The sequence below is a fragment of the Siphateles boraxobius genome, unplaced genomic scaffold, assembly GCF_051911475.1.
Source record: "Siphateles boraxobius isolate OS27281-9 unplaced genomic scaffold, OSU_SipBor_1 2, whole genome shotgun sequence".
Taxonomy (NCBI): domain Eukaryota; kingdom Metazoa; phylum Chordata; class Actinopteri; order Cypriniformes; family Leuciscidae; genus Siphateles; species Siphateles boraxobius.
Genome location: NW_027508810.1, coordinates 12,959,042 through 13,103,220, shown reverse-complemented (window position 1 = coordinate 13,103,220; position 144,179 = coordinate 12,959,042). Strand labels below are relative to the sequence as shown.

Below are 144,179 nucleotides of genomic sequence, written 5' to 3'. Positions count from 1 at the left end.
CAAAAGTGCATCCTACATTTCATGAGCAATATAAGGCTATATAATTTTCTATGTCAGGATATGTGTTTACTGTGGTGAATCATGAAAGGGTGCACTAATCAGGCTGGTGACAGAACACTTGTATTCACCGGCCATATGATGAGTGCGTGAGTCACTGTTAATCTCCCTGCATGTGCCTGCAGGTAAATGCCAGCCCATATGTGCCAAATAATCACACAATGTTTAGATCTAAAGGTACTAAGCTATTCAAACACAGCATTGTTCATACAGTCCTAAATTGGAGAAAATCACTGCTTATCAGATAACATACTCGGCCAGGGATTTGTCAGTGTGTTTAGAGGTCATATTGTGCTTATAAACATGAGCTATATACATTATATACAACCAAATATTTAAATTCTCTTGACATGAGGTGTGGAATGAGTTTAAATGCACATAGCTCATGTTGAAGCACATGATCTCGGAACACACTGACAAATCCCTGGTATGTCATTTGATAAGCAGTAAAATAATTCTAATTACGTAATTAAATAAATATTATAATAATAATCATAAATAAGTTATATCATATATTATAGTAGTCAAAAGTTTGGAATAATTAATGTTTTTAATGTTTTTGAAAGAAGTCTCTTATGCTCACTGAGGCATTTTTTTGATATTGTGAAATATTATCACAAATTAAAATGACTGTTTTCGACTTTTTAATGCTGAATTTACAGCAGTCATTACTTCAGTCTTTAGTGTCACATGATCTTCAAAAATCATATTGCGTATACAGAAGTATTGTAACTAGAATTATTTTCATATGTTATATCTCTTTACTCTCATTTGTAATTTATTCTTTCAACAACATTCCCTATTCAAAAAATGATTATCTAAAGTTTTCTCCATAGCAAAAGTGTCCCCTTACAGGGATTGTTCACCCAAAAATTAAACAATTTGTCATCATTTACTCACCTTCAAGTTGTTACAAAATGAGTTTCTATCTTCTGTTGAACAAGAAAGAAGATATTTTGAAGAATGTTGACAGCAGCCATTGACTGAAATAAATACTTTGGAAGTCAATGTCTGGTTACCAACATTCTTCAAAATATCTTCTTTTGTGTTCAACAGAAGAAAGGAACTCAAACAGGTTTGAAACAACTTGAGGGTGAGTAACTGAAAACAGAATTTGCATTTTTGGGGAACTATCCCAATAGTAACAAGTAGAGCAATTATCAACACATACCCTTTTGATTGTGCAGTTAGAGATCAGAAGCTTTGAGATATGGCATGTTTATCTAACAGAAGATAAGTCTCTGTTGCTATGATGATTGAAAGTGCTGTTGGTTATTGGAATATTTGGCAGGGAATGCTGTGCTTACACATTGTGAGATCAGGGTACATCTGTGTTTTTACAAACAAGCTGAATGTCTGGCACAAAAGTGTATCTTGAATTGTGTGTGTGAGCATGCACATTCTTTATTCCTGTATTGATTTTTCTCATCTTATATTGAGAAATATATGTGCATCAGCTAAATCATTTGAAAAACTCCTCTGGCTTTCTGCAGTTTTGTGATTCATGCCAATGAATATTCATATAGGCTACTATAGAAAATGTGCATACATAGCCTGTAAATGTGTGTAGATTAGCCTTTTTCATATGATCATAAGTTATGTAGCTCACTAAAAGTCAAGAGAGACAGTGAGTTTTTTATTCAATTTAACCATTGAATACATTAATGTTTCACCAATCATTATTACATATTCGGGTCTTTAGCGACCCAGATCTTTAACTAACACGGATGGATCTCTACCTGTCGTGATGATATAAATCTTTCCTGATATTAGAGTAACAATTACAGAAGAATAAAATAAAGCATATTTTGTTACCTTTTGGAGCTTGTAAGGGTTCAGTTTGAGCAGATGTTTTATACCATCATCACTGCCCTCATCAGAACTCATTTCCCAGTACATTCAGCATCTCAAACACATTCTCAAAACTATCATTTTCATCTTCAAAATCAACATTTTAATCACTTACAGATTCTTCACCAGATCAACCATCATTTGACAGTGATATTTGATTGCTGGTGGAATAACGGTGAGTTACGCTAATTCAGTCATCAAAAATTCAATTATCGTTGTGCAGAAAAATACTTACACTGTTACACACTTCAGGTCGATAGTGACCCTATACAATTTTTACAAAACTGAATGGGAGAACAGACGTTTTTTAATAATTTAATTTTTTTCTTGTTATATTGTTTATAATGAATTGATTGATGAATACTAAGAAAGTTGATGTCTAGCTTTAAAAATGATTGAGGAGGAGGGTAGTGAATGATGTCACGGGTCACTAAAGGCCCGAGGTATGCGTTTAAGGGTTAAACGTTTAGCATCTGATTATAGAAATTAATAGACATTATTTGCCAAAAACAAAGAAATTATATTTTCAATTGCTCTAATTTTTTTTTCAGACAACATATTTCAGTATGTTAAACAAAGGGGGAAACCCAAGATTCGCATCTGTAGATTTTCTAATACCCTCAAACGTGACAAATAGCCAGCATCGCTCTCTCAATCTCAGGCAAACAATTTGCACATCTCCCAGGATGATAATGTTACCCCATATCTTGCACAGATGCACCCTGAGGTACAGGAATGAATGAAGGTTTGCATTCTGCAGGCAAACTCATGCATGACAATACTTCAATAACATAATACACAAGAACTATGTCACTCACCAGTGTTTCTTTTAAATTTCATAGCCGTTAGGATATGCAGGCGCCTTTAATGGGTCGTTTCAGTGTTACGATACACCAAGGACACTTGCTTAAATTTTTTTTTTTTTTTTGCCATTTCAGATGAGAATACAATCCAAGGATCTCTGCATGAGTAAAATCTGTGTTCACAATCCGTGCTGCAGCGTTCTAGAGACTTTGTGTGCTGTTGTGAAATATAGCTGACATTTCTAAATGCCAAGTCAGTATCATCATACATACAGTAAATCCAATGTACGCATAAGAGAAAAGCCACTCCTGTGTAAGGCCTCATTTCTGCACTGGATTTTTTAATTTTTACGTTTCTCCTGCTTGATCTAGACTTCTAGACTTAGATGACTTTATTTACAACTCAAGTTTGTAGCACAAACTACATAACTGACCAAAAACCTGGTGACTACACAAGCAGTACTCTTACTAAGGAGCTTTGCTAAAGTTACTACAAATAAAATATGATTTTATAATTTTTTAAACCAGCATTTTTATGAATGACTTTATTTGGGAGCATTACACTACACAACTTCAGAAGTTTAGAGTCAAGTTGGTATAGTGAAAGAAGTCTTTTATGATCACTAAGGCTGCATTTATTTGATGCAAAATGCAGTATATTATTACAATTTAAATAACTGTTGCATCATTACTCCAGTCTTCAGTGTCACATGAACCTTTCAGAAATCATTCTAAGATGCTGATTTGCTGCTCAAGAAACATTTCTTATTAATATTAATGTTAAAAACAGCTGTGGTGCAAGACTTTTGTGAAAACCGTGATACATTTTTTTCAGGATTATTTATACAAATATTCCTTACACACGTCTACATTTGGTCTCATTAACATAAAGTAGCAGCAGTAGTAGTAGTAATCTTTAACATGTTAAGTGAAAAGTTATTTTGGTGACTTTTTACATTCTAAAAGTTCATTACTTTAAACTAGTATTACAGTTCAACAAAAATGCGTATCTGCAGTGGGGCAATTGACTTTCAATCAGTCAGTTATTTCTGTTGATGTTTTGGGTTAGATTCAAACGCTCCAGGGGTGTTAAGATTGTGACAACTCCGAACGTTGTGAAAGCACAGACTTTGCCAGGTTTAAGCTGTGCCTGAAGCATCATTGAGCAACTGCAGTGAATGCATGTGCCTGCACAAGCAGACTTGCTGAGACAAAGCCCGAGAGGGAAAGTGATACTGTAATAGAGGTACATGCTCAACAGTTGTATAAAAGAATGGGTTGAAAGGTTTCGTAAAGTACACTCTGTCCAAACGTGGAAATCTTTGCTGTAGTCTGTTTAAACATTCCTTATATCCAGACCACATTTGTACGGGTGTCCATTTGTCAGATCCTATGGTACAGTTTTGTCATTTGCTGCTTAACAATGCATATCCATAGCAGCTGTTATTCAGTATGGAAACTCAATGGGATAGTAAAGCCTGGTTATCTTGTCCTTCATTTGTTCCTCTGTATCCCACAATCCTACTTAAAGTGCACGTATTTTATTATTACCTTTATTGTAGTGTGTAATATTGTTTTTTGTGAATGTAAAAGGTCTACAAAAAAGATTAAAGTTCAGATACATGGAGTTATTGTCTCCCAAAAAAAGAACCGTTTCTGACCTGCCTGAAACGAGTCGTTAGTGATTCCCGTCTTATTTCCTGCACAAACCTAAATTGAAACAAGTTTGCATAATGCCAGCCTATGTTCTTTATTGGCTGCTCGAAAACAACGTCTACTTTGACCCTCAAACACTGTAGTTGTAGCTGAGCCTTGGAATAGTTTGGTTTGAGTTTTGTGGACATGTCAAAGACGCTGTTCTCTTACGAGAGTATCTCTCGTACTGCGTAATATCTTACACTATGGGGAAAACCTCTTTTCCATGAGATATTGAAGCCAAAAATTATCCTTTAATTTTGATTAATGTAAAACGCTGTGCGGCAGCGTGCAGACATAGGCAAGACGGCTCGCGCGCCTATTGGCTGCCCTGCGGCAACAGCAGCAAGCCTATCGAGAGAGGCCCTGCGTGACGTGACATCCAATGGGGGTGCTTCGCGCCCATTTCGTTGCGTCCCGCCAGAATAGGCGTGGCCTTGGCCTATAAATACGCTCGACAGGCTGATACAAACTGATTTTCAACTCTTCAGCGAAGCACTACTGCATCGCTGGATCCGGAGTGAGAAGCCGAGCCGTCTGATTGTAAGCCTTCTGCGGGACGAGCCTTCGAGCCTGAAGTCGCTGGCCTGCACCTCGCCGCCTTCAGCCGCCATACCTGCTACGCTTTCCGGCGTTCATATCCTTTTCACTGCTGAGTGTGTGTTCGCCGCTGCGACTCACACTCTATCTCTGTTTCTATCTGTTCTAAAAGAGCAATCGTCTTTTTAAAGATGCAAAGATCCTGCGGCTCGTGCCGAGCCACACTCAGCGACGGGGACCGTCATGTCATCTGCGTTTCCTGCCTGGGTGAGGATCATGCGGCTCTCGCTCTCGTCGACGGCGGATGCCCTCATTGCGAGCTAATGCCTATGGTGACTCTGAGGACTCGCCTGGCATCCTTCTCAGAGCCTGCACTTCAACCCGCTGCGATGCCGCGCCGTAAAAAGCGCCGCGCTCAGCGCGTTCCCGAGCCCTCTCCTGCCCCCCAAAGCTCGCCGGTTCGCCCGCTAGCTTCGCCGGCATCGCTCGAGTCACTCACCGATGGACAACGGCCGCCGTCTGCCACCGCTTCCGCCATTGAGATCGACGAAACAGCCGAGGCTTGTTCTATCCTGGCGTCGGACAGCGAAGATTGGGCGAGCTCTGTGGACCTCCCCTCTGCTGTTCGCGAGCCTTCCGGGAAAAGAGCGGGCATTGAGTCTGAGTTGATGCGTCTGCTCTCTCAAGCCGTCGACAACCTCGGCCTCGACTGGGAGGCGCCCGCGCAACCCCCGCGCAACCGACTGGATGGATGTTTCCTCAAGAAGGACCACGCCCCATCACAGTCCAGACCCGCGCCTTTTCTTCCTGAGCTTCACGAAGAAGTCGCGAGGTCTTGGAACGCCCCCTTCTCGGCCAGAATGCGTACATCTGTCTCTGCTGCATTCTCCACTGTGGACGGTGCGAAAGACAGAGGGTACCTTTCTCTTCCTCCTGTGGAAGCAGCGGTAGCATCACATCTCTGTCTGCCCTCTGCTGGACGGCGAGCACAGACGGTGTTGCCATCTAAAGCCTGCCGAGTGACGTCAGCCATGCACGGTCGCGCTTACACCGCCGCCGGGCAAGCTGTGTCGGCGCTACACACAATGGCCATCCTGCAGATCTTCCAGGCCGACCTTCTCCGAAAAATGGACGAGGAAGGCGTGGGATCGATCAGCGTTGCGGATTTAAGGAGCGCTACAGACCTGGCTCTTCGCGCCGCTAAATCTGCTGCACAGGCCGTTGGGCGGAACATGGCCTCTCTCACCGTGGCTGAGAGACACCTATGGCTAACGCTGTCTGAAATGACGGATTCGGAGCGCTCTGTGTTTCTCGACGCGCCCATTTCGCCAGTGGGCCTCTTCGGATCTGCCGTCAAAGATTTCGCGGACAGATTCCAGGAGGTTCAGAAGACATCGCAGGCTATGAAGCACTTCCTCCCGAAGCGCTCTAGCTCCGCAGCAGGTCGCTCGAAACAGCCGTCTGCCCGTAGCTCACAGCCACAGCCTGCACCACCCGCCGCCGCTTCTCAGCGCCGCCAGGCCCGAGAACAGAGACCGCGCTCTCGCTCTGCTGGACGCCGCCCCCCTCAGCGCGGGCCCCGGCCGAGGATTGAGATCAAGCCCGAGGTCTCAAAGCCTTCCTAGCCATCCTAGGAAAGTGACGGTGTTCAAATCTCGCTGCGGCCGGATTTTCACCGAAACATTTCGCTCGTCCAGTTCCATGCGATGTGACTGTTCCAGTGTATTTAGAAGTCAACAAGTCGGTTCATTTGCCCGCTTGCCTGCACACAACAGCCGTTTTTACGGCTACCCAGATAAATCCAATAAAGAGTGTATTTTCTGGTGTCCCGGCCATAGCCGATGGTGTTATGAGTGTTGTAAGAATGCCCACGTCACAGTGCCCATTCCCACACACAGACACAGCCCGCCACAGTTCAGGGCTAGCACAAATAAAATCGACTCATGTCGATTGTGCAAATGTAGTGAATGTGCCCAGAATGCACCAATCACAACAGACTGGGCCATCTGACCAATCAGAACAGAGTAGATCAATCACAACAAACTGGGCAATGTGACCAATCAGAGCAATGTAGGCTCTCGGAAAGGAGGGGTTTAGAGAGACTGAATGCTTTATCAAAACTTTTCAGATACTGTGAGAAAAGTAATGTATATTATGAGAAAATGTAAGTGTGTTTTGACCTTGCATGCATATAAACCTATAGTAGGAGACCAAAACAATATTAGGAACCTTTAAAATTGTAGGGGCACATTGTAAAATAAAAGTTCCAAAGGGGGATTTTCCCAGCAATGAACCATTTTGGGTTCCTCAAATAACATTTAAGTGCATTTCTTAAAAAAATATTGTCCACTTTTTCCACTATAAATAACCTTTTGTGGAATGGAAAGTTTTCATGAATGTTAAAGAACATCTTGCTGGGGATCCAGGTTTCTCCTCCTTAGATCAGTATCCGTATAATCTTATTTAATGCCATGCCAGCATTTGTGACTATCTTCACGGCAAAAACTGAATTGCTTTAAGGGAGATTAAAAGTCTGTTTGAGATTTCAGGGTGGATTTCATGCAATTTATTGTTCGGACACATATCCCACTCTTCTTGCCATGCACTTATTTAATATATAATGATTGGCAGTAGGTCTAAGGTCTGAGGGCGGAATTTGACATTCTTCTACATCCAGATGAATAGTCTCCTTTGCAGCAGTGTCAGCTTGCTCATTCCCTGAAAGCTCAACATGGCCTGGAACCCAGCAGAAGACAATACCAAATAATTGATTCTGTGGTCTACTTTAAAGGATGATCACAATGGGCTATGGGCTGAGCCTGGTTAGTAAATGAGAGGGAGACCTCCTGGAAAAACCAGGTTTCTACTGGAAGAGGTGTTAGTGAGGCCAGTAGGGGGTGCTTCTCACCCTGTGGTCTGTGTGGGTCCTATCGCGCCAGCATAGTGACGGGGACCCTACTGTCAAAAAGCACTGTCCTTCGGATGAGACTTTAAACCGAGTTCCTGACTCTCTGTGGTCATTAAAAATCCCAGGATGTCCTTCGGAAAAAGAGTAGAGGTGTAACTCTGGCATCCTGGCCAAATTTGCCCATCACTTTCCATCATGGCATCCTAATCATCCCCATTTACTGATTGGCTTCATCACTCTGTCTCCTCTCCACCAATAAGTTGGTGTGTGGTGGGTGTTCTTGTGCAATATGGCTGTTGTTGCATCATCTAGGGGGATGCTACACATTGGTGGTGGTTGAGGAGATTCCCCCTTCCATGTAAAGCGCTTTAAGTACCCAGAAAAGTGCTATATAAATGTATCAAATTATTATTATTATTATTATTATTATTATTATTATGTCTTTATACATTTGGGTGAGTCACTCCTTTCTTGTGATGAGTCAAATCCATGATATAGTCTAGAGATTCCCCCTTCCATGTAAAGCGCTTTAAGTACCCAGAAAAATGCCATAAAAATGTAACAAATTATTATTATTATTATTATTATTATTATTATTATTATTATAATGTCTATATACATTTGGGTGAGTCACTCCTTTCTTGTGATGAGTCAAATCCATGTTGATGACAGGTTTCTTTATTGTTCCGGAAGGTAAAAAAAAACTGAACTGTATTTGATTTAAAGTGTTCAAGTTTATATTTAGGTTGTGGTTTAATACGATTACCAAAATGTCTGATGCTTTTAGGTTTGCTCTCATAAAAGCGAATGTATTGGGGTTAAAAGACTGTAAAATAGGCTGGGTTATTTTTGTTTGCTTTTAGTTTGATGGCACATTGAAGTGATAGCTTCAACCATCTATTTTTGAAGTGATGGTTCATTGGCTTCAATGTACAAACTTTGCACGGGTGAAGGTCTGAATGCTTCCAAGGCAAGCTGTAATCCCTGATGATGGTGTCAAGCATCTGTTTATATGATTTCCTGGCAGAATCATTAATTATGCTCTTAAGTCCAAACGGGCCCGGATCAATACCCTACGAAGTCGCAGAAGGACAGTGTTGGCTGCTCCCCATTTAGTTTTGGCCAACACTTTAAATTATATTCATAGCTTTAATAACTTCAACTGAGGAATGAAAATAATTTTTCTCCTCTCTAGATATCGCTGAATATTTACCGGCATATCTTTGGCCTGTGTGTACGTATGTGTATGTGTGAGGAGAGTGGGAGTGTATTTCATGGCCAAAGTCTCTCAACTAAAGATATCTGTAGAACTCTGCACGCTCCATTATCTGTTTGCTACACAAAGTAGTCTTTCATTTAGCTTCTGTTGGCGTGAACATCCAGACAACATCTTCCTCAAAAAGATCTTTGTTCCAAATGAGAACAACACAACCATTTAATCTTATCTCAATGCTCTTCACCACTCTGACTATCTGCAGCTGAACTCCGTTGTCACAACAGGCAGAGCTCAAATCCTTAACAAAGCCTTTGTCTTAGCACTTATTTTTTTTAGCAGAATATGGCACTTTCCTCAGGCTTAAAAGGATCAGGACGTATGTTAATCTTATACAGTAAGGATGGCTGAGAGGATAGTGGACATTCAATGTCATAAAAATGAAAAAGACGCTATATGGAGACCCTCAGTCATTCAGTTCTATGCTGATGGACACTGAATGAGATATAGGCTTTTGGGCAGATAAGTGACCTAATAAATTATAAAATGACAAAAAACCTCCACAACAGGATGTCTTACCATGCAAATCCGTGAAATCAACCAAATCCGTGTGCTGGCGAAACCGGTTTTCTGTTCAGTCAACAAATCTAGGAAAGGTAGTTTAAGAGCTTAACTGTATATCATATTATAAATATAACATTTGTACTATTTAATACACAAATCTCTGAGATACTTAATTCTGATTTGTCTTTTCAGCATTTTATGCTCAAATTAAATAATGATAAGTTGTATATTTGATTGATGGCTACCAATTTACTATAGCTGTGCTAGTTTTATGTTTGTGGCACTCTTGTGTCTCTTTCTTCTCAGTTATTAAATTTAAACTTGTGCTAAATATTTGATATATATTTTATTAATTAGAGGAATCAAGCCATCCGATTTATAGATCCTTCTGCTTCACATCAGGGTCATGATCATCCTGACTAGTTTTGCAACGATTTTATATTATATACTTGGATCAAATTCAAAGACAAATTATTTCCTTTTTCTGTTATTTCCATTTCCTGTCTGCCTTTCTGCTGATCGATTGCACCTGTCTGCCTTGCTGCTGGTTTGCATCTGTATGCTCCTTATAGCTTTCTGTTTTAAATCTATATTTACTATCATTCCTTTTTGTTTATATTGCTAAATATAACTTACTCATCAACACATATTAGATATAGTCTAATATTGCCTATCACATTAATCTGACATAGCTATCTTTTATCTATATCATTATGGCTAGCACAACATGCTAGTATCTCGCTAGCCTGTTAACCTGCCATCCGTGATTGGCGTCTTTTTTTTTTGCGCATGCTATCGCTTTTTACAAGTCTATCAAACAACTGCGGTGAGTAGGATCAGTCAACAAACACGGTGAGCAATGTCTTCTCCTGTTATTGTCACTTGCACTTTGTGTCACATGTATAGCATAGCCTTCTCTGTCAGCACAGAGGGCTTTTCATGTGACAAATGCAGGGAGATAGTCAGGCTGACGAAATAGATTTCAGAATCAGAGACATGCAAGGGCATTAGATACTGCTTTGGATGCGACTAGCTAGAGTAAACTCTGTACATTGTTCGGTTCCGGATGTAGAGCCCGTGCAACTGGGTGACCGTGAGACGCTGTAGTCGCGGGACAAAATAGCGCTCTTCCGCTCTGACTACCATAACTAATAGATTCTCCCCAGTCAGTGAAACACCCACTGAGAATCCTGTTGAAAGTGCCCTAGTTATTGGTGATTCTATTACACGGAAGATGAAAATAGAGACATCAGTAGGGTTGCCAACTGTCCCATATTAGCCGGGACGTCCCGTATATTGGGCCTAATTTATTTATCCCGTACGTGACCTCCCTTGTCCGGTTTATTGACTGCTATGCTGATCTAACCACTGACTGATACAACAGCAACACAACAATAGAGAATGATCACGACACCGGTCGTTATCCAATTACAGCCCACCCTTATGGGCATCAGATCATACGAATAACAAACTCTAAATTGAGAATTAATCATTCTTTTGGGACAAATCATTGTTTGATTTGCGAACAGAATCCTCTGCTGTCTGGTCACTCCCGGTTCGATCCGGACTCGAGCTAATGGCAAATCCCTTTCACTGTCAGGTCTTTGATTTCGGCAAATAATTCTAAATGACGCCCAGCTCGTGGACCTGTTTTGTAGCGGGCTGGATTGGCACATCGCTCAAGTGATGCCGGAGGATCATACTGGCTGGACCCTGAAAGGGTTTGTTGATCTGGCCCTTTCCTTGGGCGGTTCGGCACTTGCAGAGCCTGAGTTTCCCCGCGTCACGCCAGTCAGCGGGTCTGACACCGGATCGGTCTATGGGCGTTCAGGGCTGATGTCCAGCTTGGCAGATTCCCCGCTAAGGTCCGTACGGTCTGCAAGGATCACCGTCCTGCCTGAATCTCGTCCCGTCAAACCAGTTCCAGAGCCCGTCCAGCCAGAGCCCTTCCAGCCAGAGACCGTCCAGCCAGAGACCGTCCAGCCAGAGACCGTCCAGCCAGAGACCGTCCAGCCAGAGACCGTCCAGCCAGAGACCGTCCAGCCAGAGACCGTCCAGCCAGAGACCGTCCAGCCAGAGCTTCACGTCAGCCACGTCCAGCCAGAGCTTCACGTCAGCCACGTCCAGCCAGAGCTTCACGTCAGCCACGTCCAGCCAGAGCTTCACGTCAGCCACGTCCAGCCAGAGCTTCACGTCAGCCACGTCCAGCCAGAGCTTCACGTCAGCCACGTCAAGCCAGAGCCGAGGCCCTCTTCGCCGCTGGTCCCGTCCAGTCCAGAGACTGTTCAAGTCACGTCTGCCGATCCAGAGACTGTTCAAGTCACGTCTGCCGATCCAGAGACTGTTCAAGTCACGTCTGCCGATCCAGAGACTGTTCAAGTCACGTCTGCCGATCCAGAGACTGTTCAAGTCACGTCTGCCGATCCAGAGACTGTTCAAGTCACGTCTGCCGATCCAGAGACTGTTCAAGTCACGTCTGCCGATCCAGAGACTGTTCAAGTCACGTCTGCCGATCCAGAGACTGTTCAAGTCACGTCTGCCGATCCAGAGACTGTTCAAGTCACGTCTGCCGATCCAGAGACTGTTCAAGTCACGTCTGCCGATCCAGAGACTGTTCAAGTCACGTCTGCCGATCCAGAGACTGTTCAAGTCACGTCTGCCGATCCAGAGACTGTTCAAGTCACGTCTGCCGATCCAGAGACTGTTCAAGTCACCACTGCCGATCCAGAGACTGTTCAAGTCACGTCTGCCGATCCAGAGACTGTTCAAGTCACGTCTGCCGATCCAGAGACGGTTCAAGTCACTTCTGCCGATCCAGAGACTGTTCATGTCACTTCCTCCAAGCCAGTGTCTACGGACAAAATGGCCGCCTCCGAGCCAGTGTCTACGGACAAGATGGCCGAACCAGAGACTGTTCACATCACTTCTGCTGATCCAGAGACTGTTCACGTGACTCCCTCCGAGCCAGTTTCTACGGACAAGATGGCCGCCTCCGAGCCAGTGTCTACGGACAAGATGGCCGAACCAGAGACTGTTCACATCACTTCTGCTGATCCAGAGACTGTTCACATCACTACCTCCGAGCCAGTGTCTACGGACAAGATGGCCGCTTCTGAACCAGTGTCTACGGACAAGATGGCCGTCTCCGAGCCAGAGTCTGTTCCTGTTCCCGAGCCAGTGTGTGTGTTGTCTGTTCCTGAACCCGAGCCAGTGTGTGTGTTGTCTGTTTCTGAGCCCGAGCCAGTGTGTGTGTTGTCTGTTCCTGAGCCCGAGCCAGTGTGTGTGTTGTCTGTTCCTGAGCCCGAGCCAGTGTGTGTGTTGTCTATTCCCGAGCCAGTGTGTGTGTTGTCTGTTCCCGTGCCAGTGTGTGTGTTGCCTGTTCCCGAGCCAGTGTGTGTGTTGCCTGTTCCCGAGCCAGTGTGTGTGTTGCCTGTTCCCGAGCCAGTGTGTGTGTTGCCTGTTCCCGAGCCAGTGAGTGTGTTGTCTGTTCCCGAACCAGTGAGTGTGTTGTCTGTTCCCGAGCCAGTGTGTGTGTTGTCTGTTCCCGAACCAGTGAGTGTGTTGTCTGTTCCCGAGCCAGTGTGTGTGTTGTCTGTTCCTGAACCAGTGAGTGTGTTGTCTGTTCCCGAGCCAGTGTGTGTGTTGTCTGTTCCCGAGCCAGTGAGTGTGTTGTCTGTTCCCGAACCAGTGAGTGTGTTGTTTGTTCCCGAGCCAGTGTGTGTGTTGTCTGTTCCCGAGCCAGTGTGTGTGTTGTCTGTTCCCGAGCCAGTGAGTGTGTTGTCTGTTCCCGAGCCAGTGAGTGTGTTGTCTGTTCCCGAGCCAGTGAGTGTGTTGTCTGTTCCCGAGCCAGTGAGTGTGTTGTCTGTTCCCGAGCCAGAGCCAGTGAGTGTGTTGTCTGTTCCCGAGCCAGAGTCAGTGTGTGTGTTGTCTGCTGTTCCTGAGCCGGTGTCTGCTGTTCCTGAGCCGGTGTCTGCGCCGCCCTGGCCACCCGATGGACTGTCTTCTCCGCCGTGGCCGCCCGAGGGGTCTTCACCGCCGTGGCCGCCCGAGGGGTCTTCACCGCCGTGGCCGCCCGAGGGGTCTTCACCGCCCTGGCCACCGCCTGCGCATCCTGCTCTGCCCTGGTCGCTCAAGAGCCAGGTCCACCCAGGCTCTGTGGCTCAGGCTCGCCATTCCTGTGTCCTGGTTCCTGGTCCCAGTGCGAGCCTGGCCCTCCGTCCCTCCCCCAAGACCGCCTCCACTCACCACCCTCCTGAACTTGTGCTTTTTTTGTTTTGATGGGCGTCGGGAGCCGCCCATAGAGGGGGGGCTATGTCACGGTTTGGGTTTTGTTTCTTGTTCCTGGTTCTTGTCTGTCATGTGATCCCCTGTTCTAGTCATGTGATCTTGCCTTGTGTTTCCCTGTCTGTTGTGTCATTGGTTGATTGTTTAAATGTTCACAGGTGTCCCTTGTCTCGTTGTTAGTCCAGTATGTATTTAAGCCCTGTGTCTTGTTCAGTCTTTGTGAGTTCTTAATGTTGTGTTGTTGTACCTTGATGTTGGTGGTTCTGTTCCTGAGTCTTGTGCCCTAGCCAGAGTCTTTATGTAGTTTGAGTTTATTAAATAAAGTGTGCTGCAATTGGATCCTGCTTCCTCCTTGCTTCCACCTTATCATAACAATTACCTTTAATTTCTTTCAAATGTAGTATATAATGTTACAAAAGCTTTCTATTTCAGATAAATGCTATTATTTTGAACTATGGTTTGTGGGTAATGTGACTTTTTTATGACCTTAAAATTCATTTTAGAATTAAATTGTACATTAATAGGTTAAGCAAAACAAATGTGTTTATGTCTGAGAATCTTTTAAACACGTACAAACCTGAAATGACATATACTGTGTGATACAGTACAAATATTTTGAGTGTCTCTTATTTTCCTGTAAAGAACCACGATTGTTTGATTATTTTTCTTTTCTGAAGTTGGCAACCCTAGACACCAGCCACAATAGTCACATGTTTGCCGGGAGCCAGAGCTCCTGACATCAAAGGAAATTTAAAAGTGCTGGCTAATGCTAATCCTAAATTCTCTATTATTCACGTGGACACTAACGATGTTCGACTTCGCCAGTCGGAGATCACTAAAATTAACGTTAAAGAGGTGTGTGAATGTCAGGCACTGTAATTTGCTCTGGACCCCTTCCTGTTTGGCGGAGTGATGAGATACTAAGTAGACTGTCCTCACTCAATGGCTGGCTGTCTAAGTGGTGTCCGATAAATAATATATAATTCATAGACAATTGGAAAAGTTTTTGGGGCAGACCTGACCAGTTGAAAAGAGATGGTATTCATCCCTCCTGGGATGGTGTTGCTCTTCTCTCTAGTAATGTAACGATCACCAGCTGGAGTGCCCTTGAGAGCCACCAGAGGTGGCACTCCACATCAGACTATTGTCATTCCCTCATAAACTACATTTCCCATAACTCACTTCCTGGTCCCATCATCCCTGATTGCATCCACCTGTTTCTCATACCTTGTCAGTCTCAACCTTTTTAAATCATGTACACTCATTATTTCCCTGAACAGTCTTGTTTAGTGTCACACTGCAATTCCAAGCATTCTCCTGGTTTTCTTTATCTTGGTTTTCGATCTTCTGTCCGGTTTTCTTGGTTTCCTCTGGTTTTGCCTCTGCTCCTTTGACCCTTTTATTGATGGACTGATTACCCGGTTTAGGACCTTTGCCTGTTTACGACTACGACTGTGAATTACCCTTTCAATAAAACTGCATTTGGATCCTCAACTTTCGTGTCTCGGAGCAGTAAGTGACAAGTAATATGGCACATAGTGTTAGAGCTCAAACATGAATTGGGGCTCAGGTCAGGAAGCAGACAGACTGGCTAAACCGACCGTCTGCTAGCTGTCTCACGTCACTGAGGTCACATAAATTCCATTACATGAAGCCTCTTTCACCTAGATATCATCATATAGAGACTGTCTGTTCCCCGAATTAGGAAATATAAAAAACTCCCAAACCCATTTAAGGGTAAAAATTTAATTGATGTTCGACAAATAATAAACAGATATAATACGAATGAACAAAGGATAAAGCTTGGGTTGCTGAATATTCGATCCTTCACTTCAAAAGCACTTATTGTTAATGATATGATCACAGATTATAACCTAGATGTGCTGTGTTTGACAGAAACCTGGCTAAAAACCAGATGATTACATTACTTTAAATGAGTCCACCCCTCAAGATTACTGTTATAAACATGAGCCTCGTCTGGAAGGCAAAGGGGGAGGTGTTGCTGTTATTTATAGTAATATTTTCAGAATTTTTGAGAAGTCTTGTTTTCAAATATAATTATTTTGAAGTGTTGGTGCTTAAAGTAAAAATATGTAGTGTAAATGATAAATCACATTTGGGATTTGTGCTGGCTACTGTATACAGGACACCAGGGCACCATACAGACTTTATCAAAGAATCTGCTAATTTTCTATCAGAGTTAGTACTGGCTGCAGATAAAGTCCTAATTGTTGGTGATTTTAATATACATGTAGATAACGAAAAAGATGCATAGGGATTGGCATTTAAAGAGCAGGATGAGGCCGAGGGCCGCGGAGAATGGCGCGAAGCCGGTGGCGTGATTAATAATGAGCGACACCTGCACAATGCACTGGTCTCGTATCTCTCACGGGGAGCGGAAGCATAAAAGGAGGAGCGACGACAGTGAAGATACGAGACAGGTGCGTGGCGCAGGTGTCGCTCATTAGTAATCACGCCACCGGCCTCATGCCATTCTCTCATGTCCCACAGCCTCGTCGTGCTCGCCACAAAGACATTCTGTACTCTTTTAGAGTTAGACAACACGTGTCAGGACCTACTCATTGTTGTAATCATAATCTAGATCTAATATTATCACATGGAATCAATGTTGATGCCGTTGAAATTCTGCAGCTGAGTGATGACATCTCAGATCATTATCTAGTCTTGTGTATACTTCATTTAGCCAAGGCTTCAAAGCCGATTCTGTGTTACAAATATTTTAGACCTTTCACTTCTGCTACTAAAGATTAATTTATTTATAACATTCCTGATCAGTTTCTTCTCCTCAGTATCCCAGAGAGCTTAGAAAATAGTCTAACGCCATGGTACAACGAGCAGACTCAGGCCCTTAAGAGAGCAGCCAGAAAAATGGAGCGCAACTGGAAGAAAACAAAACTAGAGTTTTTTTTCGCATTTCATGGAAAGAGAGCATGATTGCGTACAGAGAGGCCTTAAAAACAGCTAGATCTGCTTATTTTTCAACCCTGTTAGAAGAAAATAAACAAAACCCTGGGTATTTATTTGAAACAGTGGCTAAATTGACGAAAAATAAAGCTTCAAGTCCAGACGTTTCCAAGCAGCACAGCAGTAATGACTTTATGCACTTCTTTACTTACAAGATTGATAATATCAGGGAGAAATTTATAACTATGCAACCATCTACTACAGTATCGCATCAGACAGTGCGTTGTAGTCTCCCTGACGAAAAATTCGATTCATTCTTTTCTATAGGAGAGAAAGAATATTCGGTAACACTTTAGAATACGATTCCTTCGTTAATGAATAACTACACCAGAACCAATGAGTAACACAATATTAACAATCTAGTAACTATTATTAACTAACAAGAAACTCTGATTAACGAACTAGTAAGTAATAGTGCACAGATGAAAGTGGTAGTTCACTATTAACTAATCAATAACTACTATTTTTTTATGCTTCCCAGAGAACTACTGAAAAAGTTTATTAACAATCTAGTAACTACTATTAACTAAAAAGAAACTCTGATTGACAAATTAGGAAGTAATAGTGCACATATGAAAGGGGTACTTCAATAACTACTATATTATTTTATGCTTCCCAGAGAACTACTGAAAATTTTCATAATTCATACAAAACTAATCAATAACCAATGCAGGATAAATGACTTGCACTACATTAACATTTGAACTGCTACCGTAAACGAATACACAAGGTTGTTTAAATTATCAATATGTAAGCTGTTAATAATTGGCCTATGCTGTCTATTTATCAACTGAATAATTTTAAAGAAATGGATTTTTAAATGCAGTTGTCGGGACTCGGGACCTTACTTGTCCTGTGGCCAATTTTCTGGCATTCCTTTGGACTGGCATTGAACGAGTCACGGTGACGACTGGAACATATTGAGTCATCAGCCATCCAAGTACCATATAGATTGAATTTATTATTTAACTTACCTCACAAAAAAATTTATTTTAATTTTTAAAAATTATTATATTCTAGCATATGTATATATATATATATATATATATATATATATATATATGTGTGTGTGTGTGTGTGTGTGTGTGTGTGTGTGTGTGTCTTTTGAGTGAGAAGATTCTACACTTTATTGGCTTTTCATTAGTAACTACTGTAAGAATCATGGGAACAAACTAGTAATGACTCAAGTGTTACTACATAGTTCTATGGGAATTACTAATTATTTGTATCCGTATTCTAAAGTGAAGATCATGGTAACTAACTAGTAATGACTCAAGTGTTACTATACTTCTAAAGAAATTTTCTAAAAGTTTTCTAAAGTTCACCAAAAATCTCAAACGCTTGAAATTACTTTTGTGTTTGGTTGCACAAATCATGGCTAGATCATGAAGTAACACTTGAGTCATTACTAGTTAGTTGCCATGATCTTCACTTTAGAATACGGATCCAAATAATTAGTAATTCCCATAAAAGTATAAAGTATGACTTTCATCTGTCCACTATTACTTCCTAATATGTTAATCAGAGTTTCTTTTTAGTTAATAGTAGTTACTAGATTGTTAATAAACTTTTTCAGTAGTTCTCTGGGAAGCATTAAAAAAATAGTAGTTATTGATTAGTTAATAGTGAACTACCACTTTCGTCTGTGCGCTATTACTTACTAGTTCGTTAATCAGAGTTTCTTGTTAGTTAATAATAGTTAGTAGATTGTTAATATTGTGTTACTCATTGGTTCTTGTGTAGTTATTCATTAACGAAGGAACCGCATTCAAAAGAGTTACCGAATATTCTAAACTCGTTAAATCATCTAAATTGATAGACCCTATACAGACTAAGCTATTGAAAAAGATGCTTCCAGAGGTCATAGATCCTCTTCTTAATATCATTAATTCATCTTTCCCATCAGGATATGTACCTAAAACTTTTAAGCTGGCTCCGATTAAACCGCTTGTTAAAAAAAACTCAACTTGATCCTACAGAATTAGTCAATTACAGGCCGATCTCGAATCTACCTTTTCTGTCAAAGATACTGGAAAAGGCAGTATCCTCACAACTATGTACCTTTTTAGAAAGAAATGGTACTGTATCTTTGAAGATTTCCAGTCAGGATTTAGACCATACCATAGTACTGAGACAGCTCTCATTAGAGTTACAAATGATTTGGTATTATCATCCGATCGTGGTTGTTTCTCTCTATTATTGTTACTCGATCTTAGCTCTGGATTTGATACTATTGTCCACAACATTGTATTAAATAGACTAGAAAATTATGTTGGCATTAGTGGAATTGCATTAGGATGGTTTAAATCATACTTATCTGACCGTTATCAGTTTGTAGTTGTAAATGAAGAGATGTCTTATCGATCACAAGTTCAGTATGGAGTACCACAAGGCTCAATACTAGGACCATTGCTGTTCACTCTGTACATGCTACCCTTGGGAGATATCATTATGAAGCATGGCATTAGTTTTCACTGTTATGCTGATGATATTCAGCTCTATATTTCTTTAAGCCCTGACGAAACTTACCAATTCACAAATTAACGGAATGCATAGTTAATATAAAAAAAACTGGATGATTAGTATTTCCTATTTAACTCTAAAAAAACAGATATTCTAAACATTGGACAAAAAACTTCCTCACGTAATAACCTAGAATACTGTCTAAAACTTGAAGGTTGCACTGTCAAACCTTTGTCATCGGTTAGGAACCTGGGTGTGCTCTTTAATACCAATCTTTAATTTGAAAGTCACATTTCTAGTATCTGTAAAACCATATTCTTTCATCTTAAAAATATATCTAAATTATGTCATATGCTCTCAATGACAAATGCGGAACAATTAGTTAATGCGTTCATGACATCAAGGCTAGATTATTGTAATGCCTCGTATGGATGGTTGCCCTGCACGCTTAATAAATAAACTACAGCTGGTCCAAAACGCAGCAGCTAGGGTCTTTACTAGAACCAGGAAGTATGACCATATTAGTTCTGTCAACACTGCATTGGCTCCCTATTAAACATTGCATACATTTTTAAATATTGCTGATTACTTACAAAGCACTAAATGGTTTAGCTCCCAGTACTTGAGCGAGCTCTTAACGCATTATAGTCCTTCACGTCAATTGCAATCTCAAAATTCCGGCCAGTTGATATTAGCCTACCTAGAATTTTAAAATTAACTGCTCGCGGTAGATCCTTTCCCTATCTAGCACCAAAACTCTGGATTAGACACTCTGTCAGTTCAAATCTAGACTAAAAACACATCTCTTTGACCTAGCATACACATAACACATTATAAACTTCTATAATTCAATGTTAGGCTGCATAGATTAGGTCAGCCGGAACCAGGAATACTCCCCATAAATCCTGATGTACTCTTTACATCATAAGAAGAATGGCATCTACACTAATATTTGTCTCTCTGTTTATCCCGAGGTTTACCGCAGTCCGCTGGATCCAGGCCGTATCTAGATCTGATGAAGGACCTGCGCCTGAACACGACGACAACGCAGTCCTGAAGTGTCAAGTCTCTCTCATTTGATGGCCTCCTTCCCTTCCCTTTACCTCTGTACAGATTAAACATTGTCAAAATGTTTCCGGTTCACATGGCTACTCGGAAGCGATAAATAATTCTGCGAATGAGCGGGCCAGAGCGTGTTAAGGGTTTTCTGTTAGAACGGTGTCGCGTTAGCGGCCCCTAAGTTAATAACTAGTGATCTTGGCAACGGAAGTGAATCGATCAAAACTAACTTTAGCTGGACAATAACTTTATTCTAGAGCTGCTGCAAAGCCAAAACAATCTCTGTTACTTTAATTTCCAATTATCACTGTAAAGCTGCTTTGAAACAGTCCATATTGTTAAAAGCAATATAAATGAAGGTGACTTGACTTGATTTGACATGATAACAGGACTTAATGCTTCAGGCAACACTTTCAAAAAGTGGATATGTGCAGGTTTAAAAAGTCATATTAAAATAATGTTAAATATAATATCAAATATAATATATAATTTGAATAAAAACAGATAATTTACTACACAACTCATACAGCTCTTGAGCTGATTTTGTGTGATCCTCCACACTTCCTGCATTTAATATGTAACTTCCTGTAACACAGCAAAGTTACAGCATGTTTACATTATTGCAGTCTCTGCAGTTTTCTGTTCAGAAATGTGTCCAGAAAAGGTCATAATATTAGTGACCTTTTGGAAACCTATTCAAGTTATAGCAAATGGTCATTGCCATATGATGTTTAGAGAGGGATTGATATTGAGAGAGAGAGAGAGAGAGAGAGAGAGAGAGAGAGAGAGAGAGAGAGAGAGAGAGAGAGAGAGATGTTGTATGTCAGACTCAGCAGGTCTGCTGAGAGTTTGATTGTATTTCCTGGGCGTGCTGCGTTGTGCATAGTCCTGTCCCCTTTCTCCCCAACCACGCACCATCTGCCTTTCCTGCTCTTCATCCTCCTCCCTCTCTCCTCCAGTATGCATAAATCATTTCAACCCGCCCTCAACAGCCCCCTCCCCACCACCCCACCCTCGTGGCCTGGTTCGAGCAGGGCCAGTCAATGATGATGTGACACGAGGTAAAGGTTCTCGAGCACTTTTTGTTCCCTTTTGGCATGCTGCTTTCTTACGGCAGAACAGGGTGGATAAAAACATGCCGCTCTAATGCCTCAAGTAAGAAAAGTTGCTGGGTTTCCAACTTTATGTGGTGAAGTGAGTAATACCCAGATTTGTTTTTGTGAGATTATGAAAACAACCGTGAAGTATTGCATTGCTGCTTAGATCTCAGTAAAGCAGTAATGAGTAGGATGATGCATGTATTTGAACAGCTTACATATATGACTGATAAAGTGAAATAGGATTAAATGCACATTTTCTCCAATTGTTACACTAATGGGAGATTTGCACTGTAGAATTCACACTCAAAACTAGTCATTGCAGCCCACTCATAGCTTAGCAGGCATGCAGAGCCCTTTTTTTACAGCCTTGGACTAGCATTTGTCAAATTTTTTTTTTCTGCTTCTGCTCTGGCCAAAATGTATTGGGTTGCAAAATCATTTCTATTGCACACTACTGTTAAAAAAGTTTGGGGTGTTGTTTATAAGATGACATGATGCTCACCAAGACTGCATTTATGTAATTTAAAATGTAATTTTTACAGTAAAACAGTAATATTGTGAAATATTATTGCAATTAAAAAGTGTTCTATTTTAATATATTTAAAAATGTCAGATGATTCTTCAGAATCATTCTAAAATGCTGATTTGGCATTTTACGGACGATAGTAAAAAAATATTACTATCATCAAAGTTGAAAGTTTTTTGTGGAAACTTGAAATAGAAATCTTTCATAACATTATTAATGTCTTTACTGTCACTTTTGATCAATTTAATGCATAATTGTTGAATAAAATAATATTTATTTGTATTTTACTGACCCCAAACGGGATCCCAAATGGGATGTAAAAAGTCACAACTGGGAGATATGAATGCACAATTGTGGGGGAGTAAATTATGACAAAATACTCACATTTTAGGTCAACTCTTTAAAATTGTTCATGCAAATTTTATGGTTCCATGAAGAATGTGACGTCCATGGATCATTTCCATTGCACAACATTGTCTTTATAGTAGAAAGACAACAACTATAAGAACTATGACATCACTTTAAAAAACCCTTTTGGAACCTTTATTTTCAAGAGTGTTGGTGGGAGTTTTATCCACCAATATGACCCATTGAACTTTGCATCTGAAATGTTTGGCTTTTACAGGTCCATTTGATCTTCAACAATCAAAACAACAATCCAGACTAAAAGCCTCAATTTTGAAGTGACTTCAATCCACTTTTTCATGTACCTGCAAGCAAAAGTCACACATATTTAACAATAAAGAGTTCCATCTATTTCCTCCACTGTCTGACAAAAAGGCCTGTTGAAAGAAAATTGCTCTCATCCCAGGATAGAAGATGGAATGGAAGCATACTTTTGAACAGAAGGTTCTACACATGATTTACTTGTCTTGGCAAACTCTAATGCGTGTAACAACACATCTATGTCACAGCCAGGCAGAGTTGACACTAAAAGAAAACTGCAAACAGCTGAGTGATAAAAACATAAACTTTTTGTAGAAAGATAATCTTAAAGCATTTATGATTACATTTTAGTTGCACATTATTATCATACACAAATGTTTTGTAGTCAGTTGTAGACTAACTGAACCGACGGGAATTCTTTGTGCGCTTGGACAAAGCAGCCTGAAGCTGAACATGAAATAGCATTCAACTGTGCTTGGACTCGATTCAGATTAATATCTCTCTATTCAAATACCTGATTTGTTAAATAATACAGGAGGATCATAGTCTTCCCTGTCATGTGAACACAATAACCCAGTGATTCGCTCGAATGGGACCTTCATTATCTTACAGAAGCAGGCAGCATGGGAATTTTCAGATTAACATTGCAGAGTCAGACTGACATATGAGTGAGCTCAAACTCATAGCTGTCCTGATCCCTCTCCTGCTGCAGCTGTGATCTCAGTGAGAATTGAGCAGCTGTTCTCATTCTAATGAAACAGTTAACACATCCATGACAGGTCCAAACGCAATAAACATTAGGCGCAACTGCGCTGTTCATTGGCCAGCATTTCAATCAGAGATCATCAAAAGTTAACTAAACTCAACAAGTAAATGCCAGATGATTAGCAGCCTGAGATAATGTAACCACTTTTGAATCAAGTTAAAGAGACAATACAATTCACAGAAAAATTCACATTCAACTTGAGAGGTAATGATTCGCAATTTAAAATAATTTACTCATCTTTATCTCATTCCAAACCTGTGTGATTTTCTTTCTTCACATGAACAAAAAAGGAGATGTTTAGCACAATGTCCATGCTGCTCTTTTTCATACAAGAGTTATGTTAGCTCTTAAAAAGTTAATGGTGACCAGGTTCTGTCAAGCTGAAAAAAAAAATCAAAAATCTAAATATTTTGTTGTTTGTAAGCCGAAAGGAAAACCGTCTGGGTTTGGAATGACGTTTGGGTAAACAATAACTGATTTTCATTTTTGAGTGAGCTGTCCCTTTTATCAGGAGGATTTGATATTTTAAATACAAATGTGTTTCATTGTACCTCTGTGGTTTTTCTCCATGTTTTCTCCTTTTGTGGCAGCTTTCATCGGGTGTTTTCAGGTTGCAAACTATTGATGGATCATCTGTCAATGCACTGTAAAACCGTTAATCTTCTCCATCCATTCTCCTTATTGTGCTTGTAACCACACCATGCTTCTTCTAAAGCCAACATATTGAAATTCACATAACAATCAATACAGTCACGCATTTTTGAGATTATCAGTATTATCTGCATTGGCTCTTGATGTCGAACATTCTGCCTTCAGCCTAACATGAAATATAGTTATAGGCAAATGGCCAGTTGCAAATGTGATGCTTATCAAACGTTGATGACAAGCTTTGTTCTGTATATATTTACTATAAATAAAACAGTACGTGCCAAATTCTGTAAAAAAAATTTGGATTGTTTTGACACTATGGGAATATAATTATAGGCCTGGAGGAAAGAGATCATTGTTGTGCAGCCTGTGCTTCATCAAAGTCAGACCTTCCCCGTTAAAACTCCCTATACAGTAGGGCTGCACAATAATGGTTAAACTGAAAAAAATCCAGAGAAAGATAAATATGCTCTTATTGTATATCTACTTTCATTGCATAAGGCCATTTTACATTTTGCCTGTTCTTTACCCAACATCCTATACTTCACGTAATAGGTGACTTGTAGGTGGTGCATGGACTTCATGTAACCAACTATGATAACTTCATCAAATGGAAAATCAATATAGAAAAAATGCATTGATTACAATTGTATTAATATGAGTGAATTGAGCAAATTGAGTTCATTAGGATATTGCTTTGTCTTCACATTAGTTTCTTTAAGAGAAGCAATTCTGCTGCAAATGAGACAAACAGATTGCTCCACTAATTCGAACAGACAGACAGCACAGAAAGATAATCTTTTTCCTTTGGCCAAACACTGCAAACTATGGAAGCTTGTTTCAACCATATATATATATATAATGTTACATTTATGCTTTGTATTGTAGCACAGAGGTTGCGTAAGTGCATTTAATAAGCAACCACAATTGCAAACTATCTAGAATAATTGGATTTATTAATGTTTGTCACAGAGAAAGTTCGCTCGCAGATTTAGTAGCAGCAAACAGCACACGCTGTTCTTCCGAAATTGGGAAATTGGAACAAAATATCTGTAATAAAAATGGTTTCTGCAATCGGGAAAGCCCTTTTTTCATACATCATAAATGCCTTGCTCCTCAGAGCGTGCAGACGAAATGCACTAACTGTTTTGTTATCTTACGTTCGGATGCGGATGCCTGGTGTTTGGGAATCGGGAATGAGATAGTTCTGGGGATGATTCCCTCGATTATACCCAAACATTTTGATCACAAACTTGGTCTCAGGCCTTTCAGAATAATCAAATCAACATTTGAGATGCAATGCAATGAAATTGTTCTGCTGGTTAGTCCAGTTATCCAATCACATCCTCTATCGAGCATTAAGGGATTTAATCAGTAAATGTGTTTCTATAGTAGTTTATCGTTACAGGATAAAGAAATGATCTGCCTCCACTAAGCGAATATGTTTTTTATGCCTGTCTTTCAAACTTTGATGCACATCTTAGCATTTCAGTGCAACATTTATCACAATATCCCAACAATGGATGGAAACAGCTATATAGACTACATTAATTTGTCCATTTTAAGAGCCTTTTTGATCACTGTTGCTGTATAGAAAAGAGCTGCATAAAGATTCTTCACAGACTAACCACTAATTGATCCCAACCAGTTGGATATCTGCACTTTCCCAGCAGTCATCAGCCTGTGTCAACATCACTGCAGAGTCTCCTGACAGCCGTGTGGTCAGTGAGGGCAGAATACTGTTTACAAGGTGCAAGCAGTTGTGTATTTCAGTCATTCATCTGCTCCTTACTTTGACAGACAAATGACTAGCTCTGTCTGAAAGCCAGTAAATGTGAACAGTGGTTTATAGTACTTCCTCTCCACATTAGTCATGTTTGATATTACTCAGAACCCTGCAAAAGTTAGTATCTAACTGGACATATTCCTGGACATTTATTTGCTAGGTCGTGTATATACACAATGAAGTCAAAAGTTTGCATGAATGTTTTGAACTTTAATTCAATTACTTTATTATTTTAACATCTTAAAATGACAAGCAACTTTGAAGTAAAAGAGTTATGTGCTATGAGAATGCTAACATAAACACATGTTAAAGTGTTAAGTTTTTTCCCTTCAGTCTTGAATTGTTCTATTTTCATCTATACAAATCTATACAGTAAGGAACATAAATGTTTAAAAGGCACATAGTCCTAAGAATAATTAACTAATATTAATATACAGACTAAAATATTGTGCATAGCCTAAAAATGAATATCTCAATAAAATAAATACCAAAAACAGACCAGAATATTGCTTCAGCATGCCCAGTATTTTGTAAAGTTGTAGTGATAAGAGAGGGGTATGGGAGATCAATGAAAGGGTAAAAATTAACCGTTCATTTTGAGTACAGAACCACACTCATGACAACAAGTTACTAAATGTGACAACAAAACAACAACAACAACAATGCAAATAAAACTGGCAAACTATCAAACAATGCAACATGCCCCATTGGATGCTAGGAAGAGAGCAAATGAGACTTAAGAACAAAATCTGACATTTCTTTTGGCCAGTTTGAAAATAAATCTCTCACCTGCTGTTATATATACATATATATTTGTATATATAATCAGTGTCTATCATTATAGAAAACATAAAAGGTTTTAACTTCAAGATAGCAAGTAAAATAATCAAATAAATCTATGTTTGTTTTTAAATTAAATAAAAGATGCATAAATAGATTTGGTTCAAAGTACTTTAAATTTTTTAATAATTGTAATAATTTAAAATAACAAAACATTACCGCAGCTCTACTGCATAAATATACAAACAATATATCATGGAGAAATTCACTAAGAATTCTTTTGTGTCCGCCGATAGCCATTCATTTGCACTTCACCTTGGGGGCTGTTCAGCATAACTCCCGAATCAGGATTTTATTTATCTATTTTTTGTTTTTTAAATACTGCTCATTTACACACCAAGTCTGGAAAGACTGACAACGACTTAATTTAAGTATTCACAGCTTGAATGAGTACAACAACTTAATTAAAGTTTACAGAGAGAAGGGAGGCTACAGTGAGCACAAGAACACTTTTCACAAGAGCATTGTTTCACCGTCTCACAACCCTCTGACGGTTCATGCAAATCCAAGGCAAATGATGACAAAGAATCGAAGAAGCTTACAATGAGGAAGGTCAATGAATTATCTAAGAGAAAGAAAGCTGTCACAACGTGTGCCTGTCAAATGAGACTGCTTATATTGCTGACAGATAGGGAACACTTCACTAAGGCTGTGCCAAGAAATGCTTCATATCTTTTAGTTTGTGAATCCTAGGATTAAGTGGTTTGGTTTCCTTCCTTGCATTTCTGTAAGTGATGATAGATCCATTATCAAGATATGGTTTGAAATCATATCAGTGTGCAAGATCTTGAAGGACAGGATGTTACAAAATACTGATATAAACATGGTCGTAATCCACTCATAAAACTGTCCACATAAACAGCATTGTGAAATAGAGACGCATGTGGCATCTTTCATTAATGCCCTTAGGGTTGCACATTTTTCACTTCATCCTCAAAGTGCACTTCGTCAAAGTCCACCTGCTGCCAGTGGCCCGGTGCCCACCGTCTGTTGAGTCTTATTTGTGGGCCATGCCTGCTCCATGTGCTCATCCTCTCTCACTCCATGGCAGGTCTTGGCACCAAGTGTGGGGTCTGTTTACATCATCACTGGTGGGTTTCTGGACGTACCTCAATGTACAGTTCTGAAGCCATTTTGTGTCTTTATCATAAGGTGACTGTGGAGAACTTTTAATTGGGAAACTGCTAAAGAAATGCTGATCACCTTGTGTCTCAACATGATATGCATTACACTATAGTGTGAACGTGATCTCTGTTTACATAACAGTCAAACAAAGACTATGTGCTTCAGGCTGTTAGCAGTAGCGCTAGCACTGATAATAGATAATTACCTTCTGGTATCTGTTGAAACGCTTTTATGTTTTCCTTTCGTGAGTTAATCAGAAGCTAATTTTCTTAAGTCTGTTTCGATATTTTGTTCATAATCTTCAAAAGCATTGAGGTGACTTCATCTACCACAAAGCAATGAGTTACATGCTATAAGAGCAATATGAAACCTGTGAGGTGTGTATTTACTTTTGAACAGGACTTTTTTAACTTTGTGTAAAATGTAGAGCTCTACCTCATCCAAAGCCTAAAACAAACAGAAAGATAGACAGAGAGAGAAAGGGTATAAACGCCCCCAATCTGTGTGCCCGGCTGAAGGTTGATGGGTGTTGGGCTGAGTTTAGGGAGAGGGGGAGGGTTTTTAGAGGGAGGGACAATGTCATCAGGATTGGGGAGGAGAAGATCAACCTGATTCCTCAGGGAGTAAGGTGTCTCAACTACTCTCATGAACATGGTAAATTAGCTGAAACCGTCAACACTAGCTTTTCTGGCAGAGTCTTAGTGTTTAGTCATTATGGATGAAAAGCGATTCGTTTTATTTCCGCATTGGAATACAAAGGTGTGACTTTGGGAAAAGTTTTATGTATAGCGGCAGTCGAGGACCTCAGGTGAGTTTCTGAGATGTCAGACATGCGGTGTCAGTTTGCTAAACTTCTTTGCCTCATTTCTGTCAGTTGATTTTAACACACAATTTACATATGTGAATATTCAAAAGTGTGTTAATGGTGCTTTGTGGGATTTTATACATTTTGTTATTTGTGCTGTGGTAAGCATTTCTTTGGGCTACAGTCAAGCTGTTAGAAGTGTTACAGTGCAGCAGATGTAACTCCTTGTTACTCTATTTTTTTTTAGACTTCACAGCTCTCTGTATGTTTTTAATGACAATAGTGAGACAATTGTGACATTTTAGTTGTATTTAGTTTAGTTGATAATTTTTTAGATGACATAAAATAATATTCTGATAACTATAATATTAATAATATAAATTATTATTATTAATTCAAATCTTTGACTTATCAATTACAACATAACCTCTCTTCTGAACACTTTATTGCTGGGGCCTATATGTAATCTCATTCAAAATTAAATTCTGTTTCTTTCTAAATACCTAGTAATTTACCATATCATCCATCAAGGGCATTTAACATGGTGTGGTCATTACAGATTATATATTTAACATTGAGTTTATTACATATTGAACATTTTGTGGTATCACACATGATAAGAAGGTGGTGATGCATGAAGGTGGACATCTTGACGATCACAAGAAGGTGGTCACCTTAAAGGTTTAGTTCACCCTAAAATGAAAATTCTGTCATCATTTACTCACCCTCATGTTGTTCCAAACCATTGAGACTTTCGTTCATCTTCAGACACAAATGAAGATCTTTTTGATGAAATCTGAGAGCGTTCTGTCACTCCATAGACAGCTATGCAACTACCAATTCAGACTAAACTTCAAAAAGTTCATAAAGAGATTATAAAACTAATCCATAATGATTTGAGCGGTTTAGTAAAAATTTTCTGAAGAGACTTGATCGCTTTATATGAGGAACTAATTGAATTTAGGCTTTTATTCACATATAAACATTGATCAGCGAACATAAACACAAGCTCAACTACACTTGCTTTAACGCACAAAAATGAACCTCATTGGTTCTTGCAGAAGCTCAAACGCGCTGCGTAACACGAGAATTAACCTCATTGGTTCTTGCAGAAGTTCAAACGCGCTGCGTAACACGAGAATGAACCTCATTGATTCTTGCAGAAGTTAAAACGTCCTGCGTAACACGAGAATGAACCTTGTTGGTTCTCACAGAAGCTCAAACGCGCTGCGTAACACTAGAATGAACCTCATTGGTTCTTGCAGAAGTTCAAACGTGCTGCGTAACACAAGAATGAACCTCACTGGTTCTCGCAGAAGTTCAAACGTGCTGCGTAACACAAGAATGAACCTCACTGGTTCTCGCAGAAGTTCAAACGTGCTGCGTAACACAAGAATGAACCTCATTGGTTCTCGCAGAAGCTCAAACGCGCTAAGTAACAGGAGAATGAACCTCATTGGTTCTCGCAGGAGCTCAAACGCGCTCCGTAACACCAGAATGAACCTCATTGGTTCTTGCAGAAGTTCAAACGTGCTGCGTAACACGAGAATGAACCTCATTGGTTCTCGCAGAAGCTCAAACGCGCTGCGTAACAGGAGAATGAACCTCATTGGTTCTCGAAGGAGCTCAAACGCGCTCCGTAACACCAGAATGAACCTCATTGGTTCTTGCAGAAGTTCAAACGCGCTGCGTAACACGAGAATGAACCTCATTGGTTCTTGCAGAAGCTCAAACGTGCTGCGTAACACGAGAATGAACCTCATTGGTTCTCGCAGAAGCTCAAACGCGCTGCGTAACACGAGAATGAACCTCATTGGTTCTCGCAGAAGCTCAAACGCGCTGCGTAACACGAGAATGAACCTCATTGGTTCTCGCAGAAGCTCAAACGCGCTGCGTAACACAAGAATGAACCTCATTGGTTCTCGCAGAAGTTCAAACGTGCTGCGTAACACGAGAATGAACCTCATTGGTTCTCGCAGAAGCTCAAACGTGCTGCGTAACAGGAGAATGAACCTCATTGGTTCTCGCAGGAGCTCAAACGCGCTCCATAACACCAGAATGAACCTCATTGGTTCTCGCAGAAGTTCAAACGTGCTGCGTAACAAGAGAATGAACCTCATTGGTTCTCGCAGAAGCTCAAACGTGCTGCGTAACAGGAGAATGAACCTCATTGGTTCTCGCAGGAGCTCAAACGCGCTCCGTAACACCAGAATGAACCTCATTGGTTCTTGCAGAAGTTCAAACGCGCTGCGTAACACGAGAATGAACCTCATTGGTTCTTGCAGAAGCTCAAACGTGCTGCGTAACACGAGAATGAACCTCATTGGTTCTCACAGAAGCTCAAACGCGCTGCGTAACACGAGAATGAACCTCATTGGTTCTCGCAGAAGCTCAAACGCGCTGCGTAACACGAGAATGAACCTCATTGGTTCTTGCAGAAGTTCAAACATGCTGCGTAACACGAGAATGAACCTCATTGGTTCTCGCAGAAGCTCAAACGCGCTGCGTAACACGAGAATGAACCTCATTGGTTCTCGCAAAAGTTCAAACGTGCTGCGCAACACAAGAATGAATCTCATTGGTTCTTGCAGAAGTTCAAACGTGCCGCGTACAACGAGAATGAACCTCACTGGTTCTCGCACATCAAGCGAACATGCTTGAGCTTCCGTTTACCACAACTGATGAGTGTATAAATTGATCTTGATTAACTTCTTGAAGCGTCAAAGTGGTAGTTGTGTGGACTTTCAATGGAGGGACAGAAATCTCTCTGATTTAAAAAAATATATATATTTACATTTGTGCATGTTCCCAAGATCTTACGGGTTTGGAAAGACATGAGGGTGAATAAATGATGACAGGATTTAAATTTTTGGGTGAACCAACACTTTAAGTGTCCAGGGCCAAGTAAACTGGGATTAAGCCATTTGTCTAAACTATCTATTCTCTGAAGCCCCCAACCTAGTAATTTAGATAATTGCCTCCCTCTGGCACTAGGTGTGGACATGAGGGAATTTATGTGAGGTTCAAATGCCCATTTGGGAAACACACAAAAACGTTGTCAAACTTTTAGAATTTAATATTTAATCTCCTATACAGTAGAAAGTATACAGGTATGCACTGAATGCTTCACTTTAAACAACTGCATTTGCCATAATCGTATTAGCAGGCAGTTCTTGTTCAAAAATATTTTTTGAAGACCTTATATTCAACGTCATCCGTAATGCTTCAGCGCAGTTGAATAAACTGCTCTGTTTAAAATTACGCATCCATGGGCATGTTGATGCTTGGCTATGGCCACAACTTTTGCAAACAATAAACCTGGAGCAAGAGCCAATGTAATCCTATTAACCCATGCACCACAAAGCATTAAACATGTGCAGGTGAAAGTAAATCCTGTATAAAAATTGCAGTATTCACAATAGATAAGGAGAGCAGTTTGTTGGCTTACTAGTGGTTTACAGTAATACGTTTTAAACTATGCTATGCTCCAGTTTGCTTTGATGTGACTTTCTTGAGTAGTCGTATTGCTTGCTACACTTAAATTTGACTCATTACTACACAAAAACATTACAAGAGTGATCTCATGCTAAACTGTTCAGAGTATCCTTAAATGTCATTACAACTAACAAAACTGGCAAAGTGAGGACTGATAGTGAAATATGATCCGAGTGTGTGCTGCCTGTCTTAGCGTGTGCTGGCAGGTAGCTGTGTGAGAGTGTAGGCTGGAGGGCAGAACACGGCACATCCTACTGCTAACAGACTCAGCCTGAGGGATTTCACAACTTGCATCTGTTTGATTTCAGGAGATTTCAAAAGAGTTAAAAAGTATTGTTCCTGAAACGTACCCACGCAGAAACACTAGGTTTCTTTATCAGTTTTAGGTTCAACCAGCATGGCACAGATTATTATTTGTTAGTGCCTATATCTCACAGTGAATTCTAAGAAATATTGCTCCATATCCCCCCACCCCCATATAGAGAGAATTATGGCAGTTAAAACTGTTATCATACGTTTACATAATTGTCCAGCAGACTGGCAGAGAGTTACTCTAAATATGCGTTAATTAGCTCTGCTTGCCTTTTTTTTTGTTGCAAACTTCTTTACAGTTTCCTTTTTTTATTAGTGGCCAAACACAAGTGCAGTTGTTTTTTAATCAGGGGCATAAAAAAGTTTTTGGGAATTAGTGAAACAATATTTGGCCCCTCTGAAAGTATACTCTCAGTCAGTGTGATTATTTAACTAAATTAAAATATTTTTGTTATTTGAAATAAAAGTAAATTTTAATTTAATTTTAAGAAGCTGAAAATAAAATAAACTGAAGCTGAAATGACTCCAAAACTAAACTAAAATAAACATGGCAACAAATTAACTTTGCTTTTAGTTTTTAATAAAGAATATATTGTAAAGGTGAATAATTTATTTTTGAAACTGGGCTGGGTGGTATGATTAATATTTAGTTGAACGAAAGGGCAAGGAGGGGGAGATCAATGTCAGATGCCCCTCAAATTTTTGATTTTAGTGCCTGCTTTCAATAGCGTTCCAGTGCACTTCATAGGTTACATGTCCCATTTCCGTATGCTTATTATAGTCGACGTAGTTAAAAAAGACTGGCCTTCCATGTGAAAATGTATCACCTGGTTTTAAGTGTTCTTCTCACAGTTAAACAATGTAATGTAGCTTGTCAAGACATGTCAAAATAGGAGAAAAAAATACCTAACTATGGTTTTTTACTAGGTGAAACAGACAATGAGATGAGTGGGTGTGTGTATGCGTGCCTGTTTTGTGCTTTCAGGTTTTAGCATGTGTTTATATAATGGTCATTGCAATTTTACTTTGCCATATCAGCTCATTGTAAGAACATATATTGGCACAGCATGGTCTACTTGTCAGAAAAAATTGTAATATGCTTTGCCTTCTCTTCAGGTCTGCGGGTCCATGTTGAGGCGGTGAGAATGGCTTTCACAGACACAGCCATAATTCTCACTGTCATGGCAGTCCTAGGAATGTTAACCAGATGTCAGGGGAGCCTGGTTAAAGACAACTCTCTTCTAAGGTTCACCAATCATTTGTATAATGCGAGCATTTATGAGAACTCTGGCCCCAGGACCTATGTTGAGAGCCCAGTCCGAGTGGGCATCATACTATCTGATACCTTCTGGGACATCAAGTACAAAGTTGTCTCTGGGGATGATGATGGCCTTTTCAAAGCTGAGGAGGAAACAGTTGGAGATTTCTGCTTTCTGAGAATCAAAACCAGAAGCAGTAACTCAGCTGTGCTGAACAGAGAGGTACGAGACATTTATACTCTCACCGTTGAGGCTACAGAAAGTACCTATGAGAACCGAGCTAGAACAAAGGTATTGATCCAGGTGCTTGACACAAATGATCTGAAACCACTCTTTTACCCTGCCTCTTATCATGTGCTAATCAAAGAGGACACACCGATCAAGTCAAGTCTGGTGAGAGTGACTGCAACAGATGCTGATATTGGCAGCAATGCAGACTTTTATTACTCATTCACCACTAGATCACACCCATTTGCCGTTGATCCTTTCACGGGGACCGTTACACTTGTCAAGAGACTTGACGCCAGTCAGAGAGACCGGTATGAACTTACAGTGCTGGCAGAGGACAGGATAAAGAAAATTTCTGGTGTGCAGAAGTTTGGAAATGTAGCAACGGTTGTTGTGACCATACAAAAGGTGACAGAAAACTTTACCCTCATTGCACCCACTAGTGCAGTTAGTCCGCAAACGGATGACGACAAAGTAAGTGTGAACATCAAGATGGAACCCAAAGAGAAAGAGAAAGTGGCGTCTTTAAGTATAGTTGAAGGGGATCCACTAAAGTGCTTTCAGATTATTCCATCAACTTTGCATGATGGTGGCTTTCAGCTTGTCTCAACAAAATGGATTGATTGGTCACAAAACCCATTTGGACTAAACATCTCCCTGCAGGCCAAAGACAGAAGTAACCGAAGTGTTGTATTGCAAACACCAATACAAACTGTGCATTTCCCTCCTCCTACTCATGTTAAACCCTTGATATTTGAACAAGAAATCTACTATGTCACCCTCAGTGAATTTTCTCCACCGAAAAGTCATGTAGTTAGAGTATCTGTAGGTTTGACCTTTAAAAATACAACCTTCAGCATCAAAGAAAACCCAGACAGCTATAAATTCAAAATCAGTGCCAAAACTGGTGTAATTGTAACTTCTCAGTCACTTGATTTTGAAAAGCACTCTCATTATGAGTTTGATGTTACAGCAAATGATGGAGAAGCGGTTACCCGTGTCGTTGTGGATATAATTGATGAAAACGATAATGCCCCTAGGTTCACATTGCCTTCATACCAGGGTTCTCTGCCTGAAAATGTCCCAATCGGAACAAGCATCTTAGCTGTCTCTGCTATAGATGTGGACAAAGATAACAATGGTTTTGTGACCTACGCTATAGCAAACACAGGTCCAATTCCTTTCAGTATAGACCCACTGACTGGTGTGATTTCGACCTCTCAGGAGTTCGATTATGAGCTCATGAAGAGATGGTACCACTTGAGAATATGGGCCTCTGATAGCGGCAGCCCTTTTAACAGAGTGAGCGAATGCTCTGCAACAATCACCATGACCAACATCAACGACAATGCACCAGTGTTTGAGCGGGTGGCATGCAATGCCTCCATCCCCCGAAACTTTGCTGTGGGGCAGAGTATTACAGAGATGTCAGCACTCGATTTGGATGAGCTGCAGCAGATCAAATACAGGATAGAATCTGGGAATGACGACGGACTGTTTGCAATTGACCCTGTTTCTGGCACCATTAAACTAACTAGGGCAATTCCCTCAAATTACGAAGACACAGATAATCATTTATATATACTTAAAATAACAGCAACAGATGGCAAATATAGTGCCGATCCCAATACCGTGACCATACATATCACAGGCAAGGGTGAAGGTGCCACCACATATTGTGAGGAGACCGGAATTACTAGGCAGTTGACAGAGAAGCTTATTGAGTCATTTAAGCCATCTCTCACGGTCAAAGAAGACGAGTCTATCTCAGATGTTCATATAATTAATCAGCACTCTCCAAAGTTCAGCATGGGCACACCAAGCTCGTTTGACATCAGGGAAGACTTTGCTCTCAATAGATCTGTGTTGCAGTTTAATGCCACTGATAATGACTCTGGCTTTAACGGAAAGCTTGTCTATGCAATTTCCAGTGGAAATGAGGATGGATGTTTTACTATCGACATGAACACAGGAGACCTTAAGGTTATCAGTGCTTTGGACAGAGAGCAAAAAGAGTTTTACATTCTGAACATAACTGTGTATGACCTGGGATCTCCACAAATCTCTACGTGGAAGTTTCTTGCTGTTAATATTCTTGATGCAAATGATAATCCTCCATTATTTTCTCAGCCAAGATATGTTGTGAACATCCCAGAAAACACAGGGGTTGACAAAAGCATCTTCAAAATCAATGCAGTCGATTTTGACTTGGATGACAATGGAGCATTTACATTTTCATTGTTAACCTTTACCGATTTGTTCAAAATTGATGAAGTTACAGGAGTGGTGAAGGTAACTGGGCCTTTAGACAGAGAGACCTTTAGTAGATATGATCTGACAATTGAAGCCAGAGATCAAGCCAAACTGGACACACAACTGTTCTCATTCGTAGATCTGGTGGTTGTACTGGAGGACATCAATGACAATCCTCCAAAGTTTGTACCCACAATCTATAGGATCAAAGTTCCCGAGGACGTTCCTCCAGGCACAGTGCTGTTATGGGTTGAAAGCTTTGATTTTGATCTAGAGAGCGGCGGTCTCATTAGCTACAACCTAAAAAACAGTGAAGCAGGGACGTTTTTCCTGGATACATCCACAGGCTGCTTGACTCTGGAGAGTGAACTGGACTTTGAAAGGCAGCAGTCTTATAATCTAACTGTTCGAGCTGTAGACCATGGAAAGCCACGGTCTTTATCGTCTTCATGTTTCATTGAGGTTGAAGTGTTAGATGTCAACGAAAACCTGAACCGGCCTCTCTTCACTCTATTTGTGCATAACACAGCCGTTATGGAGGATGCTAAAATAGGAACTTCTGTCTTGACGCTAACGGCTGTAGATAAAGACCTAGGACGAGATGGAGTAGTCAGATACTACATCCATGATGGTTCAGGGCTTGGCGTCTTCACGATTGATGAAGAAACAGGTATGTTTGTGATTACAATATTTCAAGCTTGTCTCACATGATTTACATAGATATGAAAATACCTCATGGATATGACTGAAATTCTTTTTTAAAGGACCTGTCTTCAGCATTTTGGGTCAACACTGCATGTTCAAACATTTACAGATCAGTCATTAGGCATACCTAACATATGTAAAGACAATGTGATACATAGCATTGTTCTAATAATTTCAAAAGCCACTGCCTTAACATCTATTACATTACATGCACATATTTTTCTTTGAATACATAATTATTGGTTTGAGTTTAGCAATACTTGTGCACACTGGGTTATGAAGTGATTTCAGAATTTAAAATTAGAAAACAAATTTAAAAAATGTCGTTACTTGTTATGTATGTTCCTTTGTATGTTAAATGTTGCAGTGCAGTATATTGCTGTTGTTATCGCTTGGTGATTCTGGATCATTTCATTTTGCAGGTGTTATTCGGACGGCAGGCCTTATGGATCGTGAGGCTGTGCCACACTATTGGTTGACAGTTTATGCAAAAGATCTGGGCACTGTACCACTGGTATCCTGGACTGAGGTCTACATTGAAGTTTGGGATATTAATGACAATCCCCCTGAGCTGTCCCAGCCTGTCTACTTTGGCTCAATGCAAGAGAATTTGCCAAAGGACAAATCTGTGCTGAAAGTATCTGCCACAGACATGGACAAGTCCTCTGAGGGGAAGCTTGTTTTCCAGATCCTTGATTCTCAACGCATATATTTCACCATAGACACAAAAACAGGTAAACTTTATGCTTCAAATGGCCTGTCAGAAAGTACTTGTTCATCAGTTTTGACGTTGGTGATTCATGTCATGCGATAATGCAACCTTTGATGGATCGATTAAACATGTCTAGGCACACGTTTTGCATAAGGGTGGTATGACTTGTGAAGGGCAAAATTAATAGGACCTCTAATTATTGTGAATACTGTGATCAGTGTGTCATTTTGTGTCAAGGGTGAGGATAGTTGTTTAGCAGGCCCACAGAGTCACACAATCACAAAACACAACACATCTGACCCTTTTGCAGCAGCTTAACCTACCCTTTGAACAGTAACTATGAAAATTATATCCGCATTAACCAGCGTTGCAAGCTTGCACTTGTCTTGACTAAGTCTAGTCTTTTTGTGGTTTCATCTGCCGCACCCTGAGCTAATAGACAAGGATTACAAAGAAGACAGGGGGTTGAGTTGTATTTTATGAATAATCTATCATACTGAAATGCTTACTTGTAGATGTTTTATACCAGTCTTTTTTTTTTTTTTAGATGAGCTCTCATTTCCATTGTTAAAGGGCTAATGGGTTTGGCTGGAAGTTTGAGGCGAAAACTTCTTTTAGTATGAACCATTAATCTTAAAATAGACAGAGCTCCTTGAATATTGTATGCCTGTACTGTATAGTGCAGGAAGATCAAGGAGAATGCCAAATGAATATAAAAGTGTGATAATCTATGCTACATCTCAAGACAGCAACAAATACCACTTCAGTGCGGTTTTGCCTCTTTCTCCCAGGGCTAAAGGGACTAGAGTTCTCTAGAGTTTTTGTCAGGACAGGACAGCTTGACATGACTAATCACTGGAATGAATACTGACTAAGCTAACCGCCTCAACAGCTTAGCACCACAAAACCATATAATTTATTAGATATGAACAATTTCTAGTGTAAGTAAGTAGGTAAGACAAATAATTCTTGGGTGGGTTGGAAACAGAGTTTACATTATCAAATGCCAAATGCTCTAGGGGAGATTAAGACACGAGAATAGAGAAAAAAAGGACTGTTTTGTAATATTTTGAATGCTAACAGCACTAAAGACATTTTGAAATCCATGCATTTGCCCATTGTCCCAATGCACGATAGGGCAGACTTTCCACAGGTGGGCATTGATGCCAAAACCACACTTTCAGCATCACCTGCCTAAATACAGGCTGTCATAAAAGCCCAGCAGGGTTTGTTTTGAGTGCTGCATAGGTTGATAGATGCTGTGGGTCCCTGCCAGGTCCCTTCCACTGAAATGACACTCTCAAGTGTTTATTGCAGTAGTGGTAAACCACTGTCACTAGTGCATTTTGTCCACCCTTAGCCTGAAGTTAGCTGTTGAGGCATGAAGCACACTTAACCAAGCCCCCATAACACTCAGTTGTAAAAAGTGTTGTGTCTGAGAACCTCTTGAACTAATTCACAACACTGATTTTTGCACTTCTCAACTGCGTTGGTTCTTAAGCCGTGGCTCATTTTCTGTCAGTTTCTTGGCAACTGGAAAGTCTGGTCTTTTATAATATATCAGCGATGGCTAAATCCTCATTGACGCGGATGTGAAAAATTAATGTTGTTCCCACGGCTTGTATACCACAGGTTGACCTAATATAAACTGTGGAACAAAACAAATAAAGCTTGAAAAACAAACCTGTGAGAAGAAGGGAGAGTAAAATGGGCAGCCTGGGGTGAACGAACAGGTGTGCCATCCATCTGAGGCCGGTGGCATTGATCAGCCTGTCTGTTCTTCCTCTGTATGTTTGTTTAGGTGTGATCAGCACTCTTGCTGCTCTGGACCGGGAACAAAAAGCAGAGCATATCATTGAGGTTGGTTCACTTGCTCCTTTCTGTTTACTAGTTCACGAACCTCAGGCCTGAGCCTTTCTCTGGCTGATTGCTGAGAACATGTTGCTGTTTGTATTTCCAGTGTGTGCATCAGTCTTATTTTTTTTAACTCACCCTATGTCATTTCAAACTGTTTTTTTTTTTTCTGTGTAATTTTGGAAAACCTTCAGGTATGTCTTTGGCATATAACAAATCACAGTGTCCAGAGTTAAAAACAAAAAACAAAAAACAAAAAAAAACCACTATAAATGTGATTGACTTATTTCAAGTCTTCTGAAGCCATGCAAAAGCTCCGAGTAATTGTAAAATTATTCACTCATAAGGATCTCCCCTAACTGCTGTTAACTTGAGATAAAATTTGACCAAATCACTGAGTCGTTGTTGAATCAGTGAACCAGATTCATCCAATTTTAAAAAGAATCAGTTCTTGCCGAAAAACTGGTTGATCTGGTTCACAAATCAAACATGAATGATTTGAATCATGATTCATTTGATATGGCACTGTTGTAATATGGAGATCTGTATATTTACTCTGGAGATCTTCCCTCAGAAAACATTGTTAGACCGATAAAAAATTCACAACACTAAGGGAAAGTAAAACGGATATGAATGCTGGTGCTGTGGATGCAATGAATGCTGCCACTATATTCTCTTTATTCCAAAATAAAGAATATTGCAGTTATAATATTTGGTTTCACTTTATTTTGATGGTCCCTTTAACACATTCTGTTGACTATAAGTAACGTTGCACCTACATGTCTGCTCTCATTAGGGTGTTAGTAGACTATTAGTAGAGTATTAGTAGACTAGTAGGGTTAGGGTTAGAATAAGTTGACATGTACTTGCAAAGTTACTTATAGTCAGTAGAAATTCTGTTGGAGGGCCGTCACAATAATTAGTTAGCAGATTTTAAGCAGACAGTCTATAGTCTAATGAGAGTTAGTTGACATGTAGTTGCAAAGTTACTTATAGTCAACAGAATGTTCAAAAGGGACAGCCAAAATAAAGTGTTATCTAATATTTTTATTTAGACTTTTGTATTGTGCTTTATTAAATATCTTTGTTTTTAGTATTTACTTAATGTTGAAGTAAAATTGAATCAAGTTAACCTATAAGAGACAGTTTTGTGTTTGATTAATTCCTTTGTCATACACTGTTACCTAAATGTAACCCTCCCCTCTAATAGAATTTTAAAAAAAACGTTTTTGATTTTAGTAAGGAGCAATAAAAAAAAAAACTTTTAATTTCATAATGCGCAAGAAAGAGTTAAATGCTCAGTGAAACTGTTGTTTATTTAAAAGAAATTATCTAAAAAAAAGTCAAATGACACAGACTGATAGGTCCTGATAGGGCACAGCTGATTGGTTCCTGCTGTATCAGTAGCCAATGAGCTCGCTGCTTAACCCTCAAATACAGTACTTGAAGCTTATACTTATAGCATTTGCAGCGTACTTTAAGAAACCCTCCATCTTCCCCAGCTCTACCTGTATAGATATGCTATTTGTGCAGCAGTATGTCTTACTTGTTCACAGCAGCGTGTTGTGTATGTATTGACAAGTCTCATTACTTGCTCTCAGCAGCAGCAATAGCTGATCTATTCCACCAAGACCAATCATATCTACATTATCATATCCATAACCATGCCATGAGAGTTGACAGAGATGTGGTTTTGATTTGTGAACATGATGTTTTCCACGCCTGCCGTTGTTTAGGTCATGGTATCAGATGAAGGGGATCCTCCATTAAGCTCCACTGCCACAGTAGTCATCGAAGTCTTGGATGAGAATGATAATAGCCCTCAGTTCAGTGAAAAGCTTTTCCAGATAAAACTACCTGAACAGCAGAGCACGGAGGAGCCTCAGGACATCTACAGGATGGTGGCCCGTGATGACGATGTGGGGCCCAATGGCATGATCACCTACAGCCTGGAAGACCGCAGTGACGATCGTTTTGATATCCATCCTGAGACCGGGGTGGTGACAGCTAGAGGAGAGTTTGTTAAGGGCAACTACAGTATTTTGACGGTATGGATACAATCTAGGGCTGTGAACTTTTAGGTTGACAGTGAATCAGTGTGAATCACAATATTTTGTTTTAATTCAGAAGTGACTTTTACAAATTCAGAGCAATTTGTGGTAACACTTTATTTTAAGGTGACAAATATGTTACTAGATGTAATTACTCTAGTAACAACAGTAAACTATGCATAATTACAAGTAACTAACCCTAAATTAAACCCTAACCCTAATCGTAACTCTAAAGTAAGTACATGTAGTTAATGAATTTTACTTAGTACTTATTTGAGTACAATTTAATTAGGTATAACCCTAGTGAAACATTCTACAAACATAAACAAAATAGTTGCCCAACAAATATTACATGATATTTTCCAGTAAATCTAGTTATAAATTACAACAAAATAAAATTCACTTTTTCACCTTTTGTTTTCTCCTTCACTATCATAGATACAAGCAACAGACCAAGGCAACCCTCCAAGAATGTCTAAGGCCCGTTTGCATGTTCAATGGCTGCCCCAACCTGAGTCCAGCTCTGAGATACTGGCTTTTGATGAGCCGCCCTTCAACTATGTGGTGATGGAGACAGATCCTGTCTCTGACATGGTGGGAATCATCCGAACAGAGATCTCGAAGAGCCTGCACTTCTTTGACATAACCGGTAAGCAAGGCTCTATCATTTACCACACCATTGCTCTGTACAGTAAATGAACATAAGGAAGATCCACGGTCAATACGATAAGCATAAATCTAACTACTTTTAGTTTATGTTTAAAACAAAGTGTGGAAAAATTTGGTTTAACAATAGAGTAGGCCAATAAATTCATGTTTTATAAAATAGCTATGCAAAGAGAAAGAAAAACAGCTGTCATGGGCACATGGTACAGTACAGCATGTAGGGGTCGGGTGTCACTGTGATGCTATAGCTTCCCTCTCTGTGATAAGATCTGTGCCAGGAGGTAGATCTTAGCAGTGACACATTTCTTCAGATGACAAGCCAGAGCGCCAGAGGAGCTGCCATCAGTCTCTCTGTGCCCGTGCAAGCAGCACATATTTGCCTGCAGTTAAGGGCTGAACCTGACCTTCACTCTACTCCCTACATTCTTACCTTCAGCCCTCCAGACTCGCTCCGAGAGAAATGAGCTCCAGTGGAAAAATAAATCAGAAGCATTTGTAGTAGGGAGGGAAAATAAATCAAGGAAGAAAGTTCACCTGTGGATTCAGAACATGTTTTATCTCAGCATGGTTCTACTAAACATGATATAATGACAGCGAGGCCTGCATTAATTTAAATGCATTATCTTACTCTTAAATATGAACACATTATACTTTAACCAGAAAACTGTGGTCAATTAGAAGAAAAAAATTCAAACTGTACATTTCAGATCCCTTATATTTTGCTCTGAATTTGTCATGCATAACGATGTGATGATTATTAATGTCAGGTCATTCATGGTTTATTGTCATTCACTTTGTGCTTTGAATGATGAGTTTTAGTGTAATTCTGTACCTTTGGGGATTTTTAAATTAATCCAGACAGTTAGAAGTGATGTGATTAAATACATTCTTAAAAGTCTAGTCTGTGTACCCTACGCCTATTTAATTTGCTTGAAAACCAGAAAAAGCAAACAAATATTGTAACAATGCATTATTACTTTAGATTTCTGAATTACAGTGTATAGTTGATTGTTTACTGAAACATTAAATATTCTATAATTTAAATAAAATGTATATGAATTACATAAACAGCAGGGCAAAAATAAAAAAATATTCACATTTGATTAGAATATAAGAATATAAATCTGTGCAGTGAATCAGTGCAGCGTTAAAAGTTAAATAATTACATAAAACCATCTCTAATCTGCTTTATCCCCAACCCTAACTTTTATCATTTAGTTTGAAGGCATTGTTTCACTGTAGTAGCTTTTTCAGCCCTTGAGAAGCCAATTATGTGTTGATTAAAAAGAAAAAGCAACAAAACATCTTGCTTTTCTTCAGAATTTATCTCAAAGTCTCCATCAAGGGCAAAATTAGAGAAGGTTGGCCTTCAGCAAAGGGGACGATAAATCCATTTAATGACTGCTTTGTAAAGTTTGGAAATCAACATAGTGAAGAGCCACTTAAAATTAATGTTGTATTAAAATGGGACCAGATAGCCCTTAATAGGTGGAATGCTTAATAAACACCATCTGTTAAAGCAGGCACGAATTTACCCCCACTGAGTAAGACGTCTGGTCATTTTTTATACGTGTGCAAAATGAACAATAGTGCTGATGTCATGAACAGTGTCTCAGGAGTTGTCTCCTGGTGTGGCCTTGTTTTCTGTCATTATTGTACCTGGATGGGCATAACAACAAAGACTCATGTGGGTGTTAGAGAGCAACTGTGTGATTGGTATCCATACTCTCAAATGTGACCCTGGATCACAAAACCAGTCTTAAGTAGCACGGGTATATTTGTGGGAATAGCCAACAATATGGGTCAAAATTATCAATTTTTCTTTTATGCCAAAAATCATTAGGATATTAAGTAAAGATCATGTTCCATGAAGATATTTTGTAAATTTCCTACCGTAAATGTATAAAACATTTATTTTTTGTGAGTGAATGCAGCACAATAGCGAACATAAATGGACAACTTTAAAGGCGATTTTCTCAATGTTGCGATTTTTCTGCACCCTCAGATTCCATATTTTCAAATAGTTGTATCTTGGCCAAATATTGTCCTATCCTAACAAACCATACATCAATGGAAAGCTTATGTATTCAGCTTTCATGTGATGTATAAATCTCACTGGTTTTAAAAGACTGGTTTTGTCATCCAGGGTCACAAATGTGAAATCTACAGTATGCTTGTACTTTTCATCAAGGCTTTTGTTGTTGTTGATAGTCATGTAATGATTCTGCTAATGCTAATTGTAGAGGATTGTATTTGGATAACACTTCATCTGAATCCTACTGTCATAACACTTCATGTTACTCACTCAGCCCTGAAGTAATACATACAGGTTCACCCACAAAGGTTCACTCAGAGGTGTCGACGGTAAACCATCAGATGTGTGAAACAGTATGTTATTCTGGCCCAGTATTTTTTCTAACACAGCAGATTTTATATTGGACACTGAGTGTTGACCCAAAACCGAAACAAAATAGAAAAGTAGTATTGTAAAGTAAACAACATTTCTCTTAAAAACATTAAACATCAAACATTAAAATGCATTAATCTTAATATTATTATAATATTGAATTGATATTGATCTTAGCAGTCAGTATAGCTCAAACCATATTTGTAAACCTAAATAAAGGCAACCAGAAGCAACATGTTTACAGAAATTCATAATTAAATGCACCAAATACCATATAGATTGATTGGATGCAAGCCCTTTGAAGAATAAAATACATGGGAAGGGGTTTTTAAATCTTCTTTTTAAAATTCATAAGGCTTTTATTTTGCTATCCTAAATATTCACATTTGTGTGGTTGGTTGATAACAAACCTCTGACCCATGTTGAGAACCACTGATCTAACCACTAGCTAATATTTTGTCTTAGGTGGTGATGAAGAGCAGGACTTCTACATTGAGAAGAACACAGGGAGCATTGTGAAAGCTAGACGTCTGGATGCTGGCAGAAAATCTCATTACAACTTAACAGTCAGAGTCACAGATGGATTTCAGGCCATAACCACTCAAGTATGAGCACACATGCCAAATCAATCACATATTGAGCGCAGACTCAATAAATTCATAGCATGCACCTCTGCATACAGAATGCGAGATGAAAGATTTACCATTGTTATTAGGTCTGCATTTTAATGTGTCTAACTTTAAGCCAATGGACAGCTGAGAGTTTGGTGGTTTGTCTTACTTCTCTTAGGCCTACATTCAAGTAGTGGATATAAATGAGCATCGGCCCATGTTCTTGAAGAGCCTCTATGAAGTAAGAGTGCCAGAGGACACATCTCCTTGGAAGGAGATCCTTCACATTAGTGCTCATGATGCAGATGCCAACAGTGGACTCTTTTACACCATCCACAGCAGCCTCAACCCAGAAAGCCTCAAGTACTTTCACCTGGACCAAAGGAGTGGTGTGCTTGTCATTAAAGAGGAGCTAGACTATGAGACCATCTCCACTCATACTCTGATTGTGATGGTAAAGTGACACTTGACTTGATTCAACTAGACTCTCATCTCAAGGTCTTATGTAAATAGTACTAATGGCCAGAGCAATCTGTTACAATTACAGACAAGCCAGACAAAAATTATAGTTTGATTAAATAGGTATGCAATCATTTTGTTATTTGTCCAGTTAATTAATCTTGAATAATTATCTTGAGTCCCTGGCATAACGAGATAGAATGGGTCAGAGCACAGGGGAAAACCATAAATCCACATTCCCAAAAAATTCCTGACCTCAATAAAGTGCCTAAAAGGGTCATCAGTGGTCAAAAGTTACCTCCTTAACTCTTGCACCCCACACACATTGACCCATGTACTTTATCTTTCCAGGTACGAGATGACAAGATCCCAATAAAAAAGAACTTTGCAAAGGTTGTTGTGCATGTAGAAGACTGTAATGACCACATACCATCATTTCTGAATACTCATTATGAGGGCACCATAAGTAATCTGGCACTCACTGGCATTGAAGTGCTAAGAGTCAAAGCCCTGGATAAGGATACAGGGAGCAATGCAGAGATTGTTTATTCCTTTCACTCTGGTAAGAACATAGCCTGGAACACTATATTACCTTTGCTTTTTAACTTTTCACTTTTTAAACTTTTCTTTAGCATTCATGCAAGCACATATATGAATTAACGAAATCTTGCCTTAATACTCAATTTTAAGGTTGCAGTTATAAATTCTCTTGGGTGGCAATTAAAAAATGATAATCACATTTAATCTCTTTTTAACATTTAACAACATTTTCTTGAAGTAAATAATCTCCTTTTTTTGGTCCAGGTGGGAATGTGGATGGTGCCTTCAAAATCGACAAGGAGACGGGAAGCATTTGTGTATTTGATGCATTAGACAGAGTTCCACAGGAGCAGTATCACCTCACAGTAAAAGCCACAGATCAGGGCTTTCCCCAGCGCAGTGCCCTCTGCCCCGTTACCATCACTGTAAAGCTGTCTGAATTCACACCACCCAGGTTCTCCTCCGAAGAATACGTCACTGAGATAAGTGAGGCCATGCCTCCTGGCTCCCCTGTGCTATCTGTCTCCGCCAGCTGCCCGTCCTCAGTGCTGTACAGGATCAATCAAGGCGACCCCAATGGGACATTCCACATCAACATCAACTCTGGACTGCTATCTGTCCAAAATGCACTCGATTTTGAGCAGCACCCCTCCTACCGTCTGCAAATAAGAGCTACAAATTCAGCGGGAGTCTCATCTGATACTGTAATTTACATTTATGTGATAGATGAAAATGACAATGCCCCTGTTTTCCATCAGGACACATATTATGGGCAGATTAGTGAGTCTGCGCCCATAAACAGCATGGTGACTGGTGAGAACAACACACCGTTAGTGATCAAGGCGTCAGATGCGGACAAAGACACAAATGCACTTCTGGTCTTCCAAATCCTTGAGCCTGCAGCACAGAAAGTGTTTAAAATAGATCCGAGTATGGGTACCATCTTCTTAAAGACTACAGTTGACTTTGAGACAACACCTGAATTTTTCTTCAGCGTTCAGGTGTGGGATTCCGGCGAGCCATCGCTAAGTTCTTCAAAGCCATGCAGAGTAAATATTCATGTCTTGGACTTTAATGATTGTCCTCCAAAATTTGCTTTACCTGTCTATAAAACTGCCATCACCTCACCAGTTTTTGAAGACATGAAAGTGATCCAAGTGACTGCTCATGATGCAGATTCAGCAGTCAGCTACATGATTTCGGAGAGTAGTAATAAAAATGCATTTAAAATAGACCAGTCCACTGGAATAATCTCAGTGAATGATTCATCGGAACTACAGTCCCATAATGAGTTAAAGATCACTGCCTCTGATGGGTTATATAAAGACACTACCCTAGTGAAATGCAATATCACCAATTCAACAAAGACTAGTCTGAAGTTCGAGAAGAGGATGCATGTAGCCAGTGTACCGGAGAACTCACCGTCTGTGAAAATTTTAGCCATTCTGAGAGCAACAGGTAGCTACCTGAACGAGCCCTTGCAGTACACCGTCTTGAACCCAGATGGGAAATTTGCAGTGGTTCCATCATCTGGAGTCCTGCAGACCACCGGAGTTCCGTTTGACAGGGAGGAACGGGATGAGCACGATGTTTTCGTGGAGGTCCGAGACATGAGGCATCCACCACGTGTGGATGTAACTCGTGTTAAGGTCTATATAGATGATATAAATGACAATGCTCCGAAAATATCAAATTTGCCTAATTCGCTGATAATATCAGAGGAAACTGAACCAGGGGATGTTCTCTTCCAAGTGCTAGCAACCGACGATGACTTCGGTGAGAATGGATCTATAATATTTTTACTGGAGGATGATTTCAATCTCTTCAGAATCGATTCTTATCTTGGGGATGTGTCATTATTGAAACCTTTAGACTTTGAGTCTATGAATAATTATGTGCTCACTGTACTGGTATCAGATGATGGTGAGCAGAGTCTTTCAGCCGCTGGGACACTCTATGTCCAAGTGCAAAATCGTTCTCATCCAATATTTCAAAGCCTGTACTACCCTTTGAAATTACCTGAGAATATTACTCCTTTTACAACGATCCTGCATGTGCAAGCAAGAAACCCAGAAGGATACGGTCTTATCTACAATCTAGAGGAAGACAATGCCTCTAGGTTTTTCAACATCGATTTCAAAACAGGGGTCTTAAGTGTCACTGATTTCCTAGACTTTGAGACTCAAACAAAGCATATTTTGACTGTTCGTGCCACAGATTTGGTGACTGGTACCTTTAGCGAAGCCAAAGTAGAGATTGATGTGGAAGATATAAATGACAATGCCCCTGTCTTTCAGAATCTGCCTTATATTACAGATGTGTCTGAGGGCCTTCCAATAGGCACATCTATTTTACAGGTCTCAGCTGTTGACAGAGATTCAGACAGGTATTCAGAGGTAACTTACCAATTGACCGAGAAAACTGATTTTTTTTATATTGACCCACTAAATGGGATTTTGGTGACATTGCAAGTATTGGACTATGAAACCACGCAGCAGTTCACGCTTAAAGTTAAAGCCACAGATAAAGGTTCACCACCGCTCAGCGGTGAGGCTCACATCATTGTGAACGTCATAGATGTCAATGACAACCCTCCAGATTTTAGTGAGCCATCTTATCGGGCCTCTCTTGATGAAATGGCCACTTGTGGCCACATCGTTATCAAAGTTCAGGCTTCAGACCCTGATAGTAAGGATGACCTCCAATATAAGATCCTGTCTGGCAACGAGGGGAGATATTTCTCTATTAATGAATCATCTGGACTTATCTCATTCTCTAATTTGTGCAAGAGAAACCTGGATCCATTTTATAACCTCACCATTGCAGTTTCCGATGGTGTGTTTCAGAAGACTGCCCCTGTTAACATTGACATGACAAACGGCAACAAGCACAGCCCCTATTTTAACCAGAACATTTACGAGGCAGATCTGGCAGAGAACGCAGAAGTGGGAACTCGTGTTATCCGTCTGGCTGCTATTGACCCTGATGATGGGCCATACGGCAGTGTAGACTACACCATAATTAACAAGCTTGCCGATGAGAAGTTCTCCATCAATGAAGATGGACAAATTGTGACTTCTCAGTCATTGGACAGAGAAAATCCATCACAAAGAGTGATTGCGATTAAAGTCATGGCTAAGGATGGTGGAGGAAGAGTGGGATTTTGCACTGTAAAGATCATTCTAACAGATGAGAATGATAACGTCCCTCAATTTAAAGTCTCAGAGTATCAGGTTTCCATTCAGTCAACAGTAAACAAAGGCTCACCAGTGATACAGATAATGGCTTATGATGCAGATGAAGGTAAAAATGCTGATGTCACTTACACAGTAGAAGAAGCGGGGGAGGTTACTGAAGATATTATTGAGGTCAACCCTTTTACCGGAGTGGTCAGCGTCAAAGAGAGTCTGATTGGTTTGGAGAATAAGATTTTCACCTTCAAAGTTAAGGCTCGAGATGGAGACATTCCATTTTACAACTCCTCTGTGCCAGTACAGGTCAAGGTGGTCCCACCGCAGGTCAATCTGCCCCGGTTTACCGAGCCATTGTACTCTTTCTCAGCATCTGAGGACCTCCCTATCGGATATGAGATAGGCACAGTCAAGGCGGATGCTGATATGCCACTGATATACAGCTTGGTGGATGGTAACACTATAGACAGCAACAAAGGACATGCTTTTGCTGTCGACAAAGATAGCGGTACAGTTGTAGTGCAGAAGCACATTGACCATGAAAAAACCAAGATATACAAGATTGATGTGATCGCTCAAGGAAATCACAATGGTACCGATGTAGCATCTCTTGTGTCTGTTCACATAGAGGTTCAAGATGTTAATGACAATCAGCCTATGTTTGAGGCTGACCCCTATAAGGCCTTCCTGACTGAGAATTTGCCCCCTGGCACCACGGTCATTCAAGTGACAGCAAATGATGCAGACACAAACGTCAACGGAGAAGTCTCATATACAATCGAGTCGGAGTCAGATGATATTGGCGACATGTTTACAATTGATTCACAAACTGGCTGGATTACTGCCTTAAAGGAGGCCGATTCCGAGACCAAACAGCTTCATAGATTCTATGTGGTGGCCACTGATCATGGCGACACTGTCAAACTGACCTCTTCAGTTCTAGTTGAGGTTACTATCACTGATGAAAATGATTACCCACCTCAGTTTACAGAGGAACTGTACCAAGGGTCCATCCTAGAGAACAGCAGGCCTGGAGAAACCATTGTGACTCTGACAACTGCTGATAAAGATGTTTCTGCAGATAATAGACAGATTGTATGTTATATAACAGGTACGTAAAGGTTTAGTTAAATTATTATTGTGTATTAATATAATGTTAATATAACACAATTAATATAATGAAACTGAGTTCTAAGGGTTATTCTGTGCTCTCTGCCTTTACAATTCAGCTTTGACATTTTACTTCAACTTTAGCAAAATTATGTATGTTAGTTTTAAACACATACTGTTGCTGTTTTCATCTCTGAAGAAGGAGACCCATTGGGCCAGTTCTCAGTCACAGCAGCAGGGGAGGAGTGGACAGTGATTTCCAAAATGCCGCTTGACAGAGAAGACAAAGACAAATACACCCTTAAGATAACAGCCACAGATGGAAGGTTTCAAACATCTGCCAATGTTGAGGTCCATGTTCTTGACCTCAATGACAACAGTCCTTTGTGTGAGCAAGTAAGTCAGGCGTTCTCCAGAAGATATCAATATGTTTCTGCATGTTTATGTGTGTTTCTTCAAATATGGGCAGTTTTTTCCCTGTGGATATATAAAAAATAAAAGATAGACAAAAAGACAGATAGATATATAGACGAAGACATGGCTTTAATGTGATATTCATTTAGATTTTTTTAACAATTTTTATTATAATAAATGTATTCCGACATGGGATATATAAAGTGCACGTAGAAGGTCCTAAATACTAGAACCTAAATTGAATAAATTCTGAAATTTGATGTTGGTTGATGGGAACCTATTTTATTGGAAAATCTCCCACTTGTTCCTTTTCCCAGTTACTTTATACAGAGGCAGTCGTGGAGAATTCCCTATCAGGCTTGTTCATCCTGAAGATCTCTGCTTCTGATCCCGATATTGGAACAAATGGCCAGGTGTCATTCACTCTTCATGGACCTAATGCAGACAAGTTCCATCTTGACTCCAAAACTGGTAATTTTAATCTCCTCCAGATTTCTAGTAGCATTTCACTGCAGTTTGAGATTGAAGAAAAGTTTGAGATTGTGTTTGATTACTGTTCGAGGAAATCAAATCAACAAAGAAGATAAGAGGCAACTTTCCCAGGACATTTGGAATTTTTGGAATTCCTTGTAAACAATGAGAGCATTTGATTAATGATACGTTTATGTGACTTAATCTCGTCTTCCAAAGCAACCTATCTAAATGTAACATCTTTTAAGACGGTTATTTTGGGTTAACAAGATACAAGATGCATGAAATGCTTCGGGCAACGTTAGAAACAAAGGACTGTGTCCAGCTCTGTAGTGTAAAGTTCTTGAAACAACATCTTTCTTTGTTTTTGCAGCCATGGTAAAGAAATGAAACCACTAACTTCAAGTAAATAATCTGTTGCACACATCTATCAAATAAATAACTAGTCAAGGCTTGTCTTAAATACCCTACATGTTACAACACAGTGTTTAACCGTTCCCTGTTATTTGTAATTTTTTAATAAAGCCTAGTTTCAAGCCTATGTTTTTACTTTTTTCTTTTTTAAGGTGAGCTATTCACCCTTGCTGTTTTGGACCGGGAGCGGGAATCAGAGTATGATCTTGTTGTCAAAGCGACTGATGGGGGTGGCAGCTCTTGTCAGGCAGACGTCACACTCATGGTAAAAGACATGAACGACAACCCGCCACAATTCTCCACGAGCCATTATGACATCACTGTGTTTGACAACACCACGATTAGGACACCTATTGCTGTCCTCTATGCCAAAGACCCAGACACAGGTATGGCACTGTTTATCTTGTCACGAATGGCTGCTTTAAAGCAAAACACACAGACCATTTTCGACTTATCCACTCAGAAAATATTAAAAGCCCCTCAGCTTTTTTCTTTGACCCTTCACATGCAGGTTGAAAAGCTAAAGGTATGCAGTGTTTGATGTAGGATTGAAAGCTCTGACAGAGAAACATGATTAGGGAGGAACAGACCACACCTGGAGATGTGTGTGAACTTGTAGAGTACCTTGAGGGATTCATGTGAATTGGAACTACTTTGCTCTTATATAATATGTCTTTAACAAGTGATTTAATGACATTATCCTTTCTAAGCATAAGAAATGCACACATGTGCAAAGTTAATCTTGAACACAATCTTGCAATGTGAACATAAATCAAGGTTTCAACCGGTTCAGGTCTTTTGTATGTGCTTTGTTGAACATAGAGCTGTTTTACGTGCTTGTAAAAGTGCGAACAAACATGAGTATAACCAATGTCCAACACATATGCAGATTTGTTTATTAAAAGTTTTATTTTATTTTCTTCTCACGAAACACTTTTATATATACATTTAAATCTAATAAAATGGCAACAATAAAAAAAGATTTAGCTAGGTTAGCTGATTACCTTAATTCCATAGATATTGCTCTTTACTGTTACTTCTTACTGCTGTTTACACTTTTCTTCGAAGTGGATGCAATGTGACACGTTGTTCATGTGACGTTCGGCTTAAAGCTTAGTTATTATTGAATTTAAATAGATGTAATATTACTTTTGAGACCATAAATTCTTGTTTTAAGTCATCTGTATATCTGATGTTCCTGCACTATAATACTGAGAATATTATGTTATATAACTCTTCCAGGTATAAACTCAGAGGTGAGGTACTCTCTTCAAGGCGCTGACAGCGGCTTCTTCTCCCTAGATGAAATCTCTGGCATTTTGAGACTGGAGAGATCTCTAGCCGACGAGACCAAGTTCACCTATGAGATGAAAGTAAAAGCCACCGACCGAGGCCTCCCTCGCCACCTTTTCTCCTTTGCCACAATTACAGTACACGTGGTCATCCTGAGTGATTACCAGCCATTGTTCCTTCGCTCGGAGTACTTTGTACAGATCCCAGAATCGTTCCGGATCGGATCGGAGGTGATCACCATGTCCGCCCTCCCCAAAGATGGCACTGATAACGAGTTTGTACGATATACTATCCTCTCCGGCAATGTAGACGGCCGATTCCAGATAAACTCCATGACAGGTAAGGGCTTTTAAAATTATATTTCTTTATTAGTAAATGTTTAATATGTTTTGTAATGATGAATCATGGAATATATGGCAACGCTTTAAACATGTCAGTATTTTTCATCAGTTTTTTATCAGTACTTTAATTTTAGAGGTAGTTTTTTTTTTTTTTTTTTTTTTGGTAGTTTGACATGATCATTATTATAGACCTATTACATTATCATGATGTAATCAAAGTGGAAACAACAGGAAAAATTACAAGAAAAAATTAGTTTGGATTGTAAAATATCAACCCCTTAAAAGCGGAATGATATTTATGTATTAATGTTAATAATATTTGTAAATATCTAAATAAATGTAAAAATATTGTTAAAATAAATACACTCATGTGTATTTAAGGTGTAAGGAAACTAAGTAAAGTAAAAAATGACTTTTTACATGCCGTTATTACTTTTTGTAAGGAAACTAAGTAAAGTAAAAAATGACTTTTTACATGCCGTTATTACTTTTTTAAGTGATTAAATTTAATCTTTTCTTATAAACGGTAAGAAAATTCTAATAGAGTTTTCATGAAAGTTCTTATATCCCTAAAACTTTAACTTTTCATTATCCATTACATTAAATTTACAAAAAATTCTATTAAAACTTTAGTTTATATAAAGCACATATTAATGTCTTATTCTGCATGACCATATTCTACATCCCTTAATCCTACCCAATACCTAAACTTAACAACCAAACTAACTAATAAGCAGTAATTAGGAGTTTATTGAGGGAAAATTCGTAGTTAATAGTTAGTTAGTGAGAACTAGACCCTAATCTAAAGTGTGACCAAATTCTGATCTGAAAAGAATTACAGTAACTGTAGCCTATACAACTTTAAGACAGTGTCACAAAAAATTACAATGAGTTTGAGGCTGAATATGTTTGTGATCCATGTGCATTCATAGAAAGTAGATATATTAGCATGCTGTCATTGATCCTCTGTGACTTCATTGCTGTTGTGCAAAGATGGAATATTCTTCAGCATGAGTAAATGTTAAATTGAAGAACCTGTGCTGACATGTTTTTAATCCACACAGGCACTTGTTAGCTTGTTTATTCCCATCTGTTCAGTCCTAGTCTCCCCTCTCTTTCTTGCTCTTGTCCTGTTATCTTCAAATCCTCTGAGCATTCATGCTGCAGGACTTTTATCAAAGATTGAGCCAAACTCTTTATTAGTTGTCAAACCATATGAAACTTTCAGTTCTGCCTGATAGCAAGCATTCTGCATAAATCCGTTGGCTAGGTAATTCCCTTCCAGACGCTGTAAGTCCACTGTGTAGTTTCGCATAGTTTCTAGTAAATAATAGTCAAGCTCAGATCTGCTGGGTATGCATTATATTTTGGACTTTTCAGTTCAGTGATTCATATTAAGATGTGTCATCTAGAAAAACCTTTATAAGAAAGTGAATGAAATAGATTGGATGATTCATAGTTCAAAAGCAGTTCTTCAGTGTTGTATCAGCAATATTTCCTTTCAAGTACAGTGAACTCTTTTGGTGAAGTTTGCATGATTTGACCGTATCCACTGCATTTCAATAGAAATCTCCCCTTTTTTGAAGAATACCTAAGGTTTTTTAATTATAGTTGTCAATTTTTTCATCTTCGATTGTTCTCGTGTACCCGTCTTACCAAAACGTGGTATAATCAAACTTTCTCTATAATAATCAAAAACAATTTGTACATGACACATGTACAACTCATCAATCATACATTAAACCACTTGCACTGTATTATACTTTGCCTTTTTCTCATTTCACGCAAGGTCAAACTGAATAATTGTAGGATTAAAAATAAATAAATAAAATTTACTGTTGGCAGTTACACCTAATTAAACATAATAAGAACCAGTAACACTGATGGAATCATGAGTAAGATGATTTTCATGATGTATATATATATAGTATCATTGATCACCATATTAGACAAATACCTGGCCTACTTTGGTGAAAAATCATAATTTGATTAACAACACAACACCTGTTTGGGAGGTATAGACAGTTATCTACCAGTTATGTTTGTCTCGTTGCAAATAGCCTTAGGAATGATTCCCTAAGTATTTAAAAAATCTGTTTGCCTCAGCAATTTTAAAATGACTCAGCAATAAAAAAGAATGAAATATAAAAACAAGAATATCACTGTTTACCTTAACCTGATGGGTGAACATGCATGTTTGCACATTTTTAAAAAGTTTAATAGATTGCAAGTGACTCATTTAGCAGGTTACTGTAGGCAAATTAACTACAACCTTACCTTAGTCAAGAGGGATCGATTTATGAAAATAGGTGAAGTTATTCATTTGTCATTGAGAGATGAAGGGAAGTCCTTTATTGTCAATAAATCATTGTGTGACATCAGCATCAGAGGATCAGAAAAGCTCTAGTATAGTTTCAACACTGTTTTAAGACATTATGAAATGATTAAGCACAAGCTTTTGTCATTCCAGGAACTCATGAATCATATAAACCTTCATGAAATTCCAGTTTTTGCATCTCCCAGTAGATGTCACAGTTTTACATCTTATTACCCACAGTTCAGTCTCAAGTCGCCTCTCTCACGACAAGATTGGTGGGCTGTGATCTCTGCACTGACAGAATGTTCAAAAGTTATTTTACTCTTTCGAACCAAAAAAAAAAAACAGATGTAAGCTGATGACTGACATTGATGGTTATTGCAGGCCATATTGACTGTTATTTTTATGAAGGCTGAGCCATTTGTTCCCATAACAGCCTGCATCAATGTCCAATTAAATACAAATACACATTTAGCCTATAGTCAGCGATTCATTGCTAAATGCAGAGAACATTGTTGCATCTTCATCACACTTGACATTGAAAAGTGTTCCTTTTGCTTAGACGAGGATTACTATGGCTGTCCACTCTCGCACAAAAGCTCTATGTTCAACACAAGCACAAACACACCTATATTGACAAAACATGTGCCAAGGACAAACACTGCGCTGTTTATAATATGGTGGTGGATCTCTAAGAAAGCCATTAAGTGACTCAACATAGCTCTTGATCTTTTAAATCAATGAAAATAAACATTACACAGAGTAATTTTGCACTGAAAACTCGATTCTTGAGCTTTAAGCAAGGATGCCAATGCTTTTTTGTTGTTCTGTTCCATCTTGATTTACTCTGATAATGTGAGCACACAGGTCAGCAAGAGGTCCAGTAGTCAACTTTCTCTGCTACTGGAGAATGAGACACACAATAGCAGCGTCTACCCATAATGCACAGAGCAAATCCCACTGGATTTTCAATCACTTTAGATGAATCAGCCTCTTGTAGGAATCAAGCACTTTGCAAAAACAGAAATGCAACATTGCATAAAAGATATCATGCATTCAGTCCAACTCCACTGGGAAGTACATGAGAGGTATTAGTCAAGATTGAATGCAAGTGGCCAGCTTACGCAGCGATAAAAGAAGGTTTTAGATATTGAAATGAACTCCCATTCTTTCCGAACGTTTCTGTCAGCACTATTATATACTGAACATACAGGATGTTAGGCACACGGTACAGCGGAAATAGACACTGAACGATAAATCACACATTAGAAACAAGTTTATATGAGAATTGTAAATAAGCTCTTCATCAAACCCAAAGATCAGTTCTGCTTCTATCACTAGGGAACTGTAATAAAAAAATAAAATAAAAAAAAACTCATACAAACTCATCAAGATATTTTTTAGTTGGCCAATATTGTTCACACATTTATGAAACATAAAGCCTACAGAATTTGGGCATTTTTAAGCCAAAACTGTCAAAGTAAATGGTGCTAGATCTTTTTTTTTTTCAGAACCAACTTTAATATTCTCTCCAATTTTTGCACTTTTAACCAAGACAGAATATCTGTGCGAACTGATAAAGAGATAATGTATGCTGGATGTTTTCTGAGAAGAACTGAGAATGCCAGCCAGGACTGACTGGATGTGATTTTGTTGCTCTGTGCCATAGGTTTCCTGTCGCTGAATGCTACGTTGGATTTTGAGCTGTGCCGCGAGTATTACCTGTCAGTGGAAGGGGCAAGGGGCAAATCACTGCTCAGTGACATTGCCACGGTTATTATCAATATCACAGACGTCAACGACAACCCGCCTGTCTTTAACCTCAGTAGCTACAGAACTGTGATTGCAGAGGACATTTCACCTGGGGACATGGTTCTGCAGGTATCACACTTAACTATCACTGAACATCCTGTGATGAAGCTTTTCAAAATAAGGCTAAAGCTGACTGCGTGATTCCTTGCAAATGATAATTTTCTTAAAATAAAATATATCTAAATATATGAAGATACACTTGCTTGAGAAGTAAAACTGCATATATATATATATTAGTGCAGTCAAATCGATTAATCGCAATTAATCGGATTTTAAAATAAAAGTTTGATAATATATATATTTATGAAAAATAAATAAATAAATGATCTACTGTTATTTTAGTATTATGTATATACTATTATAGTATGTATTCATATTTATTTTAATAATTAATTTAATAATTTAATCATGTGCTTTTGTCCTTGTTATTGTTTTTTTAAATAGTTCTATTTAGCTTGATTTTTTATTTATTTAAAAGTTTTAGTTTTAGTAATTTTAGTACTTAAAATTAAATAATTAATTGAATTTATTTGCGAAAGACATTTTAAGGGTAACACTTTAAAATAAGTTTGTTAAAATAAGTTAACTAAAGTAAAACTACTTTAGTTAACGTGAACTAGAATTAACAAGACTTCTACAGCATTTATTAATCTTAGTCAATTTTAGCATTTACTAATACATTATTAAAATCAAATGTTGAATTTGTTAACATTAGTTAATGCACTGTAAACTAACCTGAACCAAGAATAAACAGATTGATTTTTTTATTACATTAACAAAGATTTATAAATACTGTAATGAATGTATTGCTCATTGTTAGTTCATGTTAGTTTATGTATATAAAGTTAATAAATGTTATGGTAAATAATGTTAATAAATGAGACCTTATTGTAAAGTGTTACCATTTTAAGTTTAGTTTTTTCATTTAATATTTATAATTTATTTTATTTCACCCACTGTTTTGTCTCAGGGATGATTTTTTTTACAGAAAACAAGAGAAAAGAGTATGAAAATGATTTTTTGTTTTTGTTTCTGGGCTGTTATCCTGTTACAGTACCTTTGATTCCACATGCAATGTGTCTCAGACTTTCTCCACAATGCTTTCTATGAAGCAAAGTGAAGACAGCTGTTATCAATCTGGTGACGGGATTGAAACAAGCTATTGTGGCAGCTGTTGAGTGAATGATTTACCGCATCTGTCAGTTAAACAATCAGAAAAACATTTTGAATACAGCAATCAGCTAATGGTGATTGTTTATGAGCACTCACAGCCTTTTCAGATATTCATTAGGACATTAGGCATGTCTGAAACAGACCGTTGGATTAGAAGAATCGGCACTTATCCAGAGCTTTAAAGCTTCGCTTAAAACCATTCATGTGTGCTCATCTTCCTTTCATTAACTGTGCATCTGTCTCAGGTAAATGCTGTTGACCTTGATGGGCCTCCGAATAACTTCATCATATACTCCATTGTGAACGGTGATCCAAAGCAGCAGTTCAGCATCGACCCTCGCACTGGACACATAACGGTCCGCTCCATGCTGGATAGGGAAGAGGTGAGTTCCTGAATCGCAACCCAGAACACCTACTTGCTTGTTTTATCAGGGATTTAGTTATATCCTTTGATCACAGATGAACATTTTAATCACTTCTGTGGATATTTGACTGTTCATACCTTCATAATCCCACTGACACAGCCTTTCGCCTTTCAGATAACGCACTACTCGTTAACTGTGCAAGCTGCCGATGAAGGCGATCCACCTTTATCCTCTGCCGTCCAGGTGACAGTCACCGTATCTGACGTCAACGACAACCCACCGACGTTCTCGCAGATCAATCACAGCCTTGTTCTTCAGGTAAAAATACACGTCGTCCAAAACCTACCCTTTCGCCTCCCTGCAAAGCTAGTCAATGACTTGACTTTCTTCAAACAGACAGTTTTAAGTCTTCCAAGACACCGTAATATCACGGCAAACGATCTAGAACAACTTCAAATGCGCATCGTATTTGCGCATAACGAAGCAAATATTTAATGATTAAAATGGTTATCACACATAGGGCGCTATTTTAACGATCTAAGTGCATGGTCTAAAGCGCACAACGCAAGTGCACTCAGGGTGTGTCCGAATCCACTTTTGGTAGTTTAACGACGGGAAAATGGTCTAAAAGGGTTGTCCCTATTCTCTTAATGAGGAATGGGTGTGTTTTGGGAGTAACATGCAATAAACCAATCAGAGTCTCATCTCCCATTCCCTTTAAAAGCCAGTTTCACTCGCGCCATAGCGGATTGCTGTTTACATGGCGCAATTTGCAAGCAGAAAGACTAAACGCGTCTCAAGAGAGGAAACAGATCTGCTCGTGCGCGAGGTTAAAGCTCAAGCAGACCATCTACGGGATAATAATCTGTAAAAAGTGTACACAATAATAATCTTTTACATTGTAATCCTTTTATTTTTAATATTTGGCATGTTTGTGTGCTGCTGCCTGTGTGTGTAATAAGCAGAGTGGACGTGCTTTGTGCACCCGCCTATAGGCGCATTATTACTAATGCGCTCTTTAAATTGCAAAAAAAATATTTCAGTTGGTCAATGGCGCAGTCTATTTCAGTTGCCTCAAAATAGCAACGCGCCAACAATGCGCCTGAACACAACTCGTTTTCAGACCAGAAAGCCCATGGGCGCACAAATGGGTGCAAATGCATTTGCTATTTAAACAACATGACGCAGGATGTGAAAATGATAACTGCGTCAGGCTGAAACTAGCAAAAAACACTTGCGTCGCACCTGGCGCCGCATCAAATGTGCCAAAACCAACCAGATGCCTTCATATACTGCTTTGTTTTCAAGTTTCGGACACAGTTGGCATCTCATTTTTGCTCTAAGCTGCACATGGGCATAGGGGAAGGCAAGAGTTCAGGCTAAAGAGCCAATCAGCCATGCATAATATAGCATTTTTTTCTGTGCCAGCATTCGGACCGTCTGTTTACCCCTTCAGAGTCAGCCGGATCCATTGCTTCTAATTATAGGGCCAACTCTGCTGACTTGGAAATATTTCTCACACCTCATTTACCTCACCTAAGGTGTCTGTGTCTTTAGAGTGCAGTGGCTATTTGGCACCATGTAGGTGGTCAGTAACAATTAGGCTCAGCTCTGCCAGCCAAGCATTCTGTTTCAATTACCTGTTCCAGTTGTGCCAGCTTCAACGGAGACGAGGAGTACGTTAATCCAATCGGTAGCACTTTGTTGACAAATACAGACAGAGTGATAAAAATCACCATCTGTTCTGGCTCTTCTTCCATTTCGACAGAATTGGGTTGCATCTTCAAGCTTAGATTTGTTTTTTTGTTGGCATTAAAAACGAGTCCCGTGACAGAAATATGCTATTGATTTTGTAAAACAGAAAGAAACATCAGAGCAGAATGACCATGGTTATTCTTTTCCAACAATTCTGATGATTTGTCACCAAGACTCATTCTGTTGCCAAAGCAATAGAATACAATAAAACTCGCTTCAAAGCGAGAATCGTCCTGATCAAAATAAATAATGTATTTATGTTATTTGTTTAAGAAAGGACAGCCACAACTTTCCTAAAAGTCAGATGGTATTTTCCCAAGCATGTGTTGCTTGATTAATGATGTTTTTCTGGATACAGGAAGGGAATTCTGTTGGCAGTGGGATTCTGCAGATGCTGGTAACAGACAGAGATACGCCTCAGAACGGCCCTCCCTTCTCCTTCCACATTGTCTCGGGAAATGAGGACAGGAGTTTTCATATTGACCAAGGAGGACTGCTGTCCGTATCCTCCCTGCTGAGGAGGAGAGTCAAGCCTCAGCATCTGCTAAAAATCCAGGTGAAAGATTTCATTCATTAACTTCAGTTACGAGTACAACACATGTTTACAACACATGCTTGTTATAAGTTTAAAGGAATAGCTCAACCAAAAAATGAAAGACTATCATAATTTACTCATCCTTATGTTGTTCTAATGGTGCGGTAATATTAGCAATATGTCCGCTAAATTTTGTGGGCAAAAAAAAAGGTCTGTTATCTTTTGTCGATAGCATATATATATATATATATATATATATATATATATATATATATATATATATATATATTGGTTACACTTTATTTTAATGTTTTCATTATACATTTAAGTATAATTAACTACATGTACTTACTATACAGTTAGGATTAGGGTGTGGTTTAGGGTTATATGCATGTAATTATGCACAAATTATATAATAATTACTTGTTACTACACGTAACGTGTGTAACAAGGGCATTGTAAAATAAAGTGGTACCTTTGTTTTTAATTCTAATTTAAATTGGAATTCCGAATCCTTTTTTGCTACCTCAATTCAAATTCAAGAATTGCATTGGAAGTTCAAAAGCATTTTAAAAATTCCAAATGGTTCTCAATCCCTGTTCTCCATTCACTTTTATTATACAGAAAAGAGTAGCTTGAATATTTTTCAAAACTTCTCCTTCCTGTCTTCCACAGACTAAAAAACAAAACAAAAGTCATATGTCTTGTAACAACATAAGAGCGGATAAACGATGAAATAATCTTTCATTTTTTGGTGAACTAGCCCTTCAAATGAAATATGACTTGTATGGTTCAGGACAAGCTTACCTATGGTTGTAAACTTGATTGTTATCTGTGGGCCAGGGATTTTACCACACCATTTTAAATTATTTAAAGTGACTCCTCAAAGGTCAGTGTATTGTTCACACATCGCAATGTTTTTTTCACACTTCACATAAATATCATCTCCACAGGTCACTGACAGCGGCCACCCTCCGCTGTCCTCTATATGCGTGGTGAAGATCAACATCACAGAGCAGAGTCGATATCCACCCACTGTGTCTCCACTTGAGGTTTTCATTACCACAGCTGGGGGGACATTCTCCAAACGTGTCATCGGCAAGCTGCACGCTACGGACCAAGATCCACAAGACATCCTGTCATACAAACTGGTCTCTGATGCCCCGGACCGGGGCCTGTTCTCTGTGGACACAGTGGATGGAAAGATCGTGGTGGAAAAGGACCTGGAGCCAGGCCTGTACCACTTGAACGTGAGCGTGTCTGATGGAACATTTAGCATTTGGGCTGGAGTGAAGGTCCACGTTTGGGCTGGCGCTCAACATGCTCTGGATCAGGGCTTTACGTTGCAGTTGGCTGGACTTTCGGCTGAAGAGTTTGTGTCTGATCACTGGAGAGGCCTCCAGCGCAGCCTGGGCTCGGAGTTAAACATATCCAGACAAGAGCTGCACATCGCCAGCTTGCAACAACAGCCGGACTCCGCCGACATGGAGGTACTGCTGGTCCGTCGAGCTCCGGATGGCTCCGTCCAGCCAGTGCCTGTTCAACGCCTGACTGGGGTCATTTCAAAAGTAGAAGATGCACTAGGTTTGAATGTCTTGAGACTGATGCATGATGGCTGTGTGGGCGCTGATTGCCCACCTCAGGGTTGCAGGAACTCAGTAGTGATGAGGCAGGGGAGAATGAGTAACTACGCCACAGCACGGGCGAACTTCATCACCCCGCAGCACAGCTGGGAGAGCGTGTGCTCCTGCAATGGTAGGCAGACCACCAGCCTCTTATTCTGCATTTCACTGAAGATAAACCCAGAGGCCTTGAATATTATCAAGTTTCTCACTTAGTTGCACCTTTGTTTTGACTGCTCTGGGTTTACCTTAAAGGGACAGTTAACCTTACATGAAATGCCCTTTCATGTCATTCCAAAATCATAGGATTTTCATTGTCCAGGGAACTCAAAAGAAAACATTTAGCAGATATTTCAAGCTGCACCTTTTCATACAACAAAAACATGTTGTGACCAGGGGCTTTCAAGCTCCAATAAGGACAAAAAGCAGTAGTCTATATCAGTGGTTCTCAATCAGGGGGTCAGGGCCCACAGGGAAACTTAAAGATTACTTTAAAATGATTTAAAATAAGTCAAAACAAGCTGTTTTTGTCTTTGAAAAACTAGGATCCCTGTGTCTTGGAAACATGAATATATGATGAAAACTCATTTTGATCAATATGACTTTTTTATCATTATAAGTCTAGGTGTCTGAAGCTATATCACAACTTTGCACATGTTCATTGTGTGTGACATGAGACATACAAGAACCAATTGACGTCATCATTGACGTCAAGTTGTGGCACATTATATTTAAATGTATGAGAATGTTAATAAGATTTGAGAGCTATGCCAAAGGGGAAAATATGTTGAGAATAATGAATGCAAAATCAGTCTATTGATTACACAAACACTATAGAGCAAACACATTACATTTACAGTACTTGTGTATTTACATTGATACTTTTATTTTAGATTTATTCTTTTAGATCTTGACAGCTCCTGGGCACTATGTGCTTTCATTGATTTGTTTTTCATGTGCAATACCGTTCAAAGGTTTGGTGTCAGTAAGATTTTTTTTATATTTTCTTATGCTGACATCTATTTTATCAAAACTACAGTGAAACAGTAATATTGTGAAATACTATTACAATTTAAAATAACTGTTTTTATTGCAGTTTAATGTATTTTTTTACTTTGATGACAAACCTGAATTTCCATCCAGTCTTCAGTGTCAAATCATTCTAATATGCACAATTTATGCTTAAGACCAGAGGTGGAAGGAGTAATAAAATATTCTACTCGATTAAAAGTACTACTACTTCAATGAAATTTTACTTAAGTACAAGTAAAATTACCGGTCTAAAAATCTGCTCAAGTAAAAGTAAAAAGTAGCTCATTTAAAATGTACTCAAGTAAAAGTTACTGAGTTACTTTTTTAAAAGCAGGGCGGGGTGGTGTGGGGGGACTCTCCCGTGTAGGGTTGTATGAGGGTATGAGATTTTTACAGTATGATAACGACTCAGAAAATATCACGGTTTACAGTATTGATCAATTATTAAATAAACGGTATTATTAAATTATGGTTATTATTATTATCATCAGTTAAAATGACAGTTAAATTAAAGAAAACAGTTTTTTTGGGGTTGAACAAATGCTTTTATTATAACAAACTTGAAACAATTTGTTTGTTTTGTTTATTATAATTTCAACAGAATATGTCTAATCAATTAAATCCAATAATTGTTAATGAATTAGATTAACAACTAAACTTTAACATTAATAAAAAAAAATTAAGAATAATATAGTCCTATGAAATGTATTTTATTCAGAAAATTAATGTTTCTTTTTATGATTTAATCCAAATATATTATCAAAAACGGTGGCAATCAAATGAAAATTTAAACTTGTGTCCTTTTATTTTTTGGGGAAGAGCTGCAAAAAAAACAGATTTACTAAATTAAACCATGGACCAAAAATATATGCCTTAATTAATGTTTAAATAAATTGTATTATTATTGTTATTGTTATTATTAATTTGAGAAGTACGTTCTATTGTATGCCTACAATAGTAATATATTTCTGTCATAATTTCTCCTAGTTAAACCAAACTTTTATTTTGACGGGTTGTAGTGAAGACCTGTTTCAATGTGTAAGCCTATTTGACAATGTTTTTTCTCAAATAAAATGATGAAAATGCTCATTAGGCGTTCTCTCACAGCAGTTCTGGAAATGTTCATGTATTCATCATGTACTCAAATTGTTTGTGAGACGCTGAAAACACCACGCGTACTTGAGTACAAAGCGGAGCAGCTCATTCACACCGATTCACAGAAACACAGAACAAGCAGGTTATATATTTACATAGCAGTATTTTTGCGCTTAAATATTCACAGACCATGTCGCGATTGGATTTATTGCAGAGTTGTACTCTCCATGTATTCATCCATCCATCATTTTGCGCGTTTTACGTTACATCTTCTGCGTTATGTAAATTCCATTTTCATGACTGGATTCCGGGATTCCGTCTGCATCACGTAAATCATTCGGCCTTACGTTATAATCGGGACATACCTTTATCTGCAGGAGGGATGGTGTCCTGTGTATCCTCCTTTTACAGCCACTTTTGGCTCGTTCCCACTGAGCGGTACGGTACGGTACAGTACAGTACGGTTCGGGGCGGTAAACCATGATCCGGCTAGCGTTTCCACCGCCAACAGTACCCTTACTTGATAAGCGGGGTGTTTGCCGGAAAGAAGCGATCAACGTCATTTTCGCGCGAAGAAGAAAGCGACATAGTAAACAACAATGGATGACATACAGCAGATCTTGTTCTTGCTTCTCGGCATGTTTGTCACAAGAAACAAGCGGCGGCATTACGCGTTTCTCAATACCAAGTAGCCTACGCAAAGTCCGACTCAGGAGAATGACTCCCGAGGACGCGAGTCCAGTAATTCTGCTAATGGAACAGCGCATTCTTGAAAGCGCCACTCAGCTCGCTCTGCTACTCCGGTTATCTCCGTATGTACATTTTAGGCAACAATAAAACGAAATATGTTATAAAACACCACTCTGCTTCTTTTCGACTTCATTTAAATATATTTTAAACATTATAAGCACACAAATGTGGTTCAGCCACTGCATGTAGCCTATGTACGGTAGCCTATATTTATAACAAAACTAAATATAAAACACAACCCTGCCTCTTTTCGTTCAAATTAAAAAATATAAAACATATTCCAGGCAATATGTGCATTGGTGCTAGGTACCCCAATGGAAGGGTACCCAAAAAGTGGTACGGTACGGTTCGGCTTTTTGGTACCATTCACAACTTTTGATAGTGGAAACGCAAATAATTGCGTACCGTACCGAACTGTACCCTGCTGTACCGCTCAGTGAAAAACGAGCCATATTACTGTCCACATTTTTTGCAAATTGGATATCTATCCTCGAGGACAACCACACTTTTTCACATCGAAAGTATTTCCATACTGGCCATAATTCGCTTCATAAAAATTGAGGGCGCTTCGCTTTCAGCTACAGCTGGGTCTGCGTCACCTTTTTTGCGTGTTTGTTCTCCCGCCCTTCAATCAATGCAGTAGTTTCCGGAGTGTGATTTTTTTTTTCTCCCTTGTATTATTATTTTTTACTCAGTAACGGATATGATTTCAAATGTAGCGAATTACAATACTTCAAACAAAACGTACTTAAGTAAAAGTAAAATTACAGATTTTAAAAACTACTTAAAAAAGTAGAAGTACACAAAAAAACGAACGCGATTACGGTAGCAGATTACGTAACGCGAGTAAATGTAATTCGTTACTTTCCACCTCTGCTTAAGATACCTTACATTTTAAAGTACAATAAACTTGGATGTTTAAGTAATTTCAACTTAAATTTCATTAAACTGATTTAAATGGATTGAATCTTGTACTACTTATTAAAAAATTGGAAAATTGCTTATCTTGTTTTGATCAGTTAAAGCAATGTAAAAACACATGTAGTCATAACTTATTGATCAATAGTGTTGCCGAAAAGATATTAATATCCTTAAAAATAATCTTATCCCAAACTTTTGAATGGTAGTGTCTGTAAACAGTACAGTATTTTCTGTTTTTTTGTGTGAAATATTTATTTAAAGTGGAAGTAAAAAAGATTAACTCCATACCAGTTATTAGTTTCAACACAATGTACTTACTATTTATGCTTTCTGCATTGCAGAATCGGCCTTGAGGTTTGACAGCAAGGGTTATCTGAAATACCTCTATCAATTAGAAGAGGGCAACAAGAACTTCCATCTGTCTTTTCGACTCAAGACATCTGCTGCAGAAGGCACAGTGATGTCCACCAACGCGTCTGACTGGGGAACATTAGAGGTACAACATTTCTCAAATACTCTTTAACTTAAAAGAATCTTTTACTTATTCTTTTGTCTGCCACATTCTTGCACAAAAGGCTTATTTTGATGTTAAAGTCAGGTATAAATCTAAAATGCAAAGAAAACCCAGCCATCCAGAGAACGATACTCGGTTACTAACGTAACATCGGTTCTCTCTAGAAGAGGGAACGAGTATTGCGTAAGCTAGCTTACGCTACGGGTAAAGTCATCTTTGGTGGAGATATTGAAGCCAAAAATTATCCTTCATTTTGTATTTATTGTCAACGCAGTGCAGCAGCTATCAGACCTAGAGCAGGCATTGGTTACCCTGTGGCAACTGCTGCAACCTACCACTGAGCCTCGCGCATGACGTCACGTCCAATGAGGGCGCTTCGCGCCCTTACGCGTCATAGCCTGCCAAAATGGGGGTGGCTTAGTGTGTAAAAGCCAGGCTCGTAGGTTGTCTCACTGGTTTCATCAGCTGAAGCGATAAGACGCTCGTGGCAGTCAGGTTACACAATACTCGTTCCCTCTTCTAGAGAGAACCGAGGTTACGATAGTAACCGAGTATCGTTCTCTTATGAGAGGTTCTCTCGTATTGCGTAAGCTAGCTTACGCTACGGGAACCCATTGTCAACGCCGTGCGCGCCCAGCCTACACTTCATGAGTCCCAGGGATTCCCGGGGAACATAGATAAGTGGGAAACTGGTGGCCAGCAATGCGGGCCAGCACATGTTATAAGCACATATAGGGTATACAGAGCAGCGTCGCCGGTCCATAACTGTTCAACCTATAGTGCAGCTCAACCAGGAGAGCTAACGTCGCGTGAGGGAAGTCCGCGCATGATAATCTGGGCAGGACAACACACTGCTCACACTGACAGAAGTCTAGCCTGCAAGGCGGGAACTTCCAGGTTATAAAACCTAACAAATGTGGACGGAGAGGCCCAGCCTGCCGCCGCACAAATGTCATGAATGGAAATTCCGCTGGACCAAGCCCACGACGAGGCCACGCCTCTGGTGGAATGCGTCCTAACACCCAAAGGGCATTGCAGACCTTTAGACATATAAGCAGATGTGATAGCTTCCACTATCCATCCAGACAGGCTCTGTTTCGCAGCGGCGAGACCCTTGGTGCGCCCACCAATCGAGACAAAGAGCTGTTCTGAACGCCTGAAAGAGGCGGAGCGCGTAATGTAAATCCTGAGCTCCCTGACGGGGCAGAGGAGGTTCACATCACCCTCACTGTCGGATGCAGGCAGAGCCGAGAGAGAAATGACCTGCGCTCTGAATGGGGTGCCCAATATTTTAGGGACATAACCATGTCTTGGCTTGAGGATGACTTTAGAGTCATTTGGCCCGAACTCAAGACACGCCGCACTAACAGATAGCGCGTGTAAATCCCCCACACGTTTAACTGATGACAGAGCTGTCAGAAAAACGGTTTTGAGCTAGAGGTACTTTAGGTCCACGGAGTCTAACGGTTCAAAGGGGAAAGCTTTCAGAGCCTCTAGGACCAGTGAAAAATCCCAGATGGGAACCGAGGGGGGTCGCAGGGGGTTCATCCGTCTAGCTCCTCTAAGGAAGCGAATGATGAGCTCGTTCCTTCCTATTGAATGGACGCGCGTCGACTCAGCGAACGCTGCAACGGCCACCACATAGACTTTAAGCGTGGATGGGGACCTGCCCTTATCCAACAGCTCTATCGGCGCACCATTTGGAGAACACCCACCATTTAGACGCGTAAAGCCGCCTCGTAGAGGGGGCTCTGGATTGCGTGATCGTGTTCATCACTCCCTCTGGCAGTACAACGGGTATCCGTTGATCAACCATGCATGTAGAGACCAGCGCTCTGGATGGGATGCCAGATTGACCCGCGGGCTTGAGAGAGGAGGTCTCTCCTCACCGGAATCGTCCAAGGGGCTGTGTGGGACAGCCGCATCAGCTCCGGGAACCAAGTTTGATTCTCCCAGCGCGGGGCTATAAGGAGCACCAAGTGGCGCGTTTCCCTGATTCTCTTGATTACCTGTGGTAACAGAGAGACCGGAGGGAAAGCATAAAGTGGGAGGCTGGGCCAGATTTGGGCCAGCGCATCCTCGTTCTTTGAAAAGAACATCGGGCAATGAGCGTTGTCTTTTGACGCAAAGAGGTCGACTTTTCGTTTCGTCAGGCGAGCGGGCTGTGTTGCCGACTCGTTGGCTGCTATATGTATGTCTGCAGTAGCCTTCACCGAGGGGACTGACAGGACGAGATGCTTCGACGGTGGTCCGGCCATGGCGAGACCAGCGCGTCTTTTTCTCACTAGTGATGCTAGGAGGGCTTTCCCTGCTCGGGGTTCAGCACAACTCTAGGCCGGGGTCCCCGGGGGGGAGGCGGCCTGCGACCGGAGGAGCGAGATCTAGGGCGGCCATCCTGTCGATGCTGTGGAGGCTGGGGCTGGGCTGGGCGCTGGCTAGCTTGACGCGTCGCAGCAGGAAAAGGCTCATGGCCTGTGTGGTCTTCTGCACTTCGGAGAAGCGGTCGACGATCCCGTTTACCACTGGGCCGAAGAGACCGGAAGGGGAGAGCGGCGTGTCGAGGAACATGGACCATTCAGCTTCCCCCATATCCGCCAGCGTCAACCAGAGGTGCCTCTCTGTGACGGTAAGCGAGGCCATGCATCTGCCCATCGCCTGTGCTGCAGATTTAGTGTCACGAAGAGAGAGATCCGTCGCGCTGCTCAAATCCGTGATGGCGGCCGGGTCCTTGCTTTTCTCGTCCCACTCACAGAGGAGATCAGCCTGAAGGATTTGCAGCACGGCCATTGAATGCAGGGCGGAAGCAGCTTGTCTGGCGGCGGCGAAGGCGCGGCCAACAAGGGCTGAGTTGTGTTTTTGCTCAGTGGGGGGATAAAGGTGTGCTGCGACCGCCGCTTCCACTGTGGGGATAAAGGTGTATCCCTTCTCGGCGGCGCCGTCCACTCGGGAGAGCGTCGAGGAGACATTAGCGTGGAGCCTTGCGGAGAATGGTGCGTTCCACGATTTTGACAGCTCAGCGTGCAGCTCTGGCAGAAAGGGTGCAGATCTGGAAACTGGCTGGGGGCGGCGGATGTGTAGGAAACAGCCGTCGAGCCTGTTGGGTGCGGGCTCCTTCGGCGGTGACCAATCGAGCCCGAGTTGGTCAACGGCCTTAGAGAAGAGGCGCATTAACTCGGCGTCCACGCCTGCCCGAGTCCTGCTGGATTCCTGGACGGATGAGGAGGCGGAGAGATGTGAACTCGACCACTCCTCACTGTCCGACGCCAGGATGGAACAGCTGTCCAGTGAGTGGCCTCCTTCAGCCTCCGAAGCTGGCGGTTGCGCGTCCGGGAGGGGCGGAGAAGGAGAGAGTGAGGCCGGCAGAAGACGTTCCGGCGAGCACTTCACTGCGGCCACGGGCTCCGGCATCCTCTGAGCACGGCGCTTCTTCCTGCGCGGTCCAGAGGGTGGAGTGACAGCGTTCTGTGTGAAGGCTTCGAGTCAAGCCCGCAGGGTCGACAGCGTAATCGCTTCACAGTGCTCGCAGCCGCCCGTATCCAGGGCGAGGGCTGCGTGATCCGGTCCCAGGCAGAGAGCACAAATCACATGGCGGTCTCTTGCGCTGAGCTGGGCTCTACACGAGCCGCAGGAAAGGTGAGGCATTTTAAAACAAACGCTTGCGCTCTTTTTTGTGAAAGAGTTTCGCAGCGGCGAACACACACAGTTAGCAGTGATAAAGGATACACGCCGGATGGCGTAGCAGGCACGGATGGCTGAAGGTGGGGAAGACAGGCACTTTCCTCTGCTTGCTAGTTGCTGGATTCAAAGGCGGCGGCTTCTCTCAGAGTCCAGCGATGCGGCTAGCTTCGCTGAAGATGATGAAATCAGTGAGACAACCTACGAGCCTGGCTTTTATACGCTAAGCCACGCCCATTTTGGTGGGCTATGACGCGTAAGGGCGCGAAGCACCCTCTAGCGTGTGACGTCACGCGCAAGGCTCAGTGGAAGATTGCAGCAGTTGCCGCAGGGCAACCAATGAGCACGCGATATGGCCTGCTCTAGGTCTGCTACCTGCTGCACTGCGTTGACATTAAATACAAAATTAAGGTTAATTTTTTGCTTCAATATCTCGAGCAAAGATGACTTTACCCGTAGCGTAAGCTAGCTTACGCAATACGAAAGAACCTCTCGTAAGAGAACTATGGAACGATCACAGGAAACTTCAGTCCACCCCATAACAAATACAACATCCAAATGTGTGCAACAGAAGCTTGTTTTTTCTCACGAACGACTAACTTGCGCATTAAACGCGTTAATATTCAAGAGTGCATTCCATAAGGGAAGTAAAGAACTTGTAATGTGGATTTCATCCCGCCCTTTGAGCACATCAGTGATAAATCAACCTGTGTTTCTGAAATGAGTGTTATGATGAATTCATGGCTGACTGCTCTCAGAGGCACAGTGAGGGATCTTTGAGTAATTGTTTATTTAAACCTCTTAATGCAGCTTTGAAGCTTCAGCTACAGGAAGGGATTACACAAAAGAATATATATATTGTGAGAAATATAAAGAATGCGGAAAACAGTGGCCTCTGTTTCAATATCACATGACATATATCTCATAGGACGAATCATTCGCCATAATAGAAGATTCAATTTAAGTAGTGTAAGGAACTCAGCTTTTTGGAAATATTAATAATCAATAATATCTTGTTATTATTAATTATAAATATTTGGGTCAGTTAATTGGATTAACTTGATGTGGCTGAATTAATATTACAATCAATTAATCAGTTCTTCCAACGAACTCTTTTGATTATTAATTTATTCTAAGAAAAGGGTATCTTCCATGGCCACCGAAGAATAATTATTTCTTCGCCTGTACAGTACTTTGAGCCAGTAGCAAAAACCGTGATCGTAAAGTGACTTGTATTGCAAGCAAAACAGAACCAAATACATATTATGTACAAGTTTTATTAACTAAATATAGATATTTATATGAATATAAATAAACTAAACAACATACACACATGAATACATAAATAGGTTAGTGATAGGATGAAATTGGAAACCGGAAGAGGGTCTATGAGAAGAACTATCAGAATTTCATTTTCACATTTCATTGAATTGAATACTTGCATTTGTAATGAACTATGGATCTTTGTCCCATAATATGATTATACCTTCATTAATGCTAAAATAGCTATAACACATCCACACTGCATTCTAGAAGAAGGTGATGTACATCAAAGTGTGAGTCATTAAATGAGGATTATTTAGGTAGGAGGCATTATACAGGTGAGGTTACATTGATCGTTAGTTGGTTGTATACCAGGATACATACCATAATATATACCTAATAGTACACGAGACAGTAAACCATTTACACTGTTTCTTTCACAGTTTTATGCATGTTCATTTATAGATCAGTTAGTCTATGATTAATGCAGCAAAGTCTGTTTTAAAGAGGGTTTCTGTTTCATAGTCTCTCTCTTGAGTATGTGGCCACATTCCTTGGAGGTCGTAAAATCTCCTTATCATGCCCTGTAACATGACACTGTTTCTTTCACTTGTGTTTGTTCATTTGGGCTGTGTGAGGAGTTTCATAAACCTTTGTATATAATGAATAAATAGTATGTGTCTGATTGGTCCATACCCTACAGTAGCAAAATCAAAAGTGCACTCTCCTTTTTTTCCCCCCAAAGCTTTACTTCTGGGTTTTGGAACTTGGCAAGATGGACTATTTCATTGTTGCAGAGGGGCTTCAAAAGGAATTGGTCATCCAAGAAATCTTTAGGGCATACATCTTCACATGCTGCATAGCAATGCATGACATAATTTCTCTCTGGAGAATTAACATTCCGGGGCATCTCAGCAAATTCCTATCCCTTCACGTCTTATCAATCATTTCATTTGAAAGGAGCGACAGCTGATGCTTTTGGAAACGTGCAAAATCCAAGTCTACTCCTCAGCTAACATTTTTTTAAGCTTTCTTACCTTTTAAGTAATTACCTTATAAATGGAAATTAAGCCTATTTGAGCAAAGCCACCTCTGACAAGAGAAAGGGAATAAAAAGGTGACTTGTCAGTTAAGCAGCTGTAGCATTTATGAATACAGACAGCTCTGATCTAACATTATTAAGAGAAACAAGATCTGTTGCGGGATAGATACGGTGGAACTGATACCCTTTAATGCTGTGAGGAGTCCGAGCATGGAGGCATTGATCGCAATAATTAGGTTTTTCTTCTAACTGGCCTCACATCAGGAGGTCTGTTTCGAAACCTACATAGACAGCCTTGAAAAGCATCACAGGCATGCTCTCGATGCCAAGACTCTTCCAAACAGTAGGGAGCAAAATGATGCTTCTAAGATCTGTGATGTTGGCAAAATTCTAAAGCAGCATTTTATCAAAGATGAGAGATAGGGTCAAGAGAAATTTTGATTTATTTATAAATATATACACTGATGAGCCAAAATATCATGAGGTGAAACGGACATCATTGATCATCTCCTAACAAGGCCACATATTCAGGTCCGAGTAAATTAGGTGGTAAGCAAACAATCAGTTCTTGTTATGAACATGTTGGATGCAGGAGAAATGGGCATGAATAAAGATCTGAGAGACTTTGACAAGGGCCAAATTGTTATGGCAAGGTAACTAGGTCAGAGTATCTCTGAAATGGCAAGGCTTGTGGGTTGCTCTCGGTCAGCAGTGGTGAGAATGTACTAACAGTTGTTCAAGGAAGGACAAACCACAACCCGATGCCCGAGGCTCATCGATGCACAAGGGCGTTGAAGGCTATCCCATCTGGTCTAAATCAACAGAAGGTCTACTGTGGCACAAGTCAGACAAAATTTTTATTCTGGTTATAGGAGAAATGTCACAGTATGTCAAAACATTAAACAATCTTAGTGACCCCAAACTAGTGTAAATACTTTAATATAAAATCAATTCAGGCATTCACTACTAAGAGCCACATTTACCAACTGTCTGCGCCAGCACAAACCCTCTTTTACCGTTAAAAAAGTAGTGTCAGGATCTACTGAAGACACTCAGTGAAAAAATAGCGCTGAAAAGACGTGGACAGGGTTATTTTTGCGGCTGACCTTATTGCGTATGCATTTGTAGGAGTAGGAGGAGGAGAGTATTTAAATTAAAAAGGTGATTTACTAAGGTTTGCACTAAACCGTCCAAAAATAAGCACGTCTTAAACCAGAAACTACCTGGTAGATTGCATTGGTTATTATGGAAACGATCCGGTTGTATCTGTTCTTTAATTTGCACATTGTCAGTAGATCACAGGCTGAATTTTCCACTCGCATCAGAGCTTTTCCAGAATTACCGGTATGCTATTTTGCCCTGTTTATGAATATTCCAGAGAATTGTGCCATTTAATATTGTGTAATATAATATTGTGTAAAATAATAGTTAGTTGAACTATCAGCAGAATTTCATGATCTTCTCCAGGTGGGAAGAGAATATCCCTTCCTTTTAAGGATACTTTACACTGCTTGCTTGACCATAAATGTCTAGCTATCGGTTGTTTTGTAGCCGATTTACAATCACAGTGAGATCATGTGCTATATGTTTTTTTAATTTTTTTTATGTGGACTCTGGTGGATAAACAGCCTTCTTACCTGTCAAACTCAGCATTGCCCACAAGGAACTAAAACTCAGATCGAACATTCACCCTCGATGAGTCCTCCTGGGAAAAATTCCTCTTCTTTTTTTGTGCTCATCTCACCACTATCATCACTGCACACTCAGCTCAACCCAGTACAGCAAAATCAAACAGCAGCTCTGTCGAATGAAAGCAAATGAGCAAAACCCATGGGCTGACTGGTATCAGATCAGAGCAAAAGGCTCTGTGCTCACTTCTTACATCACAAAACTCTCTGAAGATTCTGCCGCATCAATTAAGAGGCTGGTGTGAAGGAGATGATGCTTAATAATGCATACTCTTAGCATCAGTGTACTTTCAAATGTGTAGTGCACACACAAGCTATGTTTTTTTAATGCACAGAACAGGAAAGTAATACATGCACATGTGAGTGATCTATTATTTGTGGGAGGAATGCTGAGGAGGCTTAATGTCAGTGTGTTTTCGAATGCTCCTGATTGGACTGTTGCTTTGCATCACAAAGTCGTTGATGCGGTTTAACAGGAACTAACTGTGATCTCCATCGAGCTCTGTCTTTCACAACTACCTTCAATGCTCAAAGGGCTTCTTATCTCCCACAGAGCGAGCGCTGAGAGCACACACTTCCAACTGAGCAAAAACACAAGCTATGTAACCTACCTCAGCAAGAGCCTTAACACAGTCCATAAATATGTAACTTTATTTAAGCCGCCGACATCAGGCTAAAGCTAATAAGTGTGAATTGTATAGTTTTTAGGTGTTGAAATATTTTCTTTCATACCAGAATGAACATTTTTTGGGGGGGGGGGGGGGGGGGGCGGGGGTCGTGACATTGCCGTGACATTGACACTTTTCTTTAATTAAAAATACCCATTCAAAATGACATACAAGTCACTGCAAGTATGAATTGCATTTTGAATGTATATATGTGAAAAGCTTCAAACTTTAAGCTTCACCGATAGTCCACTTAAGATGGCATACTAACTACATACTCTGCTAACTATAAATAACTTTGCAAGTACATACATGTCAACTAACTCTAATTAACCCTTAACTACATGTCAACTAACTCTCATTGGAGTTTAGATTTTTAGGTTAGGGCTTCGAGTTAGTAGAATAGGTTGACATGTACTTGCAAAGTTGCTTAGTCAGTTGAGTGTCTTTTAGAGGAGCATCAAAATAAAGTTAGCAGATATTAAGCAGACAGTCTACTAATTCTCTAATGACTGCTAGTTCACATGTAGTTGCAAAGTTACTTATAGTTAGTGGAATGTCTAAGGGAGGCTCTGGAAATAAAGTATTACAGAAAAGTGCTACACTCACTCTCCAAACACAGACTTGATTTTATTTCTGACTTTATCATACAAAGTCAACTCTATTTTTTCAGAATAATTGTTGCACTTCAACTAACTAACCAACCATTCAACCAACATGAAGAAACATTGCCAAAACTTGTCATATGTGTTTTAAACTGAAACATGAACATTGTAATTTGTCATTGACTCTTTTGTGTTTGTGTTTCTAGCTGGTGGACAAGGAGCTCTGGTTCAGATATGGATGTGGCAACATGTCTTCTGCCAGTATAAGGGTGGCCAACCACCCTGTGGCTGATGGCCGCTGGCATCATGTCTCTCTGGAGGTCAATGGCACAATCCTTAAACTCACCATTGATGCCAGCCACTCCATGTCTGTCGTTCTGCCACAACCCTGCAAGCTCACTCAGTTCGGAGGGGCGCTGGTGCTGGCCGGCTCTAATCCCAGCACAGATGCACAGCGACTGGGCTTCACGGGCTGTTTGGAGAGCTTAAATTTCAATGGAGAAGCGGTGATAGGAAAGGAGGGGATGGTAGGAACTGGCTCGCAGACCAGCACACTCTTTGGGATCTACCAATGCTGCTCTGATGTGAAGATCTGTGCCAGTAATCCTTGTGAGAACGGAGGCACTTGTGTTGAAGACTCCAGTGAAGGTGGGAAAGCAATGATACTCTACTCACAAACTGTCTATATTGTTTTACCAACTTCTTTATAAAATAAGATATTCAAATTGGGTCACCACATCTGTATGCCAATATGGTTTCTCATTTTGCTTGTCGACACCACGATTTTTGATATATGGATGATTATAATGCTACTTCATTTAATCGGCATATGATGAATTTCTGCTGCCATGATCACTAGAGAATGTCCATAAACATCTCAGTAAAATGAAATGCATTTTATTGCCAAAATAGTAGAATAGAAATAATACAAATGGAAAAGGTTTGTGATGATAAAAATGTATTATTGGTAACACTTTCAAATAATGTTTAAATCGTTTACATTAGTTAATGCATTCAGTATCACCAACTATCATTATTAATCCATGTAAATGTTAATATAAAATACTATTTAGAAATAATACATTTTCAACAAGTTGTATAAATTAACTAATTTATTATGAATAAACATTTATTAACAGTGAACAATAGTCTATTATTAAATTAACATAGATTAATAATGATATTTAAAAAACATGCTGTAAGAAAGTATTGTTCATTGTTAGTTTCTGATACATACAGTAGTAACAAGTTGTTAAAGGACACACAAATTTACACAAACATCTCTGTAAAATGAAATGCATTTTTTTAAAACCAAAATAATAGTGCATGTACAAAATTAAAAACAGAGAGGTTTAATATAGGTTTAATAAAATACAGATTGCACTGCAATTGATAAAAATGTATGAATGGGTAACACTTTACAGTAAAGTTGAATTGTTTGCATTAGTTAATTAACAGAAACATTAACCTAGATTAATAAGTGCTGTAAAAAAATATTGTTGGTTTCGGATGCATTAACTAATGTCAATGAATTAAACGTTATTGAAAATTTTCTCTAATTAATTTGAATACACCTGCCATAGTGCTAAACTAGCACATGCCAGAACCTGGTCAGGTCGGATGGTTAGTGAAAGTGTGCTAAAGTGATGCAAATGTGTTAACTCATTCAAACATATTTCACATTTTCTGTTATCATCTCTGTTTCATGTAATACAATTACATGTAGGGAATTCATTTAAGAGGTCCCATGACAAATTGTTAAGAATTACTTGAATTGTCTTTAGAGGATCTAAGCAACACTACACAGATATGGAAATAAAACTAGGGAGATGATCTCCATTGTTTCTGCATCCAAAAGATCTCTCAATACTCCAGTGTCAGTCTACTTTGATCTCAGAACAGAGAAGTTCCCATGGAAATGATTATCTTGGCCATTAAAATATGCATTTTTTTAAACGTCTGTCCTCCAGGGTTTCGCTGTAGCTGTCCATTGCTATACAATGGCTATCGCTGTGAGAACGGCAAGCTGCCGGACAATCATTGTGCATCCCAGCCATGTGCCAATGGATCGTGCATGCCAAATAATCAAGGGTACATCTGCAACTGCTCCACAAAGATTGCTGGAAACAGGTGAGACTCACACAGTGGAGCTCTTGAAATCCCACATGCATATTATGTCCTTGGTGAAGGCATTGAGAAGTCTGACTAATCTGCTCGAAAATGAATACTTGTGTATTCTGCCACTTTATCTCTTTCATGAACCCATGCCCACACAGGTTACAAGTGATATGTGCGTTTGCCATTCTGCCATAACTCACCTTTTATTTAACAATTTAAAACATTATTGATTGTCCTCATTCATATATTACTCCAAAGCTCGAGCAAATCAGTCATGCGTGAGAATTTCAATCAATAGATGTCCTTCTGTGTGTCCGTCTCTGTGTGCATCAAAGCATAATTACAGTTTATGTATAGCCCAAGACGGGAAACTTTACAAACACTCTTTAGTTATCAAATAATGCAATCCTTTTCTTTCTGTTTGGGGGAACTATATGCAATAATGTCTAGTATGGTATCTGCACATGATATCTGCTATTATTGTAATGTATAATTATTATGTAAAAAATATTATTTTCATTAGTGTTGCAAGACATAACAGCAGATGTACTATGTATACTAGATAATTAGTCATTTTTTTAATTATAGTAAGTAGTGAGAAATGTTGATTAAAATGTTTAATATTCATTTAACCATTTTTTATTTATTTAATATTATTTATAATCCATTTTTTTCCTGGAGCACTTTTGCAAAATGCGATTTAAATCCATCAAATTTTCACTCGAAATTGTTACATGAAAAAAAAAATATATATATGTATATCTGTACATATTTCTTTTTCGGCATGTCTTAACCAGTTTTGGGAGTAACACATTGCAAGAAATTTGAGTTATGTAATCTGATTACGCAAGTAACTAGTAAAGTAATGCATTACTTTTAAATTTACAACAACATATCCAAGTTACTTTTTCATAAAACAAGTTAATTTGCATTTCATTTATTCATTGATGAGTTGTGCAAAAACAAGATGGTAGCTTGATAGCATTTAAAAAGAAATTGATCTGGTGCACTGGACGTAGATATTAATTTCTGATAATCCATAAATGACATGCAGGATGGCGTATACAATTTCCATTGAATAGTAATTCAGCTGTGGTATCTGAGTTTGAGTGTATCTAGATCAGTGTGGCCCACACACACTCCTACACTTAGGCAATTGTTCCTTCTCTTTGCAGATGTCAGATTGCGTGCTCTCCAAATCCATGTCTGGATGGTTTCGCCTGTTCAATGGCGGGGAACTCCATCCACTGTGAGCGCACCACCTCCCCTCCTTATGTGGAAATCGCAGAGATCTGCGCAGGCATAATGGGGCTTGTCCTCCTCGTCGTGGCCTTTGTGTGTTTCCGAAAACGCTACGTCAGCAAAAAGAAGCACAAGTCCGGCTGCGTGCAAGATTCCAATGGTTACTTCCCAACTTTACCCAAAAGCATGATGAAAGAAACTGAGATCAGCTCTCCCATGGAGATCAGCTCTCTGATTGGCTCTGTATGTGATCCGGACCACAGTCCTTTCCGTTCACTCAAACCTCGTGAACAGCGGGAGCTCGGCCCTCAGGTGGGTCCCCGGTCTCAGAGGCCTCAGGGTCCTGTGATTTGCAGTGTGGCCCCCAATCTACCTCCTCCTCCCTCCACCAGCTCTGACAACGACTCTATTAGGAAAAACAATTGGGAGCATGACTACGAAGGTGAGAACTACAGTTTTATTGATTATTTTCCCAGCTTCTACAGGCTCTTCACTTAATTTAGAATGTAGTCACATCATGAAAGATGAGAGAGGCGGAGGACAAATAGCTGCGTGTGCTTGTGCAGGTCAATGGAAAAGCATGCGCGGGTCATATTCAATTATATCTTCTGTTTTCTGCAGCACTGTGAGTTTCTCCACGTGTCGCTCCTTAAAAGCTTTGGCTTCAAAACTGTCAATAGCACATTAAAAATAGTGATGTATATACAGTAAAATGAGTGCCACACAGGACTGAGAGGAATTTTCTGCTCTTGCCAATATATATGCACAATATATTGGTGTATCAGCTGATAGTGGAGATTTCTTAATGTGGTCAATATTGGATTAATATTATGTATGTTTAATTGTGCATGCTTACTTATCTTATTTATACATTTAGGTTACCATTGGTATCGAACTCTTACTTAAAGTGAATCTTTGAAAACATAAATCATTTAATAACTTAACTGTAAATTGCTAACATAATCATTAGAAGATCTCATACTGTACAGTATAATGTTGCGATGCCTAAATTCACTTGTTACATTTAATATTTTTTATTTCCTTTTTTCTTTTTTTCTTTATACATTTAGGCAAAATAGTAAAAAAAATTTTTTAAAGTTTGGAATCAGTACGATTTTTTTAAAGAGTCAATCCTACAGCAAGAACTAGTGCTGTCAAATTGATTAATTGTGATTAATCACATCTAACAAAGTCTTTGTTTATATAATATACTGTATGTGTGTGTATCTATCTATCTATCTATCTATCTATCTCTCTCTCTCTCTATATATATATATACATACACACACATATATATATACACACACATACATCTATATATATATATATATATATATATACACAAAACATACACACATTTTAAAATATATTCACACAGAACCCAGATATTTGAAATTATAATCATATTTCACAATATTAATGTTTTAATGTACTTTTGACCAAATTAATGCAGCCTTGGTGAGCTTCTTTCAAAAACATAAAAAAAAAACATACCTACCCCACACGTTTGGACAAGGCCATATATTGTCCATCGACCATATCATGAAAATAATGTTTGAGACAGAATTTGTATTACTAGAACACAAGTGCACCTTGCAACAGTCATGTGGTCCGACTAGTCGACATAGACCCAACTCATCCACTATTTGCAGAACTAATCATCAAATCTGTGCAACCCATTGCTAAAAGAACAAATAAACAATTTACAATAATTCTCATTCACAGTGTATCCAGCTGATCCAGACTACTATGGCCGACCCTCCATTCAAACGTTCCCACAGTTTGACATTGTGGAAAGCACCTACTCATCTACTTCCACAGAGTCGCGCAGGAACTCTCGTTTCGGAGGCTTCCCTTTCCCGCTGGACCGGGCCGACCGCCGTGCTCCGTTACCCCCTTGTTACAGCAACCAGAACTTAGATGACTTCTTGGGGCCGGACGGGCTGCCGCTGCCCAGCTCTCAGTGCCCTAATGAGTACACGGCCATAAGCTATTACCCTACCCAGCACACTCGCAGCCTGGACAACGTCTCCAGCAGCCATAAGAGGCTCAGTGTGCGTTTGAGCGTGGCACAGCCTTCCTATGCGGACAGCGGCGGATCCACTAGAAGGACCACTCGCAGTTATACTGGCTCAGACATGGTGGAGAGTGACTACGGCAGCTGTGAGGAGGTCATGTTCTAGGCAACGAAAAGAGGAGTCTGCGGTGGATCAAAGGTCCCGTATGATTACAGAGGGGGAAGGTTGTCTTATGCATATAGTATATGAAGCTCACTGGCTAAAAGCCACAGAAGCACTATCAGTATTAATAGTCACTTTCAGGGAAAACAAATACATCTGTGTGAAATGTGACTTTTCTCATTGTTTTGCCCTTTACGAATCTGTAGAATTATTGCATGTCCTTGAAAAGTCTACAGTGTGGTTATACTGTAAATGACGTCAGTAGTGTCTAGAGATAATGCGCCATTATTTGTTATTGCGAGTTCAATCGCACCCCGTCCGGTTTGGTTGGGAAAACCATATATTGTTATTAGCAAATGTGTTAAATGGCAGATTGTAGTGATGCATGCCATTGTCTGATTGGATGCCAGCTGTGGGACGGATGATTATTCCTGTAAACTTAGCCGAGGTTTGGTGTTCTTTGAGGACAAAAACCAGTGTGCTATGAAATTTGAATCATTTTCAAGCGTGCCATATGGTGTAAACGTGTTTAGTGATGCAGGGTTTATATAGAAGCACATTTCACTACAACAAAACACTAGTATAGAGGTTCTATTGATTTGTACAGCCGACTGAAGCAGAGGCTGGTTCCCTGCTGGTTCAAAATTTAAGTACACAATGTGAAATATTACATGTATGTTCATGACATATCAAATGTAGTTCCCCCGCAAGTTGATGTGTCATTGGTTGTTGGGAAATTTGGCTGTTCTGTTAAGATGTGTATGAATTGCTGTGTTTGGTGAATAGTAATTTTACATGTGAACTATGCGCTGGCTTTAGCTTCTCTTACTGCAGATGTTATGCAGTTTTAAGAGTTTCCAGTGATCCAAGGCAATCAAACAAGGCCATAAGAAATCCCTATGCAGAGTTGTATGGCTCAATTATGCGTATTGACTGTCATAATGCTTACTAATCATTAAAAAGATCAAAAATACTGCCAAAGTATGAAAGAAATTGGATTGATTGAAGAAACGTGTGTGTGTGTATATCACAAACAACAGCTGCATTATATATTCTAAAGCGCTTCTGTCTATGATCTGTGTTCATAACAGTTATGTCATCTGTAGTGTACAATTTTTTTTTTTTGTTGAAAAGTTATGAATAGGGATTCCCACCACAGCACATCTTATTGGATGCAAAGATGACCTGAATGTGAAAGGCTTTCGAGATTCATTTATCAGACGGGTGCATGTGTCATTAAATTGTATTGCATGTGCTCAATGAAACTGCTTCCTTCCCTCACTGACTGTAGTGTTTAGTCTGTAGTGTTTCAAATGACATAGTGCAGTGTTGATGTACATATTAATGGCAGCTGTTGCAAGTTGTTATTCTGATCTGCCGGATCTTTGTGCAGTGGGTGTGGTATGTGCGAATGGATTTTGTTTTTGTTCTCTTTTTTCATATATTTTGAAAATTCAATGTGGGATGAAACCCATGTTTAAAATGAGTTCCTCTGTGAGAGAATCTGTGTTGTCTTTGCCATTTCCCATCTCTGTAGAAAATACTATGAACTATATTAAATAAAATTATGTTTAATATACAGAATGCACTGTGTTTTATTTGAATGTACTATTATTACTTAAGGATTCAAAAATTGAAAAGTTTGGAGTCAGTTTGATTTTTTTTTTCTTCAAAACTTTTATTCAGCAAGAATGAAATTGATCAAAAGTGGCAGTAAAGACATTTACAATGTTACACAATATTTCTATTTTAATTATTTTCAACTTTCTATTTAATCATAAAATGTTTGACGGTGTCTACAAAACAAAATTAAGCAGCACAACTATTTTTAACATCGATAATAATAAAGCATGTTTTTTGAGAGTTAAATCATCATATTAGAACGATTTCGGAAGGATCATGTGACACTGAAGACTGGAGAGTGGATGATGCTGAAAATTCAGCTTTGTATCACAAGATAATTACATTTCCAAATATTTTCAAATAGAAATCAGACTGTTCAAGTTGTAATAATATTTTACAAAATTACAGTATACTATATTTGGATCAAATAAATGCAGCCTTGGTGAGCATAAGAGACTAATTTCACAAACATTAAGGAATCTTACCCACCTCAAACCTTTGAATGGTATAGCATACAAATATATAAAAATGTGCTCTATTTGGTAACACCTACATTTTTTAATAGCTAATTACAATGCTGTGTTTTTATAGATATTTTAGTTATATTTACTTTTAGTAGCCTAAAAGTGCACCACACTGCTGTTGCCATTTCAAATATCTCAGAATGAATTTACCGATGGATGAGGGAGACTCATTATAAATGTGTTTAGTATAATGGAAGAACATAAGCGATCAACACTCAGAGGAGCTCAGCTTCACCATCACCACAGTTAGCCTACTCTAACTCAGCAATTTCACAAGATTTATGTATGAGTGAAAGTGGAGCAGTCCCATAATGCATCGGTTGCATTAACAGGGCCAATTAATAGGCTACTCCTAGGCTTATGTTTTTAAATTACAAACGGCATGCTGATGTTTTTGTTATAGTATTTTCAATATTATATGCTAATGCTATTTGTGCATAAACATATATGGTTATAGTAATAAACATACTGTTTGTTTGAAAACAAAACATTTTGTCATCCTTGCTGCAAGCTTACAAGAGCGACAATATCATTAAATGTGATATTTATGTAAATAGGGGGATCTAAAATATTTTTTCGGGAAAAAGGTTGGGAACCACTGCCATAATGCATAGCCTACTCCTGTCTTGAGGCAGAGGAATCTCCTCATGGCTGAGGGTTTCGGAAATAAGTGTCAACTAATAACAGTACTGAGTAGCCTACCATAACTCATCCTGAACGTGTTATCCAGGTGAGATGACTTCTCGAACAAGAAAAAAAGTATATTTCTTTATTTATTTATTTATTTTGACCCTGTGGAATTGATTGGATGGTTGTGGTTTGTTATTGGATCGATCTTATGTGAGTGACAGGTTGTCCCGTCCTCGTGCCAGTAAACACAATAGATTTCAAGAGGGAGAAAAATAAGATTCAAAAATAAGAATTGTGTAGTTTGATTTCATGGTGACTTTAATGTCCACAATTAGACGCTGTGAAAAGATTATCAACAGCCGTGCAGCTGTTCGCACCGTCCCCTCAATATTCAACTGATCATGAGACTGTGCAATTCACAGCAGAAGCTCATCCGCGATGACTATTAGCATAAAAGGGTCGCCTTATAAAAACCTTTTGTGAACTCGGCTGTGGCCCAAATGTCTGTAATCAGCCCTACCATTGAGGATTATTCAGATGCCAGTCATAAAAAAAAAACACCATTTCACTCACACACACATACTGGTATGAAGCAGCGAGTTGTACTTTTAAAGGGATACCCTGTGTGTGCCCTGCACACTCACATAGCATGATAAACCGTCTTTTGGGTAATACTCGCTCACATCTGGATTGTTAAATACAGTGGCTGGAGAGCACCGCACACTGCTTTGCATTCAGCATCATACTCTGCAAACAAAAAAGTCTGGTCATTAATGTGACCCCCAGCCATTTCTGGGTCAACAGATGGAGGGCAGCAGTGGTTTGTGTACTCTCAGATTTGTGCATTCATTGTGCTTTATGAAAAGAGGGGAGATGAGAAGCCATCGAATAAGGATAAAAAAAATACAGTGAAAATCATATGCCCACAACTCACGTGCAAATACAAATATGGGGGGGGGGGTGCCAGAGACAGACCATATGTTAGGGAATTCATTCTTATCTCAGATTTGACACATTTGTCTGTTCGGAAACTGATAGATGACACTCAATCTGTTGTACATCGCATCATGGTGGAGCATGAAATATTGGACATATCAGTTGCCACACTAATCATGGAATTTAATTGTTGTACTTAGTTTCATAAAGAAAATCACTTTTTTTTCCTGAAAAATAAAAATAAACATTTTATCTTCAGCACAGAATCATAATATGAAGTGAGAGTGTATGCACTCCTACATGCCTTGACACTAGTATGCTGTCATAAACTTATCAATAAACCAACCAAGAATGACAACCATAGCATATTTATGGACCTGGCAGACTGACAGATGAAGCGGTGGAATATATCAGAAAATGTACCATTACTGACAGCTTATTATGAGCCATAAAGCCTTCACAGATTTTTTTTTTTTTTTACCAAAACAATACAAACAGATAAACCAAAGCAAATATAGGACTGGAGAATACAAATACCAGACAAATAATCAGTAACACTTTATTTCGAATGTCCACTTTAGACACTCTAATAACTATAAGTAACTTTGCAACTACTTGTCAACTAACTGTCATTAGAGTATTTGTAGAATGTCTGCTTAATATCTGCCATCTCTTTATTGTGATGCTCCAACAGACTGTCACGGTGTTTGCGGGAAGGCAAACACAGACGAAGATAAGAAATCCAAAATGACAGGTTTAATGTTTAATTCTGGCAAACAGACGATAAGGTAGCAAAGGAAGAACTTATATAGGAACACCAACTAGGTAACGAGCAACACAGCTGAGCAGAATGAAGTCAAAATGAGGGGATCATGGTAACTAAGAAATGGTGGGAATACAAACAAAGGCAGGCATGTGACTTGAAAATAAACTGAATGTCCATGATAACTGAAATAGAACAGAACAGACTGTGACATTACGCCGGAGCCAAAGGGGTGGAGGGCTGGCGAGCAAAGTCCGTAGCTGAGGCTTGGCGATATCCGACCCAGGAGGAGCCGACAGTCCAAGGGAGTCCGGCGAGGCCGAATGCTCGATGGTCGACGCTGGAGTCGAGGGAGGAAGGAGCGTAGGTGCAGGAGCCATGTCGATGGGTCGAGGCGGGACAGAGCGTGACGAGGCTGGAGGCAGAGCCACGGGCTCATATAGCCCAGGAGGAGTGGGCTCCCAGCAGGTCCATGGTGTCACCTCGCCACTGAGAGGGGGATGTGATAACACAGCAGAACTGATGGGAGACAATGATGACAGGCTTGGCGGAGTTCTGTAAATGAAGAGTGGCACAAAAAAAAAGTGTCCATGATGGCAGTTAGTAGAGGTGGCGGGAGAGGGAGGATGGATGGGATTAATGAAGATTCAGACACAGGTTCAGATTCAGATTCCAAGTTCCAGGGATAAAAGGAATTAATCTCTACACACTCAATTAAACTGTCCAATAAGTCCAGCCGGTGCTGGCTCTCAATGGCGGGAGGGTGGGTTGGGCTCGATTCCATGCCCTTGAACTCCATGAGGACTCCCACGACGATGGACGGCGGCGTCGGCTCACACCCCTGGTAGGACTCTCCGTTGTGCTTCGGCTCTAGGGCGACGTTATGTTTCGCCTTCCCATCCTCGGGTTACAGGCTCACTCGTCGGGGCAGGCGGAATCTTCCAGTCTGCGGGGGGCTAAGGCGTTGTCGAACGGGGTGGTGACGGCTGGGCTCTGGGTCTGGCCGGGTTCTGGATCGGGCCGTATGCACTCCAGACACCTCATGATGGCTTCCCTCCAAGTCAGTCCGGTGGTGTCTGGAAGGTGGATGTTGTGGAAGTTCACCCTGATCCAGAACAGGGTCTTGAGGGTTTTGTCCTCCAGAGGGCAGTTGCTGGCCAAAAAACAAAAATTCTTAATAAATGAAAAATAATCAACGCTCTCCTGAGCCATGACGATAAATTTAGCCCTATCGTCCATTTTGGCTGGTCTGTTCATCTGTCACGGTAGTTGCAGGAAGGCAAACGCAGAAGAAGATAAGAAATCCAAAATGACAGGTTTAATGGTAATTCTGGCAAACAGATGATCAGGTAGCAACACACATAACCAAGACGGTGAACAGACAAGGAGTGACTGAAAAGGAAGAGCTGTGACACACAACAGACTGTGACACAGACACTCTACTGACTATAAGTAACTTTGCAACTTCATGTCAACTTATTCTAATTACCCGAACCCATAACCTAAGAATCTGCTATTTTCTACGAATACTCTACTAATACTTTAATGAGAGTTGGCCTAGTTGACATGTAGTTGCAAAGTTAGTTATAGTTAGTAGAATGTCTAAAGTGGGCCATCAAAATAAAGTGTAACCAAATAATCTAACTTACAAAAAATTTAAATAAATGCATAGTAAAAGAGGAAACCTTAACCAATAAACAAAAAAAGAGAAAAAAAGATGTGAAAATGCAAAGTATTGAAAGTATGGTCTTATTCTTCTTTACATAATTTCAATCTAGTTGATTTGGTCTGATACAAATAGAGGAAAGACAAAGAAAAAAAAGAGACACTATATATATATATATATATATATATATATGGACAATGTTCAGTAATACTGATGCATACACATTTTACCTAATGTATGTTAACGCTGCAGGCCATTAATTCACCCATCATGTGGCCATGCTAATGTTTAGAGAGGTAGCAATGGTGCTAAACATATATATATTTAAATGTAGGTCATTTGTGATTGAAAATAGCATCTGTTTTTCTTTGTTATTATGGTCTATTAATAACTGTAGCCATTGTGTGGTGATTTTGTTTTTCCAATTGATCAAAATTGTTTTCTTGGCGATAGCTAGAGAAAGAAGGAGGGAGGATGTGTATTCCAGTGAGGGCTTTATTTGTGATATATCACCTAGAAAACAGAATGATGGGATTGCTGGGATATTACAATTAAGGTAAACAGGTTGTTTTTTCAGCAAGACCAGCTTGTTCCATATTAAAAGAAGATGAGGAGAGGCACAGCAGTTTAGTTTAGCAACGATAACTTTACTTTTCAAAATAAAATAAAAACACAAAGAACTGAGCAAACTGAAGGCAATATAAACAAGAGATAACAAAATCAAAATGCAAACTCAGGAGCTAGAATCAACAACCAAAGAACAGAACAAAACACAGGCTTAAATACATGGAGACTGTTAGAGGTATAACAGAACAGGTGTGGGAACTGATTAACAACCAGGGAAACTAACTAGAGAACTAAGGAAGGCAAAACAGGAACAGAAAACAGTGAAAATGAAACCAATCATCTTTACATTCTATTACAAGTCACTTATTAGAATATTCAAACTTTAAGAAACTTCAAACCTCATAATTCACACATTTACTTTTCATTTTACAGCTCAAAGAAGAGATTAGCCACCCAGGAAAAAACCTAGCATTCACCGTCAATAAAACAATAGCTGACACAGAGGGCTGATATTTACAGTAAAGATATTGCAATGGCATTGAGATGCAAGGATTTTTTTAAATCCTAATTATGGGATTTTTCCCCATTGAAAATAATACACTTTTTTAGATTTGTTAAAATAGATCAAATTTTTGAAGGCATATTAGTGTCATTTGGTTGGAGTAAAAAAGAGGAAAAACTTATATAATGCCATGGTGCATTAATATAATATAGGTCTATAAAAAGAGGCTTGTCTATAGTTTTTTTTTTATACATAAAAACTAACTTTTATTAGGTTGTGGATTTTGATATATATTTAGAAATTCTCAAAGACTTTTTGTCAAGGTTTAGATATTTGCTGTTTGAAATGTTGATTTGAAGAGTCAGTTTTCCCATAAAACAGTCAAACCTGAACACAGATAAAGACATTTCGTCATAACATAAAAATTCAATAAGAATGTATCAAATTGAAAAGGAATTCTTTATCAGAGCTTAATCAATCTGATATCAACCTCTTATTTGAGTCTTCTGGCTAAATTTTTCCATATTGTTACAGCCAAACCAGTTCATTTATGTGTGTATAACAGTGTAGGTGTGTTTAAGTGAGTGACTACGTTTACATGCAGCCAATATTTGGGTTATGGTCAGGTTAAGGTCACTATTCAGGTTTCTGTAACATTAGGAATAACCCGTTTAAATGCGTGAGCAGAGAGAGTTACTCCTGTATTGGAATTGCAATATACCGATGTAAACGGCGACGCACAGTTAGCATCTGGACGTATGGACAACCTTAAGACGCAATATGCGTCATTTCCGATTCTTCTTCCTGTATCCAAAGACAACAACAACAGCAGCAGCACGCGGATAATGAATAGTTCGGGGCAGATAGGGACCGCCTTTGTTTGCGCTTTGGTGCTGATACTGACCCCGCTCCAAATGTATGCTGTGCTGCGTCTCGCCATGTTTACTTCCGGTATACTGCACGTGGGTTTATGTATGCGCCGAGAAGTTCCTCTGCTCAAAAGACCAAGATTCCTTGCGAATAGAACATGCGCAGAACACAAATCATTATGGGGATATGCAGATACGCGTTTACATGACCAAAAATTCGGGTTAGAAAAGGGGTACCCCAAGTATCATATCCGGGTTTTTAAAATCTGGGATATGAGCATATTCGGGGTTTTTGCCGGTGTTTACATGGCCGTGCGTGAGCAGGTTATTAATATCCTAGACGTGAAACTCACGGAGTGGTCTGGGGTGTTCACTGATATGCTCATGCAAAAATCGCTGCAAAAGATACTTTCCAACAGGTTTTATCGTAGTTTTTGGAAGAATGTCCGGTTGTGGGGCGTTGGAAAAATAGCTCCACAGTTTTACAACGAATGGTAAAACACCTGTTGGAAAGCATCTTTTGCAGCGATTTTTTGTGAGCATATCAGTGAACACCCCAGACCACTCGGTGCTAACACAAAAACCTAAAATTCTCGGGACAGCAGCATGTGTCCAAATTTTAATCTTAACCGTTCGATTTCATCAGAAACGATCTTAAAGGTGCTCTAAGCGATGTCGGGTGACATCACTTCTTGTTGACGTATAAAGTATTGTCAAACAAATCGAAGGCTAGCTAGACCCTCCCTCCTCCTCATCCGCGCACTAACCCCCCCAAATCCTTCTTGTCGGTTATTGGCTGGAACAGTTTGTTATGTTTCGTGGTGCGGGTAAACCCAGTTTGTTTTTGTTGCCGTTTGTGGAGCCTGGGGTGTCTGCAGAGACCGTGTTTTTTTACAGTGTGTTCAGGGGACAGGCAGCTAGCGGATAGAGAGGAGATATTTGCTGTATGTGACAAAATGTTTTGGCCTAAAAAACGCGTGACATCGCTTTGAGCACCTTTAAAATAGGGCTTTACTTGTAAAACGCCGAACTTACCCTTTAACTGTGGAGACGGTAACAAAGAAATGGACTTTGGGGATGTAACGTTAGTTGACACCTTGCGCAAAATCAAGGAAGAAGCAGTTCTGCTAAACTTCATTCATGAAAACGTTTTACCAGATTTAGTGCTACACTTATTATCTCTTATTTGTTCCCCACTAAAAAATGTTTTTTTTTCACTAAATGTTCAGATTTTATACAATTATTGTGCACTTGTGATTTTCTAAATTTTACTGCTGTTACCCACTAATCTTGTTTGTAATAGAAGTTTTGTCATAGATTAAGATCTTTTTTTTTGATTTGTTGTTTTTCTTTATAATGAAGTTGTCTGTAGTAAGTTTTGTGTTTAAAACACAAAAGAGTGATTATCAATTCAACACACAGAGTTATAGAAATTCGACTTGATTTTTTTTTTAAAACTGCGCTTGTAAAATTATTAGCTAACGCTACGGAGGCCATAGTATTTATTATTATTTTCGGGCAAAAGTGAATTTACGCTGTCAATGAATTAATGTACATTTGGATTTGAGACATTTGAATATAGCGCTCACTGCTCATATGCCTGCAGTTGTTGGACAAGTTAGTAAATTACATTTGAGAAATCACCTTGATTATGTCGGGGGGGGGGGGGGGGGGGGGGGGGGGCTTTTGAGGTATAGTGCCCAGGGGCACCACACTGTCTTAATACGGCCCTGGTGAGGGCAGATCCATCACAGATCTGCATCAAAGCTAATATGTGATAAATGTGTAGTCGTACGTTGCTGTTATTGTTGTTATAGTGTTCTCTCATGTACAACTGCTAATTGGGACACGGCAGTGAGCTTTAACTGCGCTCTCCAGGCTGGAGTCACCAAGCTGCCCTCATGATCAGCACGAGCATCCTCAGCAGCATCCAGCTTCACACGAAAGCAACACAAGTCAGAGCACATTCGGATATAAATGAGGCAGGTCTCTGGATCTCCAACTGCGTCTGACGATGTGAGAACTTTTGTAGTTTGGGAGGTGTTTATCCACTCTTGTAGTCTATTTATTCCTTGGCGGCTTTCTTGGAGGCAGCATTGTGAATGAGGGACGCACGGTTAAGAAGTGAATGAATGAACACGACTTGTATTTCATGTGCACATGAATCAGATTTATGAATGGGCATCTTGACAAGCACAGCGCGCTTCATAAATTCTCATGATCGACCAAAGAGACGCTGGATTAATGTCCCTCCGTTTGTCAAGCGGGATTGTAGCTTATGTCTAAAAACAAGTCTGAATCGCCGCATGTTTATTTGACACGGCACTTTTTTTCTTTGCTTTATGATTTAATAACTGCTTTCCATTTTATCAACTCGAAATCCTTTTATGGCAGCTGTAAGAGCGCACAACTGAACTGGAGCACTACCCGCAGCAGCTCGGTGTCTGGATGCGCCCTTTGCGCAGAAGATACCCGTGGCACGGAGGACTGGACCCCTCACCGCTGCCCTGTAATGATGAATTGAGTATGGTGGAGGGAACGGACGCCCCTTTGAGAAACATTTCGACAGGAAATCGGGACAGCAAGTACCTCTCTTTCCCCTGGGTGGTGACTTTACTCTCCAGTGTTCTGATCACTACGATTATAGTAGATGTTCTGGGCAACCTGTTGGTCATTGTATCAGTCTTCAGAAACAGAAAGCTCAGGAAGGCAGGTAAATGTCTTCATCTCTATAATTCATCATGATGACAGTTTATTTATTTGTGTTTTATTGGCAATAAACTTCTGAAGTAACATTATTAGAGTAACATTATTGATATCTCTGATTTATCAAGAACAGAACAGCATTTTAAAAAGGGTTTTAGTTCTGACAGAGTTGCAAATAAATAAGGATTAGTGTACAAAAAAAAGCATTATGAATATCTCACCTATGCTGGTCTTTAAACCAACTAATAAAAGTGCCCAAAATCCCTCTAAAACAAGACAACAGAGCAGTCAAGTAAGATCAGCAAACCAAATGGCTGTTTTTTCCAAGCAGTTATTATTTATCATCTTTTTAATTTTCTTCTTTTTCTTCTTCTTCTTTTTAATAATAATAATGTTTTCCAGCTGAGTCATTATTATTAATTCATCTTTTTCAACTCCTTCTTAATACTACTACTACTACTTACTACTACTACTAACATCAATAATCAATAATAATAATTTAATAATGATAATAATGCAATACTAATACTATTTATGCACAAAACTTTTCATCATTGTTTTGGCTGCTGTTAAACTTTATTAAGAATGAACTGCTTAAAAACATTTAATTATGCAAACAACAATTTGCACAACAAACTGTGATCACCATCATTTCCCATTGTCAAATGGTGATATTTATTCACTGACCCGATATTAAAGTACCAATAACGGACTATCAGTTATCTGCTCATTCTTTTGTTTTTAAAGATTCAGATACAGAGTAATCGACTCATCAATGATTTCCAGACCATTATGATCACATGATGCGTCAAACTGAAAAGACAAAAGCATGGTGGTATCAGCTGCTCTATGGATGCCTCTCTGCTGACATTCTCAGTTTTGGTCTGTGACGTGAATTTGCAACATCTCAATCTACCTCCGGCCACTGGTCTTATCTCATGAACACAGCACAGCCTGACCTTTTCCTTAGGAGATTTAAACTTTAAGTGTTTCTAATCTGCAGTCATTTTGTCTGACCAACTAATGATTGACCTTTAAAAGATACAACCAATAAGCAACTTTTGATGATTTTTTTCTAATTATCTCTTTTTTTTCATGAGAAATTAAGTTTCAAACAGAGCTTGAAACTGAGAAACCTGCTAACCAGACACATGATCCTATAATTCTCTGGCTAATGCAACACGTGTAGTCTCTTAGATAACTAAACAGTTCCAGACAGAAATATCCTTTTATGTGATGTTTATTTCTGTTGATTATACTCCCTGAAGGAACAATACTAAACAAACTGTGGTTTGTATTGTCAATGATTCCTCTATATGAAGCCATTAACACCATTTCAATGCAGGAGTTGGCAGTGAGAGGGGTCATGAACTGCTGACACCCCGTGTAATTAGAGCCCTAGTGTTTTGCTCTAATGTGATGTGAGTGTGTGTGTGTGCGTGTGTGCGTGCGTGTGTGTGTGTTTGTTTAGAGATACCATCACATTATTTGCACCTCATGATTTATTGCTGGATCCCTTCTCTCTATTTTTTTTCTTTCGTAGCCTTGACATAAGTACACTGGAAAACTTCTCAATATGTTGAAATGTGAAAATGTTGAAGTGTAAAAAAGTATTTTTGGTATATAAAATGTTGCTGTGAATAACAATGACCAGACAATACTCTCTATAAGGCACTATATAGCTCTATGTAGGTCTTTAAATGTGTTTCCATTTTAAGCTGTATTTTCTCGCCCCCCACATGATGCTCAGTGAGGGCAGATCCATTACAGATAGTGGATCTGCATCAAAGCTAATATGTGATAAATGTGATGATTTATTCCATCACAGGTCCTGACATTTCAGACTGAGTCATGCACAAGTGACAAAATTCAATTTGTGTCCCATTTTCCATTTTCATCAATAACCAAAATTGTATTTATAGCTCACAAATGTAAAATATTCATGACCTCCATTCTTGTGACATCGAAGTCGTCATATTTATTTAAACATTTCCCAAAAACATTGTTAGCCAACTTTGGTCTCAAGTTCTGTCGTTACCAGCAGTGGAACGATTTGGTGTTACACCGAACAGCGTCGCAAACTTACTTGGTTGATATTACAGCTCTCGTAGCTCTCTTCAATTTATTAATTTTAGCGTGTCAACAATCAGCGCTGTTTTTGAAGAGTGCGCATATGCATAAATGCATAAGGGGATCCCAGAGTATGAAGTATGAGGGAAAAACGACAGGGAACAAAAACAATGAAGTATCCCTCAGTTCACCACAGCAGCATGTCAGAGAAGTTAAGTTGTGGAGAAAGCTGCTGACTGAATGAACTACATACATATAGTAATAGTGCCCAATACTGCATGATAACATCATTTAAAAATTAACCGCCTTCTATTGTTTATGTAAATTAAGTACCAAGTTCAGTCATGAAACTCTAGATGGTGCAGGCTGATAGATCCAGCTCCACCTGTATAGATCTACTACAGCTATTTCATATATGCTATAAAGAACCTCTACAGAAGACAATAGTATCATCATCCAGCTCAATTCAGTCCAAGTTTTTTTTTTCTCATTCAACAGTGTCAGTACAGTAAAATTTATAATATTACTAAATATAATAAAGTGTATTTTAAACCCCAACTAAGCAAGCAAAAGGCAACTGTGGCAAGTAACCCAAACTCCATCAGGTGACAGAAATGGAGAAAAAGCCAACATGGACCACAGAAATACCTTCACGACAGCAGAGTTCATATGAAGAACATCCAGTCCATCAACAATCACACACATCCATCAGTAAAAAGTCTACTACTTTGATCACCTAACTGAACTCGCAGAACAACGCTGCAAGCTTGTTTCAGAATGACAATAAGTTTACATGTGTCCTGTCATCACAGATATCTGTTGAGCAAGGCAAGGTGATCTGTGAAGTAATTGTGTTAGTGCTACCTGTGCAACACAGAAAAACTTGAACAAACCAACAAAACTACAGTACTTCATCGTGTCTTCATACACTTTTCCATATCACTGGATCTGAATATCTGAGTCAATCATACAAACCTGTCTCCAATTTCTGCACTGTGATGACTGAGGAGAAGCACATCAACATGTTCAGAAAACTGAGCTGAGCTCTACCTCAATATGAAACACTGTTTTGGCAAATAAAGGAACAAATACTACTTTCATTATTTGCTGAATGATTGAGTTGACAAGCAGAAGATATGGCAATTTGGTTTGAGCAATTTAGAAAACACCTGAAAGTAAACTAAAGTATCAAAAATGTTACATATGATACTGTCATAGGAGGGTTGTTCACGTACGAGTCCTGCATACACGTGGGAGATTAGCGCAGATGTGAGGTGTGCTTGGCAATTCAAAGGATTCAATTCATTGCCTCCAGTCACAGACGTGGATGCAGAACTCAATGCAGCACTTTGTTAATGAAGCATCTAGTACCTGGAGTGTTGAAAGTTGCCTTTTAAATAGATATTGAAATTCAAAATAAAACAATTTCATTAGTGATGCTGTAAATCAGAAATGTATTATGAAAGTCAACCCCCATAAGTGATGCCACACTAGCACTAAATATAAAAAAAACGAATGTGTTCAAAGTGCTCTACAGGCATGGACACATTTTAATTGTTTCATTAGATTTTATAAGCCTGTTAATGTAGTTACACAGAACTAGCAAATCCTTTCATTAAAAAAGAAAGGCCAATCATTGGTCTTATAATGTGTACCACTTTACATGAGCTATAGTGTAATGGGGTATGAAGACATTGCTCTAACATTTCAAGATCCAATTATACCGTGTAGGTCATTGTTTGAAACCCCTGGATGTGTCTACACACAGCTTGATATTGATATTGACTGCACATAAGGTTTGTTTGTGACTCATTTCAAGCATTCAAGCATCAAGATTATTTGTTATGGGCTTATCACACAGATTGGGTTTTGAAGTTTGTGCAAAGTAAAGAATGATAATCCTCACATGAAAGGTAACATGGCTGTTAATTTCAGTTGCACAACAGAGGCCAACAAGAGATTTTACCATCCCAGTGTAAAACTGTTTATGCTAAATGCTAAATGAGATGATTCGTATGATTACAAGCTCTTTTCACGTTTTTAGTCAGGTGTTCTGCAGTTCCTATATTGCAATACAGTCAGGCCTGAAACATACACTAGGCAAGTATATGAATGCAAATACTTCTAACATTGCATGCTTGATTTAATGAGCCATTGCATGTTGAATTTTGTCTATAACACCTGGATAAAATAATCTCAGTGGCATGAATACACAATTGAAATCTGCTATCTTTGTTCATGGACGCTTACTTCTTTTTTGAGCTTGAGCCAGTCATGCCTTGTAGCAAATTATTCGGAATGTTTTTGCAATTAAAAAGTCAGAATTGAAGGCTTTTTGGGTCCACATGGTGAAGTGCGCAAAACTCGCAAACATGCTAACATGGCTATAAAACAACACAGATTGTAAAAAACACTATACAAATAAAAAACCGACAATCCTTGCATTTTTAGTGTTTCCACAATGGGCGCTATAGTGAGAATTAGTGTACATGTCATGGCAGTGTCACGCAAGATCCTATTGCACAGGATCCAATGACTGAGACCATTTTGAATGCATATTTATTCAGGTTAGAAATAATAGAAATCACTTTATGGTGGATTTATTCTTAATCATGAGATTGTTGTTTTTAAATTACACATCACATCACAGCCCAACAAAGGACAAGTGTTTTGGAGAATGGATGGATGAACACATTAGTAAACCTAAAAAGGGTCAAATATAAAACGTTAGCATACAAGCTTAAGCACTAACCGGTTAAAAAAAGCTATTTTTAATAGCTAAAACAAGATTACACTATGTTTTTGCAGGAATTGGGGATTAGGTGGAATCGAGAATAGGATTCGGAGGGGGATATGATATTTCAAACACTTTCTCTTGGCTAATCATAATGTTTTGGCGAATTGTTGGCTAATTAGCATGAATTCTCTCATTCATATGTTTTCACATGCTCTGCTAACACCCCACTGAAATCGCAAGTTTCTGTGCAAATCACATTGTGAAATTCATTAGAAATTGCCACCAGTTGCGTTTTATCATGAGATCAGGTTGAATCTTGCATAACCGTGAAGCAACTGTTTATAGCTAGCTATCTGTTTTTTTGCAACGTGTTGTCTAGACATTTCCTTCCATGCTCGAGTTTGTTTCTTGGCCTATTTGTGGTATTCCTGAAGAGAATGAAAAGAAAACTCCACACGAAATATCTGTACACCCTGTTTTCAGTGATCTTTTTCTCTCGTCCTTACAGGCAATGCATTTGTGGTGAGTTTGGCAATAGCAGACCTGCTGGTAGCCATCTACCCCTACCCACTCGTCCTAACGGCCATCTTCCATGACCGCTGGATCGCTGGCGATATTCACTGCCAAATCAGTGGCTTCCTCATGGGGCTCAGCGTGATCGGCTCTATTTTCAACATCACAGGTATCGCCATCAACCGCTACTGCTATATCTGCCACAGCCTTAAGTACGACAAGCTCTTCTCCAACAAGAACACAGTATGCTACGTGGTGCTGGTCTGGGCGCTGACTGTCCTGGCAATCGTCCCCAATTGGTTTGTGGAGTCTCTTCAGTACGATGCACGCGTCTACTCGTGCACCTTCGCCCAATCAGTGAGCTCGCTTTACACCATTATGGTGGTGGTGGTACACTTCATTCTGCCCATCGGCATCGTCACTTACTGCTACCTGCGCATCTGGATCCTCGTCATACAGGTCCGCAGACGGGTCAAGCCCGACAGTCGGCCCAAGATTAAGCCTCATGACTTCCGGAACTTTCTCACCATGTTTGTGGTGTTTGTGCTGTTCGCTGTCTGCTGGGCTCCGTTGAACTTTATAGGCCTGGCGGTCGCGATCCACCCTAGACTGGGTCAAGATATACCAGAATGGCTCTTCACAGCCAGCTACTTCATGGCATACTTCAACAGCTGCCTAAATGGTGTTATATATGGAGTGCTAAACCACAACTTTCGAAAAGAGTATAAAAGGATTGTATTTGCTATTTTCAAGTTTAATTGTTGAGTTATGCACAATGAGACAAGCACTGTGTCATTCTTAAAATTTGTAAGTTATTCAAAAGTTTTTCAAAAGTCAATGATGCATCTTTTTTTATTGTTTGAATTTTGTTATACCAAATATGAACATATTTTGAGTCGCTGTATGTACATGCTTAAATTTGCACAGTTTGAACTTGAGTTTCTTGTTTACATTATCATCTACACAATAAGTTATTATTCAAATATTTAATTGGCATCTAAATGTAAAAGATGGTGCCCCAAAACTAGCAAAACCTCTTATGTTTATTTGAAATACTATTTCAATTAAAACATTGCTTGATTTGATTTAAAATCGATTTAGTAGAAAATTAAAATGCCTATAAATGTAATGTTTAAATATATTACATTTAAAAAAAAAATCTGAAATGCTATTTCTTTTAAACATGTTATGTGATTTTTAATTTCAGCATTATTGTGCTGATCATGGTGTCTCATTTACATGTTAAATATTTAATTACATTGTAGAAAGATCTGACAAAACAATTAGTGAATATTTGCTATAGTAAATATAGTGAATATATAAGTGCTAATGGAGCATGTCGAACGAGTTTTAGGAGGCATGTTGAGAGAATATTTAGGTTATATTTAAGTTTATGATTAAACTTAAATGTACATCATTTAATCTCAATTCTTCCATATTTGGAGACTTGGTAATTATTTTTTTTAATAAGAAAATATATCTATGTTATGAATAAATTAAAGTATATTAAAGAGGATATAGGATATCTGAGATTTTGATAAACATTTGAGAGCATATTGTTGCTGAAGGAATTGGGTTATGCTAAATTAATACTTTATTATATGATACCTCAATTACAAAAAAAAAAGTTTGATGTATTCTAAATTATTTTACACAAATATAATAATACAAATTAACTGATAAAAATTATATCATGTTATTACAAAATCAAATTTTTGCCTGTTTTCTGGCTAAAACGAAGAAAATAGATTACAAGTGGGAAGTTATAGCAGTTTATCAGTTCACAATAGATTCATGAACTTGAATGTTGCAAAAAATGCAAAAGGAATGTAAGTTTTCCTGAGTTTTGCAATGAAAATCACTTCCATGCATCGTACAAATATTTGTGTTTTTACTGTACGTGTTAAGGTGGTTGGAAGTCATAAGTGGAATGCTGTGTTATTTGAAATCCCCACTCTGCACATTTTCTGATCAAATATTTATTAAACAATCATATTTGTATATGTAGACATTGATATGAATGCCATTGGAATCTGAGCTCTGCATTCATTCTCAGTACAATGTTTAATAGTAATACGTCCAAATAAAATCTGATCACTGTGCCTAACAGTGCAACATAAGAAAATATAATAAATATTCACTGCACTGTTGGCAAAGGAAGCGGCGTTTGACTTAAAAGTAAAGAAATCTTTTCTGATATGTGATTGATTTCATAGATGAACATCAGAAGAACATGCTTGGCAAAACATATACTGTTTTCAACACCTCAAGAGTTTTATAAAAAAATAAATACAAGTCAACACACCTTAGAAATGAACACTTTCCCAGGGCACTTTTCTTCATAGTGTGCTGCCAGTCATCATTAACCATTCAAAGCAGGTTCGGCAGAAGTAAAGTATAGACCTCTGACAGGGAGATTTGTGGGTCAGCGAGGACAAATAGCATGTAGATGGTAGATTTCTGCCTCAGGGTTTCAGAATGAAATATGAAACGTCACACAGATGCTGAAGCTCACAGAAAGCTCAAATCACAGTTATAGTATTCTACAACACTGCTTAGGTTTTGCTCAAAAGATAGACTGTCAAGTAGCATCTGTGGCTGAACATGATTACATGATTTTGCCATGCATGCCAACACTGAATATACGGACAAATACATACACATGAGATATATTACAGGGCTCTCTGGAATACCTGGTTCTGATTGGTCAATAGCGCCAATCAGCAGCCAGATATTTCCAAATATTCAACATCGACTATGGTAATGCTGAATATCAGTGCACTCATCCGGGTAACTGAAACTTGCGCTAGTCTGTCCCACTTTATATTAAGCGTCTTTAACATAAATTATTTAATTATTTGGTGTAGACGTATGTATTAGCGTTACTTATTAAACTCGTTTGCAGCTGGTAGGCCATGTAACTTTCTCATGGGTCAAGACACGCTTCCCATTTTTTTTTTTTGTACAAAAAAAAGATTAAATTAATCTCTCTTGGCAGAAGCTCCCAAAAGTGTGGATCGGTTGTATCATGGTCCTCAAATGCCATGAAGAAAAACTACACGAATGCAAAACACTATTATTGCAATCTCTGACACAGTATTGCGGATGACAGCCTTTATCATCCCAACCAATCAAAGGCTTTGCCATGATGCAACTTCAATGAAAGAGTTGTGGATTAGAAATCAACATTCTCAGCACATTCGTTTGCGCAAAAGTCATATTACAAGAAAGGTAATGGAATTAAAATGTATAATTCACACAAATCCTACATGTATGGTAATCATAGCCATGCTTATATTCAGTGATGAAATCTGCATTTTATTACTCAATGCAAAGACATATTTCCTCACAAAAAGCCTCATTGACATACTGGTATACTGTACGTCACAGACAGGCACCTATGAGCATGGAGGAATGACTGCATTTGTTGAATTTATCAGAGCTTTCAACAAATGCAATCCCCTATAATGTCTTATAATGTCTTTATAAACCAGCAACCAAGCATTTCCTTTATAAATGCCCCTCCTGAAGTGTTGCTCTTTCTAGAATGTCTAAAACTAATGCAACTAAAGCCACATTTGACAGCCAGAAACAACTGCCGACAGTTACTCTGTAAAAAGATGGCTCGAGACAATAAGTATTTCAACAACTTCAAAATACAAAATCTTTCCAAGTTCCCTTGGAGCATGCATACTCTCGGTTGAAAACCACTGTCCTACAACAAAAGATGCAGAGAGAAAAGTCACACCCGAAGAAGAGGCAGCACACTTATAAACATCCAGGCAGGCAATCCGTTCTTTAATTTAACCACAGAGCACATAGCAGCCAGCAGATTTAACTTAACTTCTGGACCATGAAACTCTAATGTTGATAATCAACATATAAATGAACTAGTAATATGATGTCTGTTCATTTTTTTTTTATATCATTACACAACTTCAAGTTTAAAGATTTAAAATATGTTCATTTTCAACAAGGTGAGCATGGACAAAATACTTAAAGTATATGTACAATAAGGCAAACATTAAACAAATCCAAAACAAATAATGCAATTACAACAGCTGTAAATTAGTGCAACTAATTGTATGATACAGTAAATTATCAAAAAAACAACAAACACTTTGGCACTGCCGTTAACATATATACAGCAGATTGATATGAAGCAAAGCAACTGGAAAACAATTCAAGTATCTCAGTAATAAGCATTTAACACAACCGTACTGGTGTTCAGTTTTAAAATTAAAGTTACTCAACATACTTGCAGTTAAAACACTCATGTTGGTTCGCCTGAACTTTAAGTCATTTGGGTGCTAAACATCAGGAGATCTAGAGCTTGTTTTAAAACTATTATATACTGCACAACTTGACTGAGATCAGGTCATATGTAGTTATTGAAAAAAATATTATTCTCTTTGAATAATAATGCTGCAATCAGGAAAAACAGTTGGGGAAAACAAATCGAATGTTATATCAACAGATTTCTCTGGTAGATTAAACAGATGGCATCTGTTGAATATAATTTTTATTTTAATAAGATGGTTGGATAAGGCTGAATGAGTAAACAGTACTTGTGAACCATCAAATAAATCAAAAATGAATGTGCAAAAAAACACTTACTGAGAATCGGTTCATTTAAACACTGTAAACAACATAGATAAACAATACAGAGATTATTCTGATAACTTTCAGGTTTATGTTTATGTTTGACCCAAAAGATTTTAAAATAGTGACTTTAAAACCAATGCAACTTGGGCAACTTGATACGATGAGACTTCAGCGCTGCAAAAACTGAAAGACAAAACCTCATAAAAAATCCATGAGCCATCTACGGGCATTCAGTAAGAGGAATCCCAAGCGGAATTCAGCAGAAATCAAAGGAGCCTGGATTGAGTAAATGATTCAGTGGGTCTGTACGGCCTCCATTTAATCTGTCACTCTGTCAACATTCACAGGAGCTGAAGGTGCGTGATGTTGTGTCTGCTGCCGTTCCGTGCCACAATCTCCTGGATGGAGATGTACGTCCCCGCCACAAAGCCCACAAGGCCAATGAGGCTGATGCCGATGTCCTTGACCATCACCCAGAGCTTCATGTCTTCATTATGGAAGGTGATGATCTGAAGCAGGGGAGGAATGATGAGGGCCAGAGCGCTGCTACTCACGGAGCCCACCAGAGAGATGACGAGGTCAAGCTCCGGGATCAATATGGCCAGAACACCTGTGGTGAAACAGCAAAATGAACATCATGTTAAACCGTGCCACCAATTAGAGAGAGACAGAGACAAAGAGAGAGAGACAGAGACAGAGACAGAGAGAGAGAGAGAGAGAGAGAGAGATCTGTAAAGATAGTTTTTTTGGATAGTTCACCCAAAAATGCTGTTCCAAACCTATCAGACTTTCGATCGTCTTTGGAACACAGCTGAATATATTTTTGAGAGTTTTCTGTTCCTCCATTCAAAGTCTATTCACCCAAAACTCTGACGCTTCAAAGCATTCATAAAGATACTGTAAAAAGTAATCCATACAAATGGAGCAGTTTAATCCAAGTCTTCTGAATAGACATGATAACTGTATATGATGAAGAGATTTCATTTAGGCTTTTATTCGCAACAAACCGCATTGTTTTTTTGCGGAAGCTCAAACGTGCTGCGTAACACGGGAATGAACCTCATTGGTTCGCGTGCATAAAGCAAGCATTCTTGAGCTTCTTTGACCAAATCTGAATGCTATTTGTACATTTACTGATCAACATGTCAATAGAATCCTAAATGAAATATGTTCATCATACAAAGGGATCATGTCTATGCAGAAGACTTGGATTAAACCGCTCGATTCATATGGATTTTTTTTACAATCTCTTTATGAACGCTTCGAGGCGTCAGATATTTGGGTGAATAGACTTTCGATGGAGGGACAGAAATCTCATCGTCATTTGTGTTCCAAAGATTAACGAAAGTGTAACGGGTTTGGAATGACATGAGGGTGTGTAATTGATGACCGGATTTTCCTTTTTGGGTGAACTAAACCTTTAATGGCGATGAGTGCGTTTCATGATTGGGAGAGGACAGTGGCCATGCCGTGTGGTGCTTTGGGAGTGAGTTATCTTGATCTGTTGCTAAGGAGATTGAAGTGGGCATGGAAAGGCTCTGTTCTCAACCAAACAAGCCACCTCTGATGTCTGCCGCCCCCGCCCCCTCCAAATGTTCCTGTTTTTCACACTATGCACGGCGGGAATACACCGCAGCTTGTAAATCTTCAAATGCTCACATTGCAAATTCCTGTCTGTCACACACGAACACACACATTCGAGCGCACGGCGCACTTCCTGTCACTTATTATTTTGTAGGGATGGTCGGCTTCTCATTTGACACATAAGATTCTTTCAACCAGGGAATCCGGTAAATCAGCATTGAAAGGTTGTTCTTTTCGAAGGATGTGCCTTTGTTTGAGAGGTGTTGTGGCCAAATTAATGTCCGAAGAAGACAACTATCCAAATGGGTTGAGATGTAGGCCACTTTGAAGATTTGAGAAGCGCACACCAAGCAGCTTACAAAGCAGGCACAGGTGACAGATCCCCCTCTGGGACCGAGAGCAGAACAAGGCTTTAAAAGCTGCAAAGTAAATTCACATTAAGGACATGTGCTGGATCAATTGATGGATCTACTAAGCTCGGCTCTTCTAACAAACTATATTGTACAGGTGATCTCGGCCTGTTACTTAATTGTTCTGGACTATGACCTGATGCTATTCATTTGTTCACAAAAACGTTGAAAATGCAATTTATACATACGCGCATACAATGATCTGAATAAACATCTTCTATGATGAGCACGTTTCAGAGTGATTTAACTGATTTCATAGAGACAAAAGTATTCATCATAATAATGAACATTTTGAAAAGACAACTGACGTAGTTTGGCGTTATTATAATTATTTTAAAAAAGCCATGTGATGCAAAATCCGATCATTTTTATAACAAGGCCAGGTTAGTTCAGGTTGTAAAATGAAAAATGATTAAGATGCATACACTCACATGAATTCAAGGTGTAAGGAAACTGTTATAACTTTTTACTTGATGGCTACACCACCAAATACATTTTTTTTGAGACATCCAATTGAAAACCTTTCTTGAAGATGTTATAAAAGTGTTCAAAAACCATATGAAACCATCATAAATATTTTTTCCAAACATTTCCAAAGAACATGTTTTACACTAGATTTTTGTTATTTATTAAAGCCATTCTGCTTCATTAGAACTAAGAAAATATATCTGAAGAGGTTTGAGATCCTCTTTAGTGAACACTCTGAAATCTTTTAGTTTGCAGATGTCACAGTGCCCTATATCTAACAATCAAATATCATTCAGTAAGGAAAATTTCACAGAGCCTATTTTAGACAACAGCTGGAGCTCTACCGCCACATACTCGAGTCCCAGCTCAGTGTTTTGTAATTCAAGTCTTTTTCCAAATTTCAGATATCGTGGCCAGCTCAGTATCGAGGACAGCTGCCATCTGGTTTCCCTAAACTCAGCCGGCCACGTCCCCAGTCCTGTATCATTGGATCCACATCCTAAAATCGAACGATCCACAGAAATTTCACTGAAAGATGCCGTTTAATCAGACAGGCCCATCCCTCTCGCCCATTATTTGGACGTCAGGCACATCCCAGGTCTGAGCGAGTTTCCCTCATCCATTTCAGAACTCACCTCTGGCTCACCTTGACATGTCAATGAAACCACGACTGGAGTCAGCACATTTCTCCTATTGGAAAGGGAAAGGACTATGCTTTGTCAATTGAAGGGCTTCTAGATTAATGAGGTCTGCCACTTAATTAAAGCTATTTTTATAAAGGCAGTTCTCGCACAGCAATCATTTGATTTGCACGCACAGCAAGTTTGACAACTGTGCTTTGAAGCAAATTGTTTTATGTATGGAAGAGTATGAGAAGCCCACTCTCAGACCTTCATAGAAACTCAAAATGTGTCAAGGGAAAAAGGTGTAGAGCAACAGAGGATATAAGAGCTGTTGGCAATGGACATCATTTCCCATTAATCATATTTAACCCCAGAGCACAGTATGAAATTCATTATCAGATCCAGTGCATGTCAAGCACATTTACTGGTGTAAAATGCCACGAGCAGACTAGACTTTTACTCTTTCTAAAGAAAATATGAATGCCTATGTGTAACTTGACATAATGCTATGGTTCATGTTCTTTTTCAACGCAATCTTGTTTTATGAGTTCATCAAAGTGTATAATTATAAGGTAAAATGGTAAGGTAAATTATTATTATTCAAATAAAATAAATTATATTATTTAAATAATATCTGTTCATCTGTTTATGTTAATATTTGTCATCAAATAATCAAGGCCAGAATCACTAAAACAAATTCAGATAATGCTATTACGTCCCTTATGCTCTAATTCTGCATTTAATTTCTATTATTATATTATTACAATTTAAAATAACACACAACTATTTTACTTTGTTTTAAATGGTTATTTATTCAGGTAAAGCTGAATTTTCAGCATCATTACTCCAGTCCTCAGTGTCACATTATCCTTCCAATATGGTGATTTGATGCTCAAGAAACATTTCTGATTATTATCAATGTCGATGCATTTAAATCATACATTTGTTTGATAAAAAGAAAGTCCAAAAGAACCATTTTTTTTACACTTTAAATGTCTTTATTGTCAATCCAATAACTTTTAATGTAAATACATTTATAACAATCGTCACATCAATGAATAGATAATAAATATTATTATTTACAGTTATTTAGGCAAATCTACAGAAGACATTATATTAAATATAATGTCTCATGTAGATTTGCCTAAATAACTCCAGTATTTGATGCAGTACCTAAAATCAGGATTGATTCCATTGAAACAACATCATTATCGAAAGTATGGATGCTTCAGGATGTATCCACCCATCCAAATGTTCCCTTTATACTCGTGACCACATTTAGAGGAGGTAATAAATAACCAACATCCTGTTTGGTGATTATTAGGCTTGGTGGCATTATGAGATCCTTGGCTTTTTGTTGCAAATTGCAATACAAACAACACTACAGGACCAGGAACGAGCTAAAACGAGTCTCAAGGCAACAATATCCGAGGCTATATGTATGTGGACACATTTCACTGCTGTAAACACACAAGACATATGGGCATATCTGCACTTTTCAGGCACTCAGAGACAACAGAGCATGGCAATGTCAGCTCTGGGTCGGGGAGCCCACATAAAGTGTCTTGCCTTTGACAACACATCACTTCAAAATATTCCTGGCTCTAGTGACCAGAAAATCGGTTGGTTGACGTTGGAGCATGGCCAGGCTAATTTGTTTATTTCAGGCTTTGAAAGTTCCAGGGTAACCAGACCACACAAGTGAGAATTTAATAAGAATGCAATTCACATTCAAGCACAACGTGAATTCCCCTTTGTCATGTGATGATTTCTAGGGGCGTGCTGTGCCAAAACTACAGAGGGGAGCGCACACACTGCGACAAATAAGCCATTATCCCCTTCTGAACAACTCCTGACTGTCAGACAATGACTGTTTGAAAAATAAATAGAGGCTCATCACGGGTTCATTGTCAGGAGACAGATGGGGTTGCCTGTTTTTGAGCAGTAATGAATGTTTGCGTAGTATCTTGAAAACACTTGAAAAGCACTAAGAATCCATCTGATATTCTGGAAAGAAATACCTTAAAAAATTGTAGCTCTATTTATAAAAATCTCTCTTCAGATCACAAAGCACGACAACACACGGTAGGCAACTGTAGGATGCAACACAGCCCTGCATCACTTTAATGAAAGTTTGATGCTGGCGATCGCATGAGTCACAGCATACGCACATCATCAGAAGTCAGAAGTCAGACTAATGTTTTAACATGAGCTCCTTGGAAAGTGAGCCAGCGTTCACATAAATCATATAACGCACCAAAAGCTGAACCTGCTTGTCTATTACGTTATTCAGGAGCCACAGACTAGCTGCACAGAGAGAACATTGTAGTGTGAGGAAAAGGCCTTTGGCCATTCTTGTAAAAATGAATAGAGAAATAAATACATATAAATATTGTCAATAACAAGTCCATTGAGATGTTCTCAATGGATCCTTTCAGTCCATTAAGAAGGCCTGTTGTCAGTGGCCATTATGTAAAATTAATAAGTTCATCTCAGACATATCAGTCATGAAGAAGCTATTCATTTCTCAGCAGCATTTTAGAATGAGCAACTATTAAACTGTCAGAGGGACAGAAAGGCACAAGGGATATGTTATGTGGAATAAAAGAGCCTTCAAATACAGGAGGAAACTCAACATAACACCTCATTACAAATGTCAGGAACAGTTAGCGTCATGAAAGCTGTGGTATTAGCTTTAGAATAACACAAGACGCGTCACTCGTACTGTTTCAAACGGGCAAAAGTGCAGTGCTCAATATGACAAAATAAGTCCCGCCTTCTAAATAAGAGCCAATCGCCGATTGGTAAAGTCATTGCGTCACTGCAGCTGCCGTTAGAAGCTCCGGTTCCTATAGAAACAAATATGAATTTAAATATGAAAATTTTATGGTAAGCTTGGCGAACAGTTTTGGAGAATTTGATGTTTCCCCATTCAAAGAGATAGGAGCTGCACTTGCATGCCTGAGAGGTGATTCAAAGATGGCCGCCGAGTGAAATTACTTGTCTTAAAGGGACTTTGGTTTCATTCTCTCTTATGGCAGAGAAGAAAATTCCTATGGTCAGTATGAGGAGAGATACTGAAGCTGAGACAATAATGTCATTATAAATGGAAATATTTAGTATTAAGTCGAATCTCAGATACAACAATACTCAAGAAACAAACGGACAAGTCTGAATGTACCATCTCATCATTGGATATGTGAAAGAGCTGGGAAAATATCTTATAATTAGGAATGTTCGCGTTCAGGGAATCTGAGTATTTATCATCATGGTCAAAATGAGCATCATATACTGATGATATATCATTCCTGAGGACTAAAATCGATGCTTGTGCATCTCGTTTCATTTGGACACGTTTCTATGGAACCTCTCTAAATTGCAATGTCAAGTCACCTTCATTTATATAGTGCTTTTAACAATATGGACTGTTTCAAAGCAGCTTTCAGTGATAATAGGAAATTAAAGTAACAAGAGATTGTTTTGGCAATAATAAAAGAATAAAAGTTATTGTACAGCTTAAGTTGGTTTTGATCGATTCACTTACGTCACAACGATCATTAGTTATTAACTTAGGGTCCGCTTACACGACACTGTTCTAACAGAAAACCTTTAATGCGATCCGGCCGCTCATTCGCATAAAACAGTGCCTGGTGGCTCTGAGAATTTTGTATTGCTTCCGTGTAGCCACGTGAATCGGAATTATCCCAACAACGTTTTATCAGTACAGAGCTAAAGGGAAGGAAGCACTTCAGGACTGCGTTGTCATCGTCAATGTAAAAACATCTTCTTGTACTTATCTTGAGGAAAAATGGTAAACAGCTACCTAACAGCACAATTGCTTAAATTACTCAAATCACTTAGCTGAGGAACATTAGGGCTCCTTTCACTAATAATTCAATACTGAACAATTAAGATTTCTTTCGCTATTTTTAATGATGAAGTCGGCAGAAAGAGGACTTAGGCCGTGTGTCCACCAAAGTGTTTTTAGCCGGCTGAAAACGCTAGACGCTCTGCTGAAAACGCCTAGCTGTGGGCGCTTGAGAGCGTTTTGGCAGCGGTGCGTTTTTTCAGTTGAGACGATTCGTTGCTATGATACAGAATATCCGCAGCACAGTTTACTTGTAACTGATTTCGTAGATAATTTGTTTCATACTAAACATTTATTTTTCATCCATTTTGTTCGGTTAGCTCTGCTGGTTGATGTCTTTGTAAAGAAAGAATGTTGTGACAGTTGGTCGGTGTGATATTTTTCCCGCCCCTCCTCCACTGTGATTGGACGGCTGTGTAAAAAGTGACAGTGATGAGCGCAGCGTTTTACCCAAAGTTGAACAATTTTCAACTCTCGGCGACCAGTAAAAAACGCTGGGCGCTCAGCGCTTGAGCGTTAAATACGCGCTCAGCGCCTCGTTGCGCTCATGGCGTTTAAAAAACGCTGCGATCCCATTGAAAACAATTGGAATTTTACACTTGCTGCTTGAAAAAAGGCTTTGGTGGACACACGGCTTTATGGGAAAAAGATTGGCTTTTTAAATCAATTGGATTAGGAGATGACAAACTAGATTCAACTCGAATGAGCATCAATGCTCAACACGATGGATCACATGCAATCACTAACTACTAGGTCAAGGCTCTGAAATGAACCATTTTACCTTAGCAATCTCATTTATAATTATCGTGCTTACAAATTTCTTGTACACTTACTTTAAAGGAGGGACCCTAAGGCATATCTAGAGACTTGGCAGTAAGCTGAGGTCGATCAATATAGTTTTTTTGATGTTGAAATAATCAATATTTTACTGAACAGGGTGGCATTTCAGCGCTGATCAAATGAAAGTCCTGCGTGCTGTCAAAATAAAGGAGCATCCTGCACATCGGCCAAACAGCTAATAACTAGTTATTAATTAATGTATCTATCTGCAATGGCAATGGATGTCTGATAGCGGTTTTAGTTTCATATCACTCCATGGTCTTTCTTCTCACATAATAATAATAATAATAAACTGTATTTCATGTGCATTATTTATTCCTTTGGCATAGGGCTGCATGATTAATTAAAAATTAACAAATTGTGATATAGGGCAGCGGTTTAAATTAAATAAATGCGCAGTGTGTTTCAGAGTGAAGCGCAGCAGTGTTTTACACGCAAGCAGCTAATGATCCGCCAGTGTTTTTAGTGTCTCAGAGCGGCTCCGTCCACAGTAAATTCTGCTCCACACAATTTCGGCATCTTCTCTGAGTTCATATTTTATTTAGTATAACTTAGCATTTTATATAGTTATAATAATTATTTTTATTTTAAAGCCAAATTGTGCAGCCCTTAAAACAAGCACAGCAAACCTTTTTTTAAAGGTTTTAAATTTAAATTGTCAAATTTTAAGTTGCAATTTTTTATCAAAACAGTGTAGCCCTAATCTGGCAAGTAGCTGTGCTTCATATCTGACTGTACATTATCCCTCACTTAACAGATGAAAAATGTTAAGGAAAATACATACAGTAAAAGGTCAGATGCAAGCAATGATAAGGAGGTCTCCATAAATGATTAAAGGTCAGATCGTCACATGAACGGTGAGCCTGGTATCACGCGAGACACATAAGTAGCTTCAAAGACCTTCACTCTTTACTGAATGGCATTTTCAGAGACCTTTGGAGCCACATGGTTCAGATGTCTCCTTTAGTTTCAGCAGGACTGAAGGAAGCAGGTTTGGAGCCTCCCTGGGGCTACGGGAGGTCAGTTTCAGCAGCTCCAGAGGTAAAGTAGAGGAACACGGCACCGTCAGAATGCCCTGGTGCTCATGTGTCAGTGTGCTGTCAGCGGTAGCAGTGCTTTCCCAGAAAAAGTACAGGACCAGAGGGGGCTCACGCACTGTCCATTCCACTTTCCATTAAGAGCGCACGGGCACGCTTGCACACTTGGAAACCCAGTAATACCACTCTCATCTCTTCTGAGCTAGCTTTGATGTGCTCTTCTGTGAAGTCGATTTCGAGCAGGCACTCCACTGTGAGAATTGAGCCTTTATAAGAAGTACAAATGGTTTGATTGAGTGTTAATTTCTTGTTTCTACACGTCACACACCCACCAAATTGCTACGACTTTCTTCAATGAATTCTAAATTAACTTTTGGGGAGCAAGGCAAGCAGAGGAACTTTCTGCACTTAATTCATCCAAACATGAACCAGGCTAAGAGGATTCTTAAAGTCTTGAACAAATGAAAGGCAGACCGTTTTCTTACCTCGATAAATCAAAGCAGAGACACAATACTGTGACACTTACAAAATTAAACAACTCACAATGTTAAGCTCTAACCGTAATCCATCTACGTAGATTGAATGTAAAATGCCTTTGAACAGCATTAGGAAGCTTGCTAAAAAAAACTGAAAGAATTTTTAACTCTGAAGAGCTGTTTTTGCTGCGAATTAGTAATTAAAAGACTGTGTATCATGATTTGTACAGGATGCTTTTGTTCTGAGTAATGTAGATGTGATGAGTGCTAGTAGCAGGAAATGTGTGTATGAACGGACCATGCATTTTATACAGCGTATCTTGTGTGTGCCTGCCACATGCATATCAAGTGCATGTAAGAACTAGATGGGAACGATAATGCCACAAGTTGCATGTGCATGCACAAACAAAAAGAAGGGACTTTAAGTTCTGTCAGACCACTGTCGTGAGGCAAACAGCAACAGGCAGACAAGGTCTTATCTTATAAATGCTCAGCTATGCATGTCCATGTTCCATTTTGTAATATTCATCTCTTATTTTCATGGTCACATTTCACTTGGCTGCTGCAGAAAAATCTTAAATATCTTTTATATTTTAAACATTGGATATTAAAATGTCTCCTAAGACAGATTTGGGCCAAAAGGAGACAATCAATCCCAAAATGCACTGCAATGTTCGAAATGAAAGGAAAATATCCAAGATGGTTAATTTGAGAGAAATGCTTATAAATAAACATTTAATTTAATCTTGAAAAGTAACTGATTTTTTTTTTCTTTTAAATAGAAATGTATTTTACAAAATATTTGCTAGGGGTGCACCGATCATGATTTTTCATGACCGATTACGATTGGCAATTTTTTTTACAAGCAAATTGGCCTATTTCAATACTGGTTGCTGATTTTTTTCTCATAGTTTAAGCAAATTCATTTGTTATTGTTTTTGCTATATTGACGAGACGCTGTTTTGTCCACCCCGTTTCCAAAACCCATTTGTTTGATCTTCCTAAGGTTGATGAAGTGGTTAAAATTGATTTCAAACACTGTTTCTGAACATAATAACCCCAACGTTTATCTGTGTGCTGCACATTTTACAGAGAACAGCATCCAGAACCACAATGCAGTCTACGCAAAAAGCTTCTCCTGAAATGGAGCAGTTCCCACTTTGTGGGGAAAATCTGTTGTTTATGGATCTCAATTTAAAAGTAGGTCTTATTATTTGTAGTTGTGTTTTCGATTAACAGTTCCCATTATAAGTTGTATGAGTTGCTATGATGTAAGCAAAGGCCAAAGCTTTGCCTCAGCTAGCCTGCTACCTAACATTACAGTATTGATGTAGTGTTTCCTGTAGCTTTTAAAACCTCTCGCTTTTGCAAGGAAAATTAACCATGGTTTTGTGATCGATTACGGTTTGTATTACCATATTTTTCCAAACAAATAGCATGATTTATTGTGAATAACATCGCATCTAAAATGTATAAGAAAATTACAAAAAAAAACGTCCTTTGAAATCGGTGCTTGAAAAGTCCGTGCATGAAATCCGTTCTGGACGATCCTCTTGTTTGTTAACATTCTTAAAGGTCCAGTGTGTAGATTTTAGCGGCATCTAGCAGTTCGGTTGCGAGTTGCACTAAGGGCTCAGCCCACTGCTTCCATTTTTTCTAACAGGGTAGTAAAAGTTTAGCTGGCTAATATGAGCTGTTATGCTGTAGGGCTGTGGCTGAGCTGGTTAAAGCGTAAAGCATTGTTTATACTCGACGCGTTAGAAAAAATGATGTGATTGTAACAGAGCGCCCCCCCCCGCATCCCCTAGACACCATTTACTACACACAAATTAATAAATAATAATGAATAAAAATATTGTTTTTTTTTTCTCCGGTTTTGAAAACTCTTCGCGATCGACTTAAAATGCTTCCAAGATCGACTTGTCGACCGCGATCGACGGGTTGATGACTCCTGTAACGTTGTTTTACGGTCAAAAGTACTAATCAGCTGATTGTCAAAGCCATAACACAGCGAGGGAGAAGAACTGAGTTGCATGAAACAATCCAACTACATATTTCACACCCCTGACAAGGGAAACGTCACTACTCACGGTGTGTATGGCTAGCTTCTAGCTTTCTGCGGCTTCTCTTTCAAGGTAATGACGAAACGCGCTCTGTAGCGCTGTTTGTTCGCTGTCGCTACGGTAGAAACATGACATCACAATATGTCGACCTTCATAGAAGGGAGTGCCCGCGGTTATGTAGATATAAATGTCTCATTCTAAGGTAACAAAAACATAATGGTTCATTGAGTAAGTTTTTTATACACCACTGAATACATAGTTATGGATCTTATATTGCATTTCTGTCAATAGATCCTCAGAAATATTACACATTGCACCTTTAAGTCTGAATCAGGCTTGAATTAGTTTGAAATTGACGCCATCCTTAATATTTACATCTGACTGGAAAAAAATTTGCGGTTATGGCAAGGGGAGTGACATTTCCCAAACACTGAGCAGTGCCATTCCCAACACACTGCCAGCTAAACATTCACAGCACTTTTCGTATTTTGGAAGGAGAAGCTTCATCTAAACAGGTACTAACAACACATTCGAGACAGATAGGGGAGAGAGGTGCTGTAATAATGTACAATATGTAGAAAAAAAAAATCAAATCAAGCATGAAAGCATATTCTAGTGCATCCCAAAAACCAAATAAAGACTTCGTAAACGGGAATAATATGAGCATTATGTATCCTTCATAATAGCTAGGTTGCATGATCTGATGTCTACACAATCTCCTTTCTTCAACCTCAATAAAGCAAATGCTCTCCTTTTTTCAACCTCAATAAAGCAAAAACACAAGGCGGACAACAGGTGAACAGGACAAAAACTACTTTCATAAGACCTCATTAATCTGAAAGCAAACAACATGAAAATCACTTCATACAAATAGGTTAGTGATTATGAGCCAAAGGACAAAACAAGGATTTTTAACACCCTTTCAGGGCAAATGGAAGATTAATATAACTTTCTCGACATTCTCTTGTTGTCTTACATATAGCAGGAGCTCATTTCTTAAAAACTTTTAGAGGATGAATGATAATGTTTCTTTACGATGCACATGTCTTTTTTTGCAGAGTGACCTGATGTCCTTAAAGGGGTCATATAATGCCATTTTTGTACAAGTTAATATGAATCTTTAGGGTCTAAATGAAAACTTTGTGATATACTTTTGTTAAAAATTATCATTAGTATTGTAAGAAAACACTAATTTTACATGGTTAAAAACAGCTCTGTTTTCAGCACGCCATTTCAGTGCATATGCCTTTAAATGATAATAGGCTTTCCTCACTCCGCCCCTCTGTTCTTTGGGGCGTTTTGACACAACGCACATGGAGTGTTGCCTTGAATGGCAGCGGGAGTCTCTGAGGACACATTTGTGCAACCGTATCAATTTGAACTGGAGTCGGACCCGGAACAAGATTACGGCCCCGAAGAAGTTCGACAATTAAGGGTCGAACATTTTTTTATTTTTGTAACTTATGAACTGGCAGGGTAACTTAGAGTAGTGAGATACAGAGCTATGAGTTTACTGATGTATAGGTTAGTTCGTTGACAGATTGATGTTGAAAAACTTTTTTTTTTGGTAAATGTAGGCTTGTCAGTGATGCGTAACGTTATCTCAGTGTTAGGTACAACTGTCAGTGCGGAAACATTAACCATAACGCGTTGTTCATTAAAAATGTGGGATTATGAATTTAATTGAGAACGTTGTAACGTTACATAGAAAATATGCAGTAATACACCCTGAGACCTGAGTGTAAACATTAGCCGCATTCATCGTGAAGCGTGCAAGCAATTTGCAAAGATTAATATTTAAAGGTTAATAAAACATACACTCACTTCTTCTGGAGGTGCAGCAGGAACACGAATAGTTGGAACCGATTCTGTTTTCAGGAGCAGCTTCTTAGCAAAACCAGATTTACACTGACGCTCGTTTATAAAGCAGTCTGGTGAGAAATGATCAGCGCAAACATATAAGCATTTACGTAGATCGTTGGGATATTCCTTTCAAAAATAAAATTCAGCTACTGCGTCTTCAGCGGTTCGAATTTAGGAACACCAAAATGACTGCTGTGTTCCTTATTACAGCCAAGAACAGAACACCACAATCGCTTAGACGCCATTCTGGCAGGGGAAAACATATAAGGAGATTAAAACAAAAACACTGGATGGATTTTTATCATTATATGATGGTTGTGTACAGGCACTGCCAACACACATTTCAGTACAATCAACTTGTAAAAGTGCATACCATTATATGACCCCTTTAAAAGGTTTAGAAATGTCAAGAACCACTACTTAACCACTGCATGTTTTATACCAGCAGTCAAATCAAGTATCCTTCAGTCGAGATGTGTAAAGAGATTGGAGACCATCATGACTGTGGTCTCATCTCAATCTGATAGCTTTAAACTGGATTGACTTCTAAGCAGTGACGTATTGCCTTTTTGCCCATCTCCTGTGTGCATTTCCACAGCCTTTGTGGTTCCTCTAAGTACCGTATACAGCTGGGGGGGATGGAAGAGTGTGAAAAGATGTAAAGAACTATTTCCTCATTCATCTGGAGAGATACAACTACTTAGTCCCTGCTGACACACCAATTACAGCTCAGAGGATCCATGCCCACAGTGCCCAACATAAAAAATAAATAAAAAACCTTGAGAAACTCATTAGTTTCTGAAGGGAACAAGATGATCGACAGCTTTAATCTTTCAAAAAAGGCCATGTGAGAAAAGGAAAGTATTCGTTTCTTTGGTCTGTTTGTTGGACAATACAGGACAGTACATACACTATATTGCCAAAAGTATTGGGACACCCCTCCTAATCATTGAATTCAGGTGTTACAATCACTTCCATTTTCACAGTTGTATAAAATCAAGCACCTAGGCATGCAGACTGCTTCTACAAACATTTGTGAAAGAATGGGTCGCTCTCAGGAGCTCATTAAATTTAAGCGTGGTACCGTGATATAGGTTACCACCTGTGCAATAAATCCATTTGTGAAATATTACACGGTCAACTGTTAGTGGTATTATAACAAAGTGAAAGCAATTGGGAACAACAGCAACTCAGCCACGAAGTGGTAGGTCATGTAAAAATCACATAGGGGGGTCAGCACATGCTGTGGCGCACAGTGCGCAGAAGTCGCCAACTTTCTGCAGTCGATATCTGGGTCAGTGACAAATAGGCTAAGGTTTTTCAAGATGAGAAATTCAAAAATCTTTTAAAAACTTGTTTTATAGGCATGCATCAGGTATGTAAAATTGTGCAGAGTGTATTTATGTTGTTTTTATGTAATTAAAAATGGCATTTGCAACATTTTGTACCAAAGTTAAGACTGAATGTACCTGAATGTGTCAAATTGTATAACTGCCAAAGAATGAGAAATATTAAATATTTTATCCACCTAGATGTACATATAGAAATAAATACTTCATTTTAATATATCACACGGAAATAGATTTTATTGGAGTTGGGTCTAAATGTAATTTTTAATATTTTTGCAATATTTGGCAGAACATATGCTGAAAACACTAAATAATCTTTGAAAAATTATGTAAAAATTGTTTTAAACCATGTTATTACACTAAACTAGATTATTAAATTTTATTCCACATTCATTTTGCTGTATATAATTATATTTTTATGAAAAATACTGGTTACGCCAATTGACAAAAAACAGTTACACCACCTGACCATGTTGCTTCTAGAGTCAAAGGCCATTGTTTGTTTAAGACATTGTGACTGAAATCAAGCGTGACAGTCAACAAGTTCAGTAGAAGTGGTTTTATTTTTGTCAATGCTGAAAAACAAAAAACTGAAAAGAGCTAATGAGGTTCATTCTCGTGTTACGCAGCATGTTTGAGGTTCAGCAAGAACAAATGAGGTTCATTCTCGTGTTAGGCAGCACGTTTCAGCTTCAGCAATAACCAATGAGGTTCATTCCCGTCTAACGCAGCACGTTTGAGCTTCCGCAAGAACCAATGAGGTTAAATTGGTTACATTGAACACATGAAAAGAGTTCCAAATAGTATGTTAGTTCATATTACATTTTTAATCAGCATCATCAACTAGTGATATTTGACTAAATTGGGCCCTAACAGAAAGGCTTGTAATAGAAGTCAATATGTGTAACTGGTTACACTATTTGACATTTCAGTTTAAAATCAAATTTGACAGGCATTATCATGGAAACCTATTTAATCATGCGGACTTGGTGGTAATATTTCAAATGTAATTTTTAAAGTTAACAAACATTTTTATAGTAATGATGAATTATCAATGTGTTCCCAGGGTCATTCCATTTGACATATACTTAAGAATACCTGACCATAACCTAAAATTGTCAAATTATCTCACATTTTAAAGAGAGTTAATAACATTTGCATGCAGCAGTTAAATTCACCGGGGGTCCGTCTCTGTGATATAATTTCTTGTCACATGGTGTTCTTACACAATATTAAGAAAATGACTCCTTGAATGGTGGTTACACCACCTTGACACTTCAGGAATTTGACTTGACTCACATGATTCCCCAAATTAATTATAATATTCAGAACAATGGTGTTCCGTTTACTTTTATTTACTGTTAAATAGTTCTAATGTAAGATTAAGCCAAACTAGCTGATGGTGTTTTATTGAGAATTTCTCCTTTTTTAAACAAGATCAATTATTTGGTACAAAGTTTTGACGGTTACACCACATAGCTAGACCTTTTTGCAATCATCCCTCAAATTTGCCCTCAAAACAAATTAAAACCAGATATTTTAGACTTGGCCCTCAAAAAAGAGAATGTATGCAAGTAATTTGCCATTTTATTTTGAAATTTTAACCCTATTAAATTGAATTAAACCATATGGACACACAAAAAAGGTCACGTTACGAGAGTCAGTAGCTACAGACCTCCAAACTTTGTGTGGCCTTCAGATTAGCTCAAGAACAGTGTGTAGAGAGCTTCATGAAATAGGTTTCCAAGGCTGAGCAGCTGCTAGCCTTACATTGTACATTCATGAAAATAGACAAGATGTCCAACAAGATGTACAGGTACATAACCATATAAAAAAAAAAGAAAATTAATACTTTCAATCAGCAAGAAAGAATTGATCAAAAATGCAAGATAATTATAATGTTTTCAAATAAATGCTGTTCTTTTGAACTTCATCAAAAGAATCCTGAACAAAATGTATCACGGTTTCCACATATTGAACAGCACAACTGTTTTAAACTTTGATAATTATAAGAAAGGTTTCTTGAGCAGCAAATCAGCATATAAGAATGATTCCTGATGAATCATGTGAAACTGAAGACTAGAGTAATGGTGCTGAAAATTCAGCTTTGCCATCACAGGAATAAATTAGATTTTTCAATATATTAAAACAGAAAACCACAATATTAGTGTTTTACTGTATTTTTTATATGATAAATGCAGACTTGGTGAGCATAAAAGACTTTCTTCAAAGTTTTTGAACAGTCGTTTTTGAACACGTTTACAGTTTAGGGAAACTAATAGCATCAGAAATCATAAGATCCATTTCTTCTAGTAATGGTTTGTGTTGTTGCTTCCCCGCTGCCAATGATCCAATTAAAGAACTGGCTTCTGTTAGTTAAAGGGTTATTATAAACGCCTTACAAGACGGACTTATAAATTGATTACTAATTAAACTTATTTTTTTTTTTAATATTTAAGTTAGAAAAAGGCAACAACAAAAAAAAGAAAAAAGATCTGGAATATTCATTAATAAATAATGCTAAAAGTGGGAACATGGCAAAATTGGCACCATCCACTCAAACTAAAGTGATACAATAATTAAAAATATATCCCCATGTTAACTTGAGATATTATAAAAGTTTTGAAAACTATTAAAAAATACATATCTATTAACTATTAAACTATTCCTTTTTTTTTTCACAAGTATATCTTTTATGGAAAGAGTTTCATCATAATATAGCCTAGGCATTGTTTCGTTTCCAAGTCAAAGCACCATGCATTTGCATAAACAAATGAACAATTTTAAACTCAAAAACAAGCAAAGATATAAAGCAAGTCATTTGCACCTCAAATATATGCTTCAATACAACAAAACAAGCCCTAAGATGTTAATTAGCTATTAGAGACCATCAATCATGATATGTCAATTAGCCTTTGAAAAGAGCACATCAGCCCCAGCTGAAATACACACAGCCAGAACCAAACTATTCCCCAATAAGAGAGATGAGCGGACAATACAAATGCTTCTTGATGCCCTTGACATCCACGCTTCAGCAATCGCTCGACATTCAGGTGGAAAGTGGAGGAGATAACTTCCTTTAAGCTATTGTCTCAGAGTATCAGTCTTGATGTGACTTACTCTCAATGAAATGGAAAACACACAATTTTCCTCTCAATTTGCACGTCAAATTCTAAAGAATAATAGAGCCTAAAAGAGGAATTAGTAAAAAAGAGGAAAACATAATTTGCAAAGCATTTATGTATTGGTAAGCTGGTGTGTGTTCCTTTGAAGCCTGGTTTGAAATCAAACCATAGCATGAGAGCTTGCAAAATGGCAAATAAGCATTGAATCGAGTCTTTAATCCGGTTTCATTTTTCTGTACACCAAGATCTGAAAGCTGAACAGCTAGATCTAAGCACAAAGAGGAAAATAAAACATCAGATCAGACAGGAACAGTTTTATGACAGTAAAATGAGTCTAAGGAGATTATCAGAAGCAATTAAACTTATGAAGAGTAATGCAACACAGACAAACTCTGCAACTGCTCATGAATTAATAAGACGATACAGCGTGCAACATTAAATAAGCTTTATCAGTGTGTGTGTCAGATGATTTTTGTAGTGAATTGGGATTTTCCAGTCTATATATCCCTTTAAGGCATTTCATCCTTAAAATGTTTGATTAGAAGAAATGAGCAAAATGTCCTATTTCTGCAGTCCTAAGACTGAACAAACTAAGGCAGTTTTTCAAAGCAGCTGAAGAAGAATCTCTCAGTTACACAAAGACTATCATTCTTTTGTATTATTAAAGGGATAGTTCACAGAAAAATGACAATTCTCTGATCATTTATTCACTCGCATGTTGTTCCAAACCTGCATGACTTTCTTTTTTCTGCAAATATATCAGCATTTTTTGTCCATACAATGAAATTCAATGGGGTCCAGTGTTGTTTTAGACCCCGCTGACTTGCATTAAATGGGCAAAACATTCTTCAAAAGAAAACCTTCTTTTGCAGAAGAATGAATGTAATGAAAGTGATATATGTAAACAGTAAATATTGGTGCTACATTCACAGTGTCTTACACTGTAAGAGAAATGTTCATTAATTTTTTCAAATTAAAACGAGCACAAAAACACAAAACAAAAAACAGGGGATGTGAATTGATATGATTTACAGATGCTAAACTGCTAACTTGCTAACATTAGCCTGAAGTATTAGATACATGTTACAGGATAGATAGCCTAGAGAGGGCAGACACCTGTTAGGATTTATTTTTTTGCAATTGTATTTTGTGTTGCAGAAATAACACAATCTAGTGTAAGTGACATGTAAAGGCCAAGTATGGTAACCCATACTCAGAATTTGTTAGTGCACACATATTAGGAGTAGCAAGTAGTGAACTGCAAACCGTTGGTTAGGGTTTGGGTTTTAGGTTATAAATTGCCATCTCATGCCATTTATTTTACATTTTGGGAAATCTTTATAAAAGTCCACATTGTTATTGCAGATGAAATATAACACGGATTACAGGAAATAAATATTTTTTTATCAGGTTAAACTTTGATTAGTCACTCAAACCTTTATCTAAACCTCTCGCCGTCGGTCGCGCATATCCGCAATGTTTTGTAGGGTTTTTTTTAACACTTTTTACATGTGTTTGTATTTCCTCTTCCAAAGCGCAATGGGTTGTGGGCAGTGTTGGAGGTAACGCATTGCAAGTAACGTGCGTTACGTAATAATATTACTTTTCTGGAGTAACGGGTAAAGTAATACATTACTTTATAAATTTACACATTAATATTTGAGTTACTTTTTAATAAAAGTAAATAAAAATTCTTTCCATAAAAAGTAACTAAGTAACGCAATTAGTTACCTTTTTGGGGAGTAACTAAATATTGTAATGCATTACTTTTAAAAGTAACTTTCCCCAACACTGGTTGTGGGCAATATTAGCCTTTAGAGTGTGCACGGACACACACTTCGAAAATCGACAGGAAATAGTAGACCATCTACTTCTGGCATACACTTTTCAACATACTATGCTTTTGGACAACCTTATTTTAATCTTACACACTGTTTAGGATGGATAGTATGGACATTGATATGCAGGGCAGGTCAAGATGATCAGCTCAAGTTCAAAGTGAGCATCAGAATGGGGAACAAATGTGATTTATGTGACTTTGAACGTGGCATGGCTGGTGCCAGATGGGCTGTTCTGAGTATTTATGATCTACTGGGAATTTCATGCACAACCATCTTTGCGGTTTACAGAGAATGGTCAGAAAAACAGAAAATAACCAGTGAGCGGCAGTTCGGTGGGCGAAAATCACTTGTTGATGCCAGAGAAGATAACCAGATTGGTTCCAGCTGATAGAAAGGCAACAGTAACTCAAATAACTACTCGTTACAAACAAGGTCTACAGAAGAGCATCTCTGAACGCACGACACGTCAAGCTTGAAGCAGAACACAAACCAGTGTCACACCTGTCAGCTGAGAACAGGAAACTGAGGCTATAATTTGAACAGGCTCCCCAAAATTGGCCAATAGAAAACTGTAAAAATGTTGCCTGGTCTGATGATTCTCTATTTCTGCTGTGACAATCAGATGGTAGGGTCAGAATTTGGCATAAAAAACATTAAAAGAATGGATTCATCCTGCCTTGCATGAACCTTTCAGGCTGCTGTTGATGATGTAATGATGTTAACCATGTTTAAATGCCGTTTAAAAGAGTATTGTTGTTGATATGTTCATCCATTTATGACCACCGTGCCCATCTTCTGATGGCTACTTCCAGCAGGAAAATGCATCATGTCACAAAGCTAAAATCATCTTCAAATGGTTTCTTGAACATGACAATGAGTTCTCTGCTAAAATAGCCTCCACAATCACCAGATCTCAATCCAATAGAGCAGCTTTGATGGCACTGGGAGATTCACATCTCGGATGTGCGGCCAAAAAATCTGCAGCAACTGCATGATGCTATCATGTCAATATGGACCACAATCTCCAGGACCTTGTTGAATCTATGCCAAGAAGAATTAAGGCAGTTCTGAACGCAAAAGGGCTCCAACCCAAATACAAGCAAGGTGTATCTAATAAAGTGGCCAGTGAGTGTACAGTATGTATATATTATAGTAAAAAAAATTATATAAATTACATCACTTAAAACACACTAAATACAGCCCTTATGACAACTTTCCATTGGAACAACTAGTACCGCTCTCCCTACATATTTAGATTTTGTATGTTGATGTTTGTGCCGTGTATCTGCACAAATGTTTTGTAACCGATCACGTTCTTTCGAAGTGATGTTATTCATCTGCACAAGCAGCTCTAACTTGTTCAATATGCCACCTATATGTCAGTCAGCACAGCAGTGAAGCCCCTAAAAGGGTAAAGGATTAGTCCTCTTGTCAAACACAGTGTTCTTCTAACGTTATTCTCTGCAACGCATGCTTATTGCATCCACACTATCAGCATAGCACAGCCGCTGTTGGCCTTTGATGGATTCTGCATGCACTTGTGATCACACGAGGTGGAAGAAGAGCCTCAGCTCTGTGTGCTAGATGAAGCCCTCTAGCTTCTCTGTGGAGATCTACAAATGAGACGTCAGTCTCTTGGTCTGGTGCTCTCTTCATCTTCAAGACAAAGGCACTCTCAACCACGTCCTGTCTGCAGAGTCTCCAGTGTTAGAGTTTGGTTTCAGAATTAAAAAAAAAAGAAAGAAGATTTAAGATGCAAATGCTACCAAGCTGATCAGACAGAAGAACGCCATGCTTTAGTCTGTGCTTACACTGAGATCATCCAAATGGACTGAAAACTTGAGGCGAAGCCGCAAACCAGGACAAAAGTTGGAAAACCCAAAGACTGAGGCATCGAGAGGTTGTCACAAAGAGAAAGTTCAAGATACGTCAATGTCACATTTTAAAAAACAAGGACAAATTGCATATTAATACTTGTATCAGCAAATATATCGTGAATTAAGTTTTTTCCCTTAAAAAAGAACAGCATTTATTTGAAAAAGAAACATTTATCAATTTAATGCATCCTTGCTGAATAAAAGTATTAATTTCTTTCACAAAAAAGAAAGAAATCTCACTGACCCCAAACTTTTGAATGGTAGTATATTTTTGAATCAGTTATTAATTTAGCAATTGTGTGGCATTTTGCTCCTTAAATACCTTTATCTTGTTTTAAGGAAACAAGACACAAATACGGATTACGACATATGACATTATGACTGATTTATAAAAAAATCAGGCAGACGTACACATTATGACAGCTGTGAGAGGAAGGACTGTCAACTTAACCATGTCAAGCACAAATGTATTTGCCGGCTACACAATCTTGACCCTAAGTCAGTGACTTTCAAATGGAGGGCGTGATGAACAGCTAAAAATGTCTGGAAGCTGAATACCATCTGAAAATGTATCATCTCTCAAAATATTCGGAGGAAATGATAACAGATTGCGGTCAGCACAAGCTTTGATTAGGTACTCCTGGACATGCCCATTTGTAACTGCCCGGCGCAAAGCATTATGAACTGTGAAGGTGCTTTGACGGCATCTTCACCTCATACTCACATCCTGTGTGATTAATTTAATATTCAGAAAGCTGAACAACCCATTATCACAGGCCTTACACACTATAATTCATCTGCAAGAATACAACCCTGATTTTAACAAGAGAAAATCTCTTTGGCTGCTAGTTTATTCAGCTTTTGGTATGTTTGATTTGACGAATATTTGATAAATGCATTAATATGTAGTCTACATGTTTGGTTCCCATGTAACACTTGAGACTAAGTAAAGTATATTAAGATTAACAGGCTGCTCATATAAGTGGAAGCAGTGTTCAAGACTGCCTCCTAGTGAAGACAACACTGTCAGAGCAGAATATCCACCTCACGTGTCAAACAGGAATTAACAACCTCGGGTTTCAAAGGAAATCAATACAACTGCTAAAAAAAAAAAACACTAACCCCGGATACCTCTAAAAATACATTTAAAGGTCTGGGATGTAGCTGTTGTGCTGAAAGTCGAGTGGTTTGATCAAGCATGTGCCATTCATGGATATTTTAAAAAGAGGAGCTAAACTTTCATCTACAGCAAAAGAGGCACGTTTTCATGTCCACCTTCTTCAAAACACCTACATTGTCCAACCAAAACACAAAGCTCATTTACTTTCAGCACTCCATTCGAATATCTATAACAGGGATGAGTCACACGCCGAAAACATTCTCTGTTCTGCCCTACAAAGGCAAAAGACAGTTCATTTTTGGTCGAAAATTAGTTATTAGATATTTTTGGAACATTCAAGATCTCCTTAAGAGTCAATTCTGTTGTTTTTTTCGAGAAAATAATGAGTTGTCTTAACAGTAACTTCCAAAAGCACAGGAGAAACCAAGGCAGAACACCGTAACACCAGTTACTGTTCTTCGCCTTTGTTTGGACTGCTCAAATTGAGTTATAGTACTCTGCCATTGTTTAGCTGTTGTTTAGAAGTTACAGTTCAGTTCTGGTGTTAATGCATTCTGCCTTTGTTTTACTGTCCATTAAAATTTGCTGCGTTTAAATTATGGTGTAGCCTGTGTCATACATCTGTCACTGAAGCACTTCTGACACATAGTTGAGTGGTTGTTTTTACTAATAGCATTTAAGGATGGCCCATTGTTCTCGAAGGAAAATGACAGTTGAGATGGCTTTGAAACGCAGACATCAAGGTCAAGTAACACAAAATATGCATTAGACAAACAAATTAGATAGATCGCAATCGACTTCATTTAATTAGGTAGCAGCCTATAGCATAAGTAGGCTAGTCAGCTATAAGAATAGGCTACCAAACTGCTCTATATAACAAAGCAATTGTAAATCATCTAAAATAAATTCCATGATCCCTAGATTTTAAACAGGTGTTAATATAATGATTTTGTAAATGGTGATCAGCAACCAAATATTGATAATTTGGAGGTTACTTGAATTCGCCTTGGTGTGACTTCTAACTTTTTACAGACAATACAAAGGCAGAGAACAGTAACTTTAAAATAGTGGGCAAAGGTCAAGTTTGAGCCCAAAGATTTTTTTATGTAGATAATTTTCATTACTAAAACATCTAATTGCCAGATTTCCAGTGTCCTACCTATAATTAATTTGTCTGGACAAAAATAAATCTTTAAAGTCCTTTTTCTCAGTTCCACACTCTAGCGAGTTAAGGTCTTTTGCCTTTGTAGGGCAGTGTTGTGTTCAAGGTTTGGCTTATTTCAGAAAAGTGACAAAAGGTAAAAATAGACTTCATCTAAGAATGACAAATGCCCTGCGAAGTGCCTGAACGACCTCGAGTCGCGGTGAAAGGGAGACGTTTGACACTCGCATGGACGTGTGCCCAAGCAAATGAGCCGTTGAAAACGCTCCTGACTTTTGACGTGAGTGGCCCAATGGCTGATGGATTTGGCTGAAAGACTGCTGGAGTGAAGAGGTGTGTCAAGGTGTTTCTGTTGCAGCATGACTCACATGTGAGGCCTACGAGAGCCACGCGGATGCTGAGGTCCACCATCACCGTCCACCTGGGACCGCAACGCGCCACTGCCGGCGGGATCAGGATTTCTGCTGACACGTAGAACTGCAGCGCGTAGGTGATGTAGATCCCGAAAGAGTAAAGCAGCTTCACGACCTGATATAACCTACAGAACAGACACACATTACATGCATTTCTTATTTCTGCAGACATTTATGTCAAACTACCGTTCAAAAGTTTAAGGTCAGTATGATTTTTTGAAAAATCAAGCTTTTGAAAGAAGTCTCTTATGCTCACCAAGCTGCATTTATTTGATTAAAAAAATACAGCAATGTTTTGAATATTATTACAATTTGTATATATTTTAAAATGTATTTTATTCCTGTGATGGCAAAGCTACATTTTCAGCATCATTCCTCCAGTCTTCAGCGTCACATGATCCTTCAGAAATCATTATAATATGATGATTTGCTGCTCAAGAGACATTTCTTTGTGAATATGGGTAATGGATATGAGCATGATAGTAATGCATTAATAAAATGATTAGACTAACTAATGCTCAACCTAGAAACCCTGAAGTCTTGTATAATTTCAGTTCATATGATTTGTTTTCCTCATCATCGACAAAATCTAAATAAAAAAGTGGGACTAGAAGATAATACACATTAAAGATTCTCTGGCACTCACCAACACAACGGTAAATTTAATGTGATGCTGCCCCGAATTTTCTCTCCAAAGCCGATGTAGCCGATGGTGCCCAGGGAGATGTAGAGGGTGGTGACGATGCCCATGCCAAGATACAGAACCATGGGGAACTTTCTGGGATTCTGCATCTTATTCTCAAGTGGTAGCACCTGTAAATGATGAAGATCGAGAGCGACATCTTTTTGAATTCAACTTATTTTCACCTGAATAATACTTCTTTGGTGACAAACGAAATATCAGAGCAAAAGAAAAACTTACAACTCCAATTCCCTCAAAGGCGAATATTGCCGTTCCAAAGAAGAGAGGATAGTCAACTGCCCGTCCTGCCAGCGGGAGGTTGATGGGGTATGGGATATTCTGACGATGCAAAAAAGAAAAACATGTCTGTCAGTCTGTGACATTGAGGACATTTCAAAAAGGTTTATATGAATATAAAGAGAGGTCCAAAAGCCTGAGACCAAGAAAATGCTGCTGGTTTGCATTCTCCAATTCATTGAAATTTCTTTTCAATTATAATCAAGCATACTTATAAAAATAACTTGTTCGATAGTGTATATAAGTATATTATGCTCACCAAAGCTAGATTTTTGGATCAAAAATACAGTAATATTTCAACTACCTCTTCTCTATTTACATATATATTAAAAATGTAATTTATTCCTTTGATGGCAAAGCTGAATTTTCACCATCATTACTTATTACTATCAATGTTAAAAACAGTTATCATGCTTCATTTATCTGTGATACTTTTTTTCAGGATTTTTTTATAAATAGAAAGTCCAAAAGAACATAATTTACAGTTATATTTGAAATCAAAATATGTTGCAACATTATAAATGTATTTACCGTTGCTTTTGATCAATGTAATGCATCATTGCTGAATCAAAGTTTTTTTTTTCCAATTTAATTGAACAAATATATGGTTATTAGTTAAATAGTTATTATCTTAAATATTTCTTATTAATTTATCTTAAATATGTCTTATGAATTAATTATTAATTATAACTCAAATTTGGGTTTAAAACTGTTAAAATCTCTGACCACAGTAAATGATAATATGATTTAGATTTACAAAGTCTCATACTTTTGTATAAACCAGGAGTATAAATAAATTGAACTGTATAAATCAGACTGATTCTAAATAATGTTTTAGAGCATAAATGTTATGCAAATAAAATCATGATGGTAAACCACTAAATTTCCAGTGATCTTATGATGTGCTGTTCAGGTTCAAGATGCATTTAGCAGAACAAATGATTGGATTTGTGTCCTTTTTGCAGCCCTGTAAGCATTCTTGAAACCCTTGACTCTTCACAAAAAAATAATAATTTGTGAACAACAAACCAATTTGCAATTTTCAGCCATGCAACTTCCTCTTGCTGTTTCCACCAAGACAAACTTTCTTCCCTCACTGAGAAATTGTGTTACCCACTTCCTCGTTTCTCAGCGGCTGCCTTGCCAATTACAGGTGGGGGGTCTGATTTAAAGCATTTAAAGCTGTTCAATAGGAAATGGGCTCTGAAAAACAATCCTGAAACCTGACATATAGACTTAACTCTACATCCATAACACCTGAGACTGAATCAGCATCCCAGGGGAGAAGGCTTGGTCCTGAAAATTGCTTGGAGCAGAGGATCTATTGTATTATTTCAAGTGTTTTCAATTACTATGTGGTAACATGTAAATTAATCATTTGATACAATACACTTGCAGTAACACGGAAAACATCTATGTAACACAATTTGAAACAGTAACTCACATATTTTGTTGTAAATATGAAGTAGTGTTACTTTACTAGTTACATGAACATCTGATTACGTAAATCACATTCCTAGTAAAGTAACATTACTTTTAAATTTACAACAAAATATCGGAGTTACTTTTTTTAAGTTACTTTGCTTTCCCATTTATTGTATCTACTGCAGGCATGAATTTGCATTTCCTAAAGTCTTTTGGTTTGAAAAGGCCTTTACATTTGCCAAAAATAGAACTTTTTAAAAAACAAACAAGGAAGTCTAGCCCAGGTGAGAAAAGTAACACAAATACAGTAACATTACTTTCTATAAAAAGTAACTAAGTAATGCAATTAGTTACTTTTCTAATGGGGTAACAACACGATATTGTAGTTAACATGTAGTTAATTATTACTTCACAGTACTTAAATGTATAGTTACACTGTAACACATCAGACACTGTAAAATAAAGTGAAGCAGTGTTTTGCAATTCATAAACACCATAAGTACATTGTATCTAAAAAAATGTATGATGTAAGTACATAGTAGCTAAGGACAACTAACATAAAGTGTGACAAGACTTTTTAAAAAATTGTTTGCCTGAGCTATAAATTATAGCTGAGCTATAAATTATAGTGGATTAATACTTTGTTATATAATGCAATTAGATTCCTATATAGTGTGGCTTAAGTGTTCAAATATTTTTTGGACTGCTCAGTTGTATTGTGGGCTGATATATCATATATGGCACTATTTACAATAAATAATGAAGCAATGTATGCAAAAAAGATACACTTTCAACATATTTTGTGCACTCTGGAGTGTGTGTTGCATGTTTAATGTGTCTTACCGTCAGACAGTAGTAGTATATGAGGACCAGGCTGACACACATGGAAATGTTTGCTACAAACGACAGAGGAGCCAAGTACTTGAGGTTGCGTATAAACACCAACACGATGATAAAGGGAAGGAAGAAGAGCATGTAGAGGCGAGAGTCGTAGCTGGGGACAGTCACTGCTGTCTCATTGTTGTGACAGTTCACTGTTGTCGCATTGGCAGTCTCAACCACCTACAAGGAAAGATTACTTTATGGCAATAACAATATAACAGATTGTACTGAGATAATTTTCACTAGTAGGTTCAAAATTAAAGAAAGGAATCTTTTTGTTGGGGAGAAGCAAACCCAGGTTGTTTAGCCAAATGAAGTGAAAGGCAATGCTGTCCTCTTGTGGTGAAAACAAAATCGGTCACAGCATTTTTTTGACGCATTTACATTTTATACATTTGGCTGAAGCTTTTATCCAAATAGACAATCCATTAAGGGAAATATTTTTAGCAGTTTATACATTCTACGCAAAAAAACAGTGACTTTGGCATCTAACATCACTGTTCAACCAATTGGCCTACAGAAATATTTAATAATATGATAGTAAAGGAAATTATGCCATGTGATTTTAAAGTGTATTATTTTATTGTGAACAAAAAAACTCTTAAAAAAAATGTCTCTTCTTCTGTATTTAAAGATCTCTCACCTGTTTGACATTGTCACTGAGGAACACAAAGTACACGCAGCAGAAGCCCAGCTGGGTTATGTTGAGGAACATATTTACCACACGCCTGAAAGCCGAAAAACAAAACAAATCATTATGTTCAGGGACAGGTCTAACTATTTTTTGGTAATTTTTAGTAATCTAAATGTCACAAGTTTATTTAGACAAGCACACCAGTAAGCACACACACACTACTGTTCAAACGTTTGGGGTCAGCAAGATTTCCTTTTTTTTTTCTTCCTTTTTGTGACAGAAATGAATACTTTTATTAATGAAGGATTGCATACAATTTATCAAAAGTGACAGTAAAGACATTTATAATGTTATTTAAAAATGATGTTCTTTTGAACTGTCTATTCATCAAAAATTAATAAATAAATAAATAAATAACGGTTTTCACAAAAATATTAAGCAGCACTTGTTTTCAGAATCGATAATAATAGTTTTTTGATTAGCAAATCAAGCCAATTACAATGATTCCAGAAGAATCATGTGACACTGAAGACTGGAGTAATGATGCTGAAAATTCAGCTTGTGTAGAATGTTCAAATAGAAAACTGTTGTTTTAATAATTTAAAATAATATTACGGGGGGTTTTTTGGGCTGGTTGGGGGGATAAAAGGAGCCTTGGTGAGCATAAGATACTTCTTCCATAAACATTTTTAAAAATCTTACTGACTCCAACCATTTGAACAGTAGTTTAAGATTACTATATACTGTATGCTATAATGTGCAAGATGTGAAACCGTGACGTTGCTCATAAACCATAGCTGAAAGAGTCACAAGTGACAAGTGGTCAAAGATTATGGTGAGAACAGCACAAACTGCACGTCAACTTTAACCGACTACTAAATTTAAAATAAAACTGCCTAGTAAGCACCGAAACAAAGCCGTTCAGTTACCTTCCCCACAAAGAGTGTCTGCTCAGCCATGGCACGTTCTCCATGCCATGCTCCACTGCATCTCCATAGGAAAGAAAGGGCTTGCCCATCCTAAATACAGACAATATTTCATTTAGAAAAAAAAGTGTCATTTCAGTCAATTGCATGACTAAAAAAAATATATATATATTTTTTAAATATTTTACTTAAAATGTTCCTGAACAAACACCAAAATGTAATTATTAAACCATGGATTAATTAATTAATTAACTAATTAGGCTCATGAATTCAAGCGACAGCCCTATATATACAGTACCTAGCGTAAGTGAACACACCCATGCTAAAGTTGACTAAAAAGAGGAATAAAAAAAATCATCTTTTGGAAATTGATTTTAATGCCTTAATTTAAAAAATAAGGAAAAATCCAAACTTTAAGGACACCAATTTTCTTTTTGAATGAATAATGTATCGTAAATAATTAAATGCTATTTAGACAGGTTGCATAAGTCACAGGTTGCATTAGTCAGGACACCCCCATGTAAAATACCCATAGAGGCAGGCAGATTTTTATTTTTAAAGGCCAGTTATTTTATGGATCCAGGATACTATGCATCCTGATAAAGTTACCTTGGCCTTTGGAATTAAATTAGCCCCACATCATCACATACCCTTCACCATACCTAGAGATTGGCATGGGACACTTTCCATAAGATCATCTCTCAATGCAAATCAAACCAGCTATTAGCCAAACTGGGATAGTTCACCCCAAAATGAAATGTCATCATTTACTCAACCTTAAGTTGTTCCAAACCTGTTTTTTTTTCTTTCTTCTTTTGAACACAACGGAAGATATTTTGGAGAATGTTGGTAACCAAATAGTTGACGGTAGCCATTGACTTCCATAGTAGGAAACAAAAATATATGGAAGTCAATAACTACCGTCAACTGTAAGGATTTACATTTTTTTGGGTGAACTATCCCTTTAACACTGACTATATGAAGCTTTAAAAAATATCTAACTCTTTGGCCAGATGCAAATGATAAAGCAGACAAAACTAAATTCAAATTCACCATGGCATAATAATACAAAAAAGGGTGTTGTGTGTCAAAAATCCTGTCAAGAACATGAGGGGCAGTACTTCTAAAATCATTCAAGCTGTTTATTCTTACTTTACACTTAGATGATGTGCACATTTCACAAGGAGGTTCATGCAATGTATAGCCACTATTCCCATGGCCAGAAGACTTAAAGGCCCCACCTGCAACATAACAAGAGACCGAGAACATCAACCCAATGATAAAGCTTGTTTAACTTGCAAACTGTCACCCCGCTTTTTGAACATAAATGGACTATACAAACTTAACTGGTAAAGTATGAGTACAATTTAAAATAACTCTGTTCTTTTTTAATATATTTTAAAATGTCATTTATTCCTGTGATGGCAAAACTGAATTTTCAGCATCATTACTCCAGTCTTCAGCGTCACATGATCCTTCAGAAATCATTCTAATATGATGATTTGGTGCTCAAGAAACATTTCTTATTATTATCAGTGTTGAACACAAAATTTGCATTAGAGGGCTGCATTGGGATTGAACTCCTGCGGGACCAAATGCAAATCTTGCGGGAGCGGGGCGGTTTTACCTTTCCAGCAGGCGGTCAAAAAAATAACCCCACGATGTTGCCGTGTAACAAGAAAGGAGTCAACAAATGAGGCTAGGTCAAGTGATTCATTAATTCATTAATATGCGAATGGACAGCCATTGAATGGAATACAATTCTGCTTTTGTGGTTATAGACCAAAGAAGGGCAAACAACATTAGAACACCAGGGTGAATTCATTTTTGTTTTAGGGTAAACTATCCTGTTTTGTTTTCGATGTGTGCGCATGTGTGTTGTTACGCATGTTTAAATGTGTTTTTGGGCTTCACTAGCCTTATAGTTGTTTTAACGGTTGATAGAATTAAAAAAATGAAAAAACTGTACGGATTTGTTTGTCATGTGTGGTTTTGTGTCTGCTGTTCTGAACGTTTAGCATATATTCCTAAAGTTTGTGTAATTTTTTCAGTTTCTACAAGCTGCAACATTGCAGGAGCGGGCGGTAATGGTCAGAAAAAAAAGAAAAAAGAAAAAGAAACAGTCCCACACAGGGCTCTAATGTGCACTCTCTTTCGTTTCTGCATATTTACAACACTTCTTAACATTTAACTGGTTAGGTTTGTGCATCCCCACTACGCAGTCTAGAGAACAATTTGGGAGGAAAGGTTTTGTAAGATAAGGAATAGTAATGTTGTGGTGCAACTACACGAAGCATCCCTAAAAATACAACTGACAAAAAGGTCAAAGTGTGATATTCGTCTGGCAGGAGGCATTCTTCCTGGGTGTGGCTACACATCTGTGTCATCTTTAATTTGGTGGAAACACTGTCAGAGCGTGTCTTGTTGTCCCTGTGTCCTCAGCTGATGCTGAGAGAGGTTACAGTGCTCTTCAGAGGCTGTTAACATGGCTCCTAAACTTCGTTTGTGCTATGGACATGAATGAGGCACTAAACTATGCAGATCGATGAGGGTGCGGTATTATTTTTTTTTAAAGTCATGATTGATTGGTGCATAAAATTAAAGAGAAAAAATATATATTCAAAAATAAATAGAATTGACATATTACTCTTCAAAAGTTCGAGGTCAGTACAATTAACATATAAATTAATACTTTTATTCAGAATGAAGGACATTAAATTGATAAAATATTTACAGTAAAGATATTTATAATGTTACAAAATATTTCTATTCAAATAAACTCTTATTTTGAACTTTCTATTCATCAAAGTATCCTGAAAAAAGATGAAGAGGTACTGAAACTGTTTTCAACATTGATAATAATAAGAAATGTTTCTTGTGCATCAAATCAGCATATTAGAATGATTTCTGAAGGATCATGTGACACAGTAATGATGCTGGAAATGTAGCTTTTCATCACAGGAATAAATTACATTTTAAAATATATTAAAATAGAAAACTGTTGTTTTAATAATTTCACAAAATTACATAAATAATAAATGGAGATAAATGGAGCCTTGGTGAGCATAAGAGACTTCTTCATTATAGCACATTAATAATACATTAAAACACTAAATTGTAATAATATTTCACAAAGTTGCAGTTTTACTGTATTGTTGAGCAAAGAGCATAAAATACTTCAAATTCTCTAATAAAAACATCAGAAATCTTACTGACACAATTTTTTTTGAATGGTAGAGTACATCGAGGTAGGAAAACAAAAATCTTGAAACCAGAATATGAATTATTAAAGTATTAAAAACGTGATAATTAAAAATAAATGTTATAATTCTAGTCTTTTTTCCCCTTAAACTCTGTAAAAAGCCAGCATTTTTATTTTAAATATAATTCAGTATTTTATTCATGCCAGTGACACAAAAATTGCATAGAAGTCGCACTGATCACAAATACAGTATTTAGGATGGATTTGCTGTAGTAGTAACACTAACTGTAACCATGTTTTTTTCTCAGAAATGTGGTATATTCATATTAAATGCAAATATATTAATATGGTCAGGTATAATGTATTAAATGTATAAGAGGAATGAAGAAATATTACAGTAATTTATATGGCATTTCTATTTTTTGCATTTATATTTATACTAAATGTGCTTAGGTTTCTGTTCCTCATAACAAATACCATAGTTTATAGAAACAATATTATTTTTTTTTTGCTATACACCCTATACTACCACATGACCAGATCTCAGTCAGTGGGAGCAAAATGACATCTCACAAAAATGCTGTTCTCTAACCAGAAGGCTGTGCACACATGTACAACGACGGGAAGTTCTTAAATTACACTCAGTCAAAACACTTATGAGAACCAATAGATAAATGAAAATGAAAGGCTGACATGATGTTGACATGGATCATGTTCAGATAAGGACATACAACAACTGTCACAATGAGGATACAAGATAAACCAGAACAGTTAAAAATCAAACCGCAACATCATAATGCATTAATCTCCAAATTAAATGTTCTGTCCTACCACGAGTCCCGCATTCTTGACAGCCAGAGGCAATCCGAGCAGTCCCGTGCCAATATTTCCCTTTAGTAAATGAATTATGGTCTGAAAAAAACTGAAAAAAGTAAAACAATTACAATAGGTAAATGAACATAAAAGTTTTAATAGGCGAAGATCACAGTAATTACGAGGATCCTGTTCTTCCTCCGATCCGTTCATATTCTGTCTGCCGTGGGGAACCAGGAGAGCGGATGGGCTCATCTTCAGTCGGGCTCTCGGCTCTTCCAGAAAAACCTGGGACTAGGACCAGCACACAGATATAGCTTTCATATAATATTAAACATTGAATAGAAAAAACACATACACCACTGTTCAAATTAAGTTTGGCGTTGGCAAGATTTTGTTATATTTTTGAAAGAGGTCTCTTATGACTGCCTATTTATTTGATCAAAAACACAGTAAAAGCAGTAATAATTTGTGAAATATTATTACCATTTAAAATAACCGTTTTTGGTTTTAATGCATTTTTGAAATGTAATTTATTCCTGTGATGGCAAAGCTGAATTTTCAGCATCATAACTCCAGTCTTCAGTGTCACATGATCCTTCAGAAATCATTCTAATATTCTGATTTGACATTTCTTATTATCATCAACATTGAAAGCAGATGTGCTGCTTAATCGTTTTTGTGGAAACCGCGATACGCTGTTTTTGAGGATACTTTAATGAATAGAAAGCTCAAAAAACAGCATTTATTTGAATTAAAAATCTTTTGTAACATTCTAAATGTCTTTACCGTCACTTTTGACCAATTTAATGCATCCTTACAAAATAAAAGTATTCATTTCTTCACAAAAACTTCAAACTTTTTGAACAGTAGTGTATGTTGTTCCTTCATTTATAACATCATCTTTCACTAAGCTTATCAAAAAAAAAAAAAAAACAGTCACAATATGGGTTCCATATTGCAAAGGAAATTGGTTTACCATTCTGATAGTTGATATCAGAGGCCATGTTTGCTTTGGTAGGCTGTAATTTGCCACTGATAGCTTCACTGATCAAAAGCTTCCCTGCAGACAAATGAACAGAGTTAATAGCCCTCCTAGAACACACGCATGACGCACACAGTGCCCTTTCTGTGTCATCTCTTAGGGCTGAAGACAATATGAGGATTTCAAACATGCAAAATGACTATGCAATCAACATTAGTCATATCTGACACTTTAATGTAGCAGTGAGAATTTCACACAGCAGCTCAAATGAACTACTGCATCATTTGCAGCCACAATCTGTATTATTATGCATGTAGAGAAAATGATGAGGAAAGAATTATTAATGCGTTGTCTAATTGTCAGATATCAAAATGATTCAACCACCATTGCAAATCAGGTTCACTGGCAAAATTTACAGACTTTCAGCAGTTTGAAATGAACCAATCAAACAAAAGTAATTGAAATGGCTCAACACAACAAATGTGTTTTGGTGCATGGTTTTCCCAAATTCATCTGAAAATGCAACTTTTAATGTCTTTTGCAGACCCCTTCATTTCAAGAATCTGTAGTATTTAGTAGAACACCCTTTTGCTGTTATGACCTACTGGAAACGAGATGTATAACCAGACACAAGCTTCTGGCAGCGTTTCTGAGGAGTTTTAGCCCATTTCTCATGAGCAATTGCCTCCAGTTCACTAATATTCTTGGGTTTGCGTGCTGAAACCGCCTTCTTCAAATCCCACAAGAGATCTTCTATGGGGTTCATGTCAGGTGACTGTGATGTCCACGATAGAATCTTCCAGGACTTCTTCTGCAACCAAGTCTTGGTGGAATTTGAGGTATGTTTTGGGATCATTGTCCTGCTGGAAGGTCCAATGATCCCAAGCTTCAGCTTCCTCACTGATGGCATGACATTTTCTCCTAGGATTTCCTGAAACTTCAATGAATCCATCTTGCTTTCACACGCTGCAGGTTTCCAGTGCCAGAGGATGCAAATCAGCCCCAGAGCATCACTGAGCCCACCATGTTTAACTGTAGACAGTGTTCTTTTCAGCATATGCTTCATTCTCCTTTCTCCAGCTGATCTATAGGGCCGAAAAGTTTCAGTTTTGTTTCATCGCTCCGCAGAACAGAATTCCAAAAATGTCGGTGGCTTATTTATATGATTTTGGCCAAATTGGAGCAGACTTTTCTTGTACTTTTGGGTCGTTAGTTGTGAACGTCTTGGATTTCTGTCATGGAAACCGCATGCGTTTAGTACGTGCCTTACTGTGCAAGATGAAACCTCAGTGTCTGTTACCACCAAGTCTTGCTTCAGGTCTTTTGCAGTCACTCAAGGGTTTTTCTCAACCTGCTTTCTCTGAAATCTGGTTGCAGCCTGGATAGCTTACTTCTTCTGTCCCGTCCAAGTAGTGTAACCACTGTTCCTTTAACTTTGAACTAGCAACCTATGCTTCCAAAGGTGTCTCTAGGAACATTTAGTGCCTTCGCTATCTTTTTGTATCCTGTGCCTTGTTTGTGAAGGGCGATGATATCTTCTCTTAACTTTTTGGACCATTCTTTTGACTTTTGCCATATTTCTAACATGCAGTCAAACGTGACACTCGACAAACCTAGCCAGTTCAGATATTTTGTTTGTTCTAGCTCAAGCAAACCTGGTGCAACTAATGAAGCCCTTGGATTAGTTGCATCAGGTGTGACTGAGACAACACCTGTTTAGCACATTTGCTCTGTTGTGAGGGATTTTTTCAGGGTTGAATAATTTTTAGACTGCAGAAGACATTAAAAGTTTCATTTTCAGGTACCCCTTGAAAAATGTGTTGTGTTGAGCTATTTCAATTACTTGTGTTTGATTTGTTCATTGCAAACAGCTGAAAGTCTGTAAATTTAAAACCTTTTTAAACAAATAAACCTGATTTGCAATGGGGGTTGAACAATTTTGATTTCATCTGTAGCACATAAAAGTGCTCTCTCTCTCCATTTTAAATAGGTTCTAGGCTATATATTTTTCTTCTTCTCGCTCTCTATATAGCCTAGTAGAGCCTACTTAAATATCAGAAGAAATATCTTCTGACACCATCAAAAGGCCATGTAATGAAGATATTAATACTCATGTTTGTGAAATACACCAGTTGTGTATGTCAGAAAGATGTCACAACTATTTGAAACTGTTCTAAACCACATATGTGGAAAGCATTTAGACAATTCAGCGAACTCATTCAGTCATGAAGTAAAAGCTGTAACTGAAATGATTAAACCACAAATGATAGACTCATAAAGCTCTTTTGCTACAGTTATCAGAGCATGAATACCACACATATGATAATGCAAAGCAGCTCTGTTCAGTGCTAATACACATCTAAAACCAATGATTGACTTTGGAGTGGCCTGTTCCCATTGACTCCTTTGTCTTGGTATGTAAAAGTCAAATCAATATGAAAACAGATCAATGGAAAAATAAAGCCTTTCATGACCATGCATTTCACTTGTTATTGAAGTAAATTTAATAGACAGGTTGCATAAAAAATTTACTCGAAATAGAAGTCATAATCAACAAAGTAAATCTAAGGGAACAACTTATAGCCACAGTTTTAGGATGTTAAAAGCAATACAAACATCAAGAAACCAGGGTTACAATCCTGTCTAAAATTTCAGAATTTTTCTGTCAAAACACATTGACATAGACTTGCAAAGTTGTATTAGTAATAATTGTAATACTTTACAACGACGTCCCATTAGTAAAATATATTAGCTACCATGAACTAAGAATGAGTTATATATTTTTCAAAGCATTTATTAATCTTTGTCAATGTTAGTTAGTAAAATATACTTGTTCATTGTTTGTTCGTTGTTAATTCACAGTGCATTAATATTACAAATAAATCGTTTGATTATAAAAAAAATGTATTAGTAAATGTTATGATTAACATTGACTAATATTAATAATAAATGTTGTAGAAGTCTTGTTAATTGTTAGTTTATGTTAACTAACATAGTTAACTAATGACACCTTATTTTAAAAAGTTACGGGAAGTATAACTAGGTCAATGTACTATAGCATAACGGTAACACTTTACAATAAGGTTCATTATTTACCTTAATTAACATTATCTAAGAATGAACAAAACTTCTACAGCATTTATTAATCTTAGTTAATATTAATTTCAACATTTACTAATGCATTATTAAAATATTTTTTTGTTAACATTAGTTAATGCACTGTGAACTAACATGAACAAACAATGAATAGCTGTATTTTATTAACTAACATTAACAAAGATTAACAAATACTGTACAACATTGCTCATTGTTAGTTCATGTTAACGTTAGTTAATACATTAACTAATGTTAAATGAACCTTATTGTAAAGTGTTACCAGCATAACCGCATTATAGTCTAAGTTACTAGGAAATACTAAGAAAGCACTCAATCTTGAAGTGTATTTTCATTTAATGTCTCCCTTTAACGTTAGAGCGTTCACGAGAGTAATCTGTAGTAAGTTAATAAAGTGTAATGCTTTCCAAAATAACCACTAATATGTCCTGAAGTTCCCGAAAGCCTTCAGCCTCTCAATGCTGTCACAACAGGAGTCTTGTCTCTTGTTTATGCTAATGTATAGCTACATACATGAGATGACAGACTTGGACTTACCGTAAGCACAGCTGAATGATATACACCTACTATATGAAGCTCACAAAGTCCATATCTGAACCCGGATATGCTATCAGCACAGACGCGAAGAGATGAGCAGACATGATCTGACCAGAATCTGCTGTCTGAATTGTTCTGCTATCTGCTGAGATCTGATTCTGCTGCGAAGCAAAGCGACGCCCGCGTCCTCCCACTGCCGCTGCTGTCACATGACCATCAATACGTGGCGGTCAGCTGATTTCACTTCTGCCTTACAGTCTATGGTACAGAACAAAACAACAAACATGAATAATGTTTCTTTTTTTGAAAGTAAAGAGTTTAACTCTTAAATTGTATCCACATACCATGTTGCGCCTTTGGCAAAATTAAAACGATCGTAAATTATGCTGAAACACTCACATTCGGTGTAATTAGCATTATTTATTTTGTATTTATAATTATTTTATTATTATTATTATTTTGTTTGCTAGTTTTATTATTATTATTATTATTATTATTATTATTATTATTATTATTATTATTATTATTATTATTATTATCCCTGCAGAGCGAGCGTCGAGCAAAAGGGATCATGTAAAATTATTTATTGTACGTTTTTAAAACGCTTGTACATTGTATGAAAAGTAACTCGTTGCCTCGTAACCGTAACACAAACATGATCTATTATAGAAGTGTCTCTCGCAACATGCGCCCTTTGAGTGGATATATGTACATTTAGTTGGTGTTTCAAATGAACGATTTTGGTAAAAAAATATTAGTAGTTTAGTGATAAGCCCTAAACTAAACAGCGCGTCATCATCTGTGCAGCAACAGACCCAGCAAAAGCGAGTCTGTAGACTTTTGAGCTGGCAGAGACAATCGGATCGATCATGACGGTAATTTCACATTTAATCAAAAATTGAACTCACAAAGATCAGTTTATATTTTGCTGCCATGTATCTGGATATTGTAAATCAGTTTTTTTTATAAGATAACTTCACAGACACTTAGCTTTGTAGCTAGCTTGTGATCCTCTCTTCGAATCTAATCAAAGATGTTTTCTTCTCTCACGGACAGACTCACGAGTTTTTTGTTGACATGACATGTGAGGGATGCTCTGGTGCAGTAACTCGAGTGCTTAAAAAACTGGGTAGGCATTTCAATATTTCATATTTCAAACAGTCTCCTGCTGAAATTCATTTTAACCGTGTGTATTAACCTGTCAAAGCTATTTAAGATATTTGTGAAAGTGAAACGACATTGGTTAAAAAAACATCATAAATGTAGCTTAATTTCCTTTTCTTTTCTTCTTTTTTAATTAGATGTGCCTGCCCCTTTAAGTATTTGTCATAGTTCATAGTACAGTTGTGTTTTTTTTAGCAGATGTCAAGTTTGACATTGATCTCCCCAATAAGAAGGTCTTCATTGAGTCAGACAAAGACACAGATGTTCTTCTGGAAACACTGAAAAAGACTGGGAAAACTGTTACCTACATCGGTCCAAAATGAAATATATATTAAAAAACTATAAGGTGAGAAGCAGCTGTCATTAATTGCAAAGTACTATTGATAGTACTCTATTTTGATTCGTTGAACCATGTTTTTATAGGTTAGAATCGAGCTGCTTTGAGGATTATGAAGTGGGGCTGTTCATCACACATCAGATAAATCATCACGTATCTTGGGGACCACTGAAGGAAATCTGTTCAGCAGAGCATCATGAAGTGCAGATACAAGGAAGATTTTTTGTCAGTTATAATAATGTTGAAATCTAACCATTTACAGTGTGGTTTTTTTCATGCCACACTTGTCTGCTTGGAATTGTTGTAAGTCCTCCAGATGATAATTCAAATAAAAATTCCTGTATTTACCTGGAGAAAAACTAAACTTTGTGAATGTTTGGTGTTTGTCTAAAACTAGTATAATTGAGAAGGAGATTCCCCCTTTTATGTAAAGCGCTTTGAGTGCTGAGAAAGCGCTATATAAATGTAAAAAAATATTATGAACTATTTTACTTTCATAGTTCTTATTAATATTTTGAATTAGTTTTTAATTTAAAATTTTTATTTTAGCCCTAAAACAGGTAACGTGTCGTGTACCACAGGATACGTATTCTTTAGTCTCTTGTAGGAGGCACGAGAACTAAATTTTCATCCAGTGCTGTTGTCAATATCATATAGTTCAGTATGTGGGTCATATGACTTGGTTCAAATTTTCTGTGCCCATTTTGCCAGTTTGACCTAAAGCCACCATGTCTGCCCATAGTGCTGGGCATTCTGACTTTGTATAAAGTAGGCGTATATTAATCTGACCTTGTTTCAGAAAAAAATAAAAATTATAATACACCTGATAATATTAATTGTGAAAATTGTCTTAAGATGTTGAAATTAAGCTGTTATTTACGGCATTTTGAACAGTATGTATCCCCTGAGATACGTTGCCAGATTAACAAACACACCTGTAAAGTCATTTCAATATTTCATATTTCAAACAGTCTCCTGCTGGAAGTCATTTTAACCGTGTGTATTAACCTGCCAAAGCTATTAACAAACACACCTGTAAAGTCTAACTTAAGTCTTTAGGGTTACTTAGAAAATTATCATACAAAAGTTCACACAAAAGTTGTATCATAAATCACATTATATGATTGATTAAAGGACAATTCCGGCCAAGAATTAACCCAGGGCTAAATAACACATGAGTCGAGCGTTCTCTGGGATGCGTTTTCATGATAATCGAATGTACCAAGTTTTAACGTTAGTTTTAGTTTAACCACAGATTAGCTTATAACAGAGCTGCCAACTTTTGAGTTTAGCTTGGCGTGAGACTTCTCCAACGGGGGGGGGGGGGGGGGGGGGGGGGGGGGGGTGATGGAGGAATGGAGATGGCATTGTCCAACGGGGGGCGTCTCTGCACACGCAAGGTTGCGCGCGCGCTACCCGGTTTGAAGCACAATCTCTGTCTCGCGTGCGCGCTCGCTCTAGATTACGGGAGATTTTAACTATTTTGCGGTATAATTAGTCGATCACGAGTGGCTCAACAGGTAGATCTATAGATAAACTCATCTTTCAGGCATTTGACCGACCGGGTTGACACTTCAGCGTGAGAAATCGGGAGTGTGGCGTGTGAGCGTGTGAAACCAATCAAATGCGTGTGTCTCACGGCCAATGCGTGAGAGTTGGCAGCCCTGTTATAATGCTAGTGTATAGATAGGGCATAGAATAAGTAAAAATAAAAATCACTTGTTAATACCACTAACACGCATATATGAAGGTCCCTACCTGCAAACCGAAGCATTGAGAACTTTGTAAGTCTACAGACAGTTTAATGAGAAGATACTTTATAAAGACAGTACACTTCGCGTATAGAGGGTTTTCACTACACGTTATCAATCCAGAAGTCGGCCATTTTGGAGGCACTGAACGTAAACAATGCCACTGAACTGAACGGACTTGCATATTTGGCTGATTATTGCTGCTGAAAAATGGTTGTGTTGTGGTCTGTACTAATCGGTCGTACCGGGGAAAAAACATTTCGAGTTCTATAGACTGCCAAAAGTTAAAGAGAAGAGTGCAAAAAACGGATGAAAGAAGGCGTTCAGCATTAGCCACACATGTAAATGAAGCGTTGACTATGGCTAAAATGTTGACGTAAAGTAGTTAAATATGGCTACATTCACACTGTCAGTGCAAATCCGATTATCTTTGTATCCGATTGGAATCTGATCTAAAATGATGTCCAAACCAGCCCAGTCTCATCCCAAGGCGTCATCTAACTGACGCTTTTGACCATGTTTGACCATGCGTCAACATGCCGACGCACATGGCACCCTTTAAGCGTCAATATGAGACGCGCCTCCTAGTGGTCTAACCCTAACCCTACCCCAGACCTAAACCTACCCATAACGGAAGCGTCATGTAACTGACGCTAAAGGGTGCCATGTGCGTCGGATTTAGACGCATGGTCAAAAGCGTCAGTTAGATGACACCCTAGGATGAGCGTCTCATATTGACGTTTAAAGGGTGCCATGTGCGT

General features: G+C 38.5%; 4 protein-coding genes across 6 annotated transcripts; 3 read left to right on the top strand and 1 right to left on the bottom strand.

Moving 5' to 3' along the window:
* The first annotated feature begins 28,443 nt into the window (after nt 1-28,443).
* fat2 (FAT atypical cadherin 2) lies at nt 28,444-83,423 on the top strand. Its single transcript, XM_077235966.1, has 24 exons — nt 28,444-28,687; nt 33,608-36,901; nt 37,359-37,670; nt 39,450-39,508; nt 41,239-41,550; nt 41,992-42,202; nt 45,092-45,231; nt 45,416-45,691; nt 46,048-46,258; nt 46,501-50,538; nt 50,737-50,933; nt 51,269-51,422; nt 51,989-52,222; nt 53,079-53,468; nt 57,457-57,668; nt 59,018-59,155; nt 59,312-59,455; nt 61,251-61,448; nt 62,381-63,182; nt 67,189-67,343; nt 76,506-76,947; nt 78,270-78,429; nt 79,593-80,101; nt 81,385-83,423. The coding sequence occupies exons 2-24, from the start codon at nt 33,637-33,639 to the stop codon at nt 81,840-81,842; spliced, it is 13,017 nt and encodes a 4,338-aa protein (XP_077092081.1). The 5' UTR covers nt 28,444-28,687; nt 33,608-33,636; the 3' UTR covers nt 81,843-83,423.
* A 9,007-nt stretch (nt 83,424-92,430) lies between these two features.
* On the top strand, nt 92,431-99,819 carry mtnr1al (melatonin receptor type 1A like). Its single transcript, XM_077235969.1, has 2 exons — nt 92,431-92,632; nt 97,941-99,819. The coding sequence occupies exons 1-2, from the start codon at nt 92,446-92,448 to the stop codon at nt 98,708-98,710; spliced, it is 957 nt and encodes a 318-aa protein (XP_077092084.1). The 5' UTR covers nt 92,431-92,445; the 3' UTR covers nt 98,711-99,819.
* Nucleotides 99,820-101,722: 1,903 nt separating this feature from the next.
* slc36a1 (solute carrier family 36 member 1) lies at nt 101,723-140,424 on the bottom strand. Of its 2 annotated transcripts, XM_077235967.1 has the most exons (12): nt 140,167-140,424; nt 136,510-136,593; nt 135,713-135,824; nt 135,549-135,639; nt 132,668-132,756; nt 131,519-131,608; nt 130,599-130,683; nt 129,917-130,135; nt 127,592-127,690; nt 127,316-127,482; nt 126,625-126,794; nt 101,723-103,160 (listed from the first exon to the last, which is right to left on the bottom strand). In XM_077235967.1, the coding sequence occupies exons 2-12, from the start codon at nt 136,535-136,537 to the stop codon at nt 102,892-102,894; spliced, it is 1,419 nt and encodes a 472-aa protein (XP_077092082.1). In that variant the 5' UTR covers nt 136,538-136,593; nt 140,167-140,424; the 3' UTR covers nt 101,723-102,891. The 2 variants fall into 2 exon arrangements, with proteins under 2 accessions (XP_077092082.1, XP_077092083.1); XM_077235968.1 differs by lacking the exons at nt 101,723-103,160; nt 140,167-140,424 and adding an exon at nt 108,602-108,688 and having other exon boundaries at nt 136,510-136,599.
* A 489-nt stretch (nt 140,425-140,913) lies between these two features.
* Nucleotides 140,914-142,031, top strand: atox1 (antioxidant 1 copper chaperone). Of its 2 annotated transcripts, none has more exons than XM_077235971.1 (4): nt 140,914-141,041; nt 141,223-141,295; nt 141,526-141,676; nt 141,754-142,031. In XM_077235971.1, the coding sequence occupies exons 1-3, from the start codon at nt 141,036-141,038 to the stop codon at nt 141,651-141,653; spliced, it is 207 nt and encodes a 68-aa protein (XP_077092086.1). In that variant the 5' UTR covers nt 140,914-141,035; the 3' UTR covers nt 141,654-141,676; nt 141,754-142,031. The 2 variants fall into 2 exon arrangements, with proteins under 2 accessions (XP_077092086.1, XP_077092087.1); XM_077235972.1 differs by having other exon boundaries at nt 141,529-141,676; nt 141,754-141,887.
* Nucleotides 142,032-144,179: the final 2,148 nt, after the last annotated feature.

Bases quoted from the DNA above. Each gene is read 5' to 3' on its own strand.
- slc36a1 (XM_077235967.1), bottom strand. From the start codon at position 136,537: ATGGCCTCTGATATCAACTATCAGAATG. The intron at 131,609-132,667 runs GTAAGAATAAAC...GTCTGTATTTAG, and splicing joins GCACATCATCTAAGTGTAAA to GATGGGCAAGCCCTTTCTTT. The intron at 126,795-127,315 runs GTGAGTGCCAGA...TCTGTTCTGTAG, and splicing joins TTAAATTTACCGTTGTGTTG to GTTATATCAGGTCGTGAAGC.
- fat2 (XM_077235966.1), top strand. From the start codon at position 33,637: ATGGCTTTCACAGACACAGCCATAATTCTCACTGTCATGGCAGTCCTA. The intron at 57,669-59,017 runs GTATCACACTTA...CATCTGTCTCAG, and splicing joins CTGGGGACATGGTTCTGCAG to GTAAATGCTGTTGACCTTGA. The intron at 59,456-61,250 runs GTAAAAATACAC...TTCTGGATACAG, and splicing joins ATCACAGCCTTGTTCTTCAG to GAAGGGAATTCTGTTGGCAG.
- mtnr1al (XM_077235969.1), top strand. From the start codon at position 92,446: ATGGTGGAGGGAACGGACGCCCCTTTGAGAAACATTTCGACAGGAAAT. The intron at 92,633-97,940 runs GTAAATGTCTTC...TCGTCCTTACAG, and splicing joins CAGAAAGCTCAGGAAGGCAG to GCAATGCATTTGTGGTGAGT.
- atox1 (XM_077235971.1), top strand. The intron at 141,296-141,525 runs GTAGGCATTTCA...TGTTTTTTTTAG, and splicing joins TCGAGTGCTTAAAAAACTGG to CAGATGTCAAGTTTGACATT.